Genomic DNA, 144,179 nt, shown 5'->3' with positions numbered 1-144,179 from the left:
AACCCTTTTGTGTGAATGAGTGTGAATGAGTGTGAATGGGGGAGGGAGGTTTTTTTTGGTTTGGTGCACAATTGTAAGTGTATCTTGTGTTTTTTATGTTGATTTAATAAAAAAAAATAAAAATAAAAGAAAAAAGGTTGTTTTTTTTTCTCTTGTGCGGCCCGGTACCAATCGATCCACGGACCGGTACCGGGCCACGACCCGGTGGTTGGGGACCACTGATCTATGCAACATTTTGACCAAAGAACCACCATTACATGTTTTGTAGACCTGTGGTCCCCAACCTTTTTGTAACTCTTGAAAATTTTCATATATCAATATATTGATCTATATTGATATAATGTAGGAACCAGAAATATTAATAACAGAAAAAAACAACCCTTTTGTGTGAATGAGTGTGAATGAGTGTAAATGGGGGAGGGAGGTTTTTTGGGTTGGTGCACTAATTGTAAGTGAATCTTACAATTGTACACAGATAGAGCGATACTTAGCTTTTTTTTTTTTTTTTTTGTACAGCCCTTTGAGACACTTGTGATTTAGGGCTATATAAATAAACATTGATTGATTGATTGATTGATTGTATCTTTTTCCTTACCCGTATGTGGGCTCTGTACCGAGGATGTCGTTGTGGCTTGTACAGCCCTTTGAGACACTTGTGATTTAGGGCTATATAAATAAACATTGATTGATTGATTGATCTTGTGTTTTTTTGTTGATTTAATAAAAAAATAAAAAATAATTATTATTTTATTTTATTTATTTATTTTTTTAATTTCTTGTGCATCCCGGTACCAATCGATCCACGGACCGGTACCGGGCCACAAGGAAGTCTTTTACATTTAGAAAATACTAATGATAATATGACTCCTTTAATGCACCCTATAATGCGCCTTATACCGTATTTTCCGCACTATAAGGCGCACCTAAAAACCTCCAATTTTCTCAAAAGCTGACAGTGCGCCTTATAATCCGGTGCGCCTTATATATGGACCAATATTGAGCCACAACAGGTCTCGCAACTACGGGATGCATAACGTAACCACAGCCTCTACTGTAGCGTCTATTCTATGCGCCTTATAATGCGGTGCGCCTTATATATGAACCAAGTTTTAAAATAGGCCATTCATTGAAGGTGCGCCTTATAATCCGGTGCGCCTTATAGTGCGGAAAATACGGTATATGGAAAAAGATCAATTATAGACCATTCATCGGCAGTGTGCTTTATAATCCGGTGCGCCCTACGGTCCAGAAAATACGGTAGTGCTTCCTTGTACACTTTATTGCGCTAGGCTAGGCTAAGCTAAGCTTCTATTTGTCCTTCCATTATTTCTTCCACTGGAGTCCAGGCCTACATATTAGTGAAAATAATAATAAAATGAGCGCTCGCGGACGGACATACTCTTCCTAGTAGGAGATGTTGAGGAGAAAACAATAAGCTATTTTCTTCAAAAAGTAAAAGAAAGGATTTGAGCAAGCAGGGAGGAATCTCCACGTATGGCGGGATCAAAGCGAACCCTTATGGCAGAGAGGAAACCCCTTTTGATTGGACGAGATGCTTTGCGTACAGATGGCTTGGCGGGAACATGTAGCACCATCGATCAGTCAATCAGCAACACAACAAAAAAAGTCCACCGTCAAACGTCATCACGAGCACATGATTGTTGCTAAATGGTCAGCGCTAAGTAAGATAGAAAGTCAAAAAGGAAAACACTCTTCAATAATTGGAGGAGAAAAATAATCAGCTCTTTGATCAAAGTGGAATTAGTTCAGTTGCTAAGGCTAGGCTAAGCTAAGCTAAGGTATGTTACACAGTGAGGACCATCAGTCAGGTGTTACTTACTTGGTTCTTCACTTGGAAGGTTTGTGCTTGTAAAGGAGCTCAGCAGTAATTCACCGTTTGATGAAAGAGCCGACGAGACGAGAGGACGCCAACCCCGCTGTCTCAAAGGTTGGGAGGTCACAGGGGTCAAGTGGAGCCCTCCAGCAGCTGTCTGAGGGCCCGCTCGATGTTGATGCGGTGGCCCAGTCGGGTGACGCCCAGCTCTACGTAGTCGTCCTTGGTGAGGGCGGGAAGATGCGAGCCTTCGATCTCGTGTTCCTGGAAGCGTTGACGATGCTCGGCCAGGCCCACGCTCTCCAGCCAGTCGCCCACGTCGTATTTGTTCCACAGGCTGAGAGGGCGCTGCCTCCATGGTCGCAGGGCCAGCAGGGGTCCGCTCAGGACCGGCGAGGGACAGGGCGAGGCGTGGGGGGAGGGCGACGGCGAGCGGGACCTGGTCCGAGCGCTGGCGCTGCGCATGACGAAGCGGACCTCCTTGGGTTCCGAGGGTAGACTGAGACTGGACGACTTGAGGATGGTCAGACCTCGACCTGAGCTCAGGTCCGGCCTGTCGGAGCACGGCGAGTGGGAGGAGGAGCCCAGCCCCGTCGACCTATCAGAGGGCGAGGGCGAAGGGGAGGGGCTCCTGCGTGTGACAGGGTAACGGCTTCCTGGTCGAACCGTGTAGGTGGCGCCGTATCCTCGCTGGGAGATGGTGTGCAGCTCGCCCAGACTGGAGAACAACCTGGAACACCATGACGACATGTTAGCATCTTAGCATGTTAGCTTAGCATTAGCACAGGAGGGCAAAGTGTTTGTAAGAGCAACAAGATTAGTCAATGAGTGTGTTGTTGTTTCAAAAGTTGACGGTTAAAGATAATGTTAGCATCGCATTAGGAGAGGATGTAATGTAGTCAAGGAGTGTGTATTGCGTCTACAATGTAGATATTTAAAGATAATGTTAGCATGGAAGCATTAAAAAAGGGTATCGTGTAGTCAATGGTTGTGTTGTTACAATAGTAAACAGCTAAAGATAACGTTAGCTTCAGTGTTGGGACTACTGTAACGCCGTTAGTTTCGGCGGTAACTAGTGATCTAACGCGTTATTTTTTATATTCAGTAACTCAGTTACCGTTACTACATGATGCTTTACTGCGTTATTTTAAGTTATTTTTTTATGTAGTATTGGTTAGAAACAGAAAATCTGAGTGTGTTTTATTGGAGCGCTGCGGTGTCGTCCTTCTGATTCTTCTTGTGTCACAAGCCGGAGAAGAGAGACGCGCGCTCTGGGTGTGTCTGGGTGTGGGTGTGGGGAGGGAGGGGAAGGGGGGCGTGTCTGATCATGGCGGAGCTGCATTCGAGTTTGTTAACATGTAGATATTCTCACGACTTTTCTTTTGTCTTAGCACAAAGAAAAGAACATTTTAGTTAAATTTAAGTTGTGTCTTGGATCAAAGATCCCATCTACTGCCCTAAACAGCAATTCAAATCTGCTGACACAGCTACAAAAGCAACATGCTTCGACGAAGCTAGTAAAGAGAGAGACAGACTCCGATGTCACTTCCCCTCCACCACTTAAGGATTAACTCTGCCTCTGCTCATCATTCAGCACTGAAGGTACACACTCTGTCAATTCTCTTATATACTCTTTCATTCTAGACTACTAGAGTGTTTGAATATCACATCACTCAAAATGTATGGACTATAAAGTTCACAAACATAAAGAGGGATCCTAGTGGGCCAGGCCAATCTTTCCTTTTCTCTAAACTAAAACTGGGGAAATGGTTAGGCTTTGTGTATGTAGTGTGTGCCTTCCTTGGTTTACAGCTATGTTGTTATTATGCTGTTTGTTACTTATATATGTTATGTTGCAGCTATTTGAAATAGTTTTGTCAATTTGTTCTGGCCTGAAATAAATTGGCCCTTTGAAACATATCTTCGTCTTTGTGTGTTGTATGTAGACCACATTGCTTAGCCGAGTTCAGTGATGCAAATGCATGTCAAGTTGATCAACACATTGTATTATTCTCCAGTGCAATAACAGTACTGAAATGAAGGCTAAAAGGGCATTAAAGGGAGCTTTAAAAAAAAAAAGAAGAAAAAAAGAAGTAACTAAATAGTTACTTTTCACAGTAACGCATTACTTTTTGGTGTAAGTAACTGAGTTACTTTTGAAATAAAGTAACTAGTAACTGTAACTAGTTACTGGTTTTCAGTAACTAACCCAACACTGGTTAGCATTACATTAGGAGAGTATATAATGTAGTCAATGAGCATGTTTTGTTTTTGACATTTAAAGATAACGTTAGCACGTTAGCACTGCATTGGGAGATGATATACCGGTAATGTAGTCAAGATGTGTGTATTGCAGTTAGAATGTAGATATTTAAAGATAATGTTGGCATGTTAACGTCGCATTAAGAAACAGTATCGTGTAGTCCGAAGTACATGTCAAACTACTTCCTTAACGTAAATGACCGCCATAACAACAACACCAGGGGGAGCTCCACTAACCACGTTAAACCCAGATTCCGAACTAACAAAGGTCTTAACTCATTCTCTTTCTATGCCACATCAATGTGGAATGCGCTCCCAACAGGTATAAAAGAAAGGGCATCTCTATCATCCTTCAAAACCGCAATAAAAGTTCACCTCCAGGCAGCTACAACCTTAACCCACATCCTCCCCGGATTGCTAATAATCAAATGCTAATAATCAAATGTAAACAATCAAATGCAGATACTTTTTCTTATGCCTTCTGATCTCTCTCTCTCTCTCTCTCTATGTCCACTACTTGCTGTCCATATCCCCCACCCCTCCACACCCCTGATTGTAAATAATGTAAATAATTCAATGTGATTATCTTGTGTGATGACTGTATTATGATGATAGTATATATGATAGTATATATCTGTATCATGAATCAATTTAAGTGGACCCCGACTTAAACAAGTTGAAAAACTTATTCGGGTGTTACCATTTAGTGGTCAATTGTACAGAATATGTACTTCACTGTGCAACCTACTAATAAAAGTCTCAATCAATCAAAAACCAGTGTTTTTCAACCTTTTTTGAGCCAAGGCACGTTTTTTTCAGTGAAAAAATCCTGAGGCACACCACCAGCAGAAAACATTAAAAAACGAAACTCAGCAGCCGATATTGACAGTAAAAAGTCGTTCTCGCAATCGTCGGATATGAATTTAAACCATAACCAAGCATGCATCACTGTAGCTCTTGTCTCAAAGTAGGTGTACTGTCACCACCTGTCACATCACGCCGTGACTTATTTGGACTTTTTTTGTGTTTTTCTGTGGTTAGTGTTTCAGTCCTTCTCTTGCGCTCCTATTTTGGTGTTTTTTCCTGGTTTTTTTTGTATTTTCCTGTTGCAGTTACATGTCTTCCTTGAGCGCTATTCTCCACACCTGCTTTGTTTTCGCAATCCAGACTATTCAAGTTGTGCGGACGCTTTCCTTCTTTGTGGGGACATTGTTGATTGTCATGTCATGTACGGATGTACTTTGTGGACGCCATCTCTGCTCCACACATTTAAGTCTTTGCTGTCGTCCAGCATTTTGTGTTTTGCTTACTTTGCAGCCAGTTCAGTTTTAGTTTCGTTTTGCATGGCTGTGCCTAAGCTTCAATGCCTTTTCTTTTTGGTTTAAGCATAAGATACCTTATTACCTGCACGCTGCTTCCCGCTGTCGTCTGCATATTCTGATCACGACACGACGTGTTCCCGACATCTACAAAGCAATTAGCTACCGGCTGCCACATACTGATATGGAAGAGTATTACATGGTTACTCAGCCGAGCTCTAGACAGCACCGACACTCAACAACGGCACATTATTCACGGATTATAATTACTTGTGTGCAAAAAATATTTTTAACCCAATTAGGTGAAATTACTTAATCTCCCACGGCACACCAGACTGTATCTCACGGCACAGTGGTTGAAAAACACGGGTGTAGCCAATGAGTGTGTTGTTACAATAGTAAACAGCTAAAGATAACGTTAGCATTACATTAGGAGAGTATACAATGTAGTCAATGAGCGTGTGTTGTCGTTACAATAGTAAACATTTAAAAATAACGTTAGCACTTAAGCATCGCATTCGGAGAAGGTATCGTGTAGTTAGTTTTTGTTACAACAGCAGACAGTCATAGATATTGTTGTTAGTAGAGTAAGAATTACGTTAGCACGTTAGTATCCAATTAGGAGCGAGTATAGTGTCGTCAGCGAGTGTGTTGTTGTTGGAATAGCCTTAGCACGTTAGCATCGCATTAGGAGAGGATATAGTGTAGTCAACGAGCGTGTTGTTTCAGTAGCAGACAGTTAAGGACAACAGGATGTTAGCCTGTTAGCATAGCATCATGAGCGACGACAAGGTTAGTCAGGGAGTGTTGTTGACTGACTGTTGGTTTAAAGTCATAAAGGTAGGCTATTTATATGTTAGCTGTAGCCGCTAATAAGAAGGAATGTTTACCAGAGATAAAAACCTACGATTTTCTTTCACCACCGTCCACACACCTGCAATGACGACAAAAACACGAATGACACCTAGTGTGTAACACACACACACACACATACTGGTTATCATTTGGAATGGGGACCAAGTTTTTGATCATCACTTGTGGGGACCACCCTTTCTACAGGTTGTGGAGGCATAAAAAAATGGTGTAAAATGGCCACTGCCCAGTTAGCTCATACACGTCTTTAAATCTCTGGATTGATGAAGTAATGTGCTGATCATTCTTACTGGGGACCCTGGGGAAGAAGAGTTACCGTATTTTTCGGACTATAAGTCGCTCCGGAGTATAAGTCGCACCGGCCGAAAATGCATAATAAAGAAGGAAAAAAACATATATAAGTCACACTGGAGTATAAGTCGCATTTTTGGGGGAAATTTATTTGATAAAAACACAACACCAAGAATAGACATTTGAAAGGCAATTTAAAATAAATAAAGAATAGTGAACAACAGGCTGAATAAGTGTACGTTATATGAGGCATAAATAACCAACTGAGAACGTGCCTGGTATGTTAACGTAACATATTATGGTAAGAGTCATTCAAATAACCATAACATATAGAACATGCTATACGTTTACCAAACAATCTGTCACTCCTAATCGCTAAATCCCATGAAATCTTATACGTCTAGTCTCTTACGTGAATGAGATAAAAAAAATATTATTTGATATTTTACGCTAATGTGTTAATAATTTCACACATAAGTCGCTCCTGAGTTTAAGTCGCACCCCCGGCCAAACTATGAAAAAAAACTGCGACTTATAGTCCGAAAAATACGGTAACCAGTAAACATGTTTTATTGGCCAAAGCTTAAAAATCACTTAGGCATCTTCAGAATGGATCTGACTATTATTTAAAAAGGTTTCCCTTTAGGGGACCTGTTTTTTAGTCCCCATACCGTCAGAGGTCCCCTAAAGGCATACTTGCCAACCCTCCCGTTTTTAGCGGGAGACTCCCGGTATTCAGCGCCTCTCCCGATAACCTCCCGGCAGAAATGTTCTCCCGACAAACTCCCGGTATTCAGCTGGAGCTGGAGGCCACGCCCCCTCCAGCTCAATGCGGACCTGAGTGGGGACAGCCTGTTCTCACGTCCGCTTTCCCACAATATAAACAGCTTGCCTGCCCAATGACGTCATAACATCTATGGCTTTTAGAGAGTAGAGTGCACAACTACTCACACAACAAGGAAACGAAGCAGAAGAACGAGGAAGTTACAGACATGGCGACGCCGTCGACGAGCAAGATGAAGAAATACGCTTGCAAGTTCCAAAACGAATGGAAACAAGTTCATCCAGGACAGTTCGAAGGGGAAGGGGTATGTATGTTGCCTGTACATTATGTATAACAGACTTCTCCATTGAACACGGTGGCCGAAATGATATACTCATTCATGAACGGAGAAGTTAAACAGGACAATGCTGCCATCTACTGGATAGCCTCCAGAACACTGAAATTCAAGTATTTATTTTATTTATATGTATAATAAAATAAATATATATATATATATATATATATATATATATATATATATATATATATATATATATATATATATATATATATATATATATATATATAGCTAGAATTCACTGAAAGTCAGTATTTCATACACATATATATATATATATATATATATATATATATATATATATATATATACAAGTTGGTGAATTCTAGCTGTAAATATACTCTCCTCTTAACCACGCCCCCCCACCCCCGACCACGCCGCCCCACCTCCCGATATCGGAGGTCTCAAGGTTGGCAAGTATGCCTAAAGGTGACTTTGTAAACAGAGCGATGTCCCCATTAAGTCAGCATTGCCAGAACACACACACACACACACACACACACACACACAAACACACACACACACACGACGTACCTGGCCCCGCCTACTGGCGACCTGCGTCCTGGGTCTAGAGGGCTTGGCTCCTCCCCCAGGGAGTGGCTGTCCTTGTTGAGCAATTGAAGTCTGTTGGCGAGGTCGAGACCTGACCCTGCCCGGCCGCTCAGCTCCAACGCCGACGCCGACCGCCCGCTAAGGTCTACCGCCGAGCCCGACCCTTGACCCCCTAGGGCCGCCGGCCGGCCCCCACCCTCCTCGGTGCCAAACCCTTGGCGGTCGTCATTACGGTCCTCGCCGCCCCCCCACAGCTTGGAGCGCCTCTGGAAGAGGTAGCGAGGCTGGCGTCCGCCAGTGGGGGAGCACAAGAGTGGGGAGGTCGGCGAGGAGGAAGCGGCCGAGGGGAGGAGCTCGCTGTCAGACGACTGCTTAAGGAGGGGGTCCCTGAGGGCTGAGCGGCCTCGCCCAATGGGGGAGCGGAGGCGAGGTTTGAGGGCGGACGGAGAGGTGACGGTGTGAGAAGCGGGCGGCGAGGAGGGGGACGAGGGAGCAGGAGGCGAGGCCAAGGTGATGGAGGGGGGAAGGGAGCTGGGGGAGGAGCTGTCATGGAGACGCTCTTCGTCACCCTCGTCCTCCTCACCTCTCCTCCCCAAAGAGTCGGGAGCGCTGCCCCCGCCCTCGCCACTTCGCCGCGGCAACAAGGTGAGTGAGGTCGGGGGGCTGGCAAAAGCGGCGGGTGGCGTCACCAGGCCTATTCTGCGCAGCTCCTCCCTCGTCTCCTCGTCACTAGACGACAGCAAGGCGGGGGGGAGTTTTACGGTGTAAGCTCCGCCCTCTTCCTCTGAACTGCCAATGGTCAGGCTCCTGCGCCTGTCAATCAGAGGAGAGTGGCTTTCATTGACCAGGCTCGCCAGAGGGACAGGTCTCCAGCGCTCTGGGGAGGGGCCGGCGGGAGACGTCACACCTCCCTCGGCTTCGGGCCGTTCCACCTGTCCGTCAGGGAAAAGGGGCGGGGTTATGCGCTTGTGTCTGAGCTCTGGGCTGGTTTGAGGGGTGGTGCGCTTGCTTCGCGGCTCTGGGCTGGTCTGAGGGGTAGTGCGTTTGGATCGTGGCTCAGGGCTGCTCTGCGGGGTGGGGACCGGCGTGCGCTTGTGTCTGCCTTCTGGGCTGGCGGCCGGCGTGGGAATGGGAGTGGTCGAGGCAGAGGTGTGTTTGGTCCGTGGCTCCGGGCTAGGCGTGCGCGCAGTGAGCGCTCGTTCTCGTGCGGCCAGAGCCAGGGCAAGTGGAGATGAAGGATCTGAGGAAGAATGTGGGGATTGTTCATGAACAAGAACAGTTCAATCATCGTTGCCACCTAGAAGACAGGAGTAGGGATGTCCGATAATGGCTTTTTTGCTGATATCCGATATTCCGATATTGTTCAACTCTTAATTACAGATTCCGATATCAACCGATACCGATATATGCAGTCGTGGAATTAACACATTATTATGCCTAATTTTGTTGTGATGCCCCGCTGGATGCATTAAACAATGTAACAATGTTTTCCAAAATAAATCAACTCAAGTTATGGAAAAAAATGCCAACATGGCACTGCCATATTTATTATTGAAGTCACAAAGTGCATTATTTTTTTTTAACATGCCTCAAAACAGCAGCTTGGAATTTGGGACATGCTCTCTCTGAGAGAGCATGAGGAGGTTGAGGTGGGCGGGGTTGAGGTGGGGGATTGGTAGGGGGTAGCGGGGGGTGTATATTTTAGCGTCCTGGAAGAGTTAGTGCTGCAAGGGGTTCTGGGTATTTGTTCTGTTGTGTTTATGTTGTGTTACGGTGCGGATATTCTCCCGAAATGTGTTTGTCATTCTTGTTTGGTGTGGGTTCACAGTGTGGCGCATATTTGTAACAGTGTTAAAGTTGTTTACACGGTCACCCTCAGTGTGACCTGTATGGCTGTTGACCTAGTATGCGTTGCATTCACTTGTGTGTGTGAAAAGCCATAGATACTATGTGATTGGGCCGGCACGCCCCCAATATTGTTGTCTGGGTGGAAATCGGGAGAAATTCAGGAGAACGGGTGCCCCGGGAGATTTTCGGGAGGGGCACTGAAATTTGGGAGTCTCCCGGGAAAATCAGGAGGGTTGGCAAGTATGACTGGGAGACGCAACTGCTCTGTACTTCTCCCTACGTCTGTGTACCCCTCCGTACGGAGGCGTTTTAAAAAGTCATAAATTTTACTTTTTGAAACAGATACCGATAATTTCCGATATTACATTTTAAAGCATTTATCGGCCGATAATATCGGACATCTCTAGACAGGAGTGGAACCTTACCCAGAGGTTTGCCGGTCAGCGGGTGGAGGAAGGTGTGGGGCGACGGCGATGGTGACAGGACCGGCGCAGGCGGGGGTAGCTCTCCGAGGTCGTCCATGGAGTGACTTTGCGTAAGGAGAGGCGGGACCTGGTGTTCGGAGCCGGAGCCCTCCACAGACAGGAAGAGGGACGAGCGGCGGCCTTGGACCCGGGCACGCTCAGACAGCACCTGCTGCTGGTACAGCTCTGCCCTGCTGGGGCTGCCGGGTCCACCCAACTCCAACTTTGCGTCGTGATCTTTGAGTCCTGGAGACAAGACGGAGGCGTACAAGGTGGTGAAACATGGGCGCCATGTTGAAGACGATTTGCAACCCTTACCCTGCTCCTCCACAGGAAGCTGTTTTAACAGCGGTGACTTCCTCCTCTGAGGTTTGGTGGGCGCAGCCTGCTGGCCTACATTAGCATAAGGATTTTCTATGGGCCGACCACGGCGGCGTGACAGCGGCGAATGGCCGAGGGCGGAGCTCGGGCTATGGAGAGACAGCGTGGAAGTGTGCGCGGAGCTGTGCAGCGTGTGCATGGCGGGCGTGGCGGCGTGCGTCTCGGTCTGCAGTTGAGGGGGCGTGTCCTGCAGGATGATCATGGACCTGGCCTTTCTCTGGCGCTCTGCGTGGGCATGGCTCCTCAGCGGCGAGTCCGCCAGCTCCTGCAGCCTTGGCTCCGCCCCGGGTTTAAAGCTGGAGCGGGTCAGACCCTCCCCTCTGGCGGGGGGCGGCGGAGGAAGGAAGGAGGGCGGAGGCCCGGAGTCGAGCAGGAAGAGCGAAGAGGTGGAGGAAGCGGAGGGAGGAGGGGGTGGCGCTGTCTGAGGCGGAGGCGGGATGAAGCTGTCTGTCAGCGAGGAGCTCCGCGGAAAACGACTTTCGTTGATCAAAGCGGAGATCCTGTCGTCCTCGGGCGTGCCTGCGTGGTAGCAGAAATGCACATCTTAAGCTAATAAGCGTAGTGGTTATGTCACGTTTCTTTAAATAGGTGTCACCGGTCTCACCAAAACTTTTGGTTCTCGACATTCCTCGCGGCAAAGCCATGGTGCTCTTCCCTGGAGCGGTGGGCGGTACCAGACCCTGACGCTCAAACAAGGACTACACACACACACACACACACACACACACACACACACACACACACACACACACACACACACACACACACACACACACACACACACACACGTAATTGTCTGTTTCTAGTGTGACTAATATTCACCAGAGTCAGCGACTACCACCTCACATTAATTTCAGCCTGAGTGATGCGTCGGCTGGTGGGCCTCTGTTTGACCGTGGCCGCCCTGAAGTCGTCAGAGGGGCGGGAGCGCAAGACCACTTCGTGTGTGCTTCCCGCCAACATTTCGTCCAGTTTGTCTGCGGGTGACAAACACGTCAACATGAATGAAATCAAACAACGGATGTCCACTAACTTTTTGCAACTCAACGCAAAGAAAATGGAAATGCTGATTCTCGGCCCTGTGGGGGGTGTCCCCACATCTGCGGTCCCCTCAGAGGTTTCTCATTGTGCCCATTGGGTTGAGTTTTTCCTTGCCCTGATGTGGGATCTGAGCCCAGGATGTCGTTGTGGCTTGTGCAGCCCTTTGAGACACTCGTGATTAAGGGCTATATAAATAAACTTTGATTGATTGAACATCATGTGAAGGACATAACACACACCATACAACCACACAAGACACTACTCCATGGTCACTTGACTCACCAAAGCGCCTCCTCCTGGCTGCACAGTGGGCAAAGGTCAACATCACCTCTTACACATTGACTTTTAGACTGTGTGTGTGAGTGTGTGTGTGTTTGTTTTACCTATCTCCTCCAGGTCAGCGGTCATGGACTTGGACCGGAGTGTCAATGAGGTACTGGGTGCTCGCTTGGGCGGGGGAGGAGCTGTGAGACAAGAACCAATCAGCTGGCAGTGCTCGTTAACGGTTGTGGACAGACCATAGAGCGCCACCTTTCTTCCTGATGAGGTTGGTGTCTGATTTGCGGGAAACAGACACGACCTTCATCAGCAGGCGGCTGCCGCCCTGCCGGATCAGCGAGACCACCTGGCGGTGACCCACCTTCACCACGTCGGCGCCGTTGACCTGAACAGACGAGCAAGCTGATGCTGGGTGTTCTGAGAGAGGGACTGACGCATACTTGCCAACCCTCCCGATTTTCCCGGGAGACTCCCGAATTTCAGTGCCCCTCCTGAAAATCTCCCGGGGCAACCATTCTCCCGAATTTCTCCCGATTTCCACCCGGACAACAAAATTGAAGCCGTGCCTTAAAGGCACTGCCTTTAGCGTCCTCTCTCACCTGAAAAGAAGACTATTACCGTATTTTTCGGACTATAAGTCGCAGTTTTTTTCATAGACTTATGTGTGAAATTATTAACACATTACCGTAAAATATCAAATAATATTATTTAGCTCATTCATGTAAGAGACTAGACGTATAAGATTTAATGGGATTTAGCGATTAGGAGTGACAGATTGTTTGGTAAACGTATAGCATGTTCTATATGTTATAGTTATTTGAATGACTCTTACCATAATATGTTACGTTAACATACCAGGCACGTTCTCAGTTGGTTATTTATGCCTCATATAACGTACACTTATTCAGCCTGTTATTCACTATTCTTTATTTATTTTAAATTGCCTTTCAAATGTCTATTCTTGGTGTTGGGTTTTATCAAATAAATTTCCCCCAAAAATGCGACTTATACTCCAGTGCGACTTATATATGTTTTTTCCCTTCTTTATTATGCATTTTCGGCCGGTGCGACTTATACTCCGGAGCGATTTATATACCGTATTTCCTTGAATTGGCGCAGGGAATATAGTATTCGCACGTCTAGAATTACTGCCGGGTCAAACTCGTTTCTCAAAATAATTAACGCATGCTTGGCCTTATCGCCGGTTTATTATTGAAGCTGGATCAAATTCGTTTCGCAAAATATTAATTTTATTATCGCATGTCTATAATTTTCGCCGGGTCAAACTCGTTTCGCAAAATATTTAGCATATGGCTAGAACTTCCACCGGGTCAAATTCGTTACGTCACGAGTGACGCATCTGTCCTCCTTTTCAAAATGGAGGAAGCTGATTTCAGTAGTTTACAATCGCACAAAGGAAAAAAGATAAAGAGCTTTTCAGTAGGATTTAAGGTCCAAGCTATTGAATACCGGTACAGTATGCTAAAGAGAACAGTAAGCAGCTATGTTTTATTAATATACCGTAGCTGCGTGTGTGAAATACTGTATAAGTCATTAAATCACTCCCGCCTCCTGGTGGTAGAGGGCGCTGCCGCGCTAGTGATCCTTCTTGCGACTTCAGTACTGCAGAAGAAGTGAACACACGCAGCAAGAGATTTATTTTTTCCCTCTGCCTGAACTTCTAACATGGAGGATCACATACAGGTATCTAAAATAAAACAGTTTTCTAAACTGGACTTTCAATCGAAGCAGGAGGTAATAATTAAAGGAATATCTCCATCGAAACAGAGACTTTTAAAACTGAAGAAAGAAAATAAGGAAGACTTCTATAAACAAGTTATCGATGCTTTTGGTCAGAAGGAGCTGCAAATGGACTCCATTTATAAGTACAGGTAAGACCATAATAACGTTTTTTTTAATTAAATGTGCTTTTCATGATGGTATGCTTACATGACACTCAAAGCGCACGCCTAAATTTTATGGATTCCTTTTGGTAAACGCCGGAGTGAGAAGAGGTTTTAAAATAATTACCGCATGCACGGCCATCCCGCCGGTTTCCGGTAAACGCAGGTGTGACAGGAGGTTTTAAATTAATTAACGCCCCTGCGGCTATTCAAGGAAATACGGTATATATATATATATATATATATATATATATATATATATATATATATATATATATATATATATATATATATATATATATATATATATATGTATGTGTGGGAAAAAATCACAAGACTATTTCATCTCTACAGGCCTGTTTCATGAGGGGTTTCCTCAATCCTCAAAAAAAAAAAAAATCTCCTGAGGATTGAGGAAACCCCTCATGAAACAGGCCTGTAGAGATGAAATAGTCTTGTGATTTTTTTCCCACACATACATATTACGCTCTACCACGGTATCGAGCACTATTTTTTTGGATAATCTAATTAAGACATATATATATATATATATATATATATATATATATATATATATATATATATATATATATATATATATATATATATATATATATATATATATATATATATATATACATATATACATATATATATATAAAAGAAATACTTGAAAATATACACACTCCCCACCCCACCTCAACCCCCCCTTCCCAACCATCTCCCGAATTCGGAGGTCTCAAGGTTGGCAAGTATGGAATGACGGCGTCATTGGTCACCTCTATGAGAAAGTCTCCTGTACGCAGCCCCGCCCTCCAGGCCACGCCCCCCTGGTCCACAGACTCCAGGTACTGCAGGGCAGGAAACGCCGGGGTGGGGGCGAACTCCTCGATGGGCGTCTCAGCTAACAACAGATAAAATATTACAATAATGACGATTTAAAAGTGTTTTGTCTACCTTTGGCTCCTCTGAGGACGAAGCCGAAGCCTTCGCTCTCTCTCTTCTGCAGCACGGCCATCTTCTCCTCGATCACGTAGTCGCTGTCACGCCACAACACAGCATCTTAGCTAAAGCGCTTCGGCGAATGCCCCCAGATGTAGTGTGTGGCTTTCACCTGTAGGAGGTGTAGTTGTCGTAGGAGCCCACTGTGTAGTGCCTGAAGAGTCTCTTGGTGCGGTCCTCCCTCGTCTCTGAAAGACACGTGCACGCCGTCACGCATTGACACGCCACGTCTCCTCATAACAGGCGGCGTCTTTACCCAGTCTGGGGTCGTACTGTCTCATCTGGACTTCCTCAACACAGTCGGCGGGGAACCAGCCAGTTCTTCCTTTGACGTTTCCTTCCCAGAATCCTCCTTCCCCGATGGACAGGACTGTGGAACCACGACACATGGATAAGTCTGCGCCGGCTGCTCACAAGCGCTCGCAGAGTTAACATGGCGGCCTCGTCACCTTTCACCCTCTCGCCGCGGTGCAGCTGGATCTCTCCGGAACCCTGGGGCACGTGGGAGCGCGTGGCGATGAAGGTGCGTCCCGGCACGGCGCTGTATAGCCTCTTCTTCCTTAACTGGGGGGTCGGGGGCGGGGAGGAAGGGGGGCTGGTTTCCACATGACCACCGGCGCCACTGGGACTGCAAAGCACAGAATCAGAATGACTTTATTAATCCGAGGGGAAATTTAGATTTTCAGCACAATCCCATTCAAGATCAGACAAACATTACAGGGAGACAGAAAAAAAGATCGCTGACGGGTCTGGCAACTTCCGGCGCTCCTTACCAAAAAGGTGAGAAACATGTAAAGGGGGGGGGGTGGTTAAAAAAAATATTCAGTCAAAGGCTGGATTCCAGGGAGGGGGTCCAGACTGAGGCCAAGGAAGAAAAAAACCTCATAGCCATAGCACACATAAACAAGTTACAAAAACGGAAATGCTGATTATCGGTCCTGCTAGACACCGACATCTATTTAATAATACCACCTTAACATTTGACAACCAAACAATTACACAAGGCGACTCGGTAAAGAATCTGGGTATTATCTTCCACCCAACCCTCTCGTTTAAGTCACACATTAAGAGTGTTATTAAAACTTCTTTCATCTCTGTAATATCGCTAAAATGTGTTCCATTTTGTTGACTAGCGACGCTGAGATCATTATTCATGTGTTCGTTACGACTCGTCTCCATTACTGTAACGTGTTATTTTCAGGTCTCCCCATGTCTAGCATTAAAAGATTACAGTTGGTACAAAATGCGGCTGCTAGACTTTTGACAAGAACAAGAAAGTTTGATCATATTACGCCTATACTGTATATACCTTTATATACATATATACCTATATATATGCCTATACTGGCACTACTATCTTGCTGATTGTATTGTACCATATGTCCCGGCAAGAAATCTGCATTCAAAGAACTCCGGCTTATTAGTGATTACCAGAGCCCAAAAAAGTCTGCGGGCTATAGAGCGTTTTCTATTCGGGGTCCAGTACTATGGAATGCCCTCCCGGTAACAGTTAGAGATGCTACCTCAGTAGAAGCATTTAAGTCCCATCTTAAAACTCATTTGTATACTCTAGCCCAGTGGTTCTTAACCTGGGGTCGATGGAACCCTAGGGGTTCGGTGAGTCGGGCTCAGGGGTTCGGCGGAGGTCAAGACACACCTGACTCATCATGTAAATAAAAACTTCTCCCTACCGGCGTAATACGGATACGGCAACAGCAGAAGTCAGACTGATTTGCAGGTGTGTAATTTGTTGTGAGTTTATGCACTGTGTTGGTTTTGTTCTTTGAACAAAGTGATGTTCATGCACGGTTCATTTTGTGCACCAGTAATAAAACATGGTAACACTTTAGTATGGGGAACATATTCACCATTAATTAGATGCTTATTAACATGCAAATTAGTAACATATTGGCTCTTAACTAGTCTTTATTAAGTACTTATTAATGCCTTATTCGGCATAGCCTTATTATAACCCTAACCCTGGCCCTAACCTTCTAACCCTAACCCTAACCAAATAACTCCAGATTAAGTCATTGTTACTTAGAATATGTTCCCCTGTTGTCCAAAAAACTCTAAATTAAGTCTTTGTTACTTAGAATATGTTCCCCATACTAAAGTGTTACCAAAAACATATAACTTTGTCTTGAATTTTTTTAAAAACTACATTTTATTTTTCACTAAAGAAGGGTTCGGTGAATTATGCGCATATGAAACTGGTGGGGTTCGGCACCTCCAACAAGGTTAAGAACCACTGCTCTAGCCTTTAAATAGACCCCCTTTTTAGACCAGTTGATCTGCCGTTTATTTTATTTTATGCCCCCCTCTCCCTTGTGGAAGGGGGGGCACAGGTCCGGTGGCAATGGATGAAGTGCTGGCTGTCCAGAGTCGGGACTCGGGGTGGACCACTCGCCTGTGCATCGGTTGGGGACATCTCTGCGCTGCTGACCTGTCTCCGCTCGGGATGGTCTCCTGCTGGCCCCACTATGGACTGGACTCTCACTATTATGTTAGATCCACTATGGACTGGACTCTCACTATTATGTTGGATCCACTATGGACTGGACTCTCACTATTATGTTAGATCCACTAAGGACCGGACTTTCACAATATTATGCTAGAACCACTCGACGTCCATTGCATCCGGTCTCCCCTAGAGGAGGGGTCACCCACATCTGCGGTCCTCTCCAAGGTTTCTCATAGTCATTCATATTGACATTCCCACTGGGTTGTGAGTTTTTCCTTGCCCTTATGTGGGCTCTGAACCGAGGATGTCGTTGTGGCTTGTGCAGCCCTTTGAGACACTTGTGATTTAGGGCTATATAAATAAACATTGATTGATTGATGATTGATTGATACATAGAATCAACAAAACTTGCAACAGAGGGGAGGGGCGGAGCTACGGAGGCCGGTTGCTGCTGTATAAGCGCTACTCAGCCGTCCATCACCCCTAAGGGGTATCAAGCGTACACAGTGTTAGCCCACTAGCCCACTAACTAAAAGTAGCAGGACCCCAAGCGCTCACCTGAGCCTGCGAGTGTGTCGTCGTAGGGAGTGTGTGTGCGTGTCGTGGTGTGTTTCCAGGCTTTGCAAAGAGGGGCCGGGGGAGGAGGCGGGGCTTTCCAGCGCGTTGTCACTGGCTGAGCGAATCAAAGAGCGCGGCGAGGAGAGACCGTTTCCGGCCGGCAACCTGATGGTTCCCATGCGGCGGCGTTTGGTGTAGGATGGCGTTTCTCTGAAGGGAACTGCTTGGACACACACACACAAACACGCACGCACGGTATCAGCACATGCTGTCGGTCAAGCTGTCGGTGGTGTGACGCATGTGACTCACCAACGTCGGAGGTTTTGTGAATCTTGATGATTTCGGCCAAATCAAAGTTGCCAGCGATGATGGCCACCTGTACACACGCACACACACACACACACGTATAAACACACAAAGACAACGCGGCCCATTCCAATGACAGTTGTTTTTTCCTGACTGAATGAGGTTGTTCCTCTGTGCTCGGACCTGAAAGGCAGTCTGGTTGTTGTAGTTCTTGATGTCCTTGTTGGCTCCTCTGAAGAGCAGCACTCTGGCACAGCTGTCCTGTTAGAGTAGCGACAGACGGGTGATGATAGGAATAGAATCATAACAATAAAGCAGGGGTCGGCAACCCAAAATGTTGAAAGAGCCATATTGGACGAAAAATACAAAAAAAGTAAACTGTCTGGAGCCGCAAAAAATGTAAAGACTTATATAAGTGTTATAATGATGGCAAAACATGATGTAAGTGGCTAATTGGCTACATTAGCCTACTATGAAAATGACTGTGTGTCGCAGGCTGACGCAAATCTTCGTTGACAGAAATGTTGAAATGTAATATTTATTCTACACATTTTTACAACATCGGAAAACATTAGTAAAACTTCTCAGAGGGTGAGATAACTCCTGGAAATGACTGTCTTAGAATGGCCAAAAGGTATAGATGTGTGTGTCCAAGTTTAAGGAAATGGCAGGCTGTCTTCTTCTAATGGATTTATTACAATCTTTGCAATCTGGAACAACATGGCACACTGACAACTATCAGAAATGCAGCCAATATTACATACGGATAATGAGTCAGGAAACATGGAAAAATGAACTAAATACACAGAGGACATAAGTAAAGGAAATTAAATGAGCTCAAATATAGCTACAAACGAGGCATGGTGATGCAATATGTACATACAGCTAGCCTAAATAGCATGTTAGCGTCGATTAGCTTGAATTGATTAACGTGGACCCCGACTTAATCAAGTTGAAAAACTTATTCGGGTGTTACCATTTAGTGGTCAATTGTACGAAATATGTACTGTACTGTGCAATCTACTAATACACGTTTCAATCAATCAATCAAACCTGAAATGTATACTGTGTATATGTACATTTTACCATTACCATTTTACCATGAATTGATTAACGTGGACCCCGACTTAATCAAGTTGAACAACTTATTGGGGTGTTACCATTTAGTGGTCAATTGTACGAAATATGTACTGTACTGTGCAATCTACTAATACAAGTTTCAATCAATCAATCAAAAAGTCATGCAGTGAATAGCTGTCAATATCAATAAAGCTCACCTTTGTGCATTCATGCACATTAAAACATTTGGTGGACAAAATGAGACAAAGAAGGAGTGGCATAAAACACGTCTTTTTTGGCAGCGTCGGAGAAAGTTCTACATGTAAACAAACTGTTGAGTCACAGTCCACACAACGGTGAGTTCATGGGCCATACTTGCCAACCCTCCCGAATTTTCCGGGAGACTCCCGAATTTCAGTGCCTCTCCCGAAAATCTCCAGGGACAACCATTCTCCCGAATTTCTCCTGATTTCCAGCCGGACTTAAGGCACGCCCCCTCCAGGTCCGTACGGACCTGAGTGAGGACAGCCTGTCAGCACGTCCACTTGGCCAACCAAAAAGTAACCACAGAACACTATAGTGTTCTGTGGTTACTTTTTGGTTGGCCAACGGTTTACGTTGTATTGCGCACCCTGACGGCAAGTGTGGGAGTCGGTTCTGAAGCATGAAGTAAAGAGACGTAACTTCGTCACCTCGCCTGGTTATTGACTCCAACCCAGAATATTACACTGCCCATACCTACGCTCCTTCAAAGGCTGTGCTACTGGCTGCAAAGCATTGCACTTTCAAATACAACATTGAGTAGAGAGGAGTGTTATGTGTGTATATGTGTAAATAAATGAACACTGAAATTCAAGTATTTATTTAATATATATATATATATATATATATATATATATATATATATATATATATATATATATATATATATATATATATATATATATATATATATATATACATATATATATATATATATATATACATAAACATATATATATATATATATATATATATATATATATATATATATATATATATATATATATACATAAACATATATATATATATATATATATATACATAAACATATATATATATATATATATATATATATAAACATATATATACATAAACATATATATATATATATATATATATATATATATATATATATATATATATATATATATATATATATATATATATATATATATACTACCGTTCAAAAGTTTGGGGTCACATTGAAATGTCCTTATTTTGGAAGGAAAAGCAGTGTACTTTTCAATGAAGATAACTTTAAACTAGTCTTAACTTTAAAGAAATACACTCTATACATTGCTAATGTGGTAAATGACTATTCTAGCTGCAAATGTCTGGTTTTTGGTGCAATATCTACATAGGTGTATAAAGGCCCATTTCCAGCAACTATCACTCCAGTGTTCTAATGGTACAATGTGTTTGCTCATTGGCTCAGAAGGCTAATCGATGATTAGAAAACCCTTGTGCAATCATGTTCACACATCTGAAAACAGTTTAGCTCGTTACAGAAGCTGCAAAACTGACCTTCCTTTGAGAAGATTGAGTTTCTGGAGCATCACATTTGTGGGGTCAATTAAACGCTCAAAATGGCCAGAAAAAGAGAACTTTCATCAGAAACTCGACAGTCTATTCTTGTTCTTAGAAATGAAGGCTGTTCCACAAAATTGTTTGGGTGACCCCAAACTTTTGAACGGTAGTGTATATATATATATATATATATATATATATATATATATATATATATATATATATATATATATATATATATATATATATATATATATATATATATATATATATATATATATATATATATATATATATATATATATATATATATATATATATATATATGTAGCTAGAATTCACTGAAAGTCAAGTATTTATTTTATTTATATATATATAAGAAATACTTGAATTTCAGTTAATTCTAGCTATAAATATACTCCTCCCCCCCTTAACCCCCCCAAATCTCCCGAATTTGGAGGTCTCAAGGTTGGCAAGTATGTCAAGGGCTGCTGAAATTAGTAAGACAAAACGGCGCTGGCCAAATACTCTCACCAGTGAAGCATAAACACAAACATATTCAACTGTGGGCTTTCTAACAATTAGGAAGGTTTGTGTCGTTTTTGTCCACCCACAGAAACCATTTTACAACAAAAAATATATTTTTTACCCCATTTTTTTCCCTATTTCCATACATTTTTGAAAAATCTCCATTTAGCCACCAGGGCGCCGCTCAAGAGCTCTAGAGCCGCGGGTTGCTGACCCCCGCAATAAGGAAAAAAGTTATTGTTGGGGCTGTGTGCTATAGTGACCTGATTGTAGAGCGCACAGAGGTGCAGCGCGGTGTTTCCTGATGCATTCTGGGAGCTCATGTCGGCACCGTAGAACAGCAGGTGCTCCAAGTGCTGCACGTTTCCAAAGCGACACGCCTAAACACACACACACACACACACACACACTTGATTACACTTCTAAAAATGTATACATAATTGTAGCTGTCGTCAGTGTGTGTGTGTCTCACCTGGTGGATTTCCTGCCATCCATTCTCGTCGGTCATGCCTGTAACCATGACAACCATCAGTCTGTGAGCAGTCAAGTGTGACGTCATTATGGAGACAAGAAGGTACCGATGCTGGCGTGGTCCTGCAGTAGCAGCTCACAGCAGTAGGGGGCGCCACCCACCATGGCGGAGTGGTAGAGGGGCGTCAGTCCTCTGCTGTCCTTGTAGTCCGGAGACGCTCCCAGGTCCAGCAGAGTCTAGACCGAAGCAGAAGCGAAGCATCAGCAGAGTCCGCTAAAAGACAAACCCGCTGGTTCTTATTGCGGTCAAGCTGACGCGCTCACCGTGAGAGCGGAGCTGTTCCGGCACAAGACGGCCCGATGCAGGGCGGTGATTCCATCTCTGGTGCGGAAGTCCAGGTGAGCGCCGCCGCTGCGGAGAACTTTGATGAGATCGCAGCTCTCCTCCAACTGGACCGCCAGCGTGAGTGGACACTCTGAGAGCCACATAGAGTCTTTCAAAATAAAAGCCCTGGAAGGATGTCGGCGAATACGACGGGTCAACTCACCGCCGCTGTCGGAGTCGTGGAAGTTTGGATCCAGACCTTTTTCCAGCCATTTGGAAACCTTCTCCACATTCTTCTGGTGGACATGTTCCATAAAGCGCTTCAGGTTGGCCTGAGATATTCCAAAGAAGACAACAAGTTGCTCAGCACAGGCTCCTCACTGATGCATTGTCTTACTGCGAAGTGCTTGTCCTACTTTGGTGTGCAGCTTGGCTAGCTGCTTGTCGTCCACGTAACTCTGCGTATAAACTCTGCGTTTGTAACGAAACTGTCAGGGCGACAGAACAGTTCAAAGTGTAAAATGACTCCATCCCGATCGTGTTGGCTCAAATGGTCAGGAAGTAGCTAACAAGCACCTCCAGGTATGGGATTGGCGTGATAGGGGGGAGGGGATACTCTTTTAACAGTCGCTCCTCATCCAGAAACTTGCCAGCACGGCCGTTGAACGCCGGCTGGAAGAGACCATAGTTCAAAACATCCGACAGAGACTGAGTCAAGGTGACCAGAACCCTCTGCTTACTGGTCCAAACGGGTAAATCTGGGTCCAGCCGCAAACACTTCTAAAGGAGCCAGAGATGGACAGAAAACATGTTTGATGGACTCTACCTTCGCCTAGTCTTCCTGTCCTCTCCACCGGTGCCGCCGTTTCGAGTGGCCTAACTAGCGTGTGTGTGTTACCGTCTGCTGTAGGTCCGGGATGCCGATACGGACGACGATGCTGTTTCCAGAGGGCGTGTCCTCCGCGTCGTCGTCCCTGGCAACGGTAGAGCCTGTCGCGTTGCCGTTAGTAACCGCCTGTTGGCGTGGGCGATCATGTTTGGTGTCAGCAGCTGGACTCAGAGGCATGTGGCTGCAAGACATGACACCACGGAGCTCATGCTGACTAGTAGGGGTGTGGGGAAAAATCGATTCGAATCGCGATTCTCACGTTGTGCGATTCAGAATCGATTCTCTTTTTTTTTTAAATTGATTTTTTTTTGTGATTTTTTTTAAATTAATCAATCCAACAAAACAATACACAGCAATACCATAACAATGCAATCCAATTCCAAAACCAAACCCGACCCAGCAACACTCAGAACTGCAATAAACACAGCAATTGAGAGGAGACACAAACAGAACAAACCAAAAGTAGTGAAACAAAAATGAATATTATCAACAACAGTATCAATATTAGTTACAATTTCAACATAGCAGTGATTCAATATCCCTCATTGACATTATCATTAGACATTTACAAAAAAAAAAACAGTGGCTTACACTTGCATCGCATCTCATAAGCTTGACAACACACTGTGTCCAATATTTTCACAAAGATAAAATAAGTCATATTTTTGGTTCATTTAATAGTTAAAACAAATTTACATTATTGCAATCAGTTGATAAAACATTGTCCTTTACAATTAATTAAAGCTTTTTACAAAAATCTACTACTCTGCTTGCATGTCAGCAGACTGGGGTAGATCCTGCTGAAATCTATGTATTGAACGAATAGAGAATCCTTTTGAATCGAGAAAAAAAATCGTTTTTGAATCGAGAATCGTGTTGAATTGAATAAAAAAATCGATTTTGAATCGAATCGTGACCCCAAGAATCGATATTGAATCAAATCATGGGACACCCAAAGATTCACAGCCCTACTGACTAGTGACTGTGACCCCCGGACCTTCTTCAGTAAACATAAGGAAATATGCAAGTCACATCCAAATTGACATTTATGTTTAATGGATCCGTGTCACTTTTGTGAGTTGGAGAACGTTCTAACACTCATCTGACCTCCCCACCTTCTCTAATGCTAATAATGGCCCAGGAATGTTATATCACTTCCTGTTTTTCAACTGTCTCACACACACACGCGCACACACTTTTGGCAAGAACAGTGTGGAAATTCATCCGAAGAACAGACAAGTCCCGTGGCTATCCATCTTATATGGAAGCCTCGTCGGTCGTCTTGTTAGTACTTCCTGTTACTGGAGGACGCGGCGCGGCTCTACTTCCTGCTAATGAGGACATTTGCTGACCAAACTTAATAGCTGCTTCCATCAAGGTGAGCCAGCGAGGCCGTGAGTGGGGTGTTGCCATAGCAACTGGAAAACAGGGAATCCTGTGCTAACCTTACTGTGTCAATCTGTGTGTGTGCGTGCTCTACATACTCGCTGTTGCTATGGCAACGCAGCTGAACAATTTTCACAGTCGCCGTGTGAAACTACATCCTAACTGCTGACTCCGGCGCTTTCTGTCCTGCTCCGAGCGTCCACTGACACACACGGGACGCGGAGGAGTGTGAAGCGTCCAGCTGCGCAAAAAAAGGTCACATGACACTTCTTACATTCTGATCCTGACATCTCAGCATTGGATTCCGAGGCCGGTGAAGGTAAAATAAGAGCTCTTCCCCCAAGCTAAGTAAGACTATGGCGGACAGGAAGTGTACGCGTTGTTTTGGTCCTACTAAGAAGGATGTTGCACACGAAGCAATATTGAAATAAAAGTTTTCCTACCTACAGGCAGCAGTCCCATCAAACTTTTCCTGTGAGCGATCTGTGCTGGACTGATCCAGAGCCGGACCACTTTATGGCTTCAGTGTTCTGATCGGAGTCTGGTCCTGGTCCAGTGTGACGGGCGGCTCGATGTCTCGGACGTACGAAGCCGTGGGGACGCCTCAGGTGGGTGGCGGCAGCGAGACCTTCAGATGGTATTGTGGGAGCTGGCCGGCCCATCCTGTGTTGGAGAGGGAGGAAGAGCGAGAGGAAGATGGGGGGGGGGTTGGGCGGGCGCGGGTCAGGATGTAAAAGGGGCGATGGAAGGGGGTGGCGGTGGGGTTGGAGAGAGACATAATCGTTAGGCTGCTGGAGACATGCTTATTGTCTCACACACCAGGAAGTAGCTAAAACTAGCCTTTCCGCTACGCCGGGTGACGCCGCCGGGACTCGCTAGCACCTTGTCGCCGTGGCGACGCAAACAACAGGATGCCATGAGGGAATCAGAACTACAGTGCTTCCTGTGACTCACGCTCCCTGTTTCCTGTGTGTGTGGGCGAAGGAGCGGACGTGAGGAAGGAAAAGGTGAGAAGCTGGACTGCTCTGATAACACACGCACACACACGCACACACACACACACGCACACACACACACACACACGATCTTGATTTTCTCCTAGTGATGTTCAGGCAAACATCAGAAAGTTAACCATGGAAAAAGTCTTCAAGTAGGAACACATCGCATTTGCCCTGGAAATGTAGCTCCCTTTGCCCATTACCATGGCAACCAATGACAGGAGCTGATAAAACCCAGTGTTCACACGCCACACACACACACACACACACACACTATCTCGTCAAATCTCTCACATCGCTAGTGGCTGAAACAGAGGCGGCGCTTCTTCTTCAACTCCTGAAACATGGTGGACACTAGACTCAAATCCACAGTCGACTGTCCACACAAACGTGTCTCATCGCAGGACGTCGCCATGACAACCAGGTCTTGTGCCAAGAAGAGACGGTACACTTCCTGAGCAGATCATCTCCTAGATAGACGTTGTGAGACGGCGGCCTACACACTCACCGCTGCACTTACGTAACACACACACTCTGAGGATGCTGGAGGAAAGAAAAGTAAAAAAAAGAAAGAAAAAAAGTCAAAGAGGACGGTGTGGGAAGGAGAGGAAATAAGGAGGTGAAGGTGAGGGAAGGAGGAAGAAAGGAAGCATATGAGGGAGAGGAGGTGGCAAGAGAGATGAGGAAGGAAAGAAGGAGGTTGGGGAAAAAAGTCCAATCGATGAAGCTGGAAGACTCCTAACCAGCATGTTTTGTCACCAAGAAGTCAAAAATGAAGCCGAACGACGCATTTCAGAGCCAAACCAGGATTTAAAGATGGGGTTTCTTAAGACACATCTCATGGTCCCAGGAGCAATGTATCCATCTGTGTCTTAACAAAAGTCATCCATGAAGACATTTAAGTGGTCGATGGCTAAAAATGTGCTAGCAATGCCCACTCAGTTATGATGGGCGGAGCTTGTAGCAAAGGAAAGAAGGAGATGTAAAGGATACTAGCCAAGGTGGTTTAAAAGGAAGTAACGTGTGTAAAGGTGGGAAAAGTTTCACACACACACACACGCACACACACGTGCATGGAGGAGTTGGTGCGCAGAGACTCACCCAGCAGATGAGCGACTTGTTCTCCATCATGATGGACTGATCAAGCAGGAGGAAGAGGAGGATGCTGATGAGGAGGGAGGTAGGAGCAGGACGAGTGGAAGGCTGCTGGCTTCAACCCACGCACACACTGCTGTGTGTGTGTGTGTGTGTGTGCACGTGAGCATGCGCACGCCATCTCCCACTCCAGTGCGTGGGTTAGAACACACACCTCTCTCTCTCGCTCGCTGGCTTCCACAGTGAGAGAGTCGGGGTGATCGGCGTGGGTGTGGAGGAGCGGCCCCGTCGCCATGGCAACGATGCAATAGAGCAGGAAGGGAGGGGGGGAGCCCTCAGATCGCCTTCTCTGTCCAATCCCAGTCAGCCTGCTGCATGATGGGAAATCAAATACTTTCAGTCCTTCTTCGTTGGTATGGTCTGAGGAAGGCCTTTGGCCTGCAGCGGCAACTTTCTGGTTGCCTAGCAACCCTCCAAGGCGTCTTCTCCTTTACGGCTGCGCCTAAAAGGTCAGGTAGGACTCGGAGACCTGGGTGGGGGGGTCAGACAGGACAACACTAAGGGAGGAGTCACGTGATTGAAAAATGTTTTCAAAAAGATAACTTACATGAAGCTGCAGTGCAACAGCGCCCTCTGCTGGATTCTTTACGAGGCAAACTTCCATGTCAGCCTACTTAACTTCGTCATCAGTACGAGGCGCTAGTGGACAGTTGCCATGACAACCAGACCCCTGCAGCTGCACCTCATCTTCATGTGACTTTGAATTATTAGTGACTGCCTCATCAATCGTTGATAAACTATTGCTTAAAGATAGTAATAAGTTGTAATTATCAGATCATAATCACCAAGTGCGGGGTGGACGTCAGACCCAGTAAAGAGGACGGAGATGGCGCCCTCTGCTGGCTGCTCCACATCACGGCAACTAAATGATTCACTGAGTCTATTTCAGGGGTCGGCAACCCAAAATGTTGAAAGAGCCATATTGGACCAAAAATACAAAAACAAATCTGTCTGGAGCCGCAAAAAATTAAAAGCCATATTACATACAGATAGTGTGTCATGAGATATAAATTGAATTAAGATGACTTAAAGGAAACTAAATGACCTCAAATATACCTACAAATGAGGCATAATGCTGCAATGTGTACATATAGCTAGCCTAAATAGCATGTTAGCATCGATTAGCTTGCAGTCATGCAATGACCAAATATGTCTGACTAGCACTCCACACAAGTCAATAACATCAACAAAACTCACCTTTGTGCATTCACGCACAACGTTAAAAGTGTGGTGGACAGAATGAGACAGAAAAAGAAGTGGCATAAAACGCGTCCTAGAAAGTCGGAGAAAGTTATACTTGTAAACAAACTACGGTGAGTTCAAGGACCGCCAAAATTAGTAGGACAAAACGGCGCTCGCCAAATACTCGAATCAGTGAAGCATGTTTAATATAAACAGTGTGCTTTATAACAATTAGGGAGGTTTGCGTCATGTTTGTCCTCCTACGGAAACCATATTAAAACAAAACCTTTTTTTTTTCCTCATCTTTTTCCATTTTTCATACATTTTTAAAAAAGCTCCTGAGAGCCACTAGGGCGGCGCTAAAGAGCCGCATGCGGCTCTAGAGCCGCGGGTTGCCGACCCCTGGTCTATTTAATAAACATTTGAACACAAACCAACTATTGATTGTACACATTTGATTTATTTAGTAAAAAAAGAAATAAATTGTTATATGTCTAGTTGTGTGAGTGCTCCAAACATTCACACATGGTTTTCTACACCAAAATTAATCTATTTACCAATCTTCTTCTCCAGATTTTGGCACAATCTACTTTCCACATTTTGCATCCGATTAAAACCGATCCAACCTCTAACTGTTCAGCCTATTCAGGAATCGCGAGCTTTTCCCTGACAAACTCCAAAAATTCCCAGATTTCCAGGTTTTCCGGGACATTTTTCCCATTCAAAATGAATTGGCCATTTTTCAAACTTGCAACATTTCCACATTTTTCAACCGATTCAAACCATTCCACCTTCAACATGTTCCACTCATCCTGGACATTCAAATTATAATTTTTCAAAGTTCAAAAAAATTCCAGGATTTCCCAGAATTCCCGTTTTTTCAAACCCATTTTTGTGTCGACTACTCCTTCCACATTTTTTAACCCATTTCAACTGTTCCGCCGTCAAAACATTCCTCTTAATCACGACATAAACCAAGCTTGTTTAAGAATTTGTAAAATCCCTGTTTTTCACGAAAATCCGTAATACCATTTCTCAATAAAAAAACGGTTACTACTTCAACATTTCGTGACCGATTTCAACAATTCCGACACCAACCAATTCAGCTCATTCAGAACATTCATGCTCCTAATAATAAAAAAAATAAAAATAAATAAATTTTCCCCAAATTCCAGGACATTCCCATTGAAATGAATGGGACATTTTTCCATCCAACATCAACACATTCCACTCATGCTGGACATTCAAACAAACACTTTCTCATGTTCCAAACTAAATTCTGGGTTTCCTGGAAATTCAAACTCTTAAACATTTAAACCATTCAAACTATTCTTACATTCATACTACAAACCCCAAAACCAGTGAAGTTGTCACGTTGTGTAAATGGTAAATAAAAACAGAAGACAATGATTTGCAAATCCTTTTCAACTTCTATTCAATTGAATAGACTGCAAAGACAAGATACTTAATGTTCTAACTGAGAAACTTAAATTTATTTTTTGCAAATATTAGCTCATTTGGAATTTGATGCCTGCAACATGTTTCAAAAAAGCTGGCACGAGTGGCAAAAAAGACTGAGAAGGTTGAGGAATGCTCATCAAACACTTATTTGGAACATCCCACAGGTGAACAGGCTAATTGGGAACAGGTGGGTGCCATGATTGGGTATAAAAGCAGCTTCCATGAAATGCTCAGTCATTCACAAACAAGGATGGGGTGAGGGTCACCACTTTGTCAACAAATGCGTGAGCAAATTGTCCAACAGTTTAAGAACAACATTTCTCAACCAGCTATTGCAAGGAATTTAAGGACTTCACCATCTAAGGTCCGTAATATCATCAAAAGGTTCAGAGAATCTGGAGAAATCACTGCACGTAAGTGATGATATTACGGACCTCCGATCCCTCAGGCGGTACTGCATCAAAAAGCGACATCAGTGTGTAAAGGATATCACCACATGGGCTCAGGAACACTTCAGAAAACCACTGTCAGTAACTACAGTTGGTCGCTACATCTGTAAGTGCAAGTTAAAACTCTACTATGCAAAGCGAAAGCAATTTATCAACAACACCCAGAAACGCCGTCGGTTTCGCTGGGCCCGAGCTCATCTAAGATGGACTGATGCAAAGTGGAAAAGTGTTCTGTGGTCTGACGAGTCCACATTTCAAATTGTTTTTGGAAACTGAGGACATCGTGTCCTCCGGATCAAAGAGGAAAAGAACCATCCGGATTGTTATAGGCGCAAAGTTGAAAAGCCAGCATCTGTGATGGTATGGGGGTGTATTAGTGCCCAAGACATGGGTAACTTACACATTTGTGAAGGCACCATTAATGCTGAAAGGTACATACAGGTTTTGGAGCAACATATGTTGCCATCCAAGCAACGTCTTTTTCATGGACGCCCCTGCTTATTTCACCAAGACAATGTCAAACCACCTTTTGCACGTGTTACAACAGCGTGGCTTCGTAGTAAAAGAGTGTGGGTACTAGACTGGCCTGCCTGTAGTCCAGACCTGTTTCCCTTTGAAAATGTGTGGCGCATCATGAAGCCTAAAATAGCACAACGGAGACCCCCGGACTGTTGAACAACTTAAGCTGTACATCAAGCAAGAATGGGAAAGAATTCCACCTGAAAAGCTTCAAAAATGTGTCTCCTCAGTTCCCAAACATTTACTGAGTGTTGTTAAAAGGAAAGGCCATGTAACACAGTGGTAAAAATGTCCCTGTGACAACTTTTTTGCAATGTGTTGCTGCCATTAAATTCTAAGGCAGGGCCGGCCCGTGGCATAGGCCGTATAGGCAAATGCTAAGGGCGCCGTCCATCAGGGGGCGCCACGCCAGAGCCACAAATGTTGAAAGAAAAAAAAAAAAAAAAAGTTGGTACTATTATTTTTAAATACAAAAAATAATCCCACGTTAATTAAAATGCAAAGTAAAGCCTATTTAATAGAAATATTATTTGTTACAACCTTACGCTCTCCCCCCGCACGGTGAGCCCCCTCCCTTCCCGTATGACTCTTTTTGGACGTCACCACATCAAAAAATCAACACAAGATGTCAAAACGGCCAAAACTGTCAGGTGCCCAGGGAAGAAAAAAGAGAAAAGAAGAGGAGGCGAAACGATAAAAAGACAGAGGTAGCAGGTAGGTAACGTTAGCCTACATGAAATTATTTGTCTGTTACAGAATATCAATCAATCAATCAATCAATCAGCTTTATTGTCCATTCTTACATGTACAAGACACATAAGAACTGAAATTACATTTTCGGCACAATCCCGCTAAGAGCAGACATACGTTACAGGGAGACAAGACGGGACCGCCAACGGATCAGCCTCACTTAGGCGCTCCTCAAAAAGGTGGGAAAAAGGTGACATTGGGGGGAGGGGGGAAGTAAAAAAAAATATCAGTCTGAGGCTGGACCCTCAGGAATGGTCCAGACTGAGTCCGAGGAAAAAAACCTCACATAGCATGGCACACATAAACAAGGTACATTTAATCACAACAACTCGCAACAAAGTCATCCAACAGGACCTTGGAGGCCAGCAGCTGCTGTTGAGCGCTGCTCAGCCCCCACAACCCCGGAGGAATAAAGCAGTGGTGAAGGCGTTGATTGGGGAGGGGTATGTGCGTGCATGTATGCCCAATTAACTTGGGTGAGATGTTGGATTGTCTTTATGGGCCGAGGCCGGCCCCAAGAGTTCAAGAGTTCAAGAGTCCGACCCAGGTGCTTTTGAAGAAAAGGGAAAGGTCAAAAGCGTCCATCTTTGAGGAGTCCTCGGGGGAGTGTTTTCAAACAGCCTGTTCCTCAAGGCCATTCGAGGGAGTCAAATCGTAGATTAAGATGTTGTTTTTTTCTTCGAGCAGTCAAAACAATGACATTCCTGCTCTATATGCTGGCTCTGACAATTCCAATTTATTCTTTCTGTAACATCATCAAGATGGAATCTACCTTGCGATTCAAATCAGCAATCGCTCCAGTCTGTGATCCCACAGCACGACCCAATCCTTCCATTGCGTTGAACAGCCTGTTGGCCCCTTGAGTGGCTGCCATCGTCTTCCGAATTTGACGATACACCAGAGCAATGCCCAGCCCAATCAGCAAATGCCCTGCGATCACAGCTCCAAATAGGTAGATGTCTTCCACGTCCTCGATGGAAAGGACTGAGAGGCACATGATTCTCCAAGTATTCCAGGAATCTCTCACGTACCCCGCAGCAATGGTTCCATCAGGGCAGCCAGGCTCCCCCGAGCCTCTTTTCCTTGTCGAAAAGACTGTGTCAATTGCGTCGAGAGTCCAGTTGATCAAATTCATTTTGATGTTTAGATTTGAGGACAGCTCAAGAAAAGAGGCTTCAAAATAGTTCAAACAGGACAAAAACAAAGAGAGCAAGCAGGGAAGGAGGGAGCGGAGAGAGATGCGACCGCCCTCACCAGTGGCAAGACAGAAAGTATATGATAGTAACCTGGCTTTTTAGCATTAAGCTAATGTTACATGATTCGGCAATTGCTAATCAATAAATAGCTAGTTCTGTTTTAACGTCGGGTTAATATTGTGGAGGGGGCTAAATTGTTATGGAAAATAATAATGTAACGTTAGGTAATTACAGTACTCCCTGGTGTACAGTCATTTGTAAGTCATTCTAGTTAATGCAATATTAAAAAGCACAAATAGAGAACTCTGTAGGATCCCCTTTTTTTGTAATATAGTTGTTAAAGTCATACTGGTTTGATATCTTGTTTTGTGCAGTGCCTTATTTATTTTGTATTTTAAATTTATTTTATGCAACTTGTTGACACGTTTTATTTTGTGTTTATGTATGTAAAAAATATTGTATTTCATATATTCATTTTTTGTATTCATTTATTTATTCATATTTTTTTTATCTTGTTAACTATTCTGATTGTTAATTTGCTTTCTTTAAGTAAAAAAAAAGGTCAAAGACAAAGCTATTCGGCTTCTTGTGAGTATATACACTTCACTGCCGATGTGGGGGGGGGGGGGGGTGGGGGGGGGGGTGCCACCTAAAATCTTGCCTAGGGCGCCAGATTGGTTAGGGCCGGGCCTGTTCTAAGGTAATGATTATTTGCACAAAAAATGAAGTTTCTCAGTTTGAACATTAAGTATCTTGTCTTTGCACTCTATTCAATTGAATATAAGTTGAAAAGGATTTGCAAATCATTGTATTCTCTTTTTATTTACAAATTACACAAGGTGCCAATTTCACTGGTTTTGGGTTTTGTAGTTACTCTGTGCTGGTGTTTGATCTAAGAGCCGGTGCGTCCCTCGAGCAGCAGGTCCACATAGGCGCCCGTCACCAGACTCTCCTTGGCCACGCCAAGCTGCTCCATCAGACCCTCGGCCACCTGCCAGCACACAAAACTCTCACGCTGAACAACACTTTTCGAAGCGTGATGAAAACAAACACACCTGCTGTCCGTCCTCCAGCATTTGATCTGGACGCATCACCACCTAAAGAAAGACAGGTAAGACTAAAGTAGAAAACAAAACACCAAAGCTTATTTTCCAGTGCGAATGAGACCTCCAGCTCCATGTAGTGTCCAAGTCCTTCCACTGTGTCCAGGTGGACCCTCGTTTGGCCAATTAGAAAGAGACGCCTCTCTTTTCGCACCTCACCTTTGACCCCAAGCGCGTCTGACAGCACGGCCTGAGGACACACAGTGGATGTGAAGAGAATATACACCCTGGAAGTGTTTGTACACACTTACAAAATAACCAAATTTTAACTCAACTGCGGGTTCAGAAAAGGACGAATCCCTTAATTTGAGTTATTTTAACTCAACATTTTGGGTTAATTTTTTTCAACCCAACTTTAGCGTTGAATTATTTAACCAAAAAGTTGAGTTATGATAACTCAATGTTGGGTTATTCCCAACCAAACTATTGGGTTGAATTATTTAACCAAAAAGTTGAGTTATGATAACTCAATGTTGGGTTGTTCCCAACCAAACTATTGGGTTGAATTATTTAACCAAAAAGTTGAGTTATGATAACTTAATGTTGGGTTATTCCCAACCAAACTATTGGGTTGAATTATTTAACCCAAAAGTTGAGTTATGCTAACTCAATGTTGGGTTATTCCCAACCAAACTATTGGGTTGAATTATTTAACCAAAAAGTTGAGTTATGATAACTCAATGTTGGGTTATTCCCAACCAAACTATTGGGTTGAATTATTTAACCCAAAAGTTGAGTTATGCTAACTCAATGTTGGTTGATCCATAACCCAACTATTGGGTTGAATTTATTTAACACAAAAAAGCTGAGTTATGCTCACTACAATGTTGGGTTATTCCAAACCCAACTATTGGGTTGCGCAATTTAGCGCTCCTTGACCCAATAGTTGGTTAAAAATGATCAATTTTACTGCTGGTTTGTCCTACTTCTTCACAAACTGATACAAATGATTTTTATTCCATTAAAATATACTCAAAAGCAAGATATGAGTGACATTTTTTTTTTACAAGAATTGCCGTGTATGGTCATAGTAGTTCTATACAGCATGCTCAAATATTTTCATTTTGGGTGGAAGTTGAAAAAATGTGTTTAAAGATTGGTTTGTTTATGAAGCTGGATGTGGTTTCTGTTATTTTAGGAGTTCATTGACAGTCATGATTTAGTCAATTTAATTATAGTACTCGGTAAAAGGTTTGTTTTTTAGGCCAAAAACAGATATTCACTTAGTATTTCTTTCTTTAAAACATTTATTCAGTATTATTTAACTTTAGAAAATTATATGGTTGAAAACGATAATGATGCCAAAAAACATAAAAAAAGATGGGAAGTCCTCAAAGGCTTATTTTGAAAATGTAATTTTGTTTGTATATGATATGCAATCTGTTGTTGTATTCCCTATTTTAAGTGTACATAAATGAAGGTATGTGTTGCTGAGTTCGACTTGGATGTGATCTGGACTGTTCATGGGTGCTTAATTTGAAAATGTATTTTTGTTTGTGGATTGTATGCAACCGGTTGTGTTCCCTATTTTTTGGTGTACATCGGTGGTGTGTGTTGCTGAGCCCGTTCTAGACGTAATCTGAACTGAACTTGGTTTTAAGAACCCTTTTGAACAATCTGAATTCATTGACAACCCGGTCTGGTGAAGTTAAGGTCCTTTGTTTGTTTTGTTTGAAAGTAAAGCAATATAAAAACAATTACATAAAAAATAGTAATTAATGGAAATGTTAGTGGACCAGCACCACACACAATCATGTGTGCTCTAAAGACTGTATCCCTTGCAGACTGTATTATTCCATATTGTAGGAACCAGAAGTTTTTTAATAACAGAAAGAGACAGCCCCTTTTGTGTAAATGAGTGTGGATGAGTGTGAATGGGGGAGGGAGGGTTTTCTTGGGTTGATGCACTAATGGTAAGTGTATCTTGTGTCTTTTTTATGTTGTTTAAAATAAAAAAATTAATATTTTCATGTACATAAGATGTGTGATTGTGAATAATCCATCCATCCATTTTCTACCGCTTAACCCCCTCGAGGACGCGGGGGGCGCTGGAGCCTATCTCAGCTACAATCGGGCGGAAGGCGGGGTACACCCTGGACAAGTCGCCACCTCATCGCAGAGGTGTTATTGTTAATAATGTTAATGAGATTTGTTAGAATAATTATATATAAGTTATCACACAACTCATTTCTTGCAAAGGCACATAACTTGTTATCTTCCACTGCAAGTTAGGAGTTGCCTCGCCGCAGCTGTTTGTGTTTTTCAGCCTGCTAACAACCAAGTCCCTCAACGAAGATAAGGCAACACCGGGCAGACAAAGCAGAGACAGGGCAAAATCACAAGGCTCAGCACATTTCCATTCTGAATAATCACACATTGCATCTACTGGAGCTGCTTGCATAATATGTGACTCCTCCCTTTAGAAGCAGCCTCAGCGATGTAACTAGGGAACTCCTGAATAAAATGGGGGGCGCGGGGGGAGACTGTAACTGAGTGTGCAGCTCCATGCGTTCTCCTCATGAGCAAAATTGAACACTCTGTCTCTGCCTGATTCCTTGCTTCTTGTTCTGTTTAATAGATAGTTCAGTGCTTAAACCTGACAAGATTAATCCTTAATAAGATTCCCTTCAGGAAAAAAGTACCTTTTTGATAAAAGAAAACATTTTACCCAACAATGGCTTACTCACCTACAAGTCCGAGTCCATGGTTCTCGCCCGGAAAAGGGTGGAGTGCCATCTCCGGGTTGGGGAGGAGACCCTGCCCCAAGTGGAGGAGTTCAAGTACCTCGGAGTCTTGTTCACGAGTGAGGGAAGAGTGGATCGTGAGATCGACAGGCGGATCGGTGCGGCGTTTTCAGTAATGCGGACGCTGTATCGATCCGTTGTAGTGAGGAAGGAGCTGAGCCGGAAGGCAAAGCTCTCAATTTACTGGTCGATCTACGTTCCCATCCTCACTTATGGTCATGAGATTTGGGTTATGACCGAAAAGACAAGATCACGGGTACAAGCGGCCGAAATGAGCTTCCTCCGCCGGGTGGCGGGGCTCTCCCTTAGAGATAATAATAATAATAATAATGAATTACATTTGTAACACACTTTACGTTTGTTAAAATCTCAAAGTGCTACAAAGTATAAAAATAAAAATAGAAAGTTAGAATATATAATAAAAAATTTAAATAGAAATGAAATCATGACACACACTAGATAAAACAGAAACATAGATAAAAATAGAAATAAAAGCATGAAAGCACTGGATAAAAAACAGATAAGCAAGCAGTGTATTTAAAAACAAGAAAGCAGAGAAATTAGATAAAAGCTGTGCTAAAAAGGTGGGTTTTTAGTCCCTTCTTAAAACGGTCGACCGACTGTGGTGCTCTAAGATGGTCGGGGAGAGCGCTATAGGATAGGGTGAGAAGCTCTGCCATCCGGGAGGAGCTCAAAGTAAAGCCGCTGCTCCTCCACATGGAGAGGAGCCAGATGAGGTGGTTCGGACATCTGGTCAGGATGCCACCCGAACGCCTACCTAGGGAGGTGTTTAGGGCGCGTCCGACCGGTAGAAGGCCACGGGGAAGACCCAGGACACGTTGGGAAGACTGTGTCTCCTGACTGGCCTGGTAACGCCTCGGGATCCCCCGGGAAGAGCTGGATGAAGTGGCTGGGGAGAGGGAAGTCTGGGCTTCCCTGCTTAGGCTGCTGCCCCCGCGACCCGACCTCGGATAAGCGGAAGAAGATGGATGGATGGGTTACTAATTAAAAACAACCCAAAAATGGTTCATAGTTTTGAAAACCCAGAAATGTAGTTAAAATAACCTAAGAACCAGATGTGGGTAGAGTAGCCAGAAATTGTACTCAAGTAAGAGTACTGTTACGTTAGAGATTTATTACTCAAGTAAAAGTAAGGAGTAGTCGCCCAAATATTTACTTGAGTAAAAGTAAAAAGTGTGTTGTGAAAAAAATACTCAGGTACTGAGTAACTGATGAGTAACCTGTTCGTTTAATGATGACGGCAACAAATAATGCACAAAAACATAAAAATAGCAATGAGCAAATTCAAAGCCAGGAATATCTCTTAAGCAACTAAAACAATAATATATATTAAATAATAATACATTAACATAAACAAATTAAGGCAAATTGAGCCACAATAACTTAACAGCCCCATAGGCTCAGTAGGCAGAGATTACAAAGGAAAATAACAAGTTAGCCTTTACGCAAACCATAAACTTATATGTGTGAGCTGCACCTGAGAACACACTGTGCACTTCTGATTGGTGTTTGTATGCATGCGTGAGTGTGTGTGTGTCTATGAGGCTGCAGTGCGTTAATAAATGTCCCCACACGATGTACATTTGACAGTGATTCATAGCAGGGAAGCTAACATCAGCCTACGGTGACAGCCAAAATATCTACTCACGTTACTTACCGCGACGTGCTTCCTCAAATTTGACGTTGAGTTCAACCAGAGCCAGGCGGTCACGTGACCGCCTGGCTCTGTTTGATTGGGGAAACGGAGTCAAACGTCACCAGTGACTATTTGATTGGTGAAACGCAGGCATGCGACAGATCCTACTTTGAAGGTCTGTCTGACAAACCAAAACAAACAAAGCGTGCATTAACAGATCGATAAAAATCAGTAGCGAGTAGCAAGCTGAATGTACCGGTAGATAAATGGAGCGGAGTAAAAGTAACGTTTTTTCTCTATAAATATTAGGGGTGTGGGAAAAAATCGATTCGAATTCGAATCGCGATTCTCACGTTGTGCGATTCAGAATCGATTCTCTTTTTTTTTTTAAATCGATTTTTTTATTTAATTTTTTTTTAATTACCGTATATTACCAAATAGTAGCCCGGGCGTTTATTTCACAAAATCGATTTTGGAGACAGGCGTTTAAAAGAAGCAGGCGGTTATTTGCACAAGGCTTTTAATTATTTTTGCACCAGCCTGCACCAGGCCATCATTTGGTTACAATGGTTACTGTCCAGTATTTTTATTTCGTACAAAAAACTTTAAATGTAAAAGCTATTGTAAACATACAAACAAAAAAACAAAGAGATCAACATGAGGTAGGCTATCAAAAGACAAGAGATCAACAAGACCTCAACATGGCAGTAGGGCAACAATTGTCAAATAGAATACCAAAACTAAAACTAAATAAACTTTTTAGATAAAGCAGCCTACCGGGAAAAATAAAATGATGGTACCAAGTACACAAGTATAAAACCCACCATCAAAACAGAACAATAATACTGTCACTTAAATAAAATAAAGCCTACAGTACTCCAAGTTTTAAATAAAGCAGCATACAGGAAAAATACAATTATGGTACCAAGTACTCTAAAAAACCATCAAAACAATAATACTGCAGCAAACGCAACGCCAGTAGCATTTTAATGTAAATTATGCAAATAACAGCTCTATTTGGACATAGGCGGTTATTAGTAAGATGCGGTTAATTCACAAAATGGGGTCAGACCCCTGGCGGCTATTAGGACATGGGCGGTTATTTGCCCAAGGGCGTTTATTTGGTAATATACAGTAATCAATCCAACAAAACAATACACAGCAATACCATAACAATGCAATTCAATTCCATAACCAAACGCGACCCAGCAACACTCAGAACTGCAATAAACAGAGCAATTGAGAGGAGACACAAACACGACACAGAACAAACCAAAAGTAGTCAAACAAAAATGAATATTATCAACAACAGTATCAATATTAGTTACAATTTCAACATAGCAGTGATTACAAATCCCTCATTGACATTATCATTAGACATTTATAAAAAAAAGAAAAAAAAGAACAATAGTGTCACAGTGGCTTACACTTGCATCGCATCTCATAAGCTTGACAACACACTGTGTCCAATATTTTCACAAAGATAAAATAAGTCATATTTTTGGTTCATTTAATAGTTAAAACAAATTGACATTATTGCAATCAGTTGATAAAACATTGTCCTTTACAATTATAAAAGCTTTTTACAAAAATCTACTACTCTGCTTGCATGTCAGCAGACTGGGGTAGATCCTGCTGAAATCCTATGTATTTAATGAATAGAGAATCCTTTTGAATCGGGGAAAAATCGTTTTTGAATCGAGAATCGTGTTGAATTGAAAAAAAAAAAATCGATTTTGAATTGAATCGTGACCCCAAGAACCGATATTGAATCGAATCGTGGGACACCCAAAGATTCACAGCCCTAATAAATATACTAAAGTAAAAGTAAAAGTATGTTGCATTAAAACTACTCTTAGACGTACAATTTATCCCAAAAGTTACTCAAGTAGATGTAACGGAGTAAATGTAGCGTGTTACTACCCACCTCTGCTAATAACCCAAAAAATTGATTGCTCTTCATTAAAATAACTCCAAAATTTAACCCAACACTCGCAACTTATAAATTGGGTTATCAAAATAACCCAGCATTGTTTATTGTGTACCTTGAGACTGGCGGGGTCCGAGGTGGGACTGATGGAGTAGCGAGACAGTTTGGGCCCATCAGTGTCGGGACGCTCGTAGAAAATCAGCTGACCAGATCCGTCCTAAAAACAAAACAAAACCCGCTAACGTCTAAGGAGCGGGAGACATTCCTCGCGTAAAAGACGCACCATGAAGTCCCTCAGTTTGAGTCGTCCTCTGCTGCTGCTGAAGAAGGTGTCGTGCTGCCTGATGATGCTGCCTTCTGATTGGCTAAGGTCAGACGCCATCTTGGCGAACTGCAGGGGGTCGCTGACCTTGGCCTTGATTTCCACGTTAGACGGCATGCTGCTGCTGAACATTGCAATTAAAATGTTATGGTTACACTCTCACCGGGGAAATAGTACATCAGAACTGACAGACACTGTAATGATAGTGTTTGACCACATGGTGGTAGTAATAGTCTACAAATGACTTGGAACCAATTACAGTATGTGTCGAGTAGGACTCTTTAGAGGTGGACACACCTTGTACGCACGAATGTTGAGGAAGCGCTTGTAATATGTTATCGTTATTAAAAGACAGTTCTACAAGACATCCAACTAGGGATGTCCGATAATGGCTTTTTGCCGATATCCGATATTGTCCAACTCTTAAATTACCGATACCGATATATACAGTCGTGGAATTAACATATTATGTCTAATTTGGACATCCAGGTATGGTGAAGATAAGGTCCTTTTTAAAAATAATAATAAAATAAGACAAATAAATTAAAAACATTTTCTTGAATAAAAAAGAAAGTAAAACAATATAAAAACAGTTACATAGAAACTAGTAATTAATGAAAATGAGTAAAATGAACTGTTAAAGGTTAGTACTATTAGTGGACCAGCAGCATGCACAATCATGTGTGCTTACGGACTGTATCCCTTGCAGACTGTATTGATCTATATCAGGGGTAGGGAACCTATGGCTCGCGAGCCAGATGTGGCTCTTTTGATGACTGTATCTGGCTCTCAGATAAATCTTAGCTGACATTGCTTAACACGATAAGTAGTGAATAATTCCGCTGGTAATCACAGTGCTAAAAATAACGTTCAAAATATAAAACATTCTCATGCATTTTAATCCATCCGTCAGTTTTCTACCGCACTTGTTCAAGAAGTCGCATTAATGGTAAGAAGTATTTTATTTATTATTGGTTAGCTTCAGAAAAACAATGTTATTAAACAGAATAAGAGACTTAATTTACTCTAAAAATGTTGGTCTTACTTAAAAATGCACGCATTTAGTTGTATTCAGTGTTAAAAAATATTATATGGCTCTCACGGAAATACATTTGAAAATATTTGGCTTTCATGGCTCTCTCAGCCAAAAAGGTTCCCGACCCCTGATCTATATTGATATATAATGTAGGAACCAGATTAATAACAGAAAGAAGCAACCCTTTTGTGTGAATGAGTGTAAATGGGGGAGGGAGGTTTTTTGGGTTTGTGCACTAATTGTAAGTGTATCTTGTGTTTTGTATGCTGATTTAATTTAAAAAAACAACAACAACAACAACAACAACAACAACAACAACAACAAAACGATACCGATAATAACAAAAAACCAATACCGATAATTTCCAATATTACATTTTTTTAAAGCATTTATTGGCCGGCAGGCAGATATTATTATTATTATTTAAAACAATAACATAACAGACACTGTTAACTAGTGATGGGTCCGGCAACACCGATGCATCGGCGCATGCGTCGAGCTCATAGAGCGATACCCTGTGTCGGTGCGCGTATCGCTTTTAGAAAGTCACGTGACCGATCACGAGCTGTTTTGGTCACGTGACCGCTCATGAGCTGTTCTGGTCACGCCTGCGCGCCAAACTGTGTTTATTAGGAAGCGGCGCAATGCGTGTTGTTGACGAACACCGTTAGGGCCGCTTGTTGTCACTGTCACTCAAAGTTGCATTTCAAAATTACACAGAATAAATGTGTTTATTTTGTTTAGAATTCAGATGGGTTTGATTTGGTGCGCGGCATATATTGGCTGTGCGGCGCACGGTGTGCGCGGAGGACGCTTGAGCACTGCGCAATTGCGCAGGCGCGCACCTTAGAGGGAACGTTGCTCACAGGGCACAGAGGAGGCGTCAGTGCGATACAGTTCGCGTATCGGTCACGTGACCAAAGCAGCTCATGATCGGTCACGTGACTTTCTAAAAGCGGTACGCGCACCGACACAGGGTTTCGCTCTATGAGCTCCACGCATGCGCCTATGCATCTGTGTTGCAGGACCCATCACTACTGTTACTACAGAAGGTACAGGAATGACGGCGTGGCGAAGTTGGTAGCGTAGCCGTGCCAGCAATCGGTTACTGGGGTTCAATCCCCACCTTCTACCATCCTAGTCATGATACATGTTCACATTATTTGACTGTATCTAAAAAAGATAAAAATATATTTTTATTTAAATGAAGATATGAAATAATCCTAAATGAAATACAATGACTTGGTTTATATTATTGTATATACTAGGTCAGGGGTCGGCAACCCAAAATGTTGAAAGAGCCATATTGGGACCAAAAATACAAAAACAAATCTGTCTGGAGCCGCAAAAAATTAAAAGCCATATTACATACAGATTGTGTGTCTCACTGTGTCATGATATATAAATTGAATTAAGAGGACTTAAAGGAAACTAAATGAGCTCAAATATAGCTACAAATGAGGCATAATGATGCAATATGTACACATAGCTAGCATAAATAGCATGCTAGCATCGATTAGCTTGCAGTCATTCAGTGACCAAATATGTCTGATTAGCACTCCACACAAGTCAATAACATCAACAAAACTCACCTTTGTGCATTCATGCACAATGTTAAAAGTTTGGTGGACAAAATGAGACAGAAAAAAGTGGCATAAAACACATCCTAGAAAGTTGGAGAAAGTTATACATGTAAACAAGCTAAGGTGAGTTCAAGGACCGCCAAAATTAGTAGGACAAAACGGCGCTCGCCAAATACTCAAATCAGTGAAGCATGTTTAATATAAACAGTGTGCTTTATAACAATTAGGGAGGTTTGTGTCATGTTTGTCCTCCTACAGAAACCATATTAGAACAAAAAATATATCCCGCTCATCTTTTTCCATTTTTCATACATTTTTGAAAAAGCTCCAGAGAGCCACTAGGGCGGCGCTAAAGAGCCGCGGGTTGCCGACCCCTGTACTAGGTCATAAAATCAGTGTCAGTTGAGTCGGTCCATAGGTTGCCTGTAGGGATTTTTAATGTCCAGCAGATGTCAGTATTTAGTGACACAGAATCGACACAGTATCAATACAGTTTTGCAATGTGTCGAAACGCTTCATGAGGCCTCATCAACCCATCACTACTGTTAACTAATCAGTGTTTACTCATTGGCTCCATTGTGATTTATATTTAACAAGTACTCACATTCTTTGAAAGCAGCGTGTCCTTTTTAAATAACAACCGTTTAAACTACCAAATGATATAAAGCTATTGAAGGGTTTGTATAAAAAGAGGGATAAACTAGGGAGGAAACCAGAGTAGCTTAGCAGCACCATGCTAGCTATTAGCCACGCATGTTGAAAGTAGCTTACAGTCACAAGCAGTCAACTAAAGCAACGACACCAATAGACAACTTACTCGCGGATAATATTCCAAAATGTAAACCGTGCTGTTTTTTCGGCTCACCCCCAGTTTTCTTGTTTGTTTGTCGGGGAATCGACGCTTGAGTTTCCCGCGGAAAGTGTGTGGGTCTGACAGCAGCCAGGAAGCCTCCCGGTGGGACAGACGACCGGAAAAAACCGACCCTGGATCAGTGCAAAGCCACGAAGGCTCCCCAGAGGCGCAGGAGCCATACTGGAGGCCGAGAAAAGCGACCCCGGATCAGCGCTCAGACAGGAAGTGCGTCACTGCTCTCTCCGGAAGACATTAAAATGCAGGGGAAATATTAATACTGTACTGATACTTCTTACTTGAAATCTTCCAAGAATTTTGTTTTAACATTAACATAATTACAACAAAAAACAAGATAGACCAATTCTAAGATAATGTTCTAATACTAACAAAATAACGATTCCCCTTTATTACAAACTATGAGCAAAATAGATTAATTATATTTAACATTAACATAATTAGAACAAAAAACAAGACAGACAAATTCTAAGATAACGTTCTAATACTAAAAATAGTTATTCGCCTTTATTACAAACTATGAGCAAAATAGATTAATTATATTTAACATTGTTATAATTAGAACAAAAAACAAGACGAATTCTAAGATAATGTTCTAATACTAACAAAATAGTTATTCCCCTTTATTACAAACTATGAGCAAAATATATTAATTATATTTAACATTAACATAATTAGAACAAAAAACAAGAGACAAATTCTAAGATAATGCCCTAATTATAACAAAATAGTTATTCCCCTTTATTACAAACTATGAGCAAAATAGATTATATTTAACATTAACATAATTAGAACAAAAAACAAGACAGACAAATTCTAAGATAATGTTCTAATAATAACAAAATAATTATTCCCTTTTATTACAAACTATGAGCAAAATATATTAATTATATTTAACATTAACATAATTAGAACAAAAAACAAGACAGACAAATTCTAAGATGTTCTAATAACAAAATAATTATTCCCTTTTATTACAAACTGAGCAAAATATATTAATTATATTTAACATTGTTAACATAATTAGAACAAAAAACAAGACAGACAAATTCTAAGGTAACGTTCTAATACTAACAAAATAGTTATTCCCCTTTATTACAAAGTATGAGCAAAATATATTAATTATATTTAACATCGTTAACATAATTAGAACAAAATCAAGACAAATTCCAAGATAATGTTCTAATAACAAAATAGTTATTCACCTTTATTACAAACTATGAGCAAAATAGATTATAATAAACAGTTAATAGTACAAAAAAAACTATTATTGCCTTAAAAACCTCCTGTCTGAGGAATTAATCCCCAAAATTCTCTATTTTCTCCACAGTAATACTTGATGAATACAGTGAGTGCTTTGTGTTGTATTGTTATATGAATGACTAAATGCCAGCAATATCTGATTGTCTTTATTATGGTAAATGGGTTATACTTGTATAGGGCTTTTCTACCTTCAAGGTACTCAAAGCGCTTTGACACTATTTCCACATTCACCCACTCACACACACATTCACACACTGAGGGCGGCAGCTGCCATGCAAGGCCCTAACCACCACCCATCAGGAGCGAGGGCGAAGTGTCTTGCTCAAGGACACAACGGACGCGACGAGGTTGGTAGAAGGTGGGGATCGAACCAGGAACCCTCATGTTACTGCATATGTCAGCAGCTAAATTAGAAGCCTTTGTTTACTTACTCGTAAAAGACAAGTTGTTTTGTATGTTCACTATTTTATTTAAGGACAAACTTGCAATAATAAACATATGTTTCATGTACCCTAAGATTTTTTTGTTAAAATAAAGCCAATAATGCAATTTTTTGTGGTCCCCTTTACTGCTGCTTTGCTGGCACGGCCACTCTCCCAACTGCGCCACGCCGTCCCCATTGACAACCAATCAGACTTTATTGTTCAGCTGAACGGCGAACGGGTGCGAAGCCAACCCGGTCCTGCCCTCTGTCGAAGATGCTGTAATACTCGCTTAGAAATACATCTCCCAGAATCCACAGGGGTCCCTGCGGTGAGACGATGTCCGCAGCCTGGAAGCCACTGAAGCACAGCTCCCGGTCACCCAGCATCTCCTGAGGGTCACATGTTTGGTCACCCGACTGCTCACGGCAGCCAAGACGCAAGACAAAAGAAACCGCGCTGACCTTCCTCACGTAGTGCTCCGCCGTCAGCGTGTACGCCATCCCGCCCAGGACAAAAGACACCTGAGGCAGATTGGACAACCTGGCGCAGTCGATGAGGAACTGCCAACGCACAGTTAGTCACGTGACCCGACGCCGTGATGACGTCGCCGCTAGACCTCTCACCTCGCCGATGTTTGTGGGCGTGGCTCCGATCAGCTGCTGGAGGATGAGGATGTCATTGGTCGGCCCGGCGATGAGGGAGGTCCCCGTGTCCACGATGGCCTGGCAGCCGCGAGGGCAGAGGGAGCTGACGCCTTGGACCTCCACGCTGGAACACGCCCACATTTCAGCACACTCACCTTTAGACGGCAGCAAGAGGCACGCACCTGTCCATCTTGATTTGCCAGTAGCCTTTGGCCGTGACAGGAAGCCATGCAATTGGTCCACTGTACAAGGCCTCATCAACACCGCCAAACACCAGCTCACCGTCCACGCCGCCGCCCGACTTCCTGCGGGCATCTCTCTCTCGTCAAAGCACGCTTTTTACCTTCTGATCATTTTTCTGGCTCGCATCAAGCCGACGAAGAGAGGAAGGTGGAGGCCGCACCTGCTGAGGTAGAAGGAGAAGACGGGCGCCTCCACCGCCTTCTGCGCCATCATGCTGTCAAAAACCGGGTTTCCCAGGATCTCCGCCAAGGAGGGGTACGCCATTCCCAGAACGCCGTCGAACCTCGCCAGGACGAAGGTGCCCCCCGGCTCGTACACAGACTCGCCGAACTCCTGGCCGAGGACGGTCACGTCGCCCACCTGTAGAATGAATCCTCACCCGTAAAGACCCACCTCGGAAAAGAATGGTCCGGGATGGAACAGACTGGACCTTCAGCGTGTCCCTGGCCATGACTCCAAGAAGGTGTCCTGATCCGTAATGGATGCCAAACGTTCGGCCGTCATGACGAAAGGAAGTGGACTCGAATGCTCGGAAACGTTTGTGCAGTGCTGTGTACACACACACACATTCTTGTATTAATTACCTTCTTGAGACCTCCGAAAAATGGCCACCTCTTTAGGACCACCCTTTCTAGATATGTAAAGATTTGTATTTACAACATTAATGATATATAGAAACTATGTAATAAAAGGTAAGCTTTTAGTAATTTATTTATTTTAATTTTTTGTTAGTACTGTATTTTTCGAAGTATAAGTCACTCCGGAGTATAAGTCGCTCTGGAGTATAAGTCGCACCGGCCGAAAATGCATAATAAAGAAGGAAAAAAACATACATAAGTCGCACTGGAGTATAAGTCGCATTTTTGGGGGAAATGTATTTGATAAAAGCCAACACCAAGAATAGACATTTGAAAGGCAATTTAAAATAAATAAAGAATAGTGAACAACAGGCTGAATAAGTGTACGTTATATGAGGCATAAATAACCAACTGAGAACGTGCCTGGTATGTTAACGTAACATATTATGGTAAGAGTCATTCAAATAACTATAACATATAGAACATGCTATACGTTTACCAAACAATCTGTCACTCCTAATCGCTAAATCCCATGAAATCTTATACGTCAAGTCTCTTCCGTGAATGAGCTAAATAATATTATTTGATATGTTACGGTAATGTGTTAATAATTTCACACAAAAGTCGCTCCTGAGTATAAGTCGCACCCCCGGCCAAACTATGAAAAAAACTGCAATTTATAGTCTGAAAAATACGGTATATAAAGATTTGTATATACAACATTAATAATAAATACATACTATGCAAATATAAAAAACGTAAGCTTTCAGTTACATTTTTTTATTAGAATTTTTTTGTTTGTAATTGGTTTTTAAAGGCCTACTGAAATGAATTTTTTTTATTTAAACGGGGATAGCAGATCTATTCTATGTGTCATACTTGATCATTTCGCGATATTGCCATATTTTTGCTGAAAGGATTTAGTATAGAACAACGACGATAAAGATTGCAACTTTTGGTATCTGATAAAAAAAAGGCTTGCACCTACCGGAAGTAGCGTGACGTAGTCAGTTGAACATATACGCAACGTTCCCTATTGTTTACAATGATGGCCGCATGAAGTGAGAGAGATTCGGACCGAGAAAGCGACAATTTCCCCATTAATTTGAGCGAGGATGAAAGATTTGTGGATGAGTAAAGTGCAAGTGAAGGACTAGTGGGGAGTTGAAGCTATTCAGATAGGGAAGATGCTGTGAGAGCCGGGGGTGACCTGATATTCAGCTGGGAATGACTACAACAGTAAATAAACACAAGACATATATATACTCTATTAGCCACAACACAACCAGGCTTATATTTAATATGCCACAAATTAATCCTGCATAAAAACACCTGCGTGTTTGTTATGCTAGCTCCTAGCTCCTCTGCTAGCTCCTAGCTCCATAGAACACGCCAATACAATTCAAACACCTGATCAACACACACAATCACTCAGCCCAAAAGACCGTTTACCTAACCCAAGGTTCATAAAGCTTATATATTTTTTAAAAGTTACGTACGTGACGCGCACATACGGTCAAGTTATCGAATGTTTAGCAGCCAAGGCTGCATACTCACGGTACCTGATATTCAGCTGGGAATGACTACAACAGTAAATAAACACAAGACATATATATACTCTATTAGCCACAACACAACCAGGCTTATATTTAATATGCCACAAATTAATCCTGCATAAAAACACCTGCGTGTTTGTTATGCTAGCTCCTAGCTCCTCTGCTAGCTCCTAGCTCCATAGAACACGCCAATACAATTCAAACACCCGATCAACACACACAATCACTCAGCCCAAAAGACCGTTCACCTAACCCAAGGTTCATAAAGCTTATATATTTTTAAAAAGTTACGTACGTGACGCGCACGTACGGTAGGTACGTGTTATGCTAGCTCCTAGCTCCTCTGCTAGCTCCTAGCTCCATAGAACACGCCAATACAATTCAAACACATGATCAACACACACAATCACTCAGCCCAAAAGACCGTTCACCTAACCCAAGGTTCATAAAGCTTATATATTTAAAAAAAGTTACGTACATACGCAAAAAAAAGCCAAAGCTGCATACTCACAGTAGCACGTCTGCGTCTTTGTCATCCAAATCAAAGTAATCCTGGTAAGAGTCTGTGTTGTCCCAGTTCTCTACAGGCGTCTGTGTATCCAAATCAAAAGTCCTCCTGGTTAGAGTCTCTGTTATCCGAGTTCTTCCATCTTGACTGCATCTTTCGGGAATGTAAACAAAGAAGCGCCGGCTGTGTACTGTTGTGGCTGACTACGTTCGAAAAATACGTCCATTTCGCACCGACAACTTTCTTCTTTGCTTGCTCGGCTTCCTTCTCCATAATGCAATGAACATGATTGAAACAGATTCACGAACACAGATGTCCAGAATACTGTGGAATTATGAAATGAATACAGAGCTTTTTCGTATCGGCTTCAATGTGGAAGGCATACCCGTGTTCGTCGGGCTACGTCACACGCATACGTCATCCTCAGAGGCGTTTCGAACCGGAAGTTTAGCGGCAAATTTAAAATGTCACTTTATAAGTTAACCCGGCCGTATTGGCATGTGTTATAATGTTAAGATTTCATCATTGATATATAAACTATCAGACTGCGTGGTCGGTAGTAGTGGGTTTCAGTAGGCCTTTAATCTTCATAATTTACTTCAAGTTATTACAGTATGTCTCTATAGATAGATAGATAGTACTTTATTGATTCCTTCAGGAGAGTTCCCTCAGGAAAATAAAAATTCCAGCAGCAGTGTACAGAATTGAGATCGAATTTAAAAAGTAAAAAGTAAATAATGGGGGAATAAATGGAAACAAAATAGAAAAATATTACAATAAAAATAAAAATAAAGAGCAACAATGAGAATAAAAATATAACAGTAAAATAAGATGTATACATATACCGTATTTTTCGGATTATAAATCGCGGGGGTGCGACTGATACTCTGGAGAAATTTATGTGTGAAATTAACACATTACTGTAAAATATCAAATAATATTTATCTCATTCACGTAAGAGACTAGACGTATATCAGCAATCGTCACACACACATCAATAAAAATTTGGCGGGGGCGGGTCATGGCAGAAGTGCATTGTGAAAAAAAAGATGCTACCTGCTACTACTTCCGTACCTATGAAAATTAAACAGGAGTGACAGATTGTTTGGTAAACGTATAGCATGTTCTATATGTTATAGTTATTTGAATGACTCTTACCATAATATGTTACGTTAACATACCAGGCACGTTCTCAGTTGGTTATTTATGCCTCATATAACGTACACTTATTCAGCCTGTTGTTCACTATTCTTTATTTATTTTAAATTGCCTTTCAAATGTCTATTCTTGGTGTTGGCTTTTATCAAATAAATTTCCCCAAAAAATGCAACTTATGTATGTTTTTTTCCTTCTTTATTATGCATTTTCGTCCGGTGCGATTTATAATCCGAAAAATACGGTATATGTGTATATATATATATATATATTTTTTTTTTAATTCATTTTGGCCAAAGGGCAAAATTTCCATTTCTTACACACACTTGTTACATATGTTGGCCAGAGGGGGAGCACTTTTAAATAAATGATAAATGGGTTGTACTTGTATAGCGCTTTTCTACCTTCAAGGTACTCAAAGCGCTTTGACAGTATTTCCACATTTACCCATTCACACACACATTCACACACTGATGGCAGCAGCTGCCATGCAAGGCGCTAACCAGCAGCCATCAGAGGCAAAGGGTGAAGTGTCTTGCCCAAGGACACAACGGACGTGACTAGGAAGGTAGAAGGTGGGAATTGAACCCCAGTAACCAGCAACACTACGATTGCTGGCACAGCCACTCTACCAACTTCGCCACGCCGTCCCTTTTTAAAACTGACAGTCAATTTGAAAAAGCCCTCCTTTTTGGGACCACCCTAATTGTGTTATATTTCACCACCAGGGGTGCAAATGAGACATTGTCTAATAGATGCAATGGTTTTCCGTATTGGGACCATAATTTCGGTCCTAACTTGTTCACACCTCCTATTATGGGAGGTACTTATCCTTGTTGATGTCTTAAGAAGGCAACAAATACAAGAACGCGCACACACACACACACACACACACACACACACACACACACACACACACACACTCACACTCTTGTATTTGTTACTTTCTTGAGATCTCCAAAAAATGCCTACCTCTGTAAGACCACCCTTTCTAGATATATAAAGATTTGTATTTACAACATTAATAATATATACATACTATACAAATATAAAAAAGGTAAGCTTTTAGTTAATTTTTATTTATTTAAATGTTTTGTTTGTAAATGGTTTTTAATCTTCATAATTAACTTCAAGTTATTACAGTATGTCTCTATATACATATATATATTTTTTTTAAAATTAATTTTGGCCAAAGGTGGCGCATTTCAATTTCTTACACACACTTATTACACATGTTGGCCAGAGGGGGAGCACTTCAAATTTTTACACACACTTGTTATTTCATATGTTGACTAGAGGGAGAGCACTTTTAAAACTGACAGTTAATTTGAAAAATCCCTCCTTTTTGGGACCACCCTCATTTTGATAGATTTCACCACCGGGGGTGCAAATGAGAAATTCTCTATTAGATGCAATGTTTTTCCTTATTAGGACCATGATTTCGGTCTTAACTTGTTCACACCTACGATATGGAAGGTACTTTTCCTTGTTGATGTCTCAAGAAGGCAAGAAATACAAGAAAACACACACACACACGCACACACATTCTTGTATTTGTTACTTTCTTGAGATCTCAGAAAAATGCCTACCTCTTTAGGACCACCCTTTCTAGATTTAAAGATTTGTATATACAACATTAATAATAAATACATATTATGCAATTTAAAAATAAAAAAAATAAACAAATAAACAAATATATATATATTTTTTTGTTTTTTAAAATTAGTTAATTAATAATTAATTTTTTTTATAATTAAAAAAAAAATAATAATAATAATAATTAAATTCATTTTGGCCAAAGGGGGCGCATTACAATTTCTTACAGACACTTGTTATTTCATATGTTGACTAGAGGGAGAGCACTTTTAAAACTGACAGTCAATCTGAAAAATCCCTCCTTTTTGGGACCACCCTAATTTGAATAGATTTCACCACCAGCGGTGCAAATGAGACATTCTCTATTAGATGCAATGATTTTCCTTAATAGGACCATGATTTATGTCCTAACTTGTTCACACCTCCTCATATAGAAGGTACTTTTCCTTATTGATGTCTCAAGAAGGCAAGAAATACAACACACACACACACATTATTGTATTTGTTACTTTCTTGAGATCTCTGAAAAATGCTTACCTCTTTAGGACCACCCTTTCTAGATTTAAAGATTTGTATATACAACATTATTAATAAATACATACTACGCAATTTAAAAAAAAAAATATATATATACACATATATATATATGTATTTTTAGTTTTTTTTTATTCATTTTGGCCAAAGGGGGCGCATTTCAATTTCTTACAGACACTTGTTATTTCATATGTTGACTAGAGGGAGAGCACTTTTAAAACTGACAGTCAATTAGAAAAATCCCTCCTTTTTGGGAAGACCCTAATTTTGATAATTTCACCACCAGGGGTGCAAATGAGACATTCTCTATTAAATGCAATGGTTTTCCCTATTAGGACCATGATTTATGTCCTAACTTGTTCACACCTCCTCATATGGTAGGTACTTTTCCTTGTTGATGTCTCAAGAAGGCAAGAAATACAACACACACATTATTGTATTTGTTACTTTCTTGAGATCTCTGAAAAATGCCTACCTCTTTAGGACCACCCTTTCTAGATTTAAAGATTTGTATATACAACACTAACAATAAATACATACTACGCAATTTAAAAAAAAAAATATATATATATATATATTTTTTTTTTTTAATTCATTTTGGCCAAAGGGGGCACATTTCAATTTCTTGCAGACACATGTTATTTCATATGTTGACTAGAGGGAGAGCACTTTTAAAACTGACAGTCAATCTGAAAAATCCCTCCTTTTTGGGAAGACCCTAATTTTGATAGATTTCACCACCAGGGGTGCAAATGAGACATTCTCTATTAGATGCAATGATTTTCCTTATTAGGACCATGATTTATGTCCTAACTTGTTCACACCTCCTCATATGGAAGGTACTTTTCCTTATTGATGTCTCAAGAAAGAAATACAACACACACACACACACACACACACACACACACACACACACACACACACACACACAATTGTATTTGTTACTTTCTTGAGATCTCTGAAAAATGCCTACCTCTTTAGGACCACCCTTTCTAGATTTAATTTAAAGATTTGTATATACAACATTAATAATAAATAAATACTACGCAATTTAAAAAAAAAATTATATGTATAAATATATATATAAAAAACATTTTAAATTCATTTTGGCCAAAGGGGGCGCATTTCAATTTCTTACAGACACTTATTTCATATGTTGACTAGAGGGAGAGCACTTTTAAAACTGACAGTCAATTTGAAAAATCCCTCCTTTTTGGGAAGACCCTAATTTTGATAATTTCACCACCAGGGGTGCAAATGAGACATTCTCTCTTAAATGCAATGGTTTTCCTTATTAGGACCATGATTTCGGTCTTAACTTGTTCACACCTCCTCATATGGAAGGTACTTTTCCTTGTTGATGTCTCAAGAAGGGTAAAAGTACAAGAACACACACACACACACACACACACACACACACACACACACACACACACACACACACACACACACACACACGCACACACACAGGTCAGTGGCCTCCTATCATGAGTTGTGGTCAAGTTGCTCTGACTTTCTCTTCAGTGGGAAACAGAGGTCAATGTGTGTGTGTGTGTGTGTGTGTGTGCACAGTACCGCATGCTTGGCTGACGCAGTAGGACGATGGCACCCAGAGATCAGCTGAGCCCGTGTCAAAGATCACTGAGAAGTTCTGCGCCGGAGTCCCGAGGCTGATTTCACCGTAGTACTGAGCCTGACACGCAAGTGAACAGTTTGGATGTTATAAAGCGTTGAAAAGGCCGTAAAGCCACAATACGTGACAGTTGACATCGCTCATCATCTCCCTCTCACGTCCATGAAGTTGTAGAGCTTCTCGCTGGAACGTCCGAGGCGCAGCGACGGCGTTCCGGCGGGGAAGCAGTGAGCGTAGCGGCGGCTGTAGGCGTCGGTGTGGTGATCTCGCAGGAAGTCCCGCAGCTGTCCGGTGGCCCGCAGCTGTGAACGAATGGAAGGCACGCGCCTCAGAGGAACCCTGAGGGAACCACCCGAGGCATCACTTCTTGGTCTTTGAACGCATCACCAGGTGGACCTGTCTTACCTGAGCAGCGCCCAGCTGGTGCATGTGCACGACAGAAGCAGCAGCAGCAGCCTGATCATGTCCGCCTCCGTCGGTCCCTCTGCAGACTGAACGCCGGCGGACGTGCACGAGGTTATCAGACGCCACGTGCACTTTGACCACGCCCAGCAGTAATCAATACGTGCACGAGCGTACATGTTTGTTCAAGTCACCCAACTTTATTGTTGATGACTAAAGAATCATTTGATATAGAGATGTCCGATAATGGCTTTTTTGCCCATATCCGATTATGTCCAACTCTTAATTACAGATTCCGATATCAACCGATACCGATATATAGTCGTGGAATTAACTTTTTTTTAATATGCCTAAATTTGAGGTGGGCGGGGGGTTTGTGGTAGCGGGGGTGTATATTGCAGCGTCCCGGAAGAGTTAGTGCTGCAAGGGGTTCTGGGTATTTGTCCTGTTGTGTTTGTTGTGTTACGGTGCGGATGTTCTCCCGAAATGTGTTTGTCATTCTTGTTTGGTGTGGGTTCACAGTGTGGCACATATTTGTAACAGTGTTAAAATTGTTTATACGGCCACTCTCAGCGTGACCTGTATGGCTGTTGACCAAGTATGCCTTGCATTCACCTCTGTGTGTGTGTAAATGCCGCATATATTATGTGACTGGGCAGACACGCTGATTGTATGGAGGAAAAGCGGACGTGACGACAAGTCGAAGTGGATGCTAAAGGCAGTGCCTTTAAGGCACGCCCCTGATATTGTTGTCTGGGTGGAAATCAGGAGAATGGTTGCCCCGGGAGATTTTCGGGAGGGGCACTGAAATTCGGAAGTCTCCCGGGAAAATCGGGAGGGTTGGCAAGTATGCCCTACGTCCGTGTTTTACCGGATATGTACCGCTCCGTACAGCGGCCTTTTAAAAAGTCATTCATTTTACTTCTTGAAACCGATTGTGGAGAGGCGGGGCCGGCGAGGAGGCATGGACGACGAGCGAGCAGCGAGGCGGGGCGCGCCGGGAGCGACGCCGCAATTGTTACAAGGTGCGTGGATCGCGCACCTGGGCACAATTTAAATATCCTCTCGCACTGTATAAAAGGGCGGCAGCCATAAACGCCAGGGGGAGAGGCGGAGATCATAGACAAAGCCAGAGAGAAGCGGATGTGGAGTGAGAGCGCAAACGGAAGACGACGCACACGACTGAAAAGTTGGAGTGCCAAAGGAGGAAGGACGGCAAGGCTGAAAAGCAACCCACAAGAGACTTTTTCTTATTGAAAAATAAAGAAGTCTAAACCTGCTCATTATGTCCTTCCTTGATGGTCCTTGGAACCCGCACGACGGCTTGAGACTGTCACACCGATAATTTCCCATATTACACTTTTAAAGCATTTATCGGCCGATATTATCGGACATCTGTAATTTGATACTTTAAATAATATAATAAATATTCAAAAGCATTGGAGAAAAAACAGGAAAGGTCATTTATTTCTGTGAACAAAAACATTTTTGCAAGCGACGCCAACTAGCTAACAGCATCATTTTAGCTAGCATTAGCCACTGAAGAAGAGCGATTCTTTGACGTGAAATACAAGGAGATAAATAAAGACCATGTCCTCCATCTTCATCAAGCTCTTCTTCTAACACGGGTGATGGTCAGGGACTCTCTTCCTGCAAACGACAACAACACGTCAGCACCAGGTGTCCGTACCAGGGGGCCGTCCGTCCTTTTGGCGCGCGTGACTGACCTGGGAGCAGCTTTGATGATGTTGTCCACTCTGAGGATCATCTCCGCGGCCTCGGAGGCGCTCAGCAGCACTTGGCGTTTAACCTGGAAGGACTCTGTGATGCCCATCTGCGCCATGTTGCCCACGGTGCCCTCCGACATGTCTGCGGGTGACGCCCTGGTTAAGCCGTGCACGTACAAAAACTCGGGACATGTGTACTCACTCAGGCCGGAAGTGGTCTTGTTGTCCTGGTGCGCCGCGCGCAGTTGAGCCACCAGGTCAGCGCTGTCGTAGCCGGCGTTGTCAGCAATGATGGTGGGCAGCTGAGGAGAAAGCGGATGGTCAGCTGACAGCTAACAAGATGACCGTTAGTTATTTGTTTACCATCATTAGGGCCTTGGCGAAGGACTCCATGGCGACTGCCTCCTTCCCTGGCGTCTTATTGGCCAAATCACTCACCACCTTGGCCATCAGCATCTCAGAGCAGCCTGACAAGACAGCAGCTCAGCGTCAGGGGTCATAGGTCAGAGCTATACTGTGTAAAGGGGGCGCGTGTACCTCCGCCGTAGACGGTGCGCGGCTCCTTTATGGTCTGAGCCAACACGCACAGAGCGTCGTGCAGAGAGCGCTCCGCTTCTTCCAAAATCTGCTGAGTCGCTCCTCGCAGCACGATAGTGCACGCCTCACCTGGAAGGTCAGAGGTCAGGCGTCACCTGTGAGCGCATCAACAATGGCATGTCTGCGAGTGTGTGTGTGTGAGCGCGTACCCATGGCCACGCCTGAGAAGTGGATGAGCGTGTCCTCGCCGATCATCACTTCCTCGATCAGCTTGCAGTGACCCAACTTCGCCAATTCAGGATGCTCAAAGGTCGATGTGATCTCGCCGCCTGCACGCACACATTTAATTCACACATTTAATAGACGTGCGCGCAAGCACGCACACATACACACATTTGTTTTACGCGCGCAGACACTAACACACATTTAAAAATCATACGCATGCCAGTGTTTCCCATAAAGTGCCAAGATACCTGTGGCGGTGGGGGCGTGGCTATGGGCGTGGTCACCATGACATCGAGTAATTTGCATAATTTACTACAATGATTTGATTTTCTCTAAAAAGGCTCAAAAAATGTATACTTACTAATAATAACAGTTTTGTTTTAAACGTCCATCCATCCATCCATTTTACAATATAATTACAACACTTTATGTACATATTTATACACAGATTTGAACAATAAGTTATTCACTGAAATATATTTATTAATTGTGGTTCTTACAAAAAATATATCTTATAAAATATAAAAGCTAAAATGTCTCAAAGCTCTGCCCCTTTAATTAGTGCATACTAAATCATTTAACTTTAGCCTACTACTACAACCATATTATTTACCAGCAACATAAAGTGAAACAGAGGCAGAGGTGTCCTGCCACAGTCAGTAACAAATAAACAGAAAACAGTAGTGGTGGTAGATAGACACAGAGCTTCATCAAACATCTGATCCACTGAACAAAGAGCTCCAAAAATCTTGAACTTTAGACTGCCATCAGTTTTACTCCCTACACTTAACCATGTGTTTCCTACTGCCTGCAGACTTTGCACCCTTTGTTATATACACATGTTGTGTTTCTAATATAAATACATTTAATAAAGTCAAATACAAATAAGGCAACAAGAGAAGTATCCTACACTTCTCTTTTGTAAAGTAAATCTGAACAGCCGATATGGGCATCTACATCAACTATATGATTTACCTGAGAAGCTGGAGAGGACAAAAGAAAATAAATAAATAAATAAATTTAAAAAATATTTATTTTTTTTTTTTTTTAAATTTGTGGCGTACGTAATTTTGTGGCGGGCCGCCACAAATAAATGAATGTGTGGGAAACACTGCATGCCACGCACGCGCCCATTTCATTCACACGCGCACACACACACGTTTTAGTCACACATGTACATATACACACACACACATTTCCTACACATGCACGCACACACACACAACCATTCTATTCGCACGCGCACAAACGCTGTTCATTTACGCATGTGTGCACGTTAGGGCTACAACAAATAATCGATTAAAATCGATTATAAAAATAGTTGGCGATTAATTTAGTCATCGATTCGTTGGATCTATGCTATGCGCATGCGGTGAGGCTAGGTTTTTGTTTTTTTTAACCTTTATTTATAAACTGCAACATTTACAAACAGCTGAGAAACAATAATCAAAATAATAGGGGTGTAACGGTACGTGTATTTGTATCGAACCGTTTCGGTTCGGTGCGGAGGTGTACCACATATGCGGTCCTCTCCAAGGTTTCTCATAGTCATTCACATCGATGTCCCACTGGGGTGAGTTTTCCTCGCCCTTATGTGGGCTCTGTACCGAGGATGTCGTTGTGGCTTGTGCAACCATTTGAAACACTTGTGATTTAGGGCTATGTAAATAAACATTGATTGATTGATTGATTGATTCTTAAATGCCTCAAATGTCCGGCATTTTGAGTTAGGGTTGCGTGTATTAATGTACGTTCAGGGTTAGGAAGGGGTTAAAAACACAACAAATTGTGCGTGCAGCAGCATTGGTGAGGGAGGGGCAGAGACAGAGAGAGCGAGAGAGTTATGATAAACGCGCATGCGTCGTCAGGCTCTGCTTTTTATCCATAGATTTATCAATTTCATTTTTTATTATCTATAGCAGGGGTGTCAAAAGTGTGCATTTTTGTAACATTTTCCTTGTTTTATTTGGCAAGTTGAAAGAACATGGCGCCAGTATGCTGTTTTTTTAAAATAAAATACTGGAAAGGATAGAAATGTAGTTTGTCTCTTTTATCCGATTATTAATCGAAGTAATAATCAACAGATTGATCGATTATCAAATTAATCGTTAGTTGCAGCCCTAGTGCACGTACACACATTTACAAATCAAGTGCACGACAGACACACACACACGAGGAATTGTTATTTTTTTTGCAAATATTAGCTCATTTGGAATTTGATGCCTGCAACATGTTCCAAAAAAGCTGGCACAAGTGGCAAAAACGACTGAGAAAGTTGAGGAATGCTCACACTTATTTGGAACATCCCACAGGTGAACAGGCTAAATGGGAACAGGTGGGTGCCATGGTTGGGTATAAAAGCAGCTTCCGTGAAATGCTCAGTCATTCACAAACAAGGATGGGGCGAGGGTCACCACTTTGTCAACAAATGCCTGAGCAAATTGTCGAACAGTTTAAGAACAACATTTCTCAACCAGCTATTGCAAGGAATTTAGGGATTTCACCATCTACGCTCCGTAATATCATCAAAAGGTTCAGAGAATCTGGAGAAATCACTGCACGTAAGCGATGATATTACGGACCTACGATTCCTCAGGCGGTACTGCATCAAAAATCGACATCAGTGTGTAAAGGATATCACCACATGGGCTCAGGAACACTTCAAAAAAGCACTGTAAGTAACTACAGTTGGTCGCTACATCTGTAAGTGCAAGTTAAAACTCTACTATGCAAAGCGAAAGCCATTTATCAACAATACCCAGAAACACTGCCGGCTTCGCTGGGCCCGAGCTCATCTAAGATGGACTGATACAAAGTGAAAAAGTGTTCTGTGGTCTGACGAGTCCACATTTCAAATTGTTTTTGGAAACTGTGGACGTCGTGTCCTCCGGACCAAAGAGGAAAAGAACCATCTGGATTGTTCTAGGCACAAGGATCAAATGCCGGCATCTGTGATGGTATGGGGGTGTATTAGATAGATAGTACTTTATTGATTAAATTAAAATTCCAGCAGCAGAGTACAGAATTGAAATATAATTTAAAAAGTAAATAAATATTGGGGGTATGTGTTATTGTTTTGATGCAGTACCGCCTGAGGGATCGAAGGTCACGGGCATTGGCGCTTACGTGCAGTGATTTCTCCAGATTCTCTGAATCTTTTGATGATATTACCGACCGATATTACTAAATTCCTTGCAATAGCTGATTGAAATTGTTATTAAACAGTTGGACAATTTGCTCACGCATTTGTTGACAAAGTGGTGACCCTCGCCCCATCCTTATTTGTGAATGACTGAAGCTGCTTTTATACCCAATCATGGCACCCACCTGTTCCCAATGAACCTGTTCACCTGTGGGATGTTCCAAATAAGTGTTTGATGAGCATTCCTCAACATTCCTCTTTTTTTGCCACTTGTGCCAGCTTTTTTGAAACATGTTGCAGGCATTAAATTCCAAATGAGCTATTTTTGCAATATTAGCAAAAAATTAAGTTTCTCAGTTCGAATGTTAAGTATTTTGTGTTTGCAGTCTATTCAATTGAATATAGATTGAAAAGGATTTGCAAATAATTGTATTCTGTTTTTATTTAAGCTTTACACAACATGCCAACTTCACTTGTTTTGGGTTTTGTAATTTTTTTTTAAATGTCTGCAACGAAAAACTTGAATTTAATCGAAAAAATGTATTTATCGCCCAGGCCTACATTTCATTCACACACACACACACACCCACACACACAAAACCATTTCCTTCACATGGCACGCACAAACACACACACCACGTACCAGTGACCAAGGCCAGGCGCTCCACGCCAGCAAAGTCGGCATGCTCGATGGCCATGACGCCGGCCTGAGCAAAGAGCTGTTCAGGGTAGTTGTAGATGAGCTGCCTGTCATCACAAAAAAACAGCAACAATAAGACGGCGCCTTGAGGGGGTGTGACCAGACAAGAGGAGGCCAGGTCAACGTCACCTGTTGATGAAGCAGTTAATGCCGTGTTTGAGGATGCGCTCCACTTTCTCCTTCATCTTCTCCTTCTCGGCCAGCTCGATATCGGCCACCTTCGCCGTGGAGTCCACGCGAACCCTTGATCCAAAGATCTGCCTCACAGACATTACACGCTTGTTCTTGTTCTTAAGTCCAGCAAGAAATGGGAGCAAGGCTTATTCACCTTAATCTTGTCAGTGTCCATGCCTGTGTTAGCGATGAGGATGTTGACATTCTCTAGCCTCTTGGGTTGGTTCACGCCGATCTTCTTGTCCAACAGGAAACCTGAGGAAATACATGGCCGCGTGACTTCACAGCAGCCAGGAGGAAGTCGGCGCGCTCACCTTCGTCCAGGTAGGAGTCGGTGAGGCTGCCACCCAGCTTCTTGATGATGTGGATGGCCTCCAGGTTGCCTGAGCCTTTTAGCCTCATGACGGCATCCACAGCGAGCTGGGAGAAGTGGGCCTTGTGGTGAGTCAAGAGTTTGGACGACAGCGTGGTGCGCGCGATGTTCAAGAGGTCCTCTTGGAAACGGGCAGGGTCGTTGCTATGGAGGACGAGGAGGGGGCGTTAGTACAAGTTCTGCATCAATGTTGGCGTTAACGCACTTTTTGTGTCTTTTTAAACATCGAAATCAGAAAGAAATCTCCCGGAAATGCGCGTCCTTTTTCTTTTTTTTCAAAACTCCGGTTTGCTTTTTTTTTTTAATCGATTATCGCTTTCTGTCGGTGTTTTGTTTTGTTTATATTTGCTGGTGTTGTGCCAAAATGTGATTGCCTGCCAAAAATTTATTTCCTTGGCGGGAGCGCGCACCGCTCGCTAAACCTGCATTGCTTGGCAGATTAATTACGCGTTAGACAAACACTTTAACTTTCTGATTATTTTAACGCTACGTGTTTGACATTTAAGCCTTTCTCTTGTCCGGAAAATGACACTTTGCCTTTTCTGTGGTATTGATGCGATTAAAAGGACTGTTTTTAATCCGATATACAATTGTAACTGTTAGAGATGTCCGATAATGTCAATAAATGCTTTAAAATGTAATATCTGAAATTATCGGTATCGTTTTTTAAATTTATTTTTTAAATCAACATAAAAAACACAAGATACACTTACAATTAGTGCACCAACCCAAAAAACCTCCCTCCCACATTTACACTCATTCGCACAAAAGGGTTGTTTCTTTCTGTTATTAATATTCTGGTTCCTACATTATATATCAATATATATCAATACAGTCTGCAAGGGATACAGTCCGTAAGCACACATGATTGTGTGTGCTGCTGGTCCACTAATAGTACTAACCTTTAACAGTTAATTTTACTCATTTTTATTCATTACTAGTTTCTATGTAACTGTTTTATATTGTTATACTTTCTTTTTTATTCAAGAAAATGTTTTTAATTTATTTATCTTATTTTATTTCATTAATTTTTTTAAAAAGGACCTTATCTTCACCATACCTGGTTGTCCAAATTAGGCATAATAATGTGTTAATTCCACGACTGTATATGTCGGTATCGGTTGATATCGGTATCGGTAATTAAGAGTTGGACAATATCGGAATATCAGATATCGGCAAAAAGCCATTATCGGACATCCCTACTTATGGGCATTAGATATCAAATTCAAGTACCTACTGTACTGTTTACTTGTTGAAATACCCTTTACAAAGCTAAAATCTACCCAAACGACCACTTTGCTGCTGCCAAAAACTGATTTCAAGTAATAATTTTGATACTGACACATCTTATCTCTGCATATTTTACTAATAATACCCTTATGGGCATTACATATATCAAAGTCAACTACCTCCTGTACTGTTTACTTGTTGAACTACCCTTTTTAGAGCTAAAATCTACCCAAACAACCACTTTGCTGCTGCCAAAAATTGATTTCAAGTGATATTTTGATACTGACATCTTATCTCTCTATATTTTACTAGAATACCGTATTTCCTTGAATAGCCGCAGGGGCGTTAATTAATTTAAAACCTCCTGTCACGCCTGCGTTTACCGGAAACCGGCGGGATGGCCGTGCATGCGGTAATTATTTTAAAACCTCTTCTCATGTATGTAAGCATACCATCATGAAAAGCACATTTAATTAAAAAAAACGTTATTATGGTCTTACCTGTACTTATAAATGGAGTCCATTTGCAGCTCCTTCTGACCAAAAGCATCGATAACTTGTTTATAGAAGTCTTCATTATTTTCTTTTTTCCGTTTTAAAAGTCTCTGTCTCGATGGAGATATTCCTTTAATTATTACCTCCTGCTTCCATTGAAAGTCCAGTTTAGAAAACTGTTTTATTTTAGATACCGGTATGTAATTCTCCATGTTAGAAGGAAGAAAAAAAATCTCTTGCTGCGTGTGTTCACTTCTTCTGCAGTACCGGAAGTCACAAGAAGGATCACTAGCGCGGCAGCGCCCTCTACCACCAGGAGGCGGGAGTCATTTAATGACTTATACAGTATTTCACACACGCAGCGACGGTATATTAATAAAACATAGCTGCTTACTGTTCTCTTTAGCATACTGTACCGGTATTCAATAGCTTGGACCTTAAATCCTACTGAATAGCTCTTTATCTTTTTTCCTTTGTGCGATTGTAAACTACTGAAAGCAGCTTCCTCCATTTTGAAAATGAGGACAGATGCGTCACTCGTGACGTAACGAATTTGACCCGGTGGAAGTTCTAGCCATATGCTAAATATTTTGCGAAACGAGTTTGACCCGGTGAAAAATATAGACATGCAATAATAAAATTAATATTTTGCGAAACGAATTTGATCCGGCTTCAATAATAAACCGGCGATAAGGCCAAGCATGCGTTAATTATTTTGAGAAACGAGTTTGACCCGGCAGTAATTCTAGACGTGCGAATACTATATTCCCTGCGCCAATTCAAGGAAATACGGTACCCTTATGGGCATTACATATATCGAAGTCAAGTACCTACTGTACTGTTTACTTATTGAAATACCCTTTACAAAGCTAAAATCTACCCAAACGACCACTTTGCTGCTGCTAAAAATTGATTTCAAGTAATATTTTGATACTGACACATCTTATCTCTGCATATTTTACTAATAATACCCTTACGGGCATTACAAATATCAAAATCAATTACCTACTGTACTGTTTACTTGTTGAAATACCCTTTACAAAACTAAAATCTACCCAAACGACCACTTTGCTGCTGCCAAAAATTGATTTCAAGTAATATTTTGATACTGACACACCTTATCTCTGCATATTTTACTAATAATACCCTTATGGGCATTACATATATCAAAATCAATTACCTACTGTACTGTTTACCTGTTGAACTACCCTTTTTAGAGCTAAAATCTACCCAAACAACCACTTTGCTGCTGCCAAAAATGGATTTCAAGTAATATTTTGATACTGACACATCTTATCTCTTTATATTTTACTAGAATACTCTTATGGGCATTACATATATCAAAATCAAGTACCCAATGTACTGTTTACATGTTGAAATACCCTTTTTAGAGCTAAACTCTACCCAAACAACCACTTTGCTGCTGTCAAAAATTGATTTCCAGTAATATTTTGATACTGACATCTTATCTCTCTATATTTTACTAGAATACTCTTATGGGCATTACATATATCAAAATCAAGTACCTACTGTACTGTTTACTTGTTGAAATACCCTTTACAAAGCTAAAATCTACCCAAACGACCACTTTGCTGCTCCCAAAAATGTATTTCAAGTAATATTTTGATACAGACACATCTTATCTCTGCATATTTTACTAGAAATACCCTTATGGGCATTACATATATCAAAATCAATTACCTACTGTACTGTTTACTTGTTGAACTACCCTTTTTAGAGCTAAACTCTACCCAAACAACCACTTTTCTGCTGGCAAAAATTGATTTCAATTAATATTTTGATACTGACATCTTATCTCTCTATATTTTACTAGAATACTATTATGAGCATTACATATATCAAAATCAAGTACTGTACTGTTTACTTGTTGAAATACCCTTTTAGAGCTCAAATCTACCCAAACAACCACTTTGCTGCTGCCAAAAATTAATTTCAAGTAATATTTTGATACTGACACATCTTATCTCTTTATATTTTACTAGAATACTCTTATGGACATTACATATATCAAAGTCAAGTACCTACTGTACTGTTTACATGTTGACATACCCTTCAAATAAATTTTTGGCAGCAGCAAAGTGGTGGTTTAGGTAGATATTTGCTCTAAAAAGGGTATTTCAACAAGTAAACAGTACAGTAGGTGCTTGATTTTGATAAATGTAATGCCCATAAGTAAAATATGCAGAGATGAGATGTGTCAGTGGTCCTCGTCAGCCAGAGAACTTTGATTTTGGGGCGTCAGCGGTAAAGATTAGATCCATGAAGGAAAAAAGAAAGTGAATGAACGTTTATAACTGATTACATTTACATATGCAGAATTTTTTTTCTTTTTATGAATTAAGTAATGTTTATGACAACCTTTTCCCAAAACAATATAGAATGAGAGATATAACAGGAAAATGCATAAATGTATCATTTGTTTTCAAAACGGTTACAAAAAAGTCGGACCCCGAAAATGTACTGACTTGATGGGGCCCGTGGGACCCCATTTTGAAAATTCCTAGCGCCAACACTGTGCATGTTTATGTTAAAGACCCAATAGCAGCAGAGCACCTGTGGTCCACAGCCGCCTCCCGCAGCGCATCACGGGCCGCCTGTGTGGACTTCCTCCATCCTGAGATGATGGTCTGTGGGTGGATCTTCTTGGCGATGAGCAGCTCCGCCTCCTGTCATGGTACAAGCAAAGTGGGTCCCGTGACCTCATCTTTTGACATAAACATTGAGATTTAGCAGCTTTTTACCCGGAGAAGCTCGGCTGCCAAAACGGTGACAGACGTCGTTCCATCGCCGACCTCATCATCCTGGACCTTGGACATGTCTATACACACGTGCACACACGTCAAGTTCTGCGACACGGCCGCCGTAGAGTTAACACCGAGCGACTTCACTCACCAACAAGAACTTTAGCGGCCGGGTTGTCGACACCGATGGCCTTTAGGATGGTGGCGCCGTCATTTGTCACCGTCACTGTGGCGTCTCTTCCGCCTCCGAGCAGAATTTTATCCTTGTGATGACAACACACAAACATGGTCACAGACGGTCTACGCCCGCTCATGAAGGACGACGAGGAGTCAGTGAACGCCTCACCATGCCTTTGGGTCCGAGAGTGCTCTTCACCAGATCCCCGATGGCAATGGCGCCCACAAAAGACGACTGCAGGAACAACACACACGTTACTTTAGCAAACAGTAACAATCATTCAGTAAGACTGAGCGGAAGATACACACCAGACGAGCAGTTTCAGCTTTCTCCTCATCAGCTCCATGCCTGAAGATGTTGACGGGGGCCATTGACAGGGACGCCTGCAGACATCAACTCATTTTACATCCTTCTTCAAGCCTGATAATTGACCATCCATCCATCTATCTATCCATCTTCTTCCGCTTATCCGAGGTCGGGTCGCGGGGGCAGCAGCATAAGCAGGGAAGCCTTCCCTGCCACTTCGTCCAGCTCCTCCCAAGGGATCCCAAGGCGTTCCCAGGCCAGCCGGGAGACATAGTCTTCCCAACGTGTCGTGGGTCTTCCCCGTGGCCTCCTACCGGTCGGACATGCTCGAAACACCTCCCTAGGGAGGCGTTCGGATGGCATCCTGACCAGATGCCCGAACCACCTCATCTGGCTCCTTTCGATGTGGAGGAGCAGCGGCTTTACTTTGAGCTCCTCCCGGATGACAGAGCTTCTCACCCTATCTCTAAGGGAGAGCCTCGCCACCCGGCGGAGGAAGCTCATTTCGGCCGCTTGTCCTTTCGGTCTTAACCCAAAGCTCATGATCATAGGTGAGGATGGGAACGTAGATCAACCGGTAAATTGAGAGCTTTGCCTTCCGGCTCAGCTACTTCTTCGCCACAACGGATCGATACAGCGTCCGCATTACTGAAGACGCCGCACCGATCCGCCTGTCGATCTCACGATCCACTCTTCCCTCACTCCGTGAACAAGACTCTGAGGTACTTGAACTCCTCCACTTGGGGCAAGATCTCCTCCCCTACCCGGAAATGGCACTCCACCCTTTTCCGGGCGAGAACCATGGACTCGGACTTGGGAGGTGCTGATTCCCATCCCAGTCGCTCGAACCGATCCAGTGAGAGCTGAAGATCTTGGCCAGATGAAGCCATCAGGACCACATCATGTGCAAAAAGCAGAGACCTAATCCTGCAGCCACCAAACCGGATCCCCTCAACGCCTTGACTGCGCCTAGAAATTCTGTCCATAAAAGTTATGAACAGAATCGGTGACAAAGGGCAGCCTTGGCGGAGTCCAACCCTCACTGGAAAATTGACTAAATAAAACTAAATCAAGAACAATGCGTGCTAAAAGTTAGGGAAAATACCTAGATTTAAATACAAACCCCGTTTCCATATGAGTTGGGAAATTGTGTTAAATGTAAATATAAACGGAATACAATGATTTGCAAATCCTTTTCAACCCATATTCAATTGAATGCACTACAAAGATAAGATATTTGATGTTCGAACTCATAAACTTTATTTTTTATTGCAAATAATAATTAACTTAGAATTTCATGGCTGCAACACGTGCCAAAGTAGTTGGGAAAGGGCATGTTCACCACTGTGTTACATCACCTTTTCTTTTAACAACACTCAATAAATGATTGGGAACTGAGGAAACTAATTGTTGAAGCTTTGAAAGTGGAATTCTTTCCCATTCTTGTTTTATGTAGAGCTTCAGTCGTTCAACAGTCCGGGGTCTCCGCTGTCGTATTTTACGCTTCATAATGCGCCACACATTTTCGATGGGAGACAGGTCTGGACTGCAGGTGGGCCAGGAAAGTACCCGCACTCTTTTTTTTCCGAAGCCACGCTGTTGTAACACGTGCTGAATGTGGCCTGGCATTGTCTTGCTGAAATAAGCAGGGGCGTCCATGAAGAAGACGGTGCTTAGATAGCAGCATACAGAATGTTGTTCCAAAACCTGTATGTACCTTTCAGCATTAATGGTGCCTTCACAGATGTGTAAGTTACCCATGTCTTGGGCACTAATACACCCCCATACCATCACACATGCTGGCTTTTCAACTTTGCGTCGATAACAGTCTGGATGGTTCGCTTCCCCTTTGGTCCGGATGACACGATGTCGAATATTTCCAAAAACAATTTGAAATGTGGACTCGTCAGACCACAGAACACTTTTCCACTTTGCATGAGTCCATCTTAGATGATCTCGGGCCCAGAGAAGCCGGCGGCGTTTCTCGATGTTGTTGATAAATGGCTTTCGCTTTGCATAGTAGAGCTTTAACTTGCACTTACAGATGTAGCGACCAACTGTATTTAGTGACAGTGGTTTTCTGAAGTGTTCCTGAGCCCATGTGGTGATATCCTTTAGAGATGGATGTCGGTTTTTGATACAGTGCCGTCTGAGGGATCGAAGGTCACGGTCATTCAATGTTGGTTTCCGGCCATGCTGCTTACGTGGAGTGATTTCTCTAGATGCTCTGAACCTTTTGATGATATTATGGACCAAAGATGTTGAAATCCCTAAATTTCTTGCAATTGAACTTTGAGAAACGTTGTTCTTAAACTGTTTGACTATTTGCTCATGCAGTTGTGGACAAAGGGGTGTACCTCGCCCCATCCTTTCTTGTGAAAGACTGAGCATTTTTTGGGAAGCTGTTTTTATACCCAATCATGGCACCCACCTGTTCCCAATTAGCCTGCACACCTGTGGGATGTTCCAAATAAGTGTTTGATGAGCATTCCTCAACTTTATCAGTATATATTGCCACCTTTCCCAACTTCTTGTCACGTGTTGCTGGCATCAAATTCTAAAGTTAATGATTATTTGCAAAAACAAAAAAAAGTTTATCAGTTTGAACATCAAATATGTTGTCTTTGTAGCATATTCAACTGAATATGGGTTGAAAATGATTTGCAAATCATTGTATTCCGTTTATATTTACATCTAACACAATTTCCCAACTCATATGGAAACGGGGTTTGTAAATCAAGAACAATGTATGCTAAACGTTCGCAAACGAAGAATTCCGAGGTTCATTAAACGCAGCATCATTCATCGTGGAAAGCACTGGAAGCTTTACCGCATAGTACCAAACTAAGTGAAATGCGGCAAGAACACACAGATTAAGCAACTTTTAGGCAATACAACGGCAATGAGTTGTAAAAGTCACCACTTTAGTCATTCTGCTATGTCATGTTCTTTTACGGCTCGCTGACAGCCACAAAGGCAGAATGACGAGCTAAGCTAACATGCTAACCAGCAATGGGGAGAATAAGCCATATAAAAAGGACACAACTCAACAGACTTATCCATTACTTCGTTTTATATGAAATAATGAACATTTGAAAGCATCACATGACGTGTGAGGATGTTTAAATCCAGCTCGGACGCAAGCAAATTAGCGGTTTTGATGGCAGCTTAACGCCCATGTGCTCGCCGGCTAGCGCTGCTCGCTAACGTAGAGCCAAGCCGCGCAGAGGAAGAAGCAACGGCGGATTCTTAATATTGGCTCAGTCTGAATGTTTATCCTGAAGGTCAGTGCTGTCTTTAGTGCCATTTGTGATAGTACGCAGTCAATATAGAAGGAAGAAACTCACCATGATGCGCTTGGTTTTGGCTACGCACAGCAAGAAGGGAAGGACAACGGCGTGACGTCACTCACGTAAAATACGTAACATTTTTCTTAAAGCGACGCCCTCACGCAAAATGCGTAACGTTTTCTTCAAGCGACGCCCTTGCGCAAAATGCGTAATGTTTTCTTCAAGCGACGCCCTCACGCAAAATGCGTAACGTTTTCTTCAAGCGACGCCCTCGCGCAAAATGCGTAAAATTTTCTTCAAGCGAAGCCCTTGCGTAAAATGCGTAACGTTTTTCTTAAAGCGACGCCCTCACGTAAAATGCGTAACGTTTTTCTTAAAGTGACGCCGTCACGCAAAAATGCGTAACGTTTTGATAAAGTGACAGAAAATATACATCGTCACAATATTAAAGAATAATAAGAGAAACTACTTCCGGGTTCCAGGGTCCCGTTAGGCTACTGTTTATTTACCTGCATCAGTGCCGGTTTGGGAATATTTAGAACGGGTTAGCGACAAATATATAAGCGACGATGAAAGCATATTTAAAATGGGATGGAGTGGATTTATACACAAATACAAAATAATAAAAATAAAAATACAAAATATTTATATATAAAATATAGGAAAAGATTGGAGGCACATCCTGTCTTCACATCTGGAAGGGTCCACAAATTAAGCATTAATCCAAATTTACACATGTGTTGCTAAGTAACATAATTGACATAACATGCCTTGCCGCTGTGATCGTGACGCTAATGAGAAAAAGGATAAGTTTGTTTGCAGTTGATTTCCTGCTACAAATATTAGTCTAATTTACAATTCATGTATGCAGTTGTTTTTATAGTGGCAAAGTTCATATTTTGTGTCATTATTTTTGCTGTATATGTCCCTGTTGTTGAGCAATGTTTGCAAGTGTTTTAAAGGTTTAGCATGCTGTTGAAATGTATTCATCTACAAAACCCAAAACCAGTGAAGTTGTCACGTTGTGTAAATGGTAAATAAAAGCAGAATACAATGATTTGCAAATCCTTTTCAACTTATATTCAATTGAATAGACTGCAAAGACAAGATATTTAACGTTCAAACTGGTAAACTTTGTTATTTTTTGCAAATATTAGCTCATTTGGAATTTGATGCCTGCAACATGTTTAAAAAAAGCTGGCACACGTGGCAAAAAAGACAGAGAGAGTTGAGGAATGCTCATCAAACACTTAATTGGAACATCTCACAGGTGAACAGGCAAATTGGGAACAGGTGGGTGCCATGATTGGGTATAAAAGCAGCTTCCATGAAATGCTCAGTCATTCACAAACAAAGATGGGGCGAGGGTCACCACTTTGTCAACAAATGTGTGAGAAAATTGTCGAACAGTTTAAGGACAACATTTCTCAACCAGCTATTGCAAGGAATTTAGGGATTTCACCATCTAAGGTCTGTAATATCATCAAAAGGTTCAGAGAATCTGGAGAAATCACTGCACGTAAGCGATGATATTACAGACCTTCGATCCCTCAGGCGGTACTGCATCAAAAAGCGACATCAGTGTGTAAAGGATATCACCACATGGGCTCAGGAACACTTCAAAAAAACCATTGTCAGTAACTACAGTTGGTCGCTACATTTGTAACTAGGGCCGTCCGATAATATCGGACTGCCGATATTATCGGCCGATAAATGCTCTAAAATGTAATATCGGAAATTATCGGTATCGGTTTCAAAAAGTAAAATGTATGACTTTTTAAAACGCCGCTGTGTACACAGACGTAGGGAAAAGTACAGAGCGCCAATAAACCTTAAAGGTGCTGCCTTTGCGTGCCGGCCCAGTCACATAATATCTACGGCTTTTCACACACTCAAGTGAATGCAAGGCATACTTGGTCAACAGCCATACAGGTCACGCTGAGGGTGACCGTATTAACAACTTTAACACTGTTACAAATATGCGCCACACTGTGAACCCACACCAAACAAGAATGACAAACACATTTGGGGAGAACATCCGCACCGTAACACAACATAAACACAACAGAACAAATACCCAGAACCCCTTGCAGCACTAACTCCTACGGGACGCTACAATATACACCCCCCGCTACCCCCAAACCCCCCCACCTCAACCACGCCCACCTCAACCTCCTCATGCTCTCTCAGGGAGAGCATGTCCCAAATTCCAAGCTGCTGTTTTGAGGCATGTTAAAAAAAATAATGCACTTTGTGACTTCAATAATAAATATGGCAGTGCCATGTTGGCATTTTTTTCCCATAACTTGAGTTGATTTATTTTGGAAAACCTTGTTACATTGTTAAATGCATTCAGCGGGGCATCACAACAAAATTAGGCATAATAATGTGTTAATTCCACGACTGTATATATCGGTATCGGTTGATATCGGAATCGGTAATTAAGAGTTGGACAATATCGGAATATCGGCAAAAAAGCCATTATCGGACATCTCTATTTGTAAGTGCAAGTTAAAACTATACAATGCAAAGCCAAAGCCATTTATCAACAACACCCGGAGACGCCGCCGGCTTCGCTGGGCCCGAGCTTGGAAACTGGATGTCATGTCCTCCGGACCAAAGAGGAAAAGAACCATCTGGATTGTTCTAGGCGCAAAGTGTAAAAGCCAGCATGTGTGATGGTATGGGGGTGTATTAGTGCCCAAGACATGGGTAACTTACACATCTGTGAAGGCACCATTAATGCTGAAAGGTGCAGACAGGTTTTGGAGCAACATATGTTGCCATCCAAGCAACGTTATCATGGACTATTTTACGCACCTGCGGTCTGCTCTGCTGCTAAGACTTCTGGGTAATGTAGTGTGGAGGATGCATATATGTTTAAGAGTTCTTTCTTTTTACATAGCCATGTTTAGAGTAGCTAGTACTTTTCCTTTGTATATTCCACCAGTCTCTCTTTGTCTTCAGATTGTCTGTTTAGTGTCTTAAACCATCAGGAATGTGAAACCGAACCCCCAAATCTTCCTTATCAGTGTTGCGAGGGGGAGAGGGGGGGGGCTTTCTTTGTGTGCAAGAAGTTGGCTTTTCCGTTTGAGTGTCAGATCAACTAGAGTAGCCGATATGAACGTATTGGTTAAACTGATCTCCTAAAGGTTTAGTAAAACTTGAAAATATTCCTATTCTGTCTTGATGGTCCTTCTTACTCAGCATATATGTCATCGAAAGAACTTGGGATTGACCAGTAACTTAGATTTCCTGGGAGGAAGAGCTGGTCTGACGCAACGGTAGTTACACAATAACTACCAACACAAGGTATTGTGACACAGATTTGATTTCTTTAAAGACTCTTAACTGGAGTGACAATGTTGTCCGTCTGCCGAGCTCGCGAGGAAAGACGTGATAATGATTTGAAACTCTTCAAGAATGTCATTTTTCGCTGGTCTTCTTTAGGCTCCGCCTACCGCCTCTGCGATTGGCTGGCTGGACAGGCAGGCAGTAGATGTGCATGGGGAACTTCCTGAAGTAACTGCTGACCCAGGGTCTGTAGGAGGATGAACACAAACATGGCAGTGAGTCTCTGGCATCTTCCAGGTCACGTGTCAGGACATATACATACAAACCCCGTTTCCATATGAGTTGGGAAATTGTGTTAGATGTAAATATAAACGGAATACAATGATTTGCAAATCATTTTCAACCCATATTCAGTTGAATATGCTACAAAGACAACATATTTGATGTTCAAACTGATAAACCTTTTTTTTTTTCAAATAATCATTAACTTTAGAATTTGGTGCCAGCAAAAAGTGACAAAGAAGTTGGGAAAGGTGGCAATAAATACTGATAACGTTGAGGAATGCTCATCAAACACTTATATGGAACATGCCACAGGTGAACAGGCTAATTGGGAACAGGTGGGTGCCATGATTGGGTATAAAAGTAGACTCCATGAAATGTTCAGTCATTCACAAACAAGGATGGGGCGAGGGTCACCACTTTGTCAACAAATGCGTGAGCAAATTGTTGAACAGTTTAAGAACAACATTTCTCAACCAGCTATTGCAAGGAATTTAGGGATTTCACCATCTACGCTCCGTAATATCATCAAAGGGTTCAGAGAATCTGGAGAAATCACTGCACGTAAGCAGCTAAGCCCGTGACCTTCCATCCCTCAGGCTGTACTGCATCAACAAGCGGCATCAGTGTGTAAAGGATATCACCACATGGGCTCAGGAACACTTCAGAAACCCACCGTCAGTAACTAAAGTTGGTCGCTACATCTGTAAGTGCAAGTTAAAACTCTCCTATGCAAGGCGCAAACCTTTTATCAACAACACCCAGAAACGCAGTCGGCTTCGCTGGGCCTGAGCTCATCTAAGATGGACTGATACAAAGTGGAAAAGTGTTCTGTGGTCTGACGAGTCCACATTTCAAATTGTTTTTGGAAACTGTGGACGTCGTGTCCTCCGGACCAAAGAGGAAAAGACCCATCCGGATTGTTCTAGGCGCAAAGTGTAAAAGCCAGCATGTGTGATGGTATGGGGGTGTATTAGTGCCCAAAACATGGGTAACTTACACATCTGTGAAGGCGCCATTAATGCTGAAAGGTACATACAGGTTTTGGAGCAACATATGTTGCCATCCAAGCAACGTTACCATGGACGCCCCTGCTTATTTCAGCAAGACAATGCCAAGCCACGTGTTACATCAACGTGGCTTCATAGTAAAAGAGTGCGGGTACTAGACTGGCCTGCCTGTAGTCCAGACCTGTCTCCCATTGAAAATGTGTGGCGCCAGGCTCGGCCCTAACCAATCTGGCGCCCTAGGCAAGATTTTAGGTGGCGCCCCCCCACATCGGCAGTGAAGTGTATATACTCACAAGAAACCGAATAGCTTTGTCTTTGACCTTTTTTTTTACTTAAAGAAAGCAAATTAACAATCAGAATAGTTTACAAGATAAAAAAAATATGGATAAATAAATGAATACAAAAAATAAAAAATGAATATATGAAATACAATATTTTTTACATACATAAACACAAAATAAAACGTGTCAACAAGTTGCATAAAATAAATTAAAAATACAATATAAATAAGGCACTGCACAAAACAAGATATCAAACCAGTATGACTTTAACAACTATATTACAAAAAAAGGGGATCCTACAGTTCTCTATTTGTGCTTTTTAATATTGCATGAACTAGAATGACTTACAAATTACTGTACACCAGGGAGTACTGTAATTACCTAACGTTACATTATTATTTTCCATAACAATTTAGCCCCCTCCACAATATTAACCCGACGTTAAAACAGAACTAGCTATTTATTGATTAGCAATTGCCGAATCATGTAACATTAGCTTAATGCTAAAAAGCCAGGTTACTATCACATTCTGTAACAGACAATTTCATGTAGGCTAACCTTACCTACCTGCTACCTCTGTCTTTTTCTCGTTTCTCCTCTTCTTTTCTCTTTTTTCTTCCCTGGGCACCTGACAGTTTTGGCCGTTTTGACATCTTGTGTTGATTTTTTTTATGTGGTGACGTCTAAAAAGAGTCATGATACGGGAAGGGAGGGGGCGCACCGTGCCGGGGGAGGGGGGGGGGCGTAATGTTGTAACAAATAATATTTCTATTAGATAGGCTTTACTTTGCATTTTAATTAACGTGGGATTATTTTATGTATTTAGAAATAATAGTACCAACTTTTTTTTTTTTCTTTTTTTTTTTCCTCCAACATTTGTGGCACTGGCGTGGCGCCCCCTGATGGACGGCGCCCTTAGCATTTGCCTATACGGCCTATGCCACGGGCCGGCCCTGTGTGGCGCATTATGAAGCCTAAAATAGCACAAGGGAGACCCCCGGACTGTTGAACAACTTAAGCTGTACATCAAGCAAGAATGGGAAAGAATTCCACCTGAGAAGCTTCAAAAATGTGTCTCCTCAGTTCCCAAACCTTTACTGAGTGTTGTTCAAAGGAAAGGCCATGTAACACAGTGGTGAACATGCCCTTCAAATATGTTGTCTTTGTAGTGCATTCAACTGAATATGGGTTGAAAATGATTTGCAAATTATTGTATTCCGTTTATATTTACATCTAACACAATTTCCCAACTCATATGGAAACAGGGTTTGTATATATATATATATATATATATATATATATATATATATATATATATATATATATATATATATATATACTTGGCCACGCGCTGGCCGAGGCTGAGGAGGCAGAGGCTCTTCCTCATCTCCCGGTTCTCTTCTCCCTGCAGGAAGTCGGCCTCTTGCTTCCGCAGGACGTGGAGACGCAGTGACTCCCTGAGCTGTTCTTCGACAGATCCCAGCTGCAAGACAGTCACATGACCCGTGTTGTTCATTGTGCGTCACTAGGCAGCACTGTCCTCTAGTGGGCGCTGTGTAAGAGTGACCTCCTCCAGCAGAGTCCTGTTGGCCTCCACCGTCCGGTTCTCCTTGGCCTCTTGCTCGTCTTCTTGCTCACGACTCCCGCCTGCTCTGCATAACGCCATCTGCTGGAGGAAGTTGTCACGTTGTGTAAATGGTCAATAAAAAGAGAATACAATGATTTGCAAATCCTTTTCAACTCATATTCAATTGAATAGACTGCAAAGACAAGATATTTAACCTTCAAACTGGTCAACTTTGTTTTTTTTTGCAAATATTTGCTCATTTGGGATTGGATGCCTGCAACATGTTTCAAAAAAGCTGGCACGAGTGGCAAAAAAGACTGAGAAAGTTGAAGAATGCTCATTATTTTGAACATCCCACAGGGGAACAGGCTAATTGGGAACAGGTGGGTGCCATGATTGGGTATAAAAGTAGATTCCATGAAATGCTCAGTCATTCACAAACAAGGACGGGGCGAGGGTCACCACTTTGTCAACAAATGCGTGAGCAAACTGTTGAACAGTTTAAGAACAACATTTCTCAACCAGCTATTGCAAGGAATTTAGGGATTTCACCATCTACGCTCCGTAATATCAAAAGGTTCAGAGAATCTGGAGAAATCACTGCACGTAAGCGGCAAGGCCAAAAACCAACATTGAATGCCCGTGACCTTCACCTAGTAGTTAAAACTTTACTATGCAAAGCGAAAGCAACATATGTTGCCATCCGAGCAACGTCTTTTTCATGGACGCCCCTCCTTATTTTAGTGGCAAGGCCGTGACCTTCGATCCCTCAGGCGGTACTGCATCAAAAAGCGACATCAGTGTGTAAAGGATATCACCACATGGGCTCAGGAACACTTCAGAAAACCACTGTCAGTAACTACAGTTGGTCGCTACATCTGTAAGTGCAAGTTAAAACTCGACTATGCAAAGCGTGGGCCATTTATCAACAACACCCAGAAACGCCGCCGACTTTGCTGGGGCCGAGCTCATCTAAGATGGACTGATGCAAAGTGGAAAAGAGTTCGGTGGTCTGACGTGTCCACATTTCAAATTGGTTTCGGGAACTGTGGACGTCGGAAAAGAAAGACGAAAAAAACCATCCGGATTGTTCTAGGCGCAAAGTGTAAAAGCCAGCATGTGTGATGGTATGGGGGTGTATTAGTGCCCAAGACATGGGTAATCTACACATCTGTGAAGGCACCAAAGGTACATACAGGTTTTGGAGCAACATATGTTGCCATCCAAGCAACGTTATCATGGACGCCCCTGCTTATTTCAACAAGACAATGTGTGTTATAACAGCGTGGCTTCATAGTAAAAGGGTGTTGGTCCACACACACATTCATGTCAACAACAACATTCATGATGGTCCACACACACACATTCATGTCAACAACAACATTCATGATGGTCCACACACACATTCATGTCATGATGGTCCACACACACACATTCATGTCAACAACAACATTCATGATAGTCCACACACACATTCATGTCATGATGGTCCACACACACACACACACACACACACACACACTCATGTCAACAAGCAGCCCCGAGTGTCGGCAAATCGGCTGGCCGCTTGCTCAGCTGCACGCCCCCCTGAGCTCCCATCATGCTTTGCAGCCCACACGCACCGCATCAAATGTCACTTAATGACATGTTCTAAGAGGAACTGAGAAGAAGACACCATTTCCTCCAAAGATAGTTTCCATGGTGACAAACACACATACTTTGTACATGTACACTACTTAAAAAAACCAATAGGGACTAAATAAGCCAATCAGAGAGCTGCATTTGTTGATTTGTTGGATTACCAGCACATAAATGTGATCCACTGATTAAAATCTTGGCGCTAACTCTTCAATGCGCATGTGGAGTTTGTATCGCAAACACAACTTTGTCATGTCTACAGCTAAATGTGTGATGTCAATGCAGGAGTGCAATGAATTAAGAGGATTGGATGCAATGCAATGCAGGAGAAACTCACCTTGTGTGGAGTGTCTGCTGTGTCAGCTGTGAATGAGTGAGTGTTAGTGAGCACATGAACGACTCCTCTGACGCGCTCACCATCTCACTTCTATTTACTGACAATATTTTGAATTGTTTCTTGTTTTTTTTTTTTGCAGAATGAGTCATGGAAAACACTTTATTATTGACATTTATTTATTTGAAGAAGAGCCATGTTCGTCATAATGTTGGTATTTATTTAATAACATAATTAACAATAACAATTTCACTTTCATTAATTCCCTTTCATAAATAAGTTGGTGTTTATGATGAAGAACTTTTATTTATTTTTTATTTTTTTACATTTTTTTCCAAGAAAGCCTTGCAATCTTTCTTTTGTCCGGCAGATGGCGTTGTGCACATTCAGCTGTCTGTGATAGATAGATGTACATTTATCTAGTACACAGGTGTCAAACTCAGATGTGGCCCGCCACTTCATTTTATTTGGCCATCGAAAGCCTAGAAATAATATGTATCAATAAAGTACTGGTAACTTTTCTTACTGAATGTATTTTTTCTGTCTATGTCGGGAGAAAAAATACACGTACTCCATGTAATTGCAAATTATGTTAACTTAAATATGGCAAAAATATATGATCAAACATTCAAACCATTTTTAAAATATAAATAAATATTAATAATAATGATGTCAAAGCAAGTTATCCATCAATTTGTGCAATGTATCAGTAGCAATAGATTTCATGGTCAAATTGTGAAATTTACTGTGGTTTTTACAGCATTTTTCTTTAAATAATAAAAAAAAAAAACTGTTCTTTTTTACTGTAATAAACTGTGGTGCCGTTTTGGCATTTATAGTAATACACCGAAAAATCTACAGTTTGAAGTAAAAACAAAACAAAAAAAAACCTGGTAGCTCAGGTGCCAAAATTATACTATTTTAATTTACAGTAAAAAAAAATAATGTCAATTTTACAGTAAAATTCTGGCCACTGAGCTGCCTTTTATTTTATTTCTTACAATAAAAACAGCAGTACTGTTTTTACGTTTACAGTAATATACACTACATTTTGAGGTGAAATTATTGCAACTTACCATATATTTTTTTACATTTTAACTTTAAAAAAATTACTAATAAAATGCATTAAAAAATTGTGTAATAATAGTATTCACTGTTAGAAGTGGCCAAACATAACTGCGATTTGGCCCTCAGTGAAAACTTCTTTAAATGAAAAAAAAAAAAAAGTTCTTTTTTACTGTAATGAACTGTGGTGCCGTTTTGGCATGTACAGTAATACACCGAAAAATCTACACTTGTTGATTTGCAGTAAAAAAAAAAAAAAAAAACCAAAAAAAAACCTGGTAGCTCAGGTGCCAAAATTTTACTGTAAAATTGCATTTTTTTTTATTTACAGTAAAAAACTAATGTAAATTTTACAGTAAAATTCTGGCAACTGAGCTACCTTTTTTAATTTTATTTTTCTTACAATAAAAACAGCAGTACTGTTTTTACATTTACAGTAATATCCACTACGTTTTGAGGTGAAATTATTGCAACTTACCATATATTTTTTTTACATTTTAATAATAATAAAAAAAACCTAATAAAATGCATTAAAAAATTGTGCAATCATAGTATTCACTGTTAGAAGCGGCCAAACATAACTGCGATTTGGCCCTCAGTGAAAACTTCTCAAATAAAAAAAAAAATTTTTTTTTTTTTTTACTGTAATAAACTGTGGTGCCGTTTTGGCATGTACAGTAATACACCGAAAAATCTACAGTTGTTGATTTGCAGTAAAAAACAAAAACAAAACAAAACAAAACTGGTAGCTCAGGTGCCAAAATGTTACTGTAAAATTGCTTTTTTTTTATTTACAGTAAAAAAAAAAAAAAGTCAATTTTGCAGTAAAATTCTGGCAACTGAGCTGCCTTTTTTTATTTTTTTTTTTTTTTAGAATAAAAACAGCAGTACTGTTTTTCCATTTACAGTAATATACACTACATTTTGAGGTGAAATTATTGCAACTTACCATATTTTTTTTTAACACTTTAGTTAAAAAAAAAATCTACTAATAAAATGCATAAAAAAATTGTGTAATCATAGTATTCACTGTTAGAAGCGGCCAAACATAACTGCGATTTGGCCCTCAGTGAAAACTTCTTTAAATGAAAAAAAACAAACTGTTCTTTTTTTACTGTAATAAACTGTGGTGCCGTTTTGGCATTTACAGTAATACACCGAAAAATCTACATTTTGAAGTAAAAACAAAACAAACAAAAAACCTGGTAGCTCAGGTGCCAAAATGTTACTGTAAAATTGAATTTTTTTTATTTACAGTAAAAAAAACTAATGTCAATTTTACAGTAAAATTCTGGCCACTGAGCTGCCTTTTATTTTATTTTTTATTTTTTTACAATAAAAAGAGCAGTACTGTTTTTACATTTACAGTAATATACACTACATTTTGAGGTGAAATAATTGCAACTAACCATATATTTTACATACATTTTAATTTTTAAAAAATTACTAATAAATGCATTAAAAAATGGTGTAATCATAGTATTCACTGTTAGAAGCGGCCAAACATAACTGCGATTTGGCCCTCAGTGAAAACTTCTTTAAATGAAAAAAAAACCTGTTCTTTTTTACTGTAATAAACTGTGGTGTCGTTTTGGCATTTATAGTAATACACCGAAAAATCTACACTTGTTGATTTGCGGTAAAAAAAAACAACAAAAAAAACCCTGGTAGCTCAGGTGCTAAAATTTTACTGTAAAATTGCTTCTTTTTTTTGTTATTTACAGTACAAAAAAAAAGTCAATTTTACAGTACAATTGTGGCCACTGAGCTGCCTTTTATTTTATTTTTTTATTTTTTTTTACAATAAAAACAGCAGTACTGTTTTCCAATTTACAGTAATATACACTACATTTTGAGGTGAAATTATTGCAACTTACCATATATTTTTTTTACATTTTAATAAAAAAAAAAAATACTAATAAAATGCATAAAAAAATTGTGTAATCATAGTATTCACTGCTAGAAGCGGCCAAACAAAACAAACAAAAAACCTGGTAGCTCAGGTGCCAAAATATTACTGTAAAATTGTTTTTTTTTTATTTACAGTAAAAAAAAACTAATGTAAATTTTACAGTAAAATTCTGGCAACTGAGCTGCCTTTTATTTTTGTATTATTTTTTTTACAATAAAAATAGCAGTACTGTTTTTACATTTCAGTAATATACACTACATTTTGAGGTGACATTATTGCAACTTACCATATATTTTTTTACACTTTAGTTAAAAAAAATCTACTAATAAAATGCATCAAAAAATTGTGTAATAATAGTATTTACTGTTAGAAACGGCCAAACATAACTGCGATTTGGCCCTCAGTGAAAACCGCTTTGACACCTCTGGTCTAGTTATGATTATTAATAACAAGGCAAAGAAGATAATACATAATGACCCTATGCTACATACTCCGGTACAGTAGATGGCAGTATGCACCATTTAAGTTAAGGCTGCAACCCGCCAGAAAACTTAAGGAAGAAGAAGAAGAAGAAGACATGCGCAGTACAGGAATGTGTGAACATTGTAAAGTATTAGAAAGAGCAAAACACGTTTTTTTTTTAAATGTACTAAATATAATATGGAAAGACTGACTATGACTGACCTGTGGATAGGACGCTGAAAAGGGGAAAAAAGTATGGGAGTTTTTGAACGATACTGGACTCGAGAGATTGTTAACGTAATTATAAAATGAAACTGAAGATGGCAGTAATGCAACACGACGGATGCCAGCTGCCATAAAACTGAAGAGAAGAAGACGACATGCGCAGTACAGGAATGTGTGAACAATGTAAAATATTAGAAACATTAACTTTATAGTTGCTAACATTTATGGATATAACTCGGTGCCCGACAATACTATTTTATATAATGAGGTGGAAAATAGAATCCTACACTGGCTTGCCAAATTTCCAAATGCTTATATACTTGTAGGAGGTGACTTAAATACTGTCATTGACAATTCACTTGATAGATGGCCACCAGGCTCTCAAAATAGTGTCAGCTCAAATCTAAAGTTACCAATGCAAAGGCTTGATCTAATTGATGCCTGGAGATATAAAAATCCTGATAAGACATCCTTTACCTGGTCTAACAAGTCAGGCTCAAGAAAATCTAGAATAGACATGTGGTTAATTTCTAAATCACTGCAAAACAATGTTACTGTTCAAATTCTCTCCACTCCTTTGACTGATCATAGAGCTATACAGATTCACATCTCTCTACATCCCTCTCACAATTGTTTAAAAAGTTCATACTGGAAACTCAATAGTTCGGTTTTATGTCATGAAGCAGTTAAAATAAAGATTAAAGATCTAATAGAATTGTTTTTTAATAAAGCCAAAACCCAAAACAATTATGGTAGTAATTGGGAACTCTTTAAATATGAGGTAGGTAAATTTATTAGAAAATATTGCAGTAATCTAGCTAAGAATAAGCGTTCTGAGGAAGAAAATGTGATTTCCATCATTACTGCATTATCCTCTTTATGTCCAGATAATATGTCAGCAGAAGAAAAAGAAAGTCTCTTAGAAAACCAAAATAAATTAGACAAAATGTATCAATCGAAAGCAGAAGGAGCCTTTGTAAGATCTAGAAAACAATGGCTGGAGGAAGGTGAACAAAATTCTGCGTATTTCTTTCGTTTAGAAAAATCGCAGGCTCAAAACAACACCATTGATCAACTGAAAATAAACGATTTGATTTGCAATGATGCAAAACAGATTGCAAATTATTGTTCTCAATTTTACAAAAAATTATACAATAGTCAATACTGTGAAAGTGATGCTATTTCGTTTATGGATGCCTTAACTGAAACTAAGTCAATCAGCACAGCTGACCAGGGATTCTGTGACCGTCCAATCTGTCTCAAGGAAGTAGTGGAATCAATTAATAGTTTAAAAAATAACAAATCTCCTGGGGTGGATGGTATTACATCTGAATTCTATAAAATATTTTCAAAAGAGCTAGCTCCTTTCTTACTAGAAGTGTTTTGTGAAAGTATTGATACAGGTGCCCTTCCTCCAACTTTAACACAAGGCCTCATTACCCTTATACCCAAACCAAACAAAGATTTACTGATTATTGATAATTGGCGTCCAATTAGCCTCCTAAACAATGACTATAAGATTGTAGCTATTATTTTTGCTAAACGTTTAAAATTGGTTCTGGATGACATAATTGATGAGACACAGTCAAGATTTATGAGAGGGAGACACATTTCGAATAATATCAGGCTTGTACTTGACATACTGGATTACCCAGAGGTCATTAATGATGAAGGCTTCCTGCTTTTCCTGGACTTCTACAAAGCTTTTGACTCGATCGAACATGAATTTATCTTCCGGACACTTGACAAATTTGGCTTCGGCAATTTTTTCCGCAAAACAATCAAGACTTTGTACTGCAATGGCAATAGTTCAATAAAGCTAAAATCTGGTACATCCCCAAGATTCGAATTAAAACGTGGGATACGGCAAAGTTGTCCTATTTCTCCATATTTATATTTGTTAGCCACCCAATTGCTATCGGTGCATATAAAATCTAGCTGTTTAAAGGGGATCTCTATATTAGACAGAGAAATAACTATCAGCCAACTGGCTGATGACACAACACTCTTTTTGAAGGACTCTTCTCAAATTCCTCTTGCCTTGCCTATATTCATGTTTTTTCCTTGGCTTCTGGTCTCCGTCTGAATGTGAATAAGTGTGAACTAATGGCTGTGAAGAGATGTGAAATGATGTCTATATGTCAAATTCCAGTTAAGGATAGTATTAATTACCTAGGAATACTTATCACTAAAAATCAGAGTTCTAGATCGGTCTTGAACTTTAATCCAATAGTAGAAAAAACTAAGAAAAGATTTAACCAATGGCTACAGAGAGATTTATCCTTAAAAGGCAGAACCTTGCTTTCCAAAGCAGAAGGTATCTCCAGGCTTACGTATGCGGCTATTTCTTTAGATGTTAACCAAAAAATATGTAAAACTATTGACAAAATACTTGTTGACTTTGTTTGGAAAAACAAAATTCATTATATTAAGAAATCTGTTATAATGAACAATTATAATCAGGGTGGTCTAAACTTTCTGGATTTCACTACACTAAACAACACCTTCAAGATTAATTGGATACGACACTATTTGAAAGACCCTACCTCAATTTGGAACTTCATTTCTCATCATGTATTTTCTAACCTTGGAGGCCTAAAATTTTTGCTATTGTGTAACTACAGCATTGATAGGATTCCTGTTGCTCTTTCAAACTTCCACAAACAAGCCCTTCTGGCATGGTCTCTTATATACAAGCACAATTTCTCACCTACCAAATACTTCATTTGGAACAATAAAGATATATGTTACAAAAGGAAATCTCTTTTCCTCAACAATTGGTTCAACAATGATATTATTTTAGTGAGTCAGCTTTTCAATAAGGAAGGTCAACTTTTTAATTACCAAGAATTTCTCAACCACTTTAAGGTCCCTGTAACTCCCAAACAATTTGCCATTGTATTTGATGCCATTCCAACGGGTGTTGTTATGTTGTACAGGGCTTACTCATCTCCTCTTTCTGCTGTAAAAAATTGTGAATGATCCACTTGACACTCCTGTGGGGAAACTTTGCTTTGATCAGAAAAATAACAGAAAAATCCGCAGCTTATTCCAAAATGATTGTGTGTCTGTCTCCTATGTAATTGCGCTCTGGAATAATATTGTGAATGACATCTGCTGGGTCAAAACATGGTCCCTTCCTAACAGGTATTTACTTACCAACAAAGTCAAAGAGATATCTTTTAAAATCATTCATCGTTATTACCCTGTAAAGACTGTGATGGTTAGATACAAGAAGGACATTGATGTTACCTGCACCTTATGTAACATGCATCCAGAGACTGTTTACCACCTGTTTTGGACTTGTGAAAGCACTCGATCACTATGGCAGGGCATCTGTCGCTTCATCCTGGACAATATTCACGACACATGTGTGCTTTGTTTTAAAGATGTGATATTTGGTTTTACACTATATGAACAAAAATTGAAAATGAATTTTACCTTTGCAACCTCATTATACTATTGGCTAAGTTTTATATTCATAAATGTAAGTTTCTCAATACCCGACCTGTCTTTTGTGCCTTTAAAAAAGAGTTAGAACTGTACATTAAGACACTCTCTACCTCTAGCAACCAGAAAGCTGTGAAGACGATTATGCTGTGTTCCAAATTTGAGTTGTTTACTGAAATTGAGTGAGCCTATGGCTTTGCACTTTGTTTATATTATATATATATGTTTTTTTTGCATTCTATTTTAGTTACTTTGAATTTATAACCCCCTGGCGCTGCTTTGTATTCTTTTTGTACTGTTTTGTACTACTTTTGTACTTATTTGATTGTTGAAATGTTGAAATGTATAAATAAAACTTTTAAAAAAAAATAAAAAAAATATTAGAAACAGTAAAACTCGTTTTTTTGTATTTTTTTGGAATGTACTAAATAAAATATAGAAAGACTGACTATAACTGACCCGTGGATAGGACGCTGAAAAAGGGGGAAAAGTATTGGAGTTTTTGAACGATACTGGACTCAAGGAGAGATTGTAATGTAATTATAAAATGAAACTGAAGATGGCAGTAATGCAACACAGACGGATGCCAGCTGCCGTAAAATTGAAGAGAAGAAGAAGAAGACATGCGCAGTACAGGAATGTGTGAACAATGTAAAATATTAGAAACAGTATAACACGTTTTTGTTTTTTTTTGGAATGTACTGAATATAATATAAAAAGACTGACCTGTGGATAGGACGCTGAAAAAGGGGGAAAAGTGTTGGAGTTTTTGAACGATACTGGACTCAAGGAGAGATTGTAATGTAATTATAAAATAAAACTGAAGATGGCAGTATTGCAACACAGACGGATGCCAGCTGCCGTAAAACTGAAGCGAAGAATAAGAATAAGACATGCGCAGTACAGCAATGTGTGAACAATGTTAAAATATAAGAAACAGTATAACACGTATTTTTTTTTTTTTGGAATGTACTAAATATAATATAAAAAGACTGACTATGACTGACCCGTGGATAGGACGCTGAAAAAGGGAAAAAAGTATGGGAGTTTTTGAACGATACTGGACTCAAGGAGAGATTGTAACGTAATTATAAAATTAAACTGAAGATGGCAGTATTGCAACACAGACGGATGACAGCTGCCGTAAAACTGAAGAGAAGAAGAAGAAGACATGCGCAGTACAGGAATGTGTGAACAATGTAAAATATTAGAAACAGTATAACACGTTTTTTTGGAATGTACTAAATATAATATATAAAGACTGACTATGACTGGGACCTGCGGATAGGACGCTGAAAAAGGGAAACAAGTATGGGAGTTTTTGAACGATACTGGAACTGGACTCAAGGAGAGATTGTAATGTAATTATAAAATTAAACTGAAGATGGCAGTATTGCAACACAGACGGATGACAGATGCCGTAAAACTGAAGAGAAGAAGAAGAAGACATGCGCAGTGCGTACCACATACGGGGCTAATTGCTAAATGCTAATACAGCATGATATAACTGTCGCGGTGCATTTGTCATATATTGTTTGAGGAAGAAGAATCCCGCAAGAGTCACGCCCGGACCCGCAACAAGTAATGTTGAACTTGCTTTAAAGTCTGTAAAGTAACCCCCGCGTCCCCGAAAAGGACAAGCGGTAGCAAATGTATGGATGGATGATAATAATGACGCTGTGCTTGTTTTAGTGCTCAGGTGTGTGATGGTCGGTGTCCGTGGAAACTTCCGGACATGTTCTCGGATCCACCAGAGGTCCTCCGAGAGTCCACTCAGGATCCATTGTGCTCTGCCGGCCCAGGCCAGGTTTTTGTCTCAAGGTCAGAGGTCGTCGGCCCAGGTCAAGTTGAGGACGCGTATGGCGGTGACGCTGCTTTTTGGCGGCGGGCTGCTGGCGGCGTGGGCCTACGTCCACGCGGAGAAGCGGCAGAGTGACAGGAGGCAGCGTCTAGACCAGCTGCGCCAGGTGGCTCTGGGTCAGGGGAACTTCAGCCTCCTGGACCAAGACGGGCGGCGCCGCACCAAGCGCGACTTCTCGGGCCGCTGGGTGCTGCTCTACTTCGGCTTCACGCACTGTCCCGACATCTGCCCGGACGAACTGGACAAGATGAGCGCCGTCGTGGACGCTCTGGACCGGGACTCGTCTCTACCGTCTGTCCAGCCCGTCTTCGTCACCGTGGACCCGGAGCGCGACGACGTGGCGGCGCTGGCGCGCTACGTCCAAGACTTCCACCCTCGCCTGGTGGGTCTCACCGGCACCGCCCAGGAGGTGAAGGACGCGGGCCGGGACTACCGGGTGTACGCCAGCGCCGGCCCCAAGGACGACGACGGGGACTACATCGTGGACCATACCATTCTCATCTACCTGCTGAGTCCCGATGGCCTCTTTGTGGACTATTATAACCGCATGAAGACCCAGGAGCAGATCACGGAGAGTGTGCGGAACCACATCAAGAACCACCACTTGCTTTTTTCTGATGCATGACCGTGTGCAATGAATTTGTTTGTTGCGTTTCGCTTGATTGTAAAATATGTGGATGGAGACGGGGTGTGGCGTTCATATGTTGTCAATATTCAGCGTTTTATCCTTCATAGTTAATATTGTAAATACCACATTCTTTATTTTCATGTACATTCTACACTGCAAAAACTGAAATCTAAGTAAGATGAAATATCTCAAATAAGGGTGATATTTGCTTATTTTCTGTCTGATAAGATAATTCTTCTCACTTAGCAGATTTTATGTTAGAGTGTTTTACTTGTTTTAGGTGTTTTGGTCCTAAATGATTTCAGTAAGATATTACAGCTTGTTGCTGAGATTCGATGGCCTATATTGAGTAAAACATGCTTGAAACTAGAATATCAACTGTGGCAAAGCTGTGTCATCAACACTCACAATCAATGTTCCCTCTAAGGTGCGCGTCTGTGCAATTGCGCACAGCTCAAGCGTCCTCTGCGCACGGCAAATTTATGCCACGCACAAAATCAAATAAAAAAATAAGCGCATAACAATTTTCGACACACGGACACGACAGAGAAAACAGTTTTCGTCATCATTGTTCAAATATTGTAACGTCTGTCGAGACGCTTTGAGGACATGAATTCCATCCATCACTTTACTGAGCAAAACCCTTTATTGTCGGCCATAAACACATCACCAAAACATTAGTAAAAAAAATGATATCTAGCAAAAGTGGTCATTTTCTGCAGTACAAACCAGACCAAAAGCAACTTTGTTATATCAACAGCAGCCGCTCGCTCTTTCTCACTTGCGCCAACACATGCACATATGGCACTTAGCCAGTGATGTGTTTACAGACACACAAAAAGTCGGACAACTCCAACACCACACATAAAGTGTCATTCTAGGTCGTTACACTATGATTTACCAATCAAATGTGTGCTTATTCTAGTGTCATTTATTAGGAATCTTAATTTATAAATATTAATCATGAAATGCTGTTAGTATATAAATAAATACTAATAAAAATATATTTTTTACAAACAGGAAGTTGCAGGAATGTACACATGATCCCCTGCTTACATCTCATTGTGCAACATGTGAATGTTTTAATGGGAACTAAATGCAATGTCTGAAAGGGGTACAAACTATTTCCAAAGCAGGACCTCCACCCAGACAAACAATACAAGTACACAGTTCATGAAAAACAATATTTGTTGTTATTGTCATTGTAAGTGGGCCTAAACACTTATATTATAAATGGAAATGACTGCTGTCATTTGATTATAATAATAAGAGAATGTTGTCTGTCTATCTGTGTTGGCGCTGCGATGAGGTGGGGACTTGTCCAGGGTGTACCCCGCCTTCCGCCCGAATGCAGCTGAGATAGGCGCCAGCGACCCCGAAAGGGACAAGCGGTATAAAATGGATGGATGGATGGAGATGTAACTTGTTATTTAGCCAGGTCTGGGACAGGTGTGCTGCTGGTGTAGCCACAGTGTGCACGTCTGATGTTGCTCACATGGCCTCCACTGAATGCTCAGGGACTTTTTGCCTTTGCTCACACACATGAAAAATTAGAGGGAACATTGCTCACAAGTATAAAACTACTTTTTTAAAGTACCGGTAATAATTTCTTATTTCAAGCATGAAAAAAATAAAACTTTGACACAATTGTGTCTCATATTAAAACAGATGACAGCCAAATGGACTTTGCTGTTTTATTTTCAACAAAACAATAGAAAATATGTACTCATACAGTGGTACAGTTGTTAATAGTGAGAATATAGTTATTTTAAGGTATTTTTGGGTTCATTGAGGTCAGCTAATTAGACTTGTTTTGGAAAGTCTCGACAAGCCAAATTTTCTTGTTCTATTAGCAGATAATTTTGCTTAGTTCAAATAAAATACCCCTCATTTTTTCAAATTGTTTTTGAACACTGACTTTTTGCAGTGTAGGTGTCTCATTCAGTAAAAAAAATGTAAAATTCCATTCCGTTTTTTAAGGAGGTCTGTCTTAAAGTGTTCAGCTTTCAATCTGACATTATTGTGAGGTTTTGTATTAGTGTTCCTAAAAATCAGATATGCTGGCCCCCAGACACTTTTTCTCTAAACCTCACTTCCCGACGCCTGGGCAATTATTGACTCGGGGGGCCAAATTTAGAGAAACAAAAGTGTCTGGGGGCCAGCATATCTGATTTTTAGGAACACTAATACAAAACCTCACAATAATGTCAGATTGAATGCTAAAAACATCAAGACAGACCGCCTTAAAAAATGGAAGGGAATTTTACATTTTTTTACTGAATGAGACACCCAGAATGTACACACTGCAAAAAGTCAGTGTTCAAAAACAAGAAAAAAAATATTAGGGTTATTTTATTTGAACTAAGCAAAATGATCTGCCAATAGAACAAAAAAATCAGCTTGTCAAGACTTTCCAAAAAATGAGCTAACCTCTGTAGTAGAATTTCTGACCTTTGAGCTATATTTCGTGTCTATCAAGAATGTCTGCTTGTTTCATTTCTCTTCTATTCTATACCATTGAAGGACCAGATGTAGGACAAAGTTGAATATGGAGTCGCTCTGACCATTCTACAAAATGTTTTGATTGTCTAAGCATGACTAAGGGATTCAAGGATGTTGCAAAACAAACATGTCGAAAACAACAGGACCTTGGGGCATGGGGAAACAGATAAAATGGCCAGGAGACCAGGGGCCGTACTTATCAAGCTTCTTAGAGTGCCATTTTACACTTAAGTCCTGAGAATTTGCGAAATTTAGTCCTACTCTCAAACTTAAGAATAAAAGCTTTTTATCAACGTTCTTAAGTCTAAGAATCACTCCTACTCTCCACGATATTTAAGAGACATTCAGAGGTGTCTTAAGTGGTTAGGAGTTGCCAGCAGGGGATGGCACTGATGCGAGAGAGACGTGCGCGAACGTTCAGGGAACGGAACAATGTTTTTTTTTTTTTTATGACGAGCAGCTGATCAAACTGTATCGTTTAGACAGAGCGGATATTATTTTTGTCACAGATTTAATACTTTTCAATTCCTTGTTGATTTCTGCATGTGTCTGCAGTGGGCTAGTATATATAGAGCCACCCACACCAGTTTCAAATTAGTTGCCTAATTAATGAATTGGAAAGAAAATGTTATGACTAGCGTATGTGTGTGGCCGTGAGGTGAGTGACGTCAGTGAGTGTGTGGGCGATAGAAGAGAGGGAGCGGTAGCGTGAGTGCCGGCGGGGACTAGTTTGTTTTGTATTATTTTGTAGTTTATTGTCAAAATATACACTCCCATTGTCCACTTAAATATTTCCAAGATATTTCTTTATTCTTAAAAAACGGATTCCCTTCCGTGATTGGTCATTTCTATGGACACAGAAATGACGTCACCTAAAATTCCGTTTACGGCACATAGTAATGTCGTAATTCAGCTCTGAGTGTGACACTTAAGATTCAGTCCTACACTTCGCTGAAAGTGTGAGTAAGACGCTTGATAACTAACTTTTAAGTGCAGCTTTCAGCGAATAATTTATTTACTCTTAAGTCAACTCTTAGCAGACTTCTTAGGAGCAATTCTAAGAAGCTTGATAAGTACGGCCCCAGGACTCTGGAAGATTGCTTGATTCTTGTGTCCTCCGGAGGAGTTTGTTTGTCTGCATGGGCAGCTTAATCCAACTTTGCACTTTTGACTATGGGTAAATAAACATTTTGTACTAAACTCACTTTTTTTGCTGTTTAAGCTTCGGACAATCCACTACACTTCAATGAACCCAAAAATACCTTAAAATAAGTATATTCTCTCTAATAACAAGTGCATTTTTCCTGGTAGAAAAAAAGAGACCTTTTTGCTCAATATGTTGAAAAATATTCTTAAATGCTAGAGTTATTATCTTGACATAATGATATGCGCTCGGCATTATGATTTTTTTTTTTCATGCTTGAAGTAAGAAATTATTACATTAAAAAGTAGTTTTATACTTGTGAGTGTTGATGACGCAGCTTGCAACAGTTGATATTCTAGTTTCAAGCATGTTTTACTCAATATAGGTCATCAAATCTCAGCAACAAGCTGTAATATCTTACTGAGATCATTTAGGACCAAAACCCTTAAAACAAGTAAAATACTCTAACATAAAATCTGCTTAGTGAGAAGAATTATCTTATCAGACAGAAAATAAGCAAATATCACCCTTATTTGAGATATTTCATCTTACTTACATTTCAGTTTTTGCAGCGCATGAAAATAAAGAATGTTGTATTTACAATATTAAATATGAACGATAAAACGCTGAATATTGACAAATATGTCAATATGGCGTCACATAACGTCACACTCCCTCTCTCCATCGACGTATTTTACAATAAAGCGAAACGCAACAAAAATGCAACAAACACAGCAAAATAAATGTACAATCTGATAAATCACTAAGCTTTAGAACTTTGTTGTAAAAATCTCCTTCCGCGTCTGTCCCGGACACCCGCATTTCAGGCTGTGACGTATATTACCATAGTAACTAGTTAGATTACCATACTAATTAATTACATGACCATAGTAACTAGTATATCATGCAAAAGTGCAGATTCCAACCATTGAAATACTTTGTATAGTTCAAGACTTACGGTCATTAGAAAACATCATAATGGAAACTTAAAAGATCTAAAGTAATTATTTGGGAATGTCCGGCGGGCCAGATTGAAAAGCTTAACAGGCTTTAATTTACCCAGGTCTGCCTTAAGAGCTGTGCTGGGCAATGAGCTGACATTGGATAGCACTGCTTGACTAAACTCTCACCAGTGGGGATTTGTGGAGTTGGACACACAAACACTCCCATGTATGAGCAAAACATTTAATTTTTTTCTGTCTGATATGAAACCGAGTGAATAAATGAAGCCATTTGTATATACAGTCATTGAAGTGGCCCTATGGTGGTCTTTTAATGCGTCATGTGATCATCGGCAGTGTTCGTCATGGTGGAAGGAAGAGTTTTGAACCTGTCGTTAGCTCGTTGCGTGCTGATCAGCGTCATCCCCATCGAGTCCAGGCTCTCCTCTACGCCTTCCACGCTGTCGACGCCCACCGTGTAGTCGTTGGCCTGAAACGTGCGTGCGAACAAACGTACCCGATTAGACGCCACGCTGCTGTGGGATGTGGTGATGTCACAGCAGTGATGTCACAGTTAGACAAACTAATAATCCACCAGGGAAATTGTTCCACACAGTAGCTCAGTTACAAAAGATGGAAAGGATAATGCACACAAGGGCACAAAAAGAGGGTGAAAACAAGAAGGTATAAAGTAGTGTTGTGCTGATACCGGCACCAAAATGTATTTCGATACTTTTCTAAATAAAGGGCACCACAAAAATGTTAATATTGGCTTTATTTTGACACAAAATCTTAGGGTACATTAAACATGTTTATTATTGCAATTTAATCCTTAAATAAAATAGTGAACATACTAGACAACTTGTCTTTTAGTAGTAAGTAAACAAACAAAGGCTCATAATTAGTCTGCTGACAAATGCAGTAACATATTGTGTCATTTATACACCTATTATTTTGTCTACATTATAAAAGACAAGTGGTAGAAAATGGATTATTAATCTACTTGTTCATTTACTGTTAATATCTGCTTATTTTCTGTTTTAACATGTTCTATCTACACTTCTGTTAAAATGTAATAATCACTTATTCTTCTCGTTTGGATACTTTACATTAGTTTTGGATGATACCACAAATTTAGGTATCATTCCGATACAGGATCATACATTGGTCATATTCAAAGTCCTCATGTGTCCAGGGACATGTTTCCTGAGTTTATAAACATAATATAAATAAATAAAAACAAAGATGATTTTGTGATGCTAAAAAATATCGATGTAATCATAGTAGTATCGACTAGATACGCTCCTGAAGTTGGTATCATTACAGTGGATGTCAGATCCACCCATGGTGTTTGTTTACATTGTGACGCCAGTGAGCTACGGTGTGTAGTGAAGCATGTTTAGCTATTCCTCGTCCTCCAGTGATAGTGGATACTTGTAAGAAACTTACTTTATTTGTCGCCATGGAGACGAGGATTAGTGATTTAGAAGTAGCTAAAACACTGCAGACGGACTTTAGCCGCTAGCTAACTAGCCATGTCTTAAAGCACCCCTTCTTGAGGGTGTTTCAGTGTTATAACTTCACCTTTATCTTTACTTTTTAAGCCAAAAATGCGTCCATTCTCCCTTTTCTGTCTACACACTGTGTCTGCTTGTAAGTACTCTGTGTGCGCGCGCTGCCGAACATGCTCCTCTGCTCGTAAAACAAGCAATGTCACGACGTGACGACGACGGGGGTTGAGGGGGAGGTGGACTGGTACTTTTTAGAGGCGGTATAGTACTGAATATGATTCATTAGTATCACGGTACTATACTAATACAGGTATACCGTACAACCCCAACACAAAAACTCCAGAAAAGTAAAAGAAAAGTAACGAAAACACACAAAAGCGTCCAAGAACCATTATTAGGGGTTGATGGACTGCACCAGCGCCACTTAAGCACTTTGTCCAGTTTACATCTGCCTAGACCAGTGTTTTTCAACCTTTTTTGAGCCAAGGCACATTTTTTGCGTTGAAAAAATCCGGAGGCACACCACCAGCAGAAATCATAAAAAAAACAAAACTCAGTTGACAGTAAAAAGTCTTTGTCGCAGTTGTTGGATATGAATTTAAACCATAACCAAGCATGCATCACTATAGCTCTTGTCTCAAAGTAGGTGTACTGTCACCACCTGTCACATCACGCCATGACTTATTTGGACTTTTTTATGTTTTCCTGTGTGTAGTGTTTTAGTTCTTGTCTTGCGCTCCTATTTTGGTGGCCTTTTTCTCTTTTTTTGGTATTTTCCTGCAGCAGTTTCATGTCTTCCTTTGAGCGATATTACCCGCATCTACTTTGTTTTAGCGATCAAGAATATTTCAGTTGTTTTTATCCTTCTTTGTGTGGACATTGTTATGTCATGTTCGGATGTACATTCGGATGCTGTCTTTGCTCCACAGTAAGTCTTTGCTGTTGTCCAGCATTCTGTTTTTGTTTACTTTGTAGCCAGTTTCGTTCTGCAAAGCCTTCTCTTGGGGGCACTCACCTTTTGTTTATTTTTGGTTTAAGCATTAGACACCTTTTTACCTGCACGCTGCCTCCCGCTGTTTCCGACATCTACAAAGCAATTAGCTACAGGCTGATATGGAAGAGTATTACATGGTTATGCTGCCGAGCTCTAGACAGCACCGACACTCAACAACAACACATCATTTGCAGACTATAATTACTGGTTTGCAAAAAATATTTTTAACCCAAATAGGTGAAATTAGATAATCTCCCACGGCACACCAGACTGTATCTCACGGCACACTAGGCCGCGGCACAGTGGTTGAAAAACACTGGCCTAGACAACTAGAAACACATGAGCCTCCACCAGGGGGAAGTGTAGCGTACCCAGATGTAAAACATCTTTTGCCACAATCAGCATTTTCATATAAAGCCATAAAGGAATGGAACGACCTCACAAAAAACTTGAAAAGTCTAACAGATTACTCTTCATTCACAATTGAAGTTAAAAAGTGGCTTTGGTTGGAGCAATCAAAGCTGCTCACACGGTCACTAAAATGGGCACTATGTTTGACACATCAACTTAATCTGTATTATATCTATCCATGAGAGCATTTTTGTTGTAAATTGTGAGGTGTGTCTGTTAAAATCATGGTTGTTTTTACAAATGATGACAGATGTGAACATGAGCATGTATTGTCTTTGTGTGATGATGTAAAAGAGGTGTGGTTGTATTGTATATTAAGTATGTGTCCATGAAAGGGCTTTTTATGACTTTTCTTAATTTGATTACATGCTATAGTATGATTTTAGTGTCATAATTTGATTGCATGATTTTTGTATCCCTTTGATTTAGGTAGCCAGGGACTGCAGATGGAAATGAGCTATTTAGCTATAATCTGGTGCAGAACATATCTGTCTTTGAGCTTAATGTGTCTGTGCATTGTCCCTTCAATTAAAGACTGAACTAGACTAAAAAAAAAAAATTAAAAAAAAAGCAAGAAAAGTTGAGAAGAATGCTAAGAATAAAGTCAAATGAAGGAAGTCAAAGGATCTTTACCAGCTGTAGAGATGCCAGCAGGAACTTGCAGGCTTCCACGTTGTCCAGACCGGACACCACCGACGAGAAGGCGCGGCGCACGCCCACAGGGTGCAGCGCCGCCACGATCCTGTCGCCGTATTCATGGATGTCAAATGGGGGGCGCTGCTCCTACAAGGAAAAATGGCGTCAGGTGTGTACACTGCAAAAACTGAAATGTAAGTAAGATGAAATATCTCAAATAAGGGTGATATTTGCTTATTTTCTGTCTGATAAGATAATTCTTCTCACGAAGCAGATTTTATGTTAGAGTCTTTTACTTGTTTTAAGTGTTTTGGTCCTAAATGATCTCAGTAAGATATTACAGCTTGTTGCTGAGATTTGATGACTTATATTGAGTAAAACATGCCTGAAACTAGAATATCAACTGTTGCAAAGCTGTGTCATCAACACTCACAAGTATAAAACTACTTTTTTAAAGTAATCATTTCTTATTTCAAGCATGAAATAAAAAATCATGACTTTGACACAATTGTGTCTCATAATTAAAACGGACGACAGCCAAATGGACTTTGCTGTTTTATTTTCCATGAAACCATAGAACATACGTACTCATATAGTAGTACGGTTGGCACAGTACAGTAAACTGACAGTTAATATTTAAACATTTAACATGTGACATTTCTAACAATTGTGAACAGAAATAGTTCATGCACATTCAGATAAATTCATCAAAATTACAATAAAAAAAAATTTGGTCGGGGGCCGGGCTGTAAATATATACATATATATATATATATATATATTAGGGCTGCGAATGTTTCGGTGTCCCACGATTCGATTCAATATCGATTCTTGGGGTTCAAAATCGATTTTTTTCGATTCAACACGATTCTCGATTCAAAAAAAATATTTTCCCGATTCAAAAGGATTCTCTATTCATTCAATACATAGATTTCAGCAGGATCTACCCCAGTCTGCTGACATGCAAGCAGAGTAGTAGATTTTTGTAAAAAGCTTTTATAATTGTAAAGGACAATGTTTTATCAACTGATTGCAATAATGTCAATTTGTTTTAACTATTAAATTAACCAAAAATATGACTTATCTTATCTTTGTGAAAATATTGGACACAGTGTGTTGTCAAGCTTATGAGATGCGATGCAAGTGTAAGCCACTGTGACACTATTGTTCATTTTATTTTATTTTTTAAATAAATGTCTAATGATAATGTCAAAGAGGGATTTTTAATCACTGCTATGTTGAAATTGTAACTAATATTGATACTGTTGTTGATAATATTCATTTTTGTTTCACTACTTTTGCTTTGTTCTGTGTCGTGTTTGTGTCTCCTCTCAATTGCTCTGTTTATTGCAGTTCTGAGTGTTGTTGGGTCGGGTTTGGTTTTGGATTGCATTGTTATGGTATTGCTGTGTATTGTTTTGTTGGATTGATTAATCAAAAAAAAAATAAAAAAATAAAATAAAAATAAAAAATCAATAAATAATCGATTTTTTAAAAATGAGAATCGATTCTGAATTGCACAACGTGAGAATCGTGATTCGAATTGGAATCGATTTTTCCCCACACCCCTAATATTAGGGCTGCAACTAACAACTAATTTGATAATCGATTAATCTGTCGATTAATTGATTAATAATCGGATAAAAGAGACAAACTACATTTCTATCCTTTCCAGTATTTTATTGAAAAAAAAAAACCCAGCACACTGGCACCATACTTATTTTGATTATTGTTACTCAACTGTTTGTAAATGTTGCAGTTTATAAATAAAAAAAAGTAGCCTCTGTGCATGCGCATAGATCCAACGAATCGATGACTAAATCAATCACCAACTATTTTTATAATCGATTTTAATCGATTAGTTGTTGCAGCCCTAATATACAGTATATATATATATATATATATATTCCTTGCGCACTAATTGACTGAAAGAGCACGCACTTGGCGCGATGATGCAATTTTATCGATGGGAAAATGCAAGAAATGTAATGCCGAGTGCATATCTTCTCTCTGGCACTCATCGAGGGTGGACGCTCCCCTTCCCTCTCCTGCTTGCTTCTTTGTCTTGTCTTAACTTTCTTGTTGCCTCTTTTTGCACTGCTCTCCAAATCTAAACATTGGAACTATTTCACTGGCCTCAACGAAATTGACAAGATCTTGGTTTTGGGGGAACCTGCTGTCGTGACGAAACGGTTGTTGCTGGATACGCGACGGACTCTTGGGAGAAGAAGGAGTGCCGCGTGCCTGGCGACCCTTTTCTGTCGAGGACGTGAAGATATCTACCTATTCGGAATTATGACAACAGGACATCTGCTGATTGGAGTAAGCGTTGCTCTGGTTTGTCCACAAATTGGAAGTTGCTGGCAGTCTTCAAAGTACCCCGGATGTGAAAAGAACTGTGGACACTTGGATAACATCGGACTGTCTGCCTCGCAGGATTTTTGAGGACCAGTCATAGACAATTTAGAGCGAAAAGCAAATTTTCATTTTCACTCGCATACAAAACGTTCCAACTTGGATTGTTTCCCTGGCTTCGAGACTCTCCCGAAGGACAGTGTGACGAAGACACAACAAACTCCCTTCTTGTCTCTCATGGACACACACTTGTTGTGGTTGACTTTGGACTTATCGGCTGCACAAGAATCAAGGCCGCGGAACAGAGACACACTGTAGGCTTACATACAAACAACATGCATCCACAAAAATGTACGCCACACATACACCCCCCCAAACCAACGCCCTCGACGCAAATCCCATAGGGGTGATGGAAGGATGGTCAGCGCCGAGAGCTGCGGCCTACCACTATTACTCCGCCCCTTCCCTCTGTTGCTAGATATCTCCAGATGTATGTTGTATATGTGCTTTGCTATGGAGGTTTTTTCCCACTCCAGACTAGGCCCCCTTAGGAGCCCAGTCTAGATTGTATTTTTTTACTCATCCTTCCCCAGCGTTTTACCTTTTTCCCCCATCTTTTACGGGGCGCCTTATGGCGACCCATCAGCGTTCCTGTTCTGTAACCCTGGACACTGTTTGTTTGTCTAATCTTGAACGGGTTTGTGCTGAAAACAAAGTTTTGTTGTACTTGTGCAATGACAATAAAGACCTATCCTATCCTATATCATTATGTCAAGATAATGGCACCAGCATTTACTTAATTTAAGAATATTTTTCAACATATTGAGAAAAAAGGTCTCATATTTGTTTTTTCTACCAAGAAAAGTGCACTTGTTATTAGTGAGAATATACTTATTTTAAAGGTATTTTTGGGTTCATTGAGGTTAGCTAAATTTACTTGTTTTGGACAGTCTTGACAAGCCACATTTTCTTGTTCTGTTGGCAGATAATTTTGCTTAGTTCAAGTAAAATACCCCTAATGTTTGTATTTTTCCCCCCTTGTTTTTGAACACTGACTTTTTGCAGTGTAAGAGCTACTTCCTGCCCACCCGTCTCCCTACCTGCCGAGCCAGCTCAGGGTGGATCTTCTCCTCCCAGTCTTCGATCCGTCGAGACAACGCCGTCTCCTGAGTGTAGCCTCCTTGACAGTAGAGCACCAGCTGGTCCTAAACGCCACCACACACACACAAGACGTCCTGGTTAACACGCCGAGCCAACGCCCTCCCTCATCCCCCCTGACGAGTGACGTCATCGCCTACCACGCGCAACTTGACGAGGTCTTCGTAGGTCAGCTGGTCTGTGTGGGCTCCTGCAGACAAACTCAGATGTCAAGTACAGAGTGGAAACAAAGATGGGGACGTGTAGAGCGCACCTGGCACGCCATCTTCATCTGCCTCAAACTCGGCGGGGAGATGATCATATTCACCAGAGTCTTCTGCACCTTCAAACCCACCTGATACATTTTAGACACGCACTCACACTAGAGTTTTTCAATGAAACACTCACACACCAACAATGCCCTCCGCAGGCTCCGCCTCCTCCCGCTGCAGGAGCGTTCTTGTCAGCTCTTCGTCAGACACGAACACGCCCTGTGACGTCACACATTCATTAGCCCCGCCCCCATGACATCACTAATTAACCCCAGCCCGTGACAGTTCACACTAATTAGCCCCACTCAGTGACGTCAGGAAAGGATTTAAGGCGAAGACAGAGCGAGCACTGACTTGTTTCCTGTTGAGTCTCCTGTGAGAGGTAAGCTTTGTTTTAAGGCTGCTGAGGTAAATGTAGTTTAGGTCTAAAAATGAGAGAAGAGACATTTGATCATTAATTTGTGACTAACATGCTAGAAAACACAACAAGTGACACTTACCGGTGAACGTCGGCCCCTTCTTCAACTTGGGATCGGCAGGATCGTCTGCGAGAGCGAGAGGCTATTAGGGAATGATGCGTGCGCACACACACACACTGAAGCTTCCGGAAGTCTTACAGCTTTGTTTGAACCAAGCGCAGAAGTCCTGCAGGGGAGCCGCACGCTTTCGTTTCCTCTTCCCGCCGTCCTCCAGACCGTCGGGAACGGCGTAGCACTTTCCTGAAGAACAAGTAGGGACAGGGCTGCACGATTATGGAGAAGATATTCATCCCCGTTATTTCTATCGATATTGAAATGATGTACAGTACAGGCCAAAAGTTTAGACACACCTCCTCATTCAATGAGTTTCCTTTATTTTCATGACTATTTACATCAGGGGTCACCAACCTTTTTGAAATCAAGAGCTACTTCTTGGGTACTGATTAATGCGAAGGGCTACCAGTTTGATACACACTTAAATAAATTGCCAGAAATAGCCAATTTGCTCAATTTACCTTTAACTCTATGTTATTATTAATAATTAATGATATTTACACTTAATTGAACAGTTTAAAAGAGGAGAAAACACGAAAAAAATGAAAAATTGTAAACATAGTTTATCTTCAATTTCGACTCTTTAAAATTCAAAATTCAACCGAAAAAAAGAAGAGAAAAACTAGCTAATTTGAATCTTTTTGAAAAAATTAAAAAAAGAATTTATGGAACATCATTAGTAATTTTTCCTGATTAAGATTAATTTTACAATTTTGATGACATGTTTTAAATAGGTTAAAATCCAATCTACACTTTGTTAGAATATATAACTAATTGGACCAAGCTATATATCTAATAAAGACAAATCATTAATTTCTTCTAGATTTTCCAGAACAAAATTTTTAAAAGAAATTCAAAAGACTTTGAAATAACATTTAAATTTGATTCTACAGATTTTCTAGATTTGCCAGAATATTTTTTTTGAATTTTAATCATAAATAGTTTGAAGAAATATTTCACAAATATTCTTCGTCGAAAAAACAGAAGCTAAAATGAAGAATTAAATTAAAATGTATTTATTATTCTTTACAATAAAAACTATTAATTTACTTGAACATTGATTTAAATTGTCAGGAAAGAAGAGGAAGGAATTTAAGAGGTAAAAAGGTATATGTGTTTAAAAATCCTAAAATCATTTTTAAGGTTGTATTTTTTCTCTAAAATTGTCTTTCTGAAAGTTATAAGAAGCAAAGAAAAAAAAAAAGAATTTATTTAAACAAGTGAAGACCAAGTCTTTAAAATATTTTCTTGGATTTTCAAATTCTATTTGAGTTTTGTCTCTTAGAATTAAAAATGTCGAGCAAAGCGAGACCAGCTTGCTAGTAAATAAATAAAGTTTAAAAAATAAAGGCAGCTCACTGGTAAGTGCTGCTATTTGAGCTATTTTTGGAACAGGCTAGCGGGCTACTTATCTGGTCCTTACGGGCTACCTGGTGCCCGCGGGCACCGCGTTTGTGACCCCTGATTTACATTGTAGATTGTCACTGAAGGCATCAAAACTATGAACGAACACTAGTGATGGGTTGATGAGGCGTCATGAAGCGGTTCGACACATTGCAAAACTGTATTGATACTGTGTCACTAAATACTGACATCTGCTGGACATTAAAAATCCCTACAGCGGGGGTGTCCAAAGTGCGGCCCGGCGGCCATTTGTGGCCCGCAGGTCATTTTTTAACGGCCCCACGGCACATTTTTAAAAATACGATTTAAAAACCATTAAAAACATGATAAGTGGTATAAAAGAGCAAACGGGTGAAATGTAACAAGAAAATGTCGCAATGTATACTCTAATAACACAAAGCTGCCATGCAGGTTGTTTCTTTCTTCAATGTCAGTATGAATTATTGACCTATTCAAGGCTCCAATTACGTCACATCTGAGATATTTTGGGGGAAAATGTTGCATATTTTGTGTTTGCCACATAAAAAACTGAGCTGTTTTTTTATAAAGAAGGGCCTAAAACGAACAAACGAAAAACATAAACAACAACAAAATGTATAATTGACGGATAGATCTGAAGTTGATCTCGAGATTATTGTGTTAAAAGTAAACAGTAAATTTTTTTTTTAATTTTTTAACACTAATTATTTGGATCCCCAATAATTTTAGTGTGATTTGTTTTTAAGTGTCATTGCTCAAAAAATAATAATGAATTAAAATCAATGTTTTTATGAGTTATTGACCTTTATAAGGCTCCAATTATTATACAATCTCAAATATTCCACTTAAAAATTTTATTGTGTGAAAATATTGCATATTTTGTATTTTTTCCATAAAAAAACAGGGTTTTCTTTGACAACAAGAGCATACAACTTAAATCTTTAAAGTGTTATATTGACAGATAGACCTAATGTTGATCTAGAGATTTAAAACTTGAATAATAATAAAAATAATAATACTGAATAATGACACATTTTTAATTTTTTTTTTTTGACCAAAACCCTTTGGGGTCCCTGGGATCAAGCCTGAGTGGAGGCCTGAATGTATATTTGTTATACATATATTGTATTGGTTTTTAAAATAAAAAATATAAAAATGGCCCCCGCTTGCTTTGATTTTTCAGAATGCGGCCCTCAGTGGAAAAAGTTTGGACACCCCTGCCCTACAGGCAACCTATGGGCTGACTCAACTGACACTGATTTTATGACCTAGTATATACAATAATATAAACAAAGTCATTGTATCTCATTTAGGATTATTTCATATCTTCATTTAAATAAAAATATATTTTTTATCCTTTTTAGATACAGTCAATAAATAATGTGAACATGTATCATAACATGGAAATCTAAGAGAACGTGTTGTGAATGAGGATGCTTGTGGACTGGGATTTTATTTATTTTATTTACACTTTTATTTTTAAAAAAACCCAGTTTTTCCAACATATTAAATTTTAGACAATTTCTCTTCTTAGTTATTATTTCTCCAGCTGTAGAAAAGCCCCGCTCACAGGGCACAGAGGAGGCGTCAGTTCGACACAGTTCGCGTATCGGTCACGTGACCGAAACAGCTCATGATCGGTCACGTGACTTTCTAAAAGCGGTACGCGCACCGACACAGGGTTTTGCTCTATGAGCTCGACTCATGCGCCGATGCATCGGTGTTGCCGGACCCATCACTAATGAACACATGTGGAGTTATGTACTTAACAAAAAAAGGTGAAATAACTGAAAACATGTTTTGTATTCTAGTTTCTTCAAAATAGCCACCCTTTGCTCTGATTGCTGCTTTGCACACTCTTGCCATTCTCTGGATGAGCTTCAAGCACACCTGTGAAGTGAAAACCATTTCAGGTGACTACCTCTTGAAGCCCACCGAGAGAATGCCAAGAGTGTGCAAAGGGTGGCTATTTTGAAGAAACTAGAATATAAAACACGTTTTCAGTTACCTAATTCACCTTTTTTGGTTAAGTACATAACTCCACATGTGTTCATTCATAGTTTTGATGTGACTATCTACAATGTAGATAGTCATGAGAATAAAGGTGTGTGTGTGTCATTTCTCTATTCCTCGTGTGTGGCTCGTACATACTGTAAAAAAAATAGCGTGTAGTTCAAACTTATAATAAAAATAACTGAAAACATGTTTTATATTCTAATTCTTAAATAGCCACCCTTTGCTCTGATTACCGCTTTGCACACTCTTGGCATTTTCTCGATAAGTGGGTCATACTTCTGGTGTTGTGACCTCTGTTTACATTAGTCAAGTAGAAAAATACCTTCTCGCTGTCTATTTTAGAACTGCCAGCCTCGGAGCTAACTGTTCAAATTGTAGTCATCCAAATAAGCGTAGCAGCAAAGTAGAAAGCAGTCAACGTTGTGGCTGGAAGAGTGAACCAGCAGGCGACAGGTAAACTAGCTATGGCTATGCTAACTAGCGAGCTTGTTTTGGCGCCCCGGATCGTCTCCCTGTCCTGCAATTCAGTGCGGCGTTTAGGCAAAATTATATATTTTTTTTAAAACTTGGGACTTCCCGCGGGCAGGATTTTGGACGCTGACACGGCCGTAATTTGGGGACCCCTGGTTTAGATCATATTTTTGGACATTTCATTTAAATAAAAAATGCACAAGTGATATTTTAACTGTTTAAAAAGGCGGGTTTCTGTGTTTTGTTGCCTGAATACTAGAGATGTCCGATAATGGCTTTTTTGCCGATATCCGATATTGTCCAACTATTAATTACCGCAGTGGCGTGCAGTCACTAGAGGCAGGGGAGGCGGGGCCTCACCTGCCATCATGGAAAGAAAAAAAAAAAGAAAAAGAAAAAAAAATTAATTAAATTGTTATATGTATCCAGTGATTATACTAAAGTTATTTTCCATTTAACTTCACCAGTTTTAGATTATTTTTATTTTTATTTTCACATTTGCCGTTCAAATACTGAGGAGACGGTGCGGTGATCAGCAGCCAGTTGAGGCACTTGTGCCTCACCATGGATTGCGACTCGGCTAACTGCTGGCCTGCTGTGCAGTGAGACCGTATTGCTATATGAATTATATTATACATACATTTCCATAGTTTAGTTAGCTGAGGTATATAATGTACAGTGTATTTTGTCGTCAACTGTATGTGTGTAACGTATTTTTAGTGCTGAGCGATCATAAATCTGCTGCGGAGACACACTGTGTGAGGCTCGTATCATAACCCCGCCTCCTGGTGCCAAGCACCTCCGCCGCAGAATGCACCGCCCGACGGGAGCGCCGCGGCCACACCAACCAAAGCCCACACCCAAACCCTCCACGTGCAAGACCGAATCCACCCAAAAAAAGTCACTTAACAAGAAGCCAAAAAGTGCAAAAACAACAATGCTCGCGCTGCAGGAGCCGCGAACGACCGCAGAGACACAACATTAGGTACACCTGCACTGCAGGTTCATATGTTTTTAAATTTGACTGTGATGATGCAGTCGTGCCTCACCAGACATTAACCTCACCGCATGCCACTGAATTACCGATACCGATATATACAGTCGTGGAATTAACACATTATTATGCCTAATTTTGTTGTGATGCCCCGCTGGATGCATTAAACAATTTAACAAGGTTTTCCAAAATAAATCAACTCAAGTTATGGAAAAAAAAAGCCAACATGGCACTACCATATTTATTATTGAAGTCACAAAGTGCATTATTTTTTTAACATGCCTCAAAACAGCAGCTTGGAATTTGGGACATGCTCTCCCTGAGAGAGCATGAGGAGGTTGAGGTGGGGGTGGGTGGGTGTATATTGTAGCGTCCCGGAAGAGTTAATGCTGCAAGGGGTTCTTGGTATTTGTTGTGTTTATGTTGTGTTACGGTGTGGATGTTCTCCCGAAATGTGTTTTGTCATTCTTGTTTGGTGTGGGTTCACAGTGTGGTGCATATTTGTAACAGTGTTAAAGTTGTTTATACGGTCACCCTCAGTGTGACCTGTATAGCTGTTGACCAAGTATGCTAGGCATTCACTTTGTGTGAAATGCTGTAGATATTATGTGACTGGGCCGGCACGCAAAGGCAGTGCCTTTAAGGATTATTGACGCTCTGTACTTCTCCCTACGTCCGTGTACACAGCTGCGTTTTTAAAAAGTCATAAATGTAACTTTTTGAAACCGATACCGATAATTTCCGATATTACATTTTTTTTAAAGCATTTATCGGCCGATAATATCGGCAGTCCGATATTATCGGACATCCCTACTGAATACTCTAATTACATGCTGTAACCTGCATAGTGACAGAGCTAACACGGAAAAACTATTTCTAGTAACACCACGCCTTAATCAGAGCGGTAACTACTGCAACTATGGACCTGCTGAGCCGATGAGCTGCTGCATCGCCTCTATTTTATTGTCGCGGCCAAAATCGTGATTGCATTCGATTAATTGTGCAACCCTAAGTAGACATCTCATCACGGGACCAAGCCTACCAAGCTTGAAGGTTTTCTCGCCCACTTTATCGAGCTCGGCGTATGGGTCGTGAAGCGTCCACGCGGTGACCTGAAACGATGAGCATACAATGAGCACGGACCGTCTTCTTCAAACTGATGCACGGGCAAGTGTTGGGTCAGCGTACAGCAGGAAGTTCCGCCTCCTCGTCGACGACCTGCTGCCGTTGTCGAAGCACGCGGCCTTCGCTCTGCGCCTGAACGACACAAAATTCACACTATGGACCTTTTTTTTTTTTTTTTTTAAAACTCCCACACTTGGAAAATGTCCTCGCAAACCTGCTGCCTCTCCACATGCTCCTCTGCGTCCTGCTCCATCACATCATTCACGGGAAGGAAGCTCTCCTCGGCTGCGTCCGTCATATCTGCGCCGCCTGACACTGCAAAAAACGAGCTTATGGAGGAAGCTGTGCTAGAAAGCGAGAAAATGTGTGCGTGTACCAAGAGGCTGCAGGTCCTGGTCTGAGAGAGGCCTGCTAGATATAGGGCACTGGGTGAGGAGGATCATGTCCTGCAGTCCAGGGAAGAACCGATTTATCCAGAAGTCCTTCTGGCTGCACAGGACGTCACCTTTCACGCTGACGCACAAAAAGACAGCTGTCACCTGCAGGTCACATGTGGTGTTGCATGGGAGGAAGACCACACCCACCTGATGAGGGGCAGCTTGTGCTTGTGGGAACTATCAAGAGCAATCAGGGACTCCGGAGGAAGAGGTGTCACTTTCACCAGCTGACAAGAGGAAAAGGAAGTCTGTGTGAGCGGCGCGAAGGTCGCTGCTGTCGCTTGCAAGGTCTCACCGCGCCGCAGTCGTTCTTGTCCACGTTGTTCGTCATGTCGATGTCCAGAGGCGAGAACTGCACACGTCAAGGAGTATGGCAGAAGCAATGAAATCCACTTTATTTATACAGCACATTTAAACAACAAAAGTTTCCAAAGTGCTGCACAAAAATATTAAACAAGATTCAAATACTATTCTTAGTTCCACCAATAAATTTATATAAAACTAATATAAAAATAAATATGATTTAAAAACAATTTTAAAGGGTAAAACTAAACAATAGAAATACACATTTAAAAACAGAGGACCACACAACTCACGTAGTTACTTTCCACAGTGCTGCACAAAAATATTAAAAACAAGATTCAAATACTATTCTTGGCTCCACCAATGACTGAACAAAAACAAAATAAATTTATATAAAACCAATATAAAAGTAGATATGATGAAACTGTTTTAAAGGGTAAAACAATAGAAATAAACACTTAAAAACAGAGGACCACACAACTCACGTAGTTACTTTCCACAGTGCTGCACAAAAATATTAAAAACAAGATTCAAATACTATTCTTGGCTCCACCAATGACTGAACAAAAACAAAATCAATTTATATAAAACCAATACAAAAGTAAATATGATTAAAAACGGTTTTAAAGGGTAAAACAATAGAAATACACACTTAAAAACAGAGGACCACACAACTCACGTAGTGTTACTTTCCAAAGTGCTGCACAAACATAAACAAGATTCAAATAGTATTCTTGGCTCCACCAATGACTGAACAAAAACAAAATCAATTTATATAAAAGTAAATATGATTAAAAACGATTTTAAAGGGTAAAACTAATAGAAATACACATTTAAAAACAGGACCACACAACTCAGATAGTGTTACTTTCCAAAGTGCTGCACAAAAATATTAAACAAGATTCAAATACTATTATTGGCTCCACCAATGACTGAACAAAAACAAAATCAATTTATATAAAAGTAAATATGATTAAAAACGATTTTAAAGGGTAAAACTAAAATAGAAATGCACATTTAAAAACAGAGGACCACACAACTCACGTAGTGTTAAAAGCCAGAGAATAAAAGTGGGTCTTAAGACGAGACTTAAAACACTCCAATGTGGGAGCAGTTGGAACATGGAGGGGCAGAATTTTCCAGACCTTAGGGCCGACCACAGCGAAGGCCCTATCTCCCCTGGTTTTTAAGTCTCGTCTTGGGCACCACGAGCTGGAGCTGGCTCTCGGACCTCAGAGTGCGCGCAGGAGTGTCAATTTGGATGAGGTCTGAGATATGAGGCGGCAGTCCACGCAAAGCTTAAAAACCAAACGGCAAAATTTCTAAATCAATTCTAAAATGAACAGGGAGCCAGTGCAAAGTCTGAAGAATTGGGGTTATATGCTGGCGTTTCCTGGCCCCTGTTAAAAGTTGTGCTGCCGCGTTCTCGACTAATGCCAGCATAAAGTGCATTGCAGTAGTCCAGGCCACTTGAAATAAAAGCATGCACGACTTGTTCAAAAAGGTTAAAAGTAGAGCTGTCCAATAATGGCTTTTTTGTCGATATCCGATATTGTCCAACTCTTGATTACCGATTCCGATATCTACCGATTATATACAGTGGTGGAATTAACACATTATTATGCCTAATTTTGTTGTGATACCCCGCTGGATGCATTAAACAATGTAACAAGGTTTTCCAAAATAAGTCAACTCAAGTTATGGAAAAAAAATGCCAACATTTAATTGAAGTCACAAAGTGCATTATTTTTTTTTAACATGCCTCAAAACAGCAGCTTGGAATTTGGGACATGCTCTCCCTGAGAGAGTATGAGGGGGTTTGGGGCGGGGGTTGAGTAGGGGGTAGCGGGGCAGGGTTTCCCACACATTCATTTATTTGTGGCGGCCCGCCACGAAAAATTTTTTTTTTTTTTTTTTTGACCTGTCCAGCTTCTCAGGCAAATCATATAGTTGATGTAGATGCCCATATAGGCTGTTCAGATTTACTTTACAAAAGAGAAGTGTAGGATACTTCTCTTGTTGCCTTATTTCTATTTGACCACTACTGTTTTCTGTTTATTTGTTACTGACTGTGGCAGGACACCTCTGCCTCTGTTTCACTTTATGTTGCTGGTAAATAATATGGTTGTAGTAGTAGGCTAAAGTTAAATTGTTTAGTATGCACTAATTAAAGGGGCAGAGCTTTAAGAGACATTTTAGCTTGTATAAGATATCTTTTTTGTAAGAACCACAATTAATAAATATATTTCAGTGAATAACTTATTGTTCAAGTCTGTATATAAATATGTACATAAAGTGTTGTAATTATATTGTAAAATGGATGGATGGATGTTTAAAACAAAACTGTTATTATTAATTAGTAAGTATACATTTTTTTGAGCCTTTTTAGAGAAGATCATATCATTGTAGTAAATTATGCAAATTAATCAATGATGTCATGGTGACCACGCCCATAGCCACGCCCCCACCGCCACAGGTATCTTGGCAGTTTATGGGAAACACTGCGGGGGTGTATATTGGACTCCCGCAGCCTCCAAAGCAGAACCTTCAGGTTCTGTAACAGCTTCTTCCCTCAAGCCGTAAAGCTCTTGAACGCATCATAATTAAATTATCGCCTCAACTCCCCCCAAAATGGATTAACTCGCTGGAATAAAAAAGACAATACAACATGCATCCATAAACGTGGACGCATGTGGAAAAGTGCAGTACATTTATCTGTACAGTAATCTATTTATTTTATATATATGTATATATATTTATTTATTTATACATGCACCTTATTGCTTTTTTATCCTGCACTATCATGAGCTTATGTAACGAAATTTTTTTCTTATCTGTGCTGTAAAGTTCAAATTTGAATGACAATAAAAAGGAAGTCTAAGTCTATTGTAGCGTCCCGGAAGAGTTAGTGCTGCAAGGGGTTCTGGGTATTTGTTCTGTTGTGTTACGGTGCGGATGTTCTCCCGAAATGTGTTTGTCATTCTTGTTTGGTGTGGCGCATATTTGTAACAGTGTTAAAGTTGTTTATACGACCACCCACAGTGTGACCTGTATGGCTGTTGACCAAGTATGCATTGCATTCACTTGTGTGTGTGTGTGTGTGAAAAGCCATAGATATTATGTGATTGGGCTGACACGCAAAGGCAGTGCCTTTTTAAAGGCACGCCCCCAATATTGTTGTCTGGGTGGAAATCGGGAGAATAGTTGCCCCGGGAGATTTTCGGGAGGGGCCCTGAAATTCAGGAGTCTCCTGGGAGGGTTGGCAAGTATGACTGGGAGACGCAACTGCTCTGTACTTCTCCCTACGTCCGTATACCCCTCCATACAGCGGCGTTTTAAAGTCATAAATTTTACTTTTTGAAACCGATACCGGTAATTTCCGGTATTACATTTTAAAGCATTTATCGGCATCTCTAGTTAAAAGATAAAAACGGTGTTACTTTGAAGGTGATAAAAAAGACTATTTTAAAACGGCATTGACTTATTTGTCTAATTTTAAAATCACGGTCTATAGTGACACCAAGGCTGGTGACTTTGAGACGCACGTCATTTCGCAATGGTCCCAAGTCAATGAGGGCCGGAGCAAAAACTAAAGCATCCACTTTGTTTCTCACCTCGTCTTCAAAGGCTTCGGCCCCGGAGTCGGCTTCCCCGCACGCTTCAGCTTGCTTGCGTCGTCTGTCAGGCGAGAACAAGTTAAAGGAAAAGGTCAAAGGTGAGCGTCGGTACCGGAGCCGCTCACTTCTTGTTCCTGTCGCTGATGTACTCCAAAGTTTGGTAAACCAGACTGTACAGCAGCTCCACCTAGAAAGACGTATTTTATCTCGACACGTTCCAGAAGATTCACACTACTGCGCTGACCTTCTTGCTGTAGATGGAGGCTGAACCTTGGATGAGCAGCGCCGCCTCGGCAAAGTTCAGGCGGGTCTTCCCGTCAAACGTGATGCACATCTCGTCCAACTGCAACACAACACCCGTGAAAACAGGCAACACAACACCCGTGAAAACAGGCACGGCGCCTTTTCAGACCGCACAAAAGTCACCTCCTCCAAGTAGTCGTTTAACTCGGACGCCACGTCGACGTCCCAGTTGTCTGTGAGCTCCCTGATGGGCTTCATCAGGTGAGCGTACCTGCTCTCAGTTGGCTCCATCAGTGCGCAGCGCGACCACCAGGTGACGCTGCAACGCAACAGTAAATTGAAGAAACATGAAACGACATAAAACAAACGTTACATTCCTTAACACGATGTCATTTCACATTTTACACGCATTGAAAACGATTGTAACTAAAATGTTTTTTGAAACGTTATCGTTAGGCGGCTACTCAATGCTCGATATCAATGTAAAAAAAAAAAAAAAGTGGTGGAAATGAGTGTGGCATTAATCTAGCGTTAGGTTAGTCAAAAAATAAAACTATACAAAGTAATTATTAGATTCTTACCAATATGAGAAGGAAAAGGTTTAAAGTATCCAGACAATCAAAGTACCCGCTCGCCCGCCTATTTTTTTTCCGGGTTTTCTTCTTCTACTACTACTTCCGGGCAGACTGTTCTACATAGACGTCTTATAAGTAGACGCAGCATCGAGCGCTACTGGCGCTGACGAGACGCGGGGCCGCCATCTTGGAGTGGTGATCCGCTCCACTCAGTGCAATTCATTTGGCAGGAGCAATGAACTGTCAGCGCATTTAATTCATCTTACCTCACTGAATACCACTTGATTTTCACGCGCTTTTTTTGTCATGCGTGTAGCTATGATAAAGGACACATGTTTTGGCGTGTTTTATTATTCATAGTTTGCTTAACATTAATAGAATTTTTTTATATGCTATAAGCGACCAGACGTCCGAGATCAAAACTGGGAATATAATCCCAGAGAAGGGCGGAAAAAACTGTCAGCTATTAAGTTCAAGAAACAATATGATTAGGTTATATATACATGCGTGTATCCTACATAAACAATGTATGAATACATTAGATATCTTAGGGACCTATAGACTGTATCTCTGTTGCTGCAGCAGCAGAGAGTTTATTCTGTCTTGACACTTTGTGTTTACAGTGATTGTTTTATATGTATTTTTTATGTATGTCGCTTTGGATAAAAGCGTCTGCCAAATACTTAAACATAAACATATACAAACACCTGAAAGTCTTTATATCAGCTAAAACCACCAATCTGTTTCACTGGATTCAGAATAAAACCAAATTCTGTATTCAAGTATGACATTTTTCAATTTAATTAATTCAATTGACAAGCAATTCTATTATGGTCATACTCTTGTTTGCTAGCGGCTACGATGTCAGTACTATTGAAGATTGATTGATTGATTGAGGCTTTTATTAGTAGATTGCACAGTGAAGTATGTATTCCGTACAATTGACCACTAAATTGTAACACCCGAAGAGGTTTTTCAACTTGTTTAAGTCTGGGTCCACTTAAATTGATTCATGATGCAGATATATATATATCATCATAATATAGTCATCACACAAGATAATCATCAGAGTATATACATTGAATTATTTATGGATATGGTGTGGGATAAGGAGGGGGGGTTAGGTTTGGTTGATATCAACACTTCAGTCATCAACAATTGCATCATCAGAGAAATGGACCTTTGCTCCTTCTCAACTCTGTGCTAATATTCTTTTCACAAAATACTACCAATAATACGTTAATGTTAAATCTTACTTGTGAAAAGTAATCCCCCGATTCCTATTTTCAACATTTCGCTCATTTGAGCAGGAAAACGCTGAACACCAGCCCATAGGGCTGCGAATCTTTGGGTGTCCCACGATTTGATTAGGGGCGGCGTGGCGAAGTTGGTAGAGTGGCCGTGCCAGCAATCGGAGGGTTGCTGGTTACTGGGGTTCAATCCCCACCTTCTACCATCCTAGTCACGTCCGTTGTGTCCTTGGGCAAGACACTTCACCCTTGCTCCTGATGGCTGCTGGTTAGCGTCTTGCATGGCTGCTCCTGCCATCAGTGTGTGAATGCATGTGTGAATGTGGAAATACTGTCAAAGCGCTTTGAGTACCTGAAAGAAGAAAAGCCCTATACAAGTATAACCCATTTATCATTAAATATCGATTCTTGAGGTCACGATTCGATTCAAAATCTATTTTTTTTCGATTCAACGCGATTCTCGATTCAAAAACGATGTTTTCCCTATTCAAAAGGATTCTCTAGTCCTTCAATACATAGGATTTCAGCAGGATCTACCCCAGTCTGCTGACATGCAAGCAGAGTAGTAGCTTTTTGTAAAAAGCTTTTATAATTGTAAAGGACAATGTTTTATCAAATGATTGCAATAATGTAAATTTGTTTTAACTATTAAATGAACCAAAATTATGACTATCTGTGAAAATATTGGACACTGTGTTGTCAAGCTTATGAGATGCGATGCAAGTGTAAGGCATTGTGACACTATTCTTTTTATTTTTTTTATAAATGTCTAATGATAATGTCAATGAGGGATTTTTAATCACTGCTATGTTGAAATTGTAACTAATATCGATACTGTTGTTGATAATATTCATTTTTGTTTTACTACTTTTGGTTTGTTCTGTGTCGTGTTTGTGTCTCCTCTCAATTGCTCTGTTTATTGCAGTTCTGAGTGTTGCTGGGTTTGGTTTTGGAATTGGATTGCATTGTTATGGTATTGTTTTGTTGGATTGATTAATAAAATAAATAAATACATTTAAAAAAAATGAAGAAAAATTAATTAATAAAAAAATACAATCTATTTTTTAAAAATGAGAATCTATTCTGAATCGCATAACGTGAGAATCGCGATTCGAACTCTAATCGATTTTTTTCCCCACACCCCTACCATCTTTGTTTTCTACCTGTCAACTGTCAGTTTAGGCTGCTTCAAGACCACTTCAAGATGGCGGCCCAATTTCTCGCGTCACAGCAGCCAATGCTACGTCTACGTATAAGATGTCTATGGTGGTCAACCTCTATTGTACGTTTTAGTAAAAAACAACAACTAAGAAGTAAATAGTGTGTATGTATATATAATGTATTTAAACGTGGAATTAATGGAATGACTAATAATGAAATCCGTACTATGTTTTTTTTTTTTATTTTAAATATTTTTTTTCTGTCCTCGCTCGGGCATGTGCGCGTCCTCTCTCGAACCACGTGACCATGTTCCTGGAAAGTTCCTGGAAATACAGTACTGCTGTTGTGCTTCTGGCGTGGGTTCTGCTCGCCGCAGCATGTTGCGACACGCAGCCAACACAGCCGGAGTAAAACCACGAAGCCCTCTCCACACCGTGAATAAACAATGAGGTCAAATTAAGAAGACACCGTCGATGACTGGACGCGCGCACCGATCTGGACCTTCGGGGCGAGTTCGGACCTTCGAGTGAGCCCTGAACGAGGCGGCACCGAAGCCCGACGAGAGACAAAGAAGTTCCCGAGTGTGCAGGTTTTAAATAATTGTCAACCTTTTTTTTTTTTTTTTTTTTTTAATGACAACGTGCTTGTAGCTGCTAGCTTGTTAGGCTAGCCGCGGTTCTTTTTTATTCTTATTAATTATTATGTCATTCAACTTTTTACTGTCTATTTTTGAGATCGTCTCCAGCGACCCCGAAAAGGACAAGCGGTAGGAAATGGATGGATAAGAGCAATAGTAAGAATGTTGATTATGGTGTTTTTTCTTTGGCTAATAAGGAGTTTGAATTTATTTTTGAGATAGGGACAAGCGGTAGGAAATGGATGGATATGAGCAATAATAAGAATGTTGATGGTGTTTTTTTATTTGTCTGAGTTTGAATTTATTTTTGAGATAGGCTCCAGCGACCCTGAAAAGGACAAGCGGTAGAAAAAGGATGGATAGGGGCAATAGTAAGAATGTTGATTATGGTGTTTTTTCTTTGTCTAATAAGGAGTTAAAATTTATTTTTGAGATAGGCTCCAGCACCCCTTGTGACCCAGAAAAGGACAAGCGGTAGAAAATGGATGTATAGGGGCAATAGTAAGAATGTTGATTATGGTGTTTTTTTTTCTTTCTCTAATAAGGAGTTTGAATGTATTTTTGAGATAGGCTCCAGCGACCCCGAAAGGGACAAGCAGTAGAAAAAGAATGTTGATTATGGTGTTTTTTATTTGTCTAATAAGGAGTTTGAATTTATTTTTGAAATAGGGACAAGCGGTAGAAAATGGATGGGTGGATATAGGAGCAATAGTAAGAATGTTGATTATGGTGTTTTTTTTCTTTCTCTAATAAGGAGTTTGAATTTATTTTTGAGGTAGGCTCCAGCGACTACAAAAGGGACAAACGGTAGAAAATGGATGGATGGGTGGATAGAGGCAATAGTAAGAATGTTGATTATGGTGTTTTTTTTTGTGTGTAATAGTTAAAATGTATTTTTGAGATAGGCTCCAGCACCCCTTGCGACCCGAAAAGGACAAGCGGTAGAAAATGGATGGATAGGAGCAATAGTAAGAATGTTGATTATGGTGTTTTTTATTTGTCTAATAAGGAGTTAAAATTTATTTTTGAGATAGGCTCCAGCACCCCCTGCGACCCGAAAAGGACAAGCGGTAGAAAATGGATGGATAGGAGCAATAGTAAGAATGTTGATTATGGTGTTTTTTATTTGTCTAATAAGGAGTTTGAATTTATTTTTGAAATAGGGACAAGCGGTAGAAAATGGATGGATAGGGGCAATAGTAAGAATGTTGATTGTGGTGTTTTTTTTCTTTCTCTAATAAGGAGTTTGAATTTATTTTTGAGATAGGCTCCAGCGACTACAAAAGGGACAAACGGTAGAAAATGGATGGGTGGATAGAGGCAATAGTAAGAATGTTGATTATGGTGGTTTTTTTTTTGTGTAATAAGGAGTTAAAATTTATTTTTGAGATAGGCTCCAGCACCCCTTGCGACCCCGAAAAGGACAAGCGGTAGAAAATGGATGGATAGGAGCAATAGTAAGAATGTTGATTATGGTGTTTTTTTTCTTTCTCTAATAAGGAGTTTGAATTGATTTTTGAGGTAGGCTCCAGCGACTACAAAAGGGACAAACGGTAGAAAATGGATGGGTGGATAGAGGCAATAGTAAGAATGTTGATTATGGTGTTTTTTTTTTGTGTAATAGTTAAAATGTATTTTTGAGATAGGCTCCAGCACCCCTTGCGACACCGAAAAGGACAAGCGGTAGAAAATGGATGGATAGGAGCAATAGTAAGAATGTTGATTATGGTGTTTTTTATTTGTCTAATAAGGAGTTAAAATTAATTTTTGAGATAGGCTCCAGCACCCCTTGCGACCCCGAAAAGGACAAGCGGTAGAAAATGGATGGATAGGAGCAATAGTAAGAATGTTGATTATGGTGGGGGTTTTTTTGTCTAATAAGGAGTTAAAATTTATTTTTGAGATAGGCTCCAGCACCCCTTGCGACCCGAAAAGGACAAGCGGTAGAAAATGGATGGATAGGAGCAATAGTAAGAATGTTGATTATGGTGTTTTTTATTTGTCTAATAAGGAGTTAAAATTAATTTTTGAGATAGGCTCCAGCACCCCTTGCGACCCGAAAAGGACAAGCGGTAGAAAATGGATGGATAGGAGCAATAGTAAGAATGTTGATTATGGTGTTTTTTATTTGTCTAATAAGGAGTTTGAATTTATTTTTGAGATAGGCTCCAGCGACCCCGAAAGGGACAAGCGGTAGAAAATGGATGGATAGGAGCAATAGTAAGAATGTTGATTATGGTGGGGTTTTTTTGGTCTAATAAGGAGTTAAAATTTATTTTTGAGATAGGCTCCAGCACGCCTTGCGACCCGAAAAGGACAAGCGGTAGAAAATGGATGGATAGGAGCAATAGTAAGAATGTTGATTATGGTGTTTTTTATTTGTCTAATAAGGAGTTAAAATTAATTTTTGAGATAGGCTCCAGCACCCCTTGCGACCCCGAAAAGGACAAGCGGTAGAAAATGGATGGATAGGGGCAATAGTAAGAATGTTGATTATGGTGTTTTTTCTTTCTCTAATAAGGAGTTTGAATTTATTTTTGAGATAGGCTCCAGCGACCCCGAAAGGGACAAGCGGTAGGAAATGGATGGATGATAGGAGCAATAGTAAGAATGTTGATTATGGTGGTTTTTTTTGTCTAATAAGGAGTTAAAATTTATTTTTGAGATAGGCTCCAGCACCCCTTGCGACCCGAAAAGGACAAGCGGTAGAAAATGGATGATAGGAGCAATAGTAAGAATGTTGATTATGGTGTTTTTTTTTTGTCTAATAAGGAGTTTGAATTTATTTTTGAGATAGGCTCCAGCGACCCCGAAAAGGACAAGCGGTAGGAAATGGATGGATGATAGGAGCAATAGTAAGAATGTTGATTATGGTGGGTTTTTTTGTCTAATAAGGAGTTTTAATTTATTTTTGAGATAGGCTCCAGCACCCCTTGCGACCCCGAAAAGGACAAGCGGTAGAAAATGGATGGATAGGAGCAATAGTAAGAATGTTGATTATGGTGTTTTTTTTCTTTCTCTAATAAGGAGTTTGAATTTATTTTTGAAATAGGGACAAGCGGTAGAAAATGGATGGATCGGAGCAATAGTAAGAATGTTGATTATGGTGTTTTTTCTTTGTCTAATAAGGAGTTAGGCCCTGCGGCCCCGAAAGGGACAAGCGGTAGAAAATGGACGGATAGGAGCAATAGTAAGATTGTTGATTATGGTGTTTTTTTTTGTTCTCCAGAAGCATCCTCCTAGTCTTCATCCTGATCCTGGTCGGTTGTCCATGTCCAGGCCGCAGAAGGTTGGTGCCGTTCAATGACCTGCCAGCCCTACGAGTCCCCGGACGCCGTCGAAACCAACACGGGAGGTGCAGCTGCTGCCTGGAGGAGGACTGGCTAGTGACGAGAGCCGCCTCTCTTTGGCCATGAAGGAGCTGAAAAGCGCAGGTACACACTAAAAAAAAATGTTGGGTTAAAAAAACAACTAGGGATGTCCGATAATGGCTTTTTGCCGATATCCGATATTCCGATATTGTCCAACTCTTTAATTACCGATACCGATATCAACCGATATATGCAGTCGTGGAATTAACACATTATTATTAGGGATGTCCGATAATGGCTTTTTTCCGATATTCCGATATTGTCCAACTCTTTAATTACCGATACCGATATCAACCGATATACGCAGTCGTGGAATTAACACATTATTATTAGGGATGTCCGATAATGGCTTTTTGCCGATATCCGATATTCCGATATTGTCCAACTCTTTAATTACCGATACCGATATCAACCGATACCGATATCAACCGATATATGCAATCGTGGAATTAACACATTATGCCTAATTTGGACAACCATGTATGGTGAAGATAAGGTACTTTAAAAAAATAAAATAAAAATAAGATAACTAAATTAAAAACATTTTCTTGAATAAAAAAAGAAAGTAAAACAATATAAAAACAGTTACATAGAAACTAATAATTAATGAAAATGAGTAAAATTAACTGTTAAAGGTTAGTACTATTAGTGGACCAGCAGCACGCACAATCATGTGTGCTTACGGACTGTATCCCTTGCAGACTGTATTGATATATATTGATATATAATGTAGGAACCAGAATATTGATAACAGAAAGAAATGGGGGGAGGGAGGTTTTTTGGGTTGGTGCACTAATTGTAAGTGTATCTTGTGTTTTTTATGTTGATTTAATAAAAACAAAACAAAAACAAAAAACCGATACAGATAATAAAAAAACCGATACCGATAATTTCCGATATTACATTTTATATTACATCCCTAATTATTATGCCTAATTTGGACAACCAGGTATGGTGAAGATAAGGTACTTTTTAAAAAATAAAATAAAATAAGATAACTAAATTAAAAACATTTTCTTGAATAAAAAAAGAAAGTAAAACAATATAAAAACAGTTACATAGAAACTAGTGATGAATGAAAATTAGTAAAATTAAGTGTTAAAGGTTAGTACTATTAGTGGACCAGCACAATCATGTGTGCTTACGGACTGTATCCCTTGCAGACTGTATTGATATATATTGATATATAATGTAGGAACCAGAATATTAATAACAGAAAGAAACAACCCTTTTGTGTGAATGAGTGTAAATGGGGGAGGGAGGTTTTTTGGGTTGGTGCACTAATTGTAAGTGTATCTTGTGTTTTTTATGTTGATTTAATAAAAACCAAAAAAAACCAAACCGATACCGATAATAAAAAAAACGATACCGATAATTTCCGATATTACATTTTAACGCATATATCGGACATCTCTAAAAACAACCCAATTTTAACCCAACTGCTGGTTCAGAAAATGACTAACCTCTTATCCAGCAGTGGAAACAGTCCACCACCAATGACTGTTTTCACTGCTGGACTCTAGAAAGAGGTTCCGCAGCCTCCGTAGCAGAACCTCCAGGTTCTGTAACAGCTTCTTCCCTTAGGCCGCATTAAAATCCCCTCAATTTCCCCCAAAAATGGATTAACTGGCTGGAATTTAAAGACAATATAACATGCATCCATAAACGTGGATGCATATGCAAAAGTGCAATATATTTATCTGTACAGTCATCTATTTATTTATATCTGCACCTTTTTATTGCTCTTTTATCCTGCACTACCATGAGCTAATGCAATGACATTTTGTTATCTGTACTGTAAAGTTCCAATTTGAATGACAATAAAAGGAAGTCTAAGTCTTTGAGTTATTTTAACTCAACATTTTGGGTTAATTTTTTTCAATCCAATTTTTGCGTTGAATTATTTAACCAAAAAGTTGAGTTAGGATAGCTTAATGTTGGATTATTCCCAACCAAATTTTTGGGTTGAATTATTTAACCAAAAAGTTGAGTTATGGTAACTAAATGTTGGGTTATTCCTAACCAAATTATTGGGTTGAATTATTAAACCCAAAAATTTAGTTATGATAGTTTAATGTTGGATTATTCCCAACCAAACTTTTGGGTTGAATTATTTAACCCAAAAATTTAATTATGATAGTTTAATGTTGGATTATTCCCAACCAAACTTTTGGGTTGAGTTATGATAGCTTAATATTGGATTATTCCCAACCAAACTTGGGTTGAATTATTTAACCAAAAAATTGAGTTATGTTATCTTAATGTTGGATTATTCCCAACCAAACTTTTGGGTTTAATTATTTAACCCAAAAATTGAGTTATGATAGCTTAATGTTGGATTATTCCCAACCAAACTTTTGGGTTGAATTATTTAACCAAAAAGTTGAGTTATGGTAACTAAATGTTGGGTTATTCCTAACCAAACTATTGGGTTGAATTATTAAACCCAAAAATTGAGTTATGATAGTTTAATGTTGGGTTATTCCTAACCAAATTATTGGGTTGAATTATTAAACCAAAAAATTTAGTTATGATAGTTTAATGTTGGATTATTCCCAACCAAACTTTTGGGTTTAATTATTTAACCCAAAAATTTAATTATGATAGTTTAATGTTGGATTATTCCCAACCAAACTTTTGGGTTGAGTTATGATAGCTTAATATTGGATTATTCCCAACCAAACTTGGGTTGAATTATTTAACCAAAAAGTTGAGTTATGTTATTTTAAAGTTGGATTATTCCCTACCAAACTTTTGGGTTGAATTATTTAACCCAAAAATTGAGTTATGATATCTTAATGTTGGATTATTCTTAACCAAACTTTTGGGTTGAATTATTTAACCCAAAAGTTGAGTTATGGTAACTAAATGTTGGGATATTCCTAACCAAACTATTGGGTTGAATTATTAAACTCAAAAATTGAGTTATGATATCTTAATGTTGGATTATTCCCAACCAAACTTTTGGGTTGAATTATTTAACCAAAAAGTTGAGTTATGGTAACTAAATGTTGGGTTATTCCTAACCAAACTATTGGGTTGAATTATTAAACCCAAAAATTGAGTTATGATAGTTTAATGTTGGGTTATTCCTAACCAAATTATTGGGTTGAATTATTAAACCCAAAAATTTAGTTATGATAGTTTAATGTTGGATTATTCCCAACCAAACTTTTGGGTCTAATTATTTAACCCAAAAATTTAATTATGATAGTTTAATGTTGGATTATTCCCAACCAAACTTTTGGGTTGAGTTATGATAGCTTAATATTGGATTATTCCCAACCAAACTTGGGTTGAATCATTTAACCAAAAAATTGAGTTAGGTTATCTTAATGTTGGATTATTCCCAACCAAACTTTTGGGTTGAATTATTTAACCCAAAAATTGAGTTATGATAGCTTAATGTAGGATTATTCTTAACCAAACTTTTGGGTTGAATTATTTAACCCAAAAGTTGAGTTATGGTAATTAAATGTTGGGTTATTCCTAACCAAACTATTGGGTTGAATTATTAAACCCCAAAATTTAGTTTTGATATCTTAATGTTGGATTATTCTTAACCAAACTTTTGGGTTGAATTATTAAACCCAAAAATTTAGTTTTGATATCTTAATGTTGGATTATTCCCAACCAAACTTTTGGGTTGAATTATTTAACCCAAAAATTGAGTTATGATAGTTTGTTGGATTATTCTTAACCAAACTTTTGTGTTGAGTTTGGATTATTCTTAACCAAACTTTTGGGTTGAATTATTTAACCCAAAAGTTGAGTTATGGTAACTAAATGTTGGGTTATTCCTAACCAAACTATTGGGTTGAATTATTAAACCCCAAAATTTAGTTTTGATATCTTAATGTTGGATTATTCTTAACCAAACTTTTGGGTTGAATTATTAAACCCAAAAATTTAGTTTTGATATCTTAATGTTGGATTATTCCCAACCAAACTTTTGGGTTGAATTATTTAACCCAAAAATTGAGTTATGATAGTTTGTTGGATTATTCTTAACCAAACTTTTGAGTTGAGTTTGTGGGATTATTCTTAACCAAACTTTTGGGTTGAATTATTTAACCCAAAAGTTGAGTTATGGTAACTAAATGTTGGGTTATTCCTAACCAAACTATTGGGTTGAATTATTAAACCCCAAAATTTAGTTTTGATATCTTAATGTTGGATTATTCCCAACCAAACTTTTGGGTTGAATTATTTAACCCAAAAATTGAGTTTTGATATCTTAATGTTGGATTATTCCCAACCAAACTTTTGGGTTGAATTATTTAACCCAAAAATTGAGTTATGATAGTTTGTTGGATTATTCTTAACCAAACTTTTGAGTTGAGTTTGTGGGATTATTCTTAACCAAACTTTTGGGTTGAATTATTTAACCCAAAAGTTGAGTTATGGTAACTAAATGTTGGGTTATTCCTAACCAAACTATTGGGTTGAATTATTAAACCCAAAAATTTAGTTTTGATATCTTTATGTTGGATTATTCCCAACCAACTTTTGGGTTGAATTATTTAACCCAAAAATTGAGTTATGATATCTTAATGTTGGATTATTCCCAACCAAACTTTTGGGTTGAATTATTTAACCCAAAAGTTGAGTTATGATATCTTAATGTTGGATTATTCCCAACCAAACTTTTGGGTTGAAGTATTTAACCCAGATGTTGAGTTATGCTAACTCAATGTTGGGTTTTGATTGAGACTTTTATTAGTAGATTGCGCCATACAGTACATATTCCGTACAATTGACCACTAAATTGTAAACCTGAATAAGTTTTTCAACTAGTATAAGTCAGGGTCCACGTTAATCAATTCATGGTGATTGTAAATAATAAGATTAATCCATAATAAACATTTTACCAAAAAATGCGTTGAAAAACAACCCAAAAGTGGTTCGTAATTTTGAAAACCCAGAAATTGGGTTAAAATAATACCCTTGTAACCCCAAACATGGATTGCTCTTCATAAAAATAACTCTAAAATTTAACCCAACACTAGCAACTCATACATTGGGTTATTTTGATAACCCAGCATTTTTTTTTATTGTAGGAACGCCCGCTTCAGTGTTCCGTTCTTGTGGTTTTTAGGCTGGTACTGGGGAAACCTGAGCGCCAACGAGGCCAAAGAGATCCTGCGGGACGCTGCCGAGGGAACCTTCCTGGTGCGGGACAGCTCTCAAAGCAACTACCTGTTCACCATCTCCGCCGTGACGTCGGCGGGTCCCACCAACCTCCGCATCGAGTACGACCAGGGCAAGTTCAAGCTGGACTCTGTGCTCCTGGTCAGGCCCAGACTCAAGCAGTTTGACAGCGTGGTCCACCTGGTGGACCACTACTTCCGCATGTCCCTGGTCAGCCACAAGACTCCGCCCTCCACGCCGTCGAGCAGCACGGTGCCGCTGCTCCTCACCCGGCCCGCTTACGCCGCCATCACGCCGCTACAGCACCTGTGTCGCGTCACCATCAACAGACACACCAGGCGGGTCCGGGACCTGCCCTTACCAAACAGGCTGAAGGACTACGTGGCGGACTACGCCTACCACGTGTGACGCCATCGGCCGACTGTTTCTGAGGCTGCAAGGAGACCAAAAACGTCACATGATCACGGTGCCGACGTCCATTCCACAGCGTTTTTCCCACGCGCGCCCTTTTCCTGTCTGGTGCAGGTGGAAGAACCGATGACTTTTATGAAACCCAAACGAGTGTGTGCCACAGATGGCCGCCGTTGTTGCGTGTCTGGAGGAGTGCACAAGAGAATGCTGACCTCTGACCTCATGCACAAATTGTGATTATTTGATATTTAATTAAAGAAGTTGACTATACCGTTTTTTTGATTCCTTTTGCAACTTCTCGTTGTGTCCACACGGCGGCGCCAGATCCTTTGGAACAGCCCACACTTTCTGCAGGCGAGCAACTTTTCAATTGACCAAGTCAAGGGGATCTACCTCATTCATATATATCATTTATATTGATTTATTTATGAAAGAGGTTTTAGTTAACAAGTTAAAGGCCTACTGAAAGCCACTACTACCGACCACACAGTCTGATAGTTTATATATCAATGATGAAATCTTAACATTGAAACACATGCCAATACGGCCGGGTTAACTTATAAAGTGCAATTTTAAAATTCCCGCCACACTTCCGGTTGAAAAACTCCTTTGGATATGATTTATGCGCGTGACGTCACAAAATGCACGGAAGTGTTTGGGCCCTATTGGACACAATACACAAAGCTCTGTTTTCCTCGACAAAATTCCACAGTATTCTGGACATCTGTGTTGGTGAATCTTTTGCAATTTGTTTAATGAACAATGGAGGCTGCAAAGAAGAACGTTGTAGGTGGGATCGATCGGTGTCTTAGCGGCTAAGTACAATACTTACAGCAACACAACAAGGACTACTTACCCTGATAGCAGACGCCTAGCCGATGCTTGCGGCCAAACCCACGTATGAAGTCCTTCGTCGCGCCATTGATCGCTGGAACGCAGGTGAGCACGGCTGTTGATGGGAAGATGAGGGCTGGCTGGCGTAGGTGGAGCGCTAATGTTTTTATCATAGTTCTGTGAGGTCCGGTTGCTAAGTTGCTAAATTAGCCTTAGCGTCGTTAGCAACAGCATTGTTAAGCCTTACCAGGCTGAGAATTTTTAACTGTGTAGTTACATGTACATGGTTTAATAGTATTGTTGATCTTCTGTCTATCCTTCCAGTCATTGGTTTATTTATTTTGTTTCTATCTTCATTTGAGAACGATGCTATCACGTTAGCTCAGTAGCTAAGTGTGTCACCGATGTATTGTCTTGGAGATAAAAGTCACTTTAAATGTCCATTTCGCGTGCTCGACTCTCATTTTCAAGAGGATATAGTATCCGAGGTGGTTTAAAATACAAATCCGTGATCCACAATAGAAAAAGGAGAGAGTGTGGAATCCAATGAGCCAGCTTGTACCTAAGTTACGGTCAGAGCGAAAAAATATACGTCCATCACTGCCTCTCAAGTCCTTCACTGTAACGTTCCTCATCTACGAATCTTTCATCCTCGCTCAAATTAATGGGGTAATCGAATCTCTCTCGCTCCATTGTAAACAAAGGAAAATTGTGAGGAATACTAGCTCCTGTGACGTCACGCTACTTCCGGTACAGGCAAGGCTTTTTTTTATCAGCGAGCAAAAGTTGCAAACTTTATCGTCGATTTTCTCTACTAAATCCTTTCAGCAAAAATATGGCAATATCGCGAAATGATCAAGTATGACACATAGAATGGATCTGCTATTCCCGTTTAAATAAAAAAAAATCATTTCAGTAGGCCTTTAAAGGTGTTTAATGATAATACAAGCATGTTTACCACAGATTCCTTTCATGACGACAAGAATATAAGCAGAGGTGGGTAGTCAGGTCTATTTTCATACAAAAGGCGCACCGGATTATAAGGCGCATTAAAAGGTCTATTCAGGTGTACCGGAGAGGAGGCTACGCCGGATAGTCGAACCTCGGATCCAGGAGGAACAGTGTGGTTTTCGTCCTGGTCGTGGAACTGTGGACCAGCTCTATACTCTCGGCAGGGTCCTTGAGGGTGCATGGGAGTTTGCCCAACCAGTCTACATGTGCTTTGTAGACTTGGAGAAGGCATTCGACCGTGTCCCTCGAGAAGTCCTGTGGGGAGTGCTCAGAGAGTATGGGGTATCGGACTGTCTGATTGTGGCGGTCCGCTCCCTGTATGATCAGTGTCAGAGCTTGGTCCGCATTGCCGGCAGTAAGTCGGACACGTTTCCAGTGAGGGTTGGACTCCGCCAAGGCTGCCCTTTGTCACCCATTCTGTTCATAACTTTTATGGACAGAATTTCTAGGCGCAGTTGAGGGGATCTGGTTTGGTGGCTGCAGGATTAGGTCTCTGCTATTTGCAGATGATGTGGTCCTGATGGCTTCATCTGGCCAGGATCTTCAGCTCTCACTGGATCGGTTCACAGCCGAGTGTGAAGCGACTGGGATGAGAATCAACACCTCCAAGTCCGAGTCCATGGTTCTCGCCCGGGAAAGGGTGGAGTGCCATCTCCAAGTTGGGGAGGAGATCTTGCCCCAAGTGGAGGAGTTCAAGTACCTCGGAGTCTTGCTCACGAATGAGGGAAGAGTGGATCGTGAGATCGACAGGCGGATCGGTGCGGCGTCTTCAGTAATGCGGACGCTGTATTGATCCGTTGTGGTGAAGAAGGAGCTGAGCCGGAAGGCAAAGCTCTCAATTTACCGGTCGATCTACGTTCCCATCCTCATCTATGGTCATGAGCTTTGGGTTATGACTGAAAGGACAAGATCACGGGTACAAGCGGCCGAAATGAGTTTCCTCGGCCGGGTGGCGGGTCTCTCCCTTAGAGATAGGGTGAGAAGCTCTGTCATCCGGGAGGAACTCAGAGTAAAGCTGCTGCTCCTCCACATGGAGAGGAGCCAGATGAGGTGGTTCGGGCATCTCTTCAGGATGCCACCCGAACGCCTTGCTAGGGAGGTGTTTAGGGCACGTCCGACCAGCAGGAGGCCAAGGGGAAGACCCAGGACACGCTGGGAAGACTGTCTCCCGGCCGGGCTTGGAACGCTTTGGGATCCCCCGGGAGGAGCTGGACGAAGTGGCTGGGGAGAGGGAAGTCTGGGCTTCTCTGCTTAGGCTGCTGCCCCCGCGACCCGACCTCGGATAAGCGGAAGAAAATGGATGGATGGATGAATGATTTTTTTCTAAATGTAAAAGACTTCCTTTTGGTCTACATAACATGTGATGGTGGTTCTTTGGTCAAAATGTTGCATAGATGATGTTTTACAGATCATCTTCAAGTCGCTTTCTGACAGTCTCTTCAGGATGCGCCGTTTTGTGGGCGGTCTTATTTACGTGGCTCACCTTCGACGGCGTCTTCTCCCCGTCATCTTTGTTGTAGCGGTGTAGCGTGGAAGAAGTGTCAAAAGATGGTGCTAACTGTTTTAATGACATTCAGACTTTACTTCAATCAAAAACGGAGCAGCATCTCCTCATCCGTGGCTCACTAGTGCAACAACAACAAGGCCGGAAATGTGTCCCGTGAAAAACCGTCCCACCGGAACTCTCTAATAACTAAAGTTCCTTGGGTGAATAATGTAAACTCACTACACCGGTATGTTTTAGCGCTTTCATGGCGAGTTTACTGACAGATATAAGTAAGAACTTTACACTATTTTATATTAGAAATGGCAACAGCGGAGGATGAATGTCCCATAACAAGAAGATAGAGAAAAATACGTTTATCGACTACGACGTCGGCACGGATTACAATGGCGGACGCGCGCGCATTTTCAGGACTTATGCAGATCCCAAATACACATCAGCAGGTACCAGAAGGTAAGAAAAGTTGGTTTTGCATAATATTGCAAAACAAAACCATAATAAAACTCGTATGTTTAATGTGCCGACAATCCATCAACTTAACTTCATAGCTTAGTGAAGTCGTACTAAAAACATTTTGACAGATTTTTGAGCGCCGTGTATAATGTTCTATATCCTCAATGGAACATTTAAAGTTTTGGTGTTGTTTACTGGCGTCATCTTGCGGTCTACACGTATCTCTTATGTGTGACTGCCATCTACTGGTCACACTTATCATTACACTATGTAGTAAATAAAATAGCTTCGAGGTCGTAAAGCACAATCAGGATTATGCCGTACATCAGGCGCATCGGGTTATGAGGCGCACTGTCGGTTTTTGAGAAAATGGAAGGATTTTAAGTGCGCCTTATAGAAGTAATACGGTAATCTTACTTTTATTGATACAGCACTTTTTGTTTCTTGATTTGAAATGACACAGACATATCCAAGAAGTAAAGATGTCATCATTGTTGGAATTATTTTTGAATTGTATTTAGCTTTTATTGAGTATATGAATGTTGACTGTTGGGAAAGTTAAGATAAGTGATAGGTTCTGTTATGACTTATTGTTATTATTAGGTGACTTGTGGCTTAACAGCTCATTAGAGGCCACTCTGTTGCAACCCATACATGCACAAAAGCTGGTTCATCCTAAGGACAAAATGCAGAGAAGCAAACTCAACAATGTTGTTTATGTAGTGAGGAGTGCAATGACCGCTACTTTGGAGAGACCAATCCTTGCACAGGGCTGGACTGGGGACAAAAATGTGTCTGTCATGTATACTGAAGGCGCTGTGGGTCATTTATCTCTACAAGAGCTGTTGTACTGTATCTGGATCTCGAAAAAACAAACACAGCAATGGAGTCAAATAAGTTGAACTGGGTTACATGTACAAAAAAAAAGAATTTTGACTACTTGGTTGAAGTATTTAGGATCAGGATTCAGGATGCTTTGTTATTGTCCATTCTTTAACATGTACAAGACATACATTTTCGACACAGTCCCACTAAGAGCAGACATACGTTACAGGGAGACAAGAACAGGACCGCCAAAGGATCAGCCACTTACGGCGCTCCTTAAAAAAGGTGGGAAAAAGGTGATATTGGGAAAGGGGGGAAGAGGTAAAAACATAAGTCAAAGGCTTGACCCTCGGGAGGGGGTCCAGACTGAGTCCAAGGGAAAAAAACTCATTTGCCATAGCACACATAAACAAGTTACATATAATCACAACAACTCGCAACAGAGGGGTGGGGGGAGTTGGGGCCCTGGAGGACGGTGTGCTGCTATAAAGCGCTACTCAGCCGTCCATCACCCCCGAAGGGGAATCAAGCGGTGGTGAAGGCGTTGGGTGGGGGTGGGGTGTGTGTTTGTGTATATGCCCATTGTCTTTGGGTGTAGTGGTGTCGTGTCCATTGGCCTGGGGCCGTTCCGCATGCAATGCAAGCAAAGTTTGACTTCCAGGTGTCGTTGAGGAGGGAGGGAGGTCAAAAGCGTCCATCTTTGAGAGTCCTCGGGGGATGTTTACAGAACAGCCTGCTCCTGTTGTTGCAGCGTCGAGGCCATTCGAGGGAGTAAAATCGTAGAACGATTATATAATGATTTGAAAAAATAGCTAGATATAAGTTTGAACTACACGCTACTTTTTTTACAGTATGTACGAGCCTCACAACAAGACGATAGAGGAATGGCAATGGCGGACACACGCAAAGCACTTTGGGTGAATCTCTACCGTATATGGATAATCCGCTGACGTCACCAATGGGTATATATATATATATATATATATATATATATATATATATATATATATATATATATATATATATATATTGTGGAGTTTGTAAACAACGAGACAGGAGACGTGAGCGTAGTCGAGGAAGTTTACTAGCTCCAACCTAGCATGTCATACATTCGACAACAACAACGGCCTCTCAACCGGAAGCGGAAGAACCTAACTCCCCCTCCGCCTCTTCTCTTAAAGCTACAGTGTCCTCTTAGGTGAATGTCTCTCATTATATGGTTTGGGTCACCACACAGGCCCCCCCAGAATTCACCTACACAAAACCCTGCAAAACAGAACAAGTGCAATTGCATAACAGAAAAACATGACCCTGCAGTAAATGAACAGTAACCAACACAGTGCAAAGTCAATGGGAAAACAGGTGACGGGCCGGGGGGCGGGACTTCCGTCCGTAACGGCTGTGCCTGACAGGAGGGGAAACAGATGGGCCCGAAACGCGAGCCACAGGTGGAGCTGGGGCCGGAAGAGAGGCAGGCGCAGGGGCCGACCGAGGAGGGTGCCCCCGTCGCGGCGGCGGGGCCACTTGCACCGGCTCCCCAATGTCCGCGTGAGCAGGCTCCTCCTTAGGGGCTGAACGCAGGCCGAGCATGACCCACGGAAGCCGGTCCACCCAGTCGCCTCCCGTGAGGCTGGCCCGCAGAGCTGCTTTCATGTCCCGATGGAACCGCTCGCACAGTCCGTTGCTCTGCGGGTTGTAGGCAGTAGTGCGGTGGATCTTCATCCCGAGGTGCTCAGCAACCGCCGTCCAGAGCTCAGAGGTAAATTGGGAGCCTCGGTCGCTTGTGATGTCACCAGGCGTGCCAAAACGGGCCACCCAGCAGCCGATGAACGCCCGTGCCACCTCCGCCGCCGTCGTCGAGGACAAAGGAATAGCCTCCGGCCATCTGGTAGCCCTGTCCACAATAGTGAGGAGGAAGGTATAACCACGGGAGGGAGGCAGAGGGCCCACAAGGTCAACATTCACGTGGTCGAACCGCCTCTCTGGAACCACAAACGGCGCCAAAAGGGCTTTGGTATGGCGGTGCACCTTGGCGCGCTGGCACGCCACACATGAGCTGGCCCAGGCTCTAACATCCTTGCGGAGCCCCGGCCAAACAAATTTGACACTCACCATCTTGGTCGAGGCCTTCACCCCAGGATGTGAAAGGCCGTGGACGGTGTCGAAAACCCGGCGCCGCCAGGAAGCAGGCACCAGGGGTCGCGGTTGGCCGGTGGAGACGTCGCAGAGGAGGGTAGTGTTAGCCGCGTCGAACGCCACGTCCTCCAGGCGCAGCGCCGTAGGGCCCGACCGGTAGTCCTGAACGGCCGCGTCCTTGGCCTGGTCCGCTGCCATAGCGGCGTAGTCGAGCCCCAAGTGAACGGAGTTAACAACAGCCCGTGAAAGGCAGTCGGCGACAAAGTTATCCTTGCCAGACACATGTTGTATGTCCGTAGTAAACTCAGAGACCGCCGCGAGATGGCGCTGCTGACGCCCAGACCACGGCTCCGAAGTTTTGGCCATGCAGAACGTCAGCGGTTTGTGGTCCACGAAAGCGGTGAACCGCCGGCCCTCCAACAGGAACCGAAAGTGTCTGGTTGCGAGGAAAAGTCCCAGTAGCTCTCTATCAAAGGTGCTGTACTTGCGCTCATTTTCCCGGAGCTGTTTACTGAAGAACGCCAATGGCTGCCATCCACCAGCCACCCACTGCTCACATACGGCCCCAACGGCATAGTCGGAGGCGTCCGTCGTAAGGGCTATAGGGGCGGCCGGCGACGGGTGAGCTAGCAGCGCAGCATTGGCCAGCGCAGACTTGGCAGCCTCAAAAGCCTCATCCATCTCTGGGGACCAGTCCAACTTGTCCTTAGACTTCTTCCCCCGGTGGGCCCCATAAAGGGGACGCATGACGTGTGCAGCACGAGGCAGGAAACGGTTATAAAAGTTCACCATGCCCAAAAACTCCTGCAAGGCCTGTACAGTAGGGGCACGGGGGAACGCGGCGACAGCCTCAACCCTGTCGGGCAGGGGAACGGCCCCCTGCGGAGTGATGTGGTGCCCGAGGAAGGTGATGGACGACTCCGCGAACTGACACTTGGCTGGGTTGATGATGAGGCCGTGCTCGCTAAGCCTCTCGAACAGCTGCCCGAGGTGTGTCATGTGTTCCTCCACCGACGCGCTGGCCACAAGGATGTCGTCCAAGTACACAAACAAAAATGGCATGTCCCGGAGCACAGAGTCCATAAGACGTTGGAACGTCTGCGCCGCCCCCGTAAGGCCAAACGGCATACGTAAGAACTCGAAGAGCCCGAAGGGTGTGATGACAGCCGTTTTTGGGACATCTCGCGGGTGGACCGGTACCTGGTGGTAGCCTCGCACTAAGTCAATTTTGGAATAGATGGTAGCGCCCGCCAAGTGGGAAGAGAAATCTTGGATGTGCGGTATGGGGTACCGGTCGGGGGTCGTGGCGTTGTTTAGGCGACGGAAGTCTCCGCAAGGGCGCCAACCCCCGCCGGCCTTAGTAACCATATGTAGCGGAGAAGCCCACGGGCTGTCCGAACGGCGGACAATGCCGAGGCGTTCCATCATTGAAAACTCCTCCCTGGCTATTGCGAGCTTGGACGAGTCGAGGCGTCGGGCCCGGGCGTAAACCGGGCGGCCCACAGTGGCGATGTGATGTTCCACACCGTGCTTGGCCACCGCCTAGGAAAAGGTGGGCGTGGTGAGCCCAGGGAAACCGGCGAGCAGGCGTTGGTATGGATCCCCGGTGGCGAGTGTGTTAGCGAGGCACAACGCCCCAGCCCCCCCAAGCGTGCAGGGGTATGACGCAAAAGAGACGGCATCAATCAAGCGACAGTTCTTAATATCCACCAGCAGGTTGAACGCGCAGAGGAAATCCGCACCTAGCAGCGGGGTGGATACAGCAGCCATCACAAAATCCCAACCGAATCGTCGGCCGCCAAAACTAACATCCACGCGCCTGACACCGTACGTCCGAATGGAGGTGCCGTTGGCGGCGTCCATCTGGGGGCCGTGGCTGCCGGTCATCGTGTCCACAGCTTGTGCTGGTAGTATACTGCGTTGCGCACCAGAGTCCACCAGCAGCCGCCGGCCCGACAAGGAGTCCCTGATGAACAACAGCTTGCAGTCACGGCCGGCGCCCATAGCCGCTAACGAGCGCCGGCCCTGGCGTTTCCCTGAATCCTGTAACTGCAGGGTTTGCGACACTGCTTCGCCTTGGCCCCGAAAATGGCATGGTAAAAACAGAGGCCGTCTTCAGGTTGGCGGCGAGCCGTCACCGCAGCCGCGGTGTCCACATAGTCATCCATAGGAGGTGGCGGGACGGCCTGGTGGGGCAGCAGGGCATGCACAAACTGTTGCCGGTTGGCCAGGAAAACCCTGTCCGCCTCAGCGGCCAAAGCACGGTAGTCCTTGGAGGCGGCGAGTGGAGAACTGGCTATCGGTGTGCGTACCGGTGCGGGGAGCTGCCTCAGGAAAATGTGTGTAAACAGAAACTCCGGGTCGGCTGATCCCAGCACAGACAGCATTTTTTCCATCAGTTCAGACGGTTTCCCGTCACCGAGGCCATGTAGGGACAGTAAACGGTCCGCTTTTTCCAGCTCCGACAGCTCAAATAACTTCAGGAGGAAAGCCTTTAAAGCATCGTATTTGCCAGCAGGCGGTGGAGCCTCCAACAGTGTCATCGCTCGCGCCGTCATTGATGCGTCCAACGCCGCCACTACATGGAAGTACTTCGTAGCATCCTGCGTTATTCCCCTTAGCTGGAACTGGGCTTCCACGTGTTGAAACCACGGCCGTGGATTATGCTGCCAGAAATCGGGTAACTTCACAGTAGCGGCGTAGATTCCCGCGTTAGCCATGTTGTTGTTAGCAGCAGCTACTCCGTCTGCGGGTACCGCGTCAACAAAATTGTCAGCGCCTTCATTGTCTGACATGCTCGTATTCGTAGTTCGTATTCTCGGGGTCACCAATGTGGAGTTTGTAAACAACGAGACAGGAGACGTGAGCGTAGTCGAGGAAGTTTACTAGCTCCAACCTAGCATGTCATACATTCGACAACAACAACGACCTCTCAACCGGAAGCGGAAGAACCTAACTCCCCCTCCGCCTCTTCTCTTAAAGCTACAGTGTCCTCTTAGGTGAATGTCTCTCATTATATGGTTTGGGTCACCACAATATATATATATTAGGGCTGTGAATCTTTGGGTGTCCCATGATTCGATTCAATATCGATTCTTGGGGTCACGATTCAATTCAAAATCGATTTTTTCCGATTCAACGCGATTCTCGATTCAAAAGCGATTTTTTCCCGATTCAAAAGGATTCTCTATTCATTCAATACATAGAATTTCAGCAGGATCTACCCCAGTCTGCTGACATGCAAGCAGAGTAGTAGATTTTTGTAAAAAGCTTTTATAATTGTAAAGGACAATGTTTTATCAACTGATTGCAATAATGTCAATTTGTTTTAACTATTAAATGAACCAAAAATATGACTTATTTTATTTTTGTGAAAATATTGGACACAGTGTGTTGTCAAGCTTATGAGATGCGTTGCAAGTGTAAGCCACTGTGACACTATTGTTCTTTTTTTATTTTTTATAAATGTCTAATGATAATGTCAATGAGGGATTTTTAATCACTGCTATGTTGAAATTTTAACTAATATTGATACTGTTGTTGATAATATTCATTTTTGTTTCACTACTTTTGGTTTGTTCTGTGTCGTGTTTGTGTCTCCTCTCAATTGCTCTGTTTATTGCAGTTCTGAGTGTTGCTGGGTCGGGTTTGGTTTGGAATTGGATTGCATTGTTATGGTATTGCTGTGTATTGTTTTGTTGGATTGATTAATAAAAAAATAAAATAAAATAAAATCGATTTTTAAAAATGAGAATCGATTCTGAATCGCACAACGTAAGAATCGCAATTCGAATTCGAATCGATTTTTTCCCACACCCCCTAATATATATATATATATATATATATATATATATATATATATATATATATATATATATATATATATATATATATATATATATATATATATATATATATATATATATACATACAGTACAGACACTTAATCAATGTGTTTTCTTTATTTTCATGACTATTTACATTGTAGATTGTCACTGAAGGCATCAAAACTATGAATGAACACATGTGGAGTTATGTACTTAACAAAAAAGGTGAAATAACTGAAAACATGTTTTGTATTCTAGTTTCTTCAAAATAGCCATCCTTTGCTCTCATTACTGCTTTGCACACTCTTGGCATTCTCTCGATGAGCTTCAAGAGGTAGTCACCTGAAATGGTTTTCACCTCACAAGTGTGCTTGAGGCTCATCCGGAGAATGCCAAGAGTGTGCAAAACAGTAATCAGAGCAACGTGCAACCTGAGCCGCAGGTTGCAGACCCCCGGCCTAACCCTATAAACAATCTGAAATACAAGATGTGGTAAAACCAGGATACATCGGGCTCTGATCTTGAGCTTCATAGAAATGTGAAATTTCCTTTACACAACATATTATAAATACACCTTGTACACAACATAAACACTGTTCAAATATATACACAGTTAAGACATAGGCGAACAGTTGTGAAATATCCCTGTACATGTGTTGGTTAAACATTTAATATGCCATATACAAACACTTATACTTCTGTGCACTCGTTTTCTTAGACCCTTACCTTGTTAATGCATGCATACTGATACTGAGCTAATGCTAGACATTTGTTTAATATTTTGTTTGACATACTGTGGTTTAATATTGAAGTGCAAAGATGTGCTTAACGTAGAATGGAACAATGCTGACACCTTATGTATGTCAGTCAACCACGCTTGTGGTTACACATGCTCGTCGCATTTGATTCTCGGAATGTTTACCAGACCGATGACGTAATCAGAGATAAACACCTGTCAGAAGTTTCCCTACTTTGGTTTGATTTCCGTTTGGGGTTCTTGTTCTTACGATCTAGCGAAAGTTGGTGACATGTAGAGACAACAACCCGACAACGACAGAATTGGGCATCTACGTCAACAATATGATTTGCCTGAGTGTTTAAAGAAAGAAGACAACAGCACAGAGCATGTGCCAAATATTTTCTTCTGATTGAATATGGAAAAGGTCCATGTCTTTGTGGACCTTGCTTTGTGCACTGGTGCACAGTCATGTTGGAAGAGGAAGGTTGGGAGCATGGAATTGTCCAAAATGTTTTGGTATCCTGGAGCATTCAAAGTTCCTTTCACTGGAACTAAGGGGCCAAGCCCAACTCCTGAAAAACAACCTGTCAGGTTCAAACACCGAACTATCTATTACACAAGACAAGAAGAAGGAATCAAGCAGAGACAGAGTTGAATTTTACTCATGAGGAGAGACGTATTGGGCTGTACACTCAGTTACAGTTTCCCCCTACGCTCTAAGGTACAGTCCCATGTTCTCCTCTATTTATCACTGAGGCCGCAAGCAGCCCCTAATAGACACAATACATGATTATTCAGAATGGAAATGTGCTGACACTCGTGATTTCGCCCTGTCTCTGTCCTGTCCGCGTCGGGGTACTCGATGTCCGTCCTTGGCTGTCGGCAGGTAGGGTCTGGAACCAAACTGCTGACAAGAGAAAACTCGCAAAGCAAGACCACAAGTTGTGCCTTTGCACAGATAGAAAAGTACAACTTCAGCACAATTGATAATAACTATAGCAACGGCCTTTAAGCATAAGAATTGTGTGATAACTTATACATAATTATTCTAACACAACCCCACACAATAATTCCTCCTCCAAAACAAACACAATGAAATGAAAACTGTAGCAATATGACATCAGAATATGGATCAACGAGCAATATTTCAATTACCTGGGGGCCATATAACCAGAAAAACATTTTGCCAGTCGAAATAAGCTATCTTTAAGGACAATAAGATGATAAAGGTTGTGGTTAAAAATCCCAATTTTGGACATAATAAATGGCAATGTCATTATTTATTGTGTTGTAGTGTAGCTAATTGCTTTGTAGATGTCGGGAACATGGTTTGTCGTGATCACAATATGCAGATGACAGCGGGAGGCAGGGTGCAGGTAAAAAGGTGTCTAATGCTTAAACCAAAAATAAACAAAAAGCGAGTGCCGCTAAGAAAAGGCATTGAAGCTTAGGGAGGGATTCGCAAAACGAAACTAAAACTGAACTGAACTGGCTGCAAAATAAACAAAAACAGAATGCTGGACGACAGCAAAGACTTACAGCAGACGGCGTCCACAAAGTACATCCGTACATGACATGACAATCAACAACAGAACACTACACGGCAAAAACTGAAATCTAAGTAAGATGAAATATCTCAAATAAGGGTGATATTTGCTTATTTTCTGTCTAATAAGATAATTCTTCTCACTAAGCAGATTTTATGTTAGAGTGTTTTACTTGTTTTAAGTGTTTTGGTCCTAAATGATCTCAGTAAGATATTACAGCTTGTTGCTGAGATTTGATGACATATATTGAGTAAAACATGCTTGAAACTAGAATATCAACTGTTGCAAAGCTGTGTCATCAACACTCACAAGTATAAAACTACTTTTTTAAAGTAATAATTTCTTATTTCAAGCATGAAAAAAAAAAATCATGACTTTGACACAATTGTGTCTCATAATTAAAACAGATGACAGCCAAATGGACTTTGCTGTTTTATTTTCAATGAAACAATAGAAAATAGGTACTCATATAGTAGTACAGTTGGCACAGTACAGTAAACTGACAGTTAGTATTTAAACATTTGACATTTCAGACAATTTTGAACAGAAATAGTTCATGCACATTCAGATAAATTCCTCAAAATTACAATTAAAAAAATGTTGGCCCGGGGGCCGGGCTGTATATATGCGCACTAATTGACTGAAAGATCACGCACTTGGCGCGATGATGTCATGTTGTCGATGGAAAAATGCATTTTTAGACCATATGATTTGCCTGAGCGGCTAGGAGACCCCGAGAGTAACAAGCGGTTGCCTTGTTGCCTTTCCGTTAAGAACAATACATTTGTTTTTAGTATAAGTTTGCTGGTTTTAAGAAATGTAATGCCAAGCGCATATCATTATGTCAAGATAATGGCACTAACATTTACTTCATTTAAGAATTTTTTTCAACATATTGAGCAAAAAGGTCTCTTTTTTTTCTACCAAGAAAAGTGCACTTGTTATTAGTGAGAATATACTTATTTTAAGGTATTTTTGGGTTCATTGAGGTTAGCTAATTTGACTTGTTTTGGAAAGTCTTGACAAGCCAAATTTTCTTGTTCTATTGGCAGATAATTGTGCTTAGTTCAAATAAAATACCCCTAATTTTTGTATTTTTTTCTCTTGTTTTTGAACACTGACTTTTTACAGTGTACACACATGAAAACACCAAAACACTCCAAATAAGTCAGGGCGTGATGTGACAGGTGGTGACAGCACCCCTACTTTGAGACAAGAGCTATAGTGATGCATGCTTGGCTATGGTTTGAATTTATATCCAACACTTGCGAGAACGGCTTTTTACTGTCAATATCGGCCGCTGAGTTTCATTTTTTAATGTTTTCTGCTGGTGGTGTGCCTCGGGCTTTTTCCAAATGAAAAAAATGTGCCTTGGTTTAAAAAAGGTTGAAAAACACTGTGTTAGATGACAAAACCACCTCAACAGTATTGACAAGACTGCAAAAATCTACAGACCCCGTTTCCATATGAGTTGGGAAATTGTGTTAGATGTAAATATAAACGGAATACAATGATTTGCAAGTCCTTTTTAACCCATATTCAGTTGAATGCACTACAAAGACAACATATTTGATGTTCAAACTCATAAACTTTATTTATTTTTTTGCAAATTATAATTAACTTAGAATTTCATGGCTGCAACACGTGCCAAAGTAGTTGGGAAAGGGCATGTTCACCACTGTGTTACATGGCCTTTCCTTTTAACAACACTCAGTAAATGTTTGGGAACTGAGGAGACACATTTTTGAAGCTTCTCAGGTGGAATTCTTTCCCATTCTTGCTTGATGTACAGCTTAAGTTGTTCAACAGTCCGGGGGTCTCCCTTGTGCTATTTTAGGCTTCATAATGCGCCACACATTTTCAATGGGAGACAGGTCTGGACTACAGGCAGGCCAGTCTAGTACCCGCAATCTTTTACTATGAAGCCACGTTGATGTAACACGTGGCTTGGCATTGTCTTGCTGAAATAAGCAGGGGCGTCCATGGTAACGTGGATGGCAACATATGTTGCTCCAAAACCTGTATGTACCTTTCAGCATTAATGGTGCCTTCACAGATGTGTAAGTTACCCATGTCTTGGGCACTAATACACCCCCATACCATCACACATGCTGCCTTTTACACTTTGTGCCTATAACAATCCGGATGGTTCTTTTCCTCTTAGGTCCGGAGGACACGACGTCCACAGTTTCCAAAAACAATTTGAAATGTGGACTCGTCAGACCACAGAACACTTTTCCACTTTGTATCAGTCCATCTTAGATGAGCTCAGGCCCAGCGAAGCCGACGGCGTTTCTGGGTGTTGTTGATAAACGGTTTTCGCCTTGCATAGGAGAGTTTTAACTTGCACTTACAGATGTAGCGACCAACTGTAGTTACTGACAGTGGGTTTCTGAAGTGTTCCTGAGCCTTTGTGGTGATATCCTTTACACACTGATGTGGCTTGTTGATGCAGTACAGCCTGAGGGATGGAAGGTCACGGGCTTAGCTGCTTACGTGCAGTGATTTCTCCAGATTCTCTGAACCCTTTGATGATATTACGGAGCGTAGATGGTGAAATCCCTAAATTCTTTGCAATAGCTGGTTGAGAAATAATGTTCTTAAACTGTTCAACAATTTGCTCAGGCATTTGTTGACAAAGTGGTGACCCTCGCCCCATCCTTGTTTGTGAATGACTGAGCATTTCATGGAATCTACTTTTATACCCAATCATGGCACCCACCTGTTCCCAATTTGCCTGTTCACCTGTGGGATGTTCCAAATAAGTGTTTGATGAGCATTCCTCAACTTTATCAGTATTTATTGCCACCTTTCACAACTTCTTTGTCACGTGTTGCTGGCATCAAATTCTAAAGTTAATGATTATTTGCAAAAAAAAAAAAAAGTTTATGAGTTTGAACATCAAATATGTTGTCTTTGTAGCATATTCAACTGAATATGGGTTGAAAATGATTTGCAAATCATTGTATTCCGTTTATATTTACATCTAACACAATTTCCCAACTCATATGGAAACGGGGTTTGTAAGTCACACATGAAGAACTAAACGAAAGAAAATCCACCGCAAAGATGACGGCTGTTCTTGTCACGTCTTTTTTTTAATTTCAGACAGCCTTAGAACCGACACCCAGCGACCAGTATCTACTTTGGACCTCCGAACATCCCACAGCACACAAACCATCAGTTCTGAGGACACTCTATGAACGGGCCAACCTCATAACAGAAGAAGAAGAAGCAAGACAGAAAGAAAGAGAAACACATTCAAAAAAAGATTGAAAACATTTCAACATCCCACCTGGGCTATTAAAAAAGGGGAACAACAAGTAAAAAAGAAGGAACAAAGAACAGACAAAAACCTAAAATTACCTTGCCATACATCAGGGGAAATGATCTATAATACTGTATCTATCTATATCTGTGGCCGTCCATTGATTTCCATGATGACGGAGACATTCCATTCCATGGTGTACAATACATTCAAGTCCAGGTCTTTGTAGACATACCTGGTTGGTCTCACTTTCGCTAAGACTAAAGTGATGAACACCGCGCGACTGATATTTTGGCACTCTCTGATCCCTCAGGTCAATATCCAATGGATCCAATCCAAGGCATGACACCTGGTGACAAAGGGTCCGGAATTACAGAACCCATACAACCGGTCATTACAAAAACACAAAGTAAACCGCAGTTAAACCTCACACAAAATCAAGACAGTTATGCATCCGAAGGACGAAACTAAAAATGCTATGTGAATTACGAAATCCAGTGCATAGTTGCAAACATACAAAACCCAAAAGCAGTGAAGTTGTCACGTTGTGTAAATGGTAAATAAAAACAGAATACAATGATTTGCAAATCCTTTTCAACTCATATTCAATTGAATTGACTGCAAAGACAAGACACTTAACGTTCGAACTGAGACACTTTGTTATTTTTTTGCAAATATTAGCTCATTTGGAATTTGATGCCTGCAACGTGTTTCAAAAAAGCTGGCACGAGTGGCAAAAAAGACTGAGAAAGTTGAGGAATGCTCATCAAACACTTGTTTGGAACATCCCACAGGTGAACAGGCTAATTGGGAACAGGTGGGTGCCATGATTGGGTATAAAGACAGCTTCCGTGAAATGCTCAGTCATTCACAAACAAGGACGGGGCGAGGGTCACCACTTTGTCGACAAATGCGTGAGCAAATTGTCCAACAGTTTAAGAACAACATTTCTCAACCAGCTATTGCAAGGAATTTAGGGATTCCACCATATACGCTCCGTAATATCATCAAAAGGTTCAGAGAATCAGGAGAAATCACTGCACGTTAGCGATGATATTACGGACCTTCGATCCCTCAGGCGGTACTGCATCAAAAAGCGACATCAGTGTGTAAAGGATATCACCACATGGGCTCAGGAACACTTCAGAAAACCACTGTCAGTAACTACAGTTGGTCGCTGCTGTTAGAATAATTATGTATAAGTTATCACACAACTCTTATGCTTAAAGGCCGTTGCTATAGTTATTATCAATTGTGCTGAAGTTGTACTTTTCTATCTGTGCAAAGGGACAACATGCAATTTTGGATTGCGAGTCGTCTCGTATCAGTGTTTGTGTCCAGACCCGGCCTGCTGACTGCCAAGGGCGAACATCGAGTACCTCGACGCAGACAAAGCAGAGACAGGCCGATATCACGAGTGTCAGCACATTTCCATTTCTGAATAATCATATATTGTGTCTAACTGGGGCTGCTGAAATGACCCCCCTTTCTTCAGAAGCAGCCTTAGTGATGTAACCAGGGACCTCCCGAATAAATAGTGGAGCATGTGGGCTGTGCCTTAGAGCGTAGGTTGGAACTGTAACCGAGTGTACAGCACAATACGTCTCTCCTCATTGAGTAAAATTGAACTCTGTCTCTGCCTGATTCCTTGCTTCTTGTCTGTTTAAAATGTGTCATCGGTGTTTGAAAGTTAAAACTCTACTATGCAAAGCCAAAGCCATTTATCAACAACACCCAGAAACCTTTTGAAAAAGACTGAAGATGACAGTCGAAACATCCATCCATCCATTTTCTACCGCTTATTCCCTTCGGGGTGACGGGGGGCGCTGGAGCCTACCTCAGCTACAGTCGGGCGGAAGGCGGGGTACACCCTGGACAAGTCGCCACCTCATCGCAGGGCCAACACAGATAGACAGACAACATTCACACTCACATTCACACACTAGGGCCAATTTAGTGTTGCCAATCAACCTATCCCCAGGTGCATGTCTGTGGAGGTGGGAGGAGCCTATCCCCAGGTGCATGTCTTTGGAGGTGGGAGGAAGCCGGAGTACCCGGAGGGAACCCACGCAGTCACGGGGAGACCAGTCGAAACATGTCAGGTAGAAATACTGAAAAAAATGTCTGACTACAAGAAATTTGAAATGCTCTGACTGTTACATAAAAGAATGCAGTTAGGGTTTTCAATACAAGAATGGCTACCTCTTTTTTTTTGGGTCTGGTTCCTGCTGTTTACGTTGGCACCGGTGTCGTTATGCTAGCCCAGGGGTCGGCAACCCAAAATGTTGAAAGAGCCATACTGGACCAAAAATACAAACAACAAAAAATCTGTCTAGAGCCGCAAAGAATGTAAAGCCTTATATAAGTGTTATAATGAAGGCAACACATGATGTAAGTGTCTATATTAACTATATTAGCCTACTATCAAAATGACTTTAAAAGCCTTATATAAGTGTTATAAGGAAGGCAACACATGATGTAAGTGTCTATATTAGCTGTATTAGCCTACTATCAAAATGACTTTAAAAGTCTTATATAAGTGTTATAATGAAGACAACACATGATGTAAGTGTCTATATTAGCTATATTAGCCTACTATCAAAATGACTTTAAAAGTCTTATATAAGTGTTATAATGAAGACAACACATGATGTAAGTGTCTATATTAGCTATATTAGCCTACTATCAAAATGACTTTAAAAGTCTTATATAAGTGTTATAATGAAGGCAACACATGATGTAAGTGTCTATATTAGCCTACTATCAAAATGACTTTAAAAGCCTTATATAAGTGTTATGATGAAGACAACACATGTTGTAAGTGTCTATATTAGCCTACTATCAAAATTACTTTAAAAGCCTTATATAAGTGTTATAATGAAGGCAACACATGATGTAAGTGTCTATATTAGCCTACTATCAAAATGACTTTAAAAGCCTTATATAAGTGTTATGATGAAGACAACACATGTTGTAAGTGTCTATATTAGCCTACTATCAAAATGACTTTAAAAGCCTTATATAAGTGTTATAATGAAGGCAACACATGATGTAAGTGTCTATATTAGCCTACTATCAAAATGACTTTAAAAGCCTTATATAAGTGTTATAATGAAGGCAACACATGATGTAAGTGTCTATATTAGCCTACTATCAAAATGACTTTAAAAGCCTTATATAAGTGTTATAATGAAGACAACACATGATGTAAGTGTATATTTGTTGTGTCATGTTTGTCCTCCTACAGAAACCATATTAAAACAAAATATATATTTTTATCCTCATCTTTTTTCCATTTTCATACATTTTTGAAAAAGCTCCAGGGAGCCACTAGGGCGGCGCCAACGATCCGCACATTGCTGACCCCCGTGCTAGCCCATCCCTACTCCTAACTCTAACCGACGTCTTTTTTTTCCAACCAACCTTCGCAGACTGCTTTGTCTTCAAGGTTTGTATCGACTATCTTGTCCACCTTTTGGGCTGCGCTCCAGCGTCGTGAGCCTGGTGGTGGAACATTTAGGAGGCTTTCGAGCCGCACGGCCTGTTTACAACGGGGTCTTTTTGTTTCGCACGCATACAGGAAACTCTGCCTTTCCTCTCGTAAACCCGATAAAAAAAAAACTCGTATTCCTGTCCCGTCTCGTCACAACTGGAAGGTTGTTTCCTGATGGTAACCATGGAGACAGTGCCGATGCTCCAGGTCAAAGGTTAAACAACGTGACCTCGCACAAGAACAAGTCGCTTTTTAGTGTTTTCCCCTAATCCTTTCCCTCTCACATCCTCTCCCTCTGCCTCTGCCTCACACTTACACAAACACAAACTTGCAGCGACCTACAGCAGAGGTGTCAAAAGTGGTTTTCACTGAGGGCCACATGGCAGTTATGTTTGGCCCCAGAGGGCCACTTCTAACAGTGAATACTATTATTACACAATTTTTTTAAATGCATTTTAAAAAAAATACGGTTGGTTGCAATAATGTAGTGTATATTACTGTAAATGGAAAAACAGTACTGCTGTTTTTATGGTTAAAAAAAGGCAGCTCAGTTGCCAGAATTTTACTGTAAAATGTACATTTTTTTTTTTTACTGTAAATAAATTTTTTTTTTTCAATTTTACAGAAAAATGTTGGCACCCGAGCTGCCAGTTTGTTTGTTTTTTTTAACCGCAAATCAACAAGTGTAGATTTTTGGGTGTCCATCCATCCATTTTCTACCACTTGTCCCTTTTGGGGGTGCTGGGGCCTATCTCAGCTGCATTCGGGCGGAAGGCGGGGTACACCCTGGACAAGTCGCCACCTCATCACAGGGCCATTCGATTAAAAAAAATAGATAAAAAAACAGGATCATACATTGGTAATAATTTAAGTCCAGGGACGTATTTCCTGAGTTTATAAACATAGATAACAAATAGATTTGATTTAAAATCCCCTAAAGTGAAGTGAATTACGTTTATATAGCGCTTTTTCTCAAGTGACTCAAAGCACTTTACATAGTGAAACCCAATATCTAAGTTACATTTAAAGCAGTGTGGGTGGCACTGGGAGCAGGTGGGTAAAGTGTCTTGCCCAAGGACACGACGGCAGTGACTAGGATGGCGGAAGCGGGGATCGAACCTGGAACCCTCAAGTTGCTGGCACGGCCTCTCTACCAACCGAGCTATACCGCCCTTAAAGAGCAGGAAAACCTGCAAAACAGGCTGGTAGGGATTAAATAGCCTCCATGATTTCTCTCGACCCAACGAATATGTATATATATATATATTTTTTTTTTATCGATATTTTTTAATCGAATGGCCCTGTGATGAGATGGCGACTTGTCCAGGGTGTACTCCGCCTTCCGCCCGAATGCAGCTGAGATAGGCTCCCACACCCCCCGCGACCTCAAAAGGGACAAGCGGTAGAAAATGGATAAATGGATTTATTGATTTTTTTATCGATTTTTTGATTTTTTTTAATCGAATAGCCCTGTGATGAGTTGGCGACTTGTCCAGGGCGTACCCCGCCTTCCGCCCGAACGCAGCTGAGATAGGCTCCGGCACCCTCCGTGACCCCAAAAGGGACAAGCGGTAGAAAATGGATGGATTTTTGGGTGT

The 144,179-nt window shown here is 41.1% G+C and overlaps 7 protein-coding genes across 12 annotated transcripts in view; 2 read left to right on the top strand and 5 right to left on the bottom strand.

Annotated features, from left to right (window-relative positions):
• The window catches only part of LOC133662409 (SH3 and multiple ankyrin repeat domains protein 3-like), a 28,976-nt gene extending 1,867 nt beyond the window's left edge, over nucleotides 1-27,109 (bottom strand). Inside the window, exons 1-28 of one of the 3 annotated variants that reach the window (XM_062066377.1) lie at nucleotides 26,826-27,108; nucleotides 25,170-25,389; nucleotides 23,350-23,521; nucleotides 23,192-23,231; nucleotides 23,028-23,123; nucleotides 22,868-22,939; nucleotides 22,675-22,783; nucleotides 22,451-22,602; nucleotides 22,234-22,363; nucleotides 22,128-22,165; nucleotides 21,919-22,035; nucleotides 18,683-18,760; nucleotides 18,503-18,569; nucleotides 18,194-18,413; nucleotides 15,621-15,799; nucleotides 15,428-15,541; nucleotides 15,284-15,359; nucleotides 15,127-15,209; nucleotides 14,949-15,073; nucleotides 12,518-12,650; nucleotides 12,370-12,450; nucleotides 12,269-12,286; nucleotides 11,792-11,922; nucleotides 11,550-11,643; nucleotides 10,883-11,464; nucleotides 10,526-10,810; nucleotides 8,235-9,492; nucleotides 1-2,564 (exon numbers count right to left, since the gene is read on the bottom strand). The exon at nucleotides 1-2,564 is cut by the window's left edge and continues 1,867 nt beyond it. In XM_062066377.1, the coding sequence (XP_061922361.1) occupies nucleotides 1,967-2,564; nucleotides 8,235-9,492; nucleotides 10,526-10,810; nucleotides 10,883-11,464; nucleotides 11,550-11,643; nucleotides 11,792-11,922; nucleotides 12,269-12,286; nucleotides 12,370-12,450; nucleotides 12,518-12,650; nucleotides 14,949-15,073; nucleotides 15,127-15,209; nucleotides 15,284-15,359; nucleotides 15,428-15,541; nucleotides 15,621-15,799; nucleotides 18,194-18,413; nucleotides 18,503-18,569; nucleotides 18,683-18,760; nucleotides 21,919-22,035; nucleotides 22,128-22,165; nucleotides 22,234-22,363; nucleotides 22,451-22,602; nucleotides 22,675-22,783; nucleotides 22,868-22,939; nucleotides 23,028-23,123; nucleotides 23,192-23,231; nucleotides 23,350-23,486 (5,013 nt within the window). In that variant the 5' untranslated portion in view covers nucleotides 23,487-23,521; nucleotides 25,170-25,389; nucleotides 26,826-27,108 and the 3' untranslated portion in view covers nucleotides 1-1,966. Of the gene's footprint in view, nucleotides 2,565-8,234; nucleotides 9,493-10,525; nucleotides 10,811-10,882; nucleotides 11,465-11,549; nucleotides 11,644-11,791; nucleotides 11,923-12,268; nucleotides 12,287-12,369; nucleotides 12,451-12,517; nucleotides 12,651-14,948; nucleotides 15,074-15,126; nucleotides 15,210-15,283; nucleotides 15,360-15,427; nucleotides 15,542-15,620; nucleotides 15,800-18,193; nucleotides 18,414-18,502; nucleotides 18,570-18,682; nucleotides 18,761-21,918; nucleotides 22,036-22,127; nucleotides 22,166-22,233; nucleotides 22,364-22,450; nucleotides 22,603-22,674; nucleotides 22,784-22,867; nucleotides 22,940-23,027; nucleotides 23,232-23,349; nucleotides 23,522-25,169; nucleotides 25,390-26,825 lie in introns of all 3 variants that reach the window. The other 2 variants (XM_062066376.1, XM_062066378.1) reach the window with 2 other exon arrangements.
• Nucleotides 27,110-33,230: 6,121 nt separating this feature from the next.
• On the bottom strand, nucleotides 33,231-43,871 carry LOC133662916 (uncharacterized). Of its 3 annotated transcripts, none has more exons than XM_062067109.1 (6): nucleotides 43,677-43,871; nucleotides 40,154-40,319; nucleotides 39,986-40,087; nucleotides 33,604-33,729; nucleotides 33,492-33,533; nucleotides 33,231-33,427 (listed from the first exon to the last, which is right to left on the bottom strand). In XM_062067109.1, exons 1-6 carry the CDS (start codon nucleotides 43,841-43,843, stop codon nucleotides 33,329-33,331), a joined length of 702 nt encoding a protein of 233 aa, XP_061923093.1. In that variant the 5' UTR covers nucleotides 43,844-43,871; the 3' UTR covers nucleotides 33,231-33,328. The 3 variants fall into 3 exon arrangements, with proteins under 3 accessions (XP_061923093.1, XP_061923094.1, XP_061923095.1); XM_062067110.1 differs by having other exon boundaries at nucleotides 40,154-40,316; XM_062067111.1 differs by having other exon boundaries at nucleotides 33,232-33,427; nucleotides 40,154-40,316; nucleotides 43,629-43,758.
• Nucleotides 43,872-45,058: 1,187 nt separating this feature from the next.
• On the bottom strand, nucleotides 45,059-54,293 carry nots (nothepsin). The gene is made up of 9 exons (XM_062066375.1): nucleotides 54,220-54,293; nucleotides 53,973-54,153; nucleotides 53,757-53,874; nucleotides 46,685-46,803; nucleotides 46,415-46,614; nucleotides 46,194-46,316; nucleotides 45,991-46,135; nucleotides 45,829-45,927; nucleotides 45,059-45,756 (listed from the first exon to the last, which is right to left on the bottom strand). The coding sequence occupies exons 1-9, from the start codon at nucleotides 54,276-54,278 to the stop codon at nucleotides 45,580-45,582; spliced, it is 1,221 nt and encodes a 406-aa protein (XP_061922359.1). The 5' UTR covers nucleotides 54,279-54,293; the 3' UTR covers nucleotides 45,059-45,579.
• A 1,362-nt stretch (nucleotides 54,294-55,655) lies between these two features.
• cct2 (chaperonin containing TCP1, subunit 2 (beta)) lies at nucleotides 55,656-69,539 on the bottom strand. The gene is made up of 16 exons (XM_062066373.1): nucleotides 69,412-69,539; nucleotides 66,067-66,141; nucleotides 65,927-65,992; nucleotides 65,732-65,843; nucleotides 65,581-65,657; nucleotides 65,393-65,505; nucleotides 61,036-61,238; nucleotides 60,876-60,976; nucleotides 60,677-60,804; nucleotides 60,491-60,594; nucleotides 56,690-56,809; nucleotides 56,481-56,609; nucleotides 56,307-56,410; nucleotides 56,146-56,245; nucleotides 55,944-56,085; nucleotides 55,656-55,866 (listed from the first exon to the last, which is right to left on the bottom strand). Exons 1-16 carry the CDS (start codon nucleotides 69,412-69,414, stop codon nucleotides 55,836-55,838), a joined length of 1,608 nt encoding a protein of 535 aa, XP_061922357.1. The 5' UTR covers nucleotides 69,415-69,539; the 3' UTR covers nucleotides 55,656-55,835.
• Nucleotides 69,540-86,168: 16,629 nt separating this feature from the next.
• LOC133662915 (protein SCO2 homolog, mitochondrial-like) lies at nucleotides 86,169-87,741 on the top strand. The gene is made up of 2 exons (XM_062067108.1): nucleotides 86,169-86,455; nucleotides 86,567-87,741. Coding segments are annotated over exons 1-2 (795 nt in total). The 5' UTR covers nucleotides 86,169-86,454; the 3' UTR covers nucleotides 87,361-87,741.
• A 4,207-nt stretch (nucleotides 87,742-91,948) lies between these two features.
• LOC133662405 (condensin-2 complex subunit H2-like) lies at nucleotides 91,949-111,057 on the bottom strand. 2 transcript variants are annotated; one of them, XM_062066370.1, is made up of 20 exons: nucleotides 110,970-111,057; nucleotides 110,572-110,707; nucleotides 110,390-110,488; nucleotides 110,271-110,332; nucleotides 110,143-110,206; nucleotides 106,521-106,577; nucleotides 106,373-106,452; nucleotides 106,165-106,301; nucleotides 106,003-106,103; nucleotides 105,852-105,920; nucleotides 105,706-105,775; nucleotides 99,884-99,985; nucleotides 99,767-99,811; nucleotides 99,621-99,691; nucleotides 99,407-99,485; nucleotides 99,269-99,349; nucleotides 99,156-99,205; nucleotides 98,958-99,062; nucleotides 95,500-95,649; nucleotides 91,949-92,440 (listed from the first exon to the last, which is right to left on the bottom strand). In XM_062066370.1, exons 2-20 carry the CDS (start codon nucleotides 110,677-110,679, stop codon nucleotides 92,282-92,284), a joined length of 1,689 nt encoding a protein of 562 aa, XP_061922354.1. In that variant the 5' UTR covers nucleotides 110,680-110,707; nucleotides 110,970-111,057; the 3' UTR covers nucleotides 91,949-92,281. The 2 variants fall into 2 exon arrangements, with proteins under 2 accessions (XP_061922354.1, XP_061922355.1); XM_062066371.1 differs by having other exon boundaries at nucleotides 91,953-92,440; nucleotides 99,269-99,337.
• Nucleotides 99,526-123,214, top strand: LOC133662406 (suppressor of cytokine signaling 2-like). Its single transcript, XM_062066372.1, is given in 4 exon segments — nucleotides 99,526-99,648; nucleotides 117,241-117,383; nucleotides 117,385-117,445; nucleotides 122,481-123,214. Coding segments are annotated over 3 exon segments (591 nt in total). The 5' UTR covers nucleotides 99,526-99,648; nucleotides 117,241-117,314; the 3' UTR covers nucleotides 122,942-123,214.
• The last annotated feature ends 20,965 nt before the right edge of the window (nucleotides 123,215-144,179 follow it).

Source organism: Entelurus aequoreus, linkage group LG12 (assembly GCF_033978785.1).
Source record: "Entelurus aequoreus isolate RoL-2023_Sb linkage group LG12, RoL_Eaeq_v1.1, whole genome shotgun sequence".
In the NCBI taxonomy this organism is placed as follows: domain Eukaryota; kingdom Metazoa; phylum Chordata; class Actinopteri; order Syngnathiformes; family Syngnathidae; genus Entelurus; species Entelurus aequoreus.
The sequence above is the reverse complement of the archived record's forward strand: the minus strand, read 5'-3'. Positions and strand labels throughout refer to the sequence as shown.

Bases quoted from the DNA above. Each gene is read 5' to 3' on its own strand.
- LOC133662916 (XM_062067109.1), bottom strand. From the start codon at position 43,843: ATGGCTCCTGCGCCTCTGGGGAGCCTTCGTGGCTTTGCACTGATCCAG. The intron at 33,730-39,985 runs GTACACAATAAA...GTGTGTCCTCAG, and splicing joins CGGACCCCGCCAGTCTCAAG to GCCGTGCTGTCAGACGCGCT. The intron at 33,534-33,603 runs GTCTCATTCGCA...GTCTTTCTTTAG, and splicing joins GACACTACATGGAGCTGGAG to GTGGTGATGCGTCCAGATCA.
- nots (XM_062066375.1), bottom strand. From the start codon at position 54,278: ATGATCAGGCTGCTGCTGCTGCTTCTGTCGTGCACATGCACCAGCTGG. The intron at 46,317-46,414 runs GTGCGGCCTCCA...AGATGCCCGCAG, and splicing joins TTCTCCTTCTACCTCAGCAG to GAAGTCGGGCGGCGGCGTGG. The intron at 46,136-46,193 runs GTGCGTGCCTCT...GGCGTGTTCCAG, and splicing joins TGGCAAATCAAGATGGACAG to CGTGGAGGTCCAAGGCGTCA.
- cct2 (XM_062066373.1), bottom strand. The intron at 65,506-65,580 runs GTAAAAAGCTGC...GTACCATGACAG, and splicing joins TGGCAGCCGAGCTTCTCCGG to GAGGCGGAGCTGCTCATCGC. The intron at 61,239-65,392 runs GTGCTCTGCTGC...CGTCCTCCATAG, and splicing joins GAGGCGGCTGTGGACCACAG to CAACGACCCTGCCCGTTTCC.
- LOC133662405 (XM_062066370.1), bottom strand. From the start codon at position 110,679: ATGGAGCCAACTGAGAGCAGGTACGCTCACCTGATGAAGCCCATCAGG. The intron at 106,104-106,164 runs GTACACGCACAC...CGTTTTTTGCAG, and splicing joins CCAGGACCTGCAGCCTCTTG to TGTCAGGCGGCGCAGATATG. The intron at 99,206-99,268 runs GTGCGCTCTACA...GTTTGTCTGCAG, and splicing joins AGATGAAGATGGCGTGCCAG to GAGCCCACACAGACCAGCTG.